Genomic DNA, 133,339 nt, shown 5'->3' with positions numbered 1-133,339 from the left:
GGGGCCAGGCCAGGCGTGGGGAGTGGACACGGCCCCTGGGAGAGACCCCGCAGGGCCAGTGCTCCAGCAGGTGTGAAGACCTCACTGGGGAGGAAACCGAGACGGGGCCTCAGGGGGGTTTGAGCAGGGCCCAGACCCGAGCTCGGCCTCCCGGCCTCCCGGCCTCCCGTCCAGACTGCCCTTCCCCGGGGCCTCTCAAGTGGCCTTTGCCACGTGGGCCCCACCTCCGCAGGCCTGGCCAGGTGCTCTCCCCTGGGGAGGAAACTGCAGGGCGGGGGGTCTGCCCACCCCCACGGCGCCCCCCGATCCAGGGCACCCGGCTGCTCAGCTCTACCAGGGACCTGCCGGCTCAGGTGGTGCCCGGGGCAGGGCCTCCTCCGTGCCAGGCCCAGCATGTGACTTGTGGCCTGGGGGAAGGGAAGGAGACACCTGTGCCCCACCCGGCCCGGGCGTCCTGAGAGCAGAGGGGCGGCCTGCCTCTCGGGGGCAGGGGGTGGGTTTCCTGGGAGAACAGGATCCCAGAAAGCCCCTTTTCCCACACAGAGGGCCTTCCAGGCCCCCCACCCAGACCCACCCAGTGCCCGCGGCCAGCCTTCCTGCCGGCTCTTGCGACACCGCCTGAAGGCTGCGGCAGAAACCCAGGTCCAGGTTCAGGTCCCAACATGCTCCCAGCCACTCATCTGTCACAGCTCTTCTTGGTGGCAGGGCCTCAGTGTGAAACCCCGGGGCGACCCATGGCCCATAACCACAGGTGCTCAGGGGGGACCCCGGAGGGGACTGCCCCTACCCGAGCCGCCCACAGAGGCCTCTGTCCTGCCATCCGGCAGGGTCTGTGGAAGGAGCCGGCCCCTGAGCTTTGGGCACTGGGGCAAGTCCACCTGGGCCCCGCATCTCCCTCCCTGCCCATGAGCCTCTGCCCAGGCCCCGCGGGGGATGCTGGGGCTGGAACCCCAGCCTGGCCTCATCCGGGAGAACCCGGGTGCGAGGGCTGAGCTGTGACTGAGCCCCTCTCAGTGCAGGGCCCACGCATCCTCTGTCTCCTGGGAGAAGGGGTTCAGCGGGGCCTATGGGAAGGGGAGCCTGGGTACCGTGGGGATGGCGGGTCCTGCCCGGGCACATCCCAGCCTTAGGGAGCTTCGGAAGGACCTGTGTGATCAGAGCCAGGGAGAGGAAGAGCGGGCGCTGGGGCCCTAGACTCTGGCTGGACGCTCCCAGGACCTGTCCAGCTGCAGGCCCAGCCTCCTCCCTGGCGCCACCCCCACTCCTCTTGGCCCTGGGGGTGGGGGGCGGCTGAGGGCAGGTGGGCCTGGTGCCCCGGCTTCCTGTTCCAGCACCGGCCACCGCAGGTGGGGCCGGTGACAGGGGCTTCCTTCCTCTGCTGCGGGTGGCAGAGGAGCAGGGGTGACTGTGGGATAAACAAGCCATGGCCTCCCCCTGCAGGGGCGCTGCCAAGCCGGGTCGCAGGTGGGCTCAGTGCGGGCAGAAGCAGGGATCTCCTCCCAACCTCAGGCCCAGGCCGCCCTGGCAGCTCCACACGGGACCCAGAGGGCCATCCTGCACGGGTGCGTGGCTGGGCCCTGCACGAAGGACCGTGAGTGACAGGGCAGCATGCCTGCCCCCCGAGGCACCTTTCTAAAGCTCCAGTCGGAGCCCCTCCAGGGCGGGCTTATACCTGGAGCAACGCACCCCTCCCCCAGGAGGAAGCTTCACTCCTCTGCCCGCCCCACCACGGAGGGCTCTCAGCCGGGGCTCCCTTTGCTGTGGGCTCTGCGCCCCTGCTGTCTCTGCTGTCCCCATCAGCACCCTGGTTACACAGGGCCGCCACCACCTAGTCCCTGGGACACCTTTCTCCCCACCCACAGAGACCTGCAGGAGGCTGGGGCGGGGGCCTGGGGCTGTGGGAGAAGGTTTTGCTGGGGAGGGATCCCAGGACTGGGGGAGAGAACAGTGGGCGAGGGAGCCTCTGGTCCAGGGCACAGTCCCAGGGCCGAGGACAGTGCGCTGATGGGACAGGGCCCCTCTGGGAGCCCCCGGGGCCCCTGCACCCCTGCAGCTCTGCCTTCCTGCCCCACACAGCCCGCACTCTCTGGAACTCAGCTTTCCATGCAGACAGGAGCCCAGGCCCCTCCACCGACCCCCAGTTGGCAGCACCCACTGCCCTCCCTCAGGCCCGCCTCCGCCCCTGCAGCCACTCAGCTCCCACTCGGAGTCGTGCTGGCCACCTCCTGCAGGGAGCTCCCCCCAGGGTTCCTGGGCAGAGCCCGCCTCTTCCCCAGCCTGGCGGGGGTCCTGAGGTGCCTCTGTGGGGCCTGGCTGGGCCCTTGGGACATTTGAAACTGGGGGACGCAGGAGGCCCATAATGGGGACCCACGGTCACTGACCCTGCTGGGCAGTCAGGGCCCCACCAGCCCATTCCCACCAGGCAGCTCCGAGCAATGAGCACGGGCACATGCCCGGGCAGGGCCCACTGCCGCTGGCGGCTCAGGGCACGGGGCCGGCACCCCTGTCCCCCGCTGGCTCATGGCCCCTTGGGGTCCAGGCTTCGGGGAAGTGCTCACCCATGTCACCCCTCCTGGCGTTGGGCCCCCTTCCATTCTCCTTCCTTCTCTCCCCCAACCCAGGAGCCCAGAAGCCAGGCCTCGGGGGTAGGGGGTTCTCTGTGCTCCCCTGGTATTGGGGAGCAGCAGCTTCTCGAGGGGCCTCTGAGGGCCTCTCAGGCCTCCACGCCTGTCCCCAAGGGCCAGTACTGTGTGGGCTTCAGCGACCCTGATGGGGAAGGAAGTGTTTGGGCAGCTGGCCTCTCTGCAGATGGCCACTGGCCGCGTGGCCACGCTGCCCAGCCGAGCCTCCTGGGGAGAGGCCTGCGGTCTCAGCTGCGTGCAGCTGCGCACAGCTTACAGGGCAGAGCTGGTGGCTGCGAGGGAGCTGCAGCCAGGGCCCAACCCCGGGGGGACAGCAGTGGGCCTGGTCTCCAGGCCGGGGCAGAGGCTGAGTGGCCCTGGCCTCCTCTCGGGTAGCAGGAGTGTGGGCACTAGCTGGTACCCACACCCGCGGCCTGCCACACCTTCTCCTCGACTCAGGGTTTTCTCACGCTCCGAGCTGGCACGGGGGACCCGGCCGTGCTGGGACTTGTCACCCCGATCACGGGAAGGTGGGCGAGGCTTTCCCCTGGGGCCGGGGGCAGGGGCCACTGCAAGTCAAGACACGGCTTGGAGTTGGGGAGCCGGGTTGCAACACCGGCTGAGCAGCTGCAGGAGGCCCAGCCCACGCCTGGCACGTGTCCAGCCCGCCTGCCCCCCCCGGCACCCCCTCCCGACCAGGGAGGGCAGAGAGCACGGGGCGGCGGGCGGGGGGGGAGCAGACATGCTCCCCCCCTTCAGAGGGTGGGACCCCGGGGCCTGGGCCGAGGCACCGCCCCTCCCAGGTCCTCGGTTTCCCCCTTTGAGGTTGGGGATCGTAACCCTGGGTGCAGACACTTCGCACAGCGCTCAGGCCGCGTCAGAGCCAGGGCTCCCCTCTGGAGAGCAGGGGAGGACACAGCGACCTCAGGCTGCGAGGCGGCTCCAACAGCAAATCCTCCCGTTTGGGTCCTGGGCCCTGCAGCCCAAGGCTGGGCCTTTGGGACGGGCAGGCCAGGGGGCTGATTCCCAGGCCTTGCTCGGGTCCAGGACAGGACCTCGGATCTGTGTGGGCAGAGCCAGTGGCCCCTCTCACCCCTCCCACAGGGCTGCAGCCGGTCCTCTCAGAGGCGAACCCCTCTGACCCCCGAGCAAATCAATTCCCTTTGAGGTCTCCCCGGCCCACCGGGCCCTGGGGTGGGCCTGCAGTAAAACAGGGCACCTCCCCTGCCAGGCTGGCAGGATGCCAGCAGACGCTGGCCCCCAGAGCAGCCAGGACCGCAGCCGTCCTGGCCTGGCGGGTTTCCCGCGCTGGAACGGGGGACAGCGGACAGGCTGCAAGGCCACCTCGGCCAGGTTCTGTCCTGTTGTCACACGGGGAAAGTAAGGCCCGGGGGGTGCGGGCCCCGGGCCGAGTTCACGCGCCACGCTGGCCTCAGGGCACTGGGCCCTCCTGGCCTCGCTGCGCAGGCCTTTCACTGGGCGGGAAGGAGGGCACAGGAGGAGGGGGGCACAGGGGGGTGCCCACAAGTCAGGCGTTCCTGCAAGTTACAGGCTGCCCCCAGAGGCTGGGAGGGTGAGAGGCTGTCCCCGGGGAGGCAGCCCCTTGACAGCCGGCTGCTCTCTGGCAACCCCCCCAGACAGGCGTGGGAATGTGGCTGGCGGGAACAGGGCCTCTCCCCCGGGAATCAGCGGCTGGGTGCCGGCCAAGACCAGCCTCCTCCAAAAAGGGAGCAAAGCTGAGCAGCAGCAGCACAGTGTGGGCCTGCTGGGAGCCGAGGAGCCGCTGGGGGCAGATGCAGGCTGTGAGCCCGGATCCCAGCCGTACACGGAGCCCGGATCCCAGCCACACACCGAGCCCGGATGCCGGCCACACATGGAGCCTGGATCCCGGCTACTCACCCAGCCTGAATCCATTACAGATGACCCCGACTATGGTCATGGGCGGATTTCTTTCTTTTTTTCTTTCCTTTTTTTAGGGCCTCACTTGCAGCACATGAAAGTTCCTGGGCTCGGGGTTGAATTGCAGCTGCAGCTGCCAGCCCACGCCACAGCCACAGCAACGCCAGATCCAAGGCGAATCCGTGGCCCACACCACGGCTTGTGGCAGTCCTGCACCCTCAATCGGCTGAGCAAGGCCAGCGATGAAACCTGCCTGCTCATGGGTATGAGTTGGGTTCCTAACCTGCTGGACCGCACTGGGAATGCCAGTCACGGGCTGATTTCCGACCCCGGTTACAGGCTGCGGTCTCACCCCCGTCACAGACCGAGCCCTGACCCCAGCCCAAGCCCAGTCCTGATCCAAGCCACAGACGGATGCCTCATTCCGGCTATAGACTGGGCCTGACACAGGCACAGGCTGAGCACCGACCCGGCCACAGACTAACTCTCGACCCCAGTCGGACGGGCTCCCGCTCCAGGCACAGACCGCCTGGGCTCCGCAGAGAGCTTCAGCCTCGTGTCTGCTGATCTCAGACTGCAGTTGTGTCCATCTCTGGCTCTTTGTATCCTCAGCCCCTAGACTGAGACCACCCACCCTCGGCTGTATCAGCAGAGGTCAACCACCAGGATGGGGTGACAAATGCTGCTGGATGCCGTGTCCTCTCTTGGCCCTGCCCTCCCAAAGGGGCTCAGAAGAGCCAGAGGGCAGAGCGCAGGCCTGGGGGTGCCGAGGGAGCCGAGGCTCGCTGGCGTGGAGGAGGGAGGCCTGGTGGGCCTGGAGGGACCCGTGTCCCCTCCCGTGTGTGTGCCAGTGTGTCACCTCCACCGCCTGGTCTTCCAGCCAGCCCTGTGGAGAGCCCGCCCCGCTTTGGGGCCAGGGAACCCGGCTGGACTGGGTAGATCAGTGATGCCCAAAGGTGTGCAGCACGGAATCTGAGTGGGTCTGAGGTCTGACCATAGCCCCGTGGGTGGCGGCTTGCTCTTCTGGATCCCACCCTATCCCCCAGGGCGGGGGCTGCCTTGGTGGGTGGGGCACCTCCATGGGTGTTTGAGGAGGTGCAGGGCTGGGGAGTCAGAGCCAGATCTGGGCTCCTGGACCGCAGTGGGGTCAGCCTGGGCTCCCACAGCCAGCGGCCCAGGCTCCCGAGGCTCCCGGGGTCTGAGGCTGGGGGCCCCGAGCTTGGGGGAAAGAGGCTGTGTTTGTTCGCAGCTCTAATCTCTGGGCCTTATCACCTCCTGTTTGCCCATCGAGAGTTCTGGCGAGGGCTGGAGGTCACCGGGGCGCAGGGAGGGGCTGACGGTATGTGCCCGGATTCCCTGCAGGTGTTATAAATAGCACAGAGCTTCTGGGCTTGGGGGGGTCTCCCGCGGGCACCAGATGCCAGGTGCTGTGCCTGGGGTGTTGACATTCCCCAGCTGAGTTTGGCTTCCGATAGCGCTGGCGGAGGGCGCGGTGGGAAGGGCCCCTGCTCCTGGGAGAGCCCGGGAAGCAGCTGTGCACCCCGGGGGCTTGGCTGCTCCCCGCTCCGTCCCAGCCCACACCTGGAGCGTCCAGGGGCTGCTGCTGCTGCTGCCGGCGCCGGCCGCGGCTGGGGACAGCGAAGTCCCAGGAGGAGGTCCCGCCCAGCGCCCCCAGCCCGTCAGGGCCCGTCCCGGGGTCCAGGCTCAGCCCGAGGGAGGTTCCACGAGCTCGGGCAGCGTGGGACTTGTGTGCGCCTCCCAGCCATCAAGTGGGGTACGCGTGGGTCCCACGTCACAGAGCTGTGGGGAGATGGCAGCGTCCCTGGCACGTGCGGCAGGCTGGCACCCTGCCACCACCCCCCCGCGGCTTCCCAAACCTCTTCTGGGTTTACTGGGATTTACTTATCCTCGTCACTCAGTGTCCAGGCCTCCGGGCCGCTTCAAAGCCCACCTGGGACCGGGTGCTGGGAGACTCCTCCTCATGGGCTTCAGGCCATCAAGAGAGGCTCAGGGCTCCCTGCTGGGCTCGGCGTCCGCCAGGGCCTCCAAGGGGCAGCCAGGCCGCGCGGTGCCGTCACTGCATCCCCGGGCACCGCGGGAGCCTGGGTCCAGGCTCACAGGTCCAGGCAGGCAGGCCCGTCTCAGGCAAGGGCGCCAGGGGTCGGGACCAGGCTGCAGTGTGACCTGGGTGTGAGCCCAGGCCTTTTGGCTGCCCAGGCCCCTCCTCCATAAAAACAGAAAGTGTGAAAATTAGATTTCATGCCTGTGCTGGTCTAAAGACAAATACATCAATATTATACATGAAAGCATTTTCTTATCTTAAAAATTCATTTTTCTCTCTCTTCTTTTTTTCTTTTTTTTAAGGGCCACAGCCGTGGCATATGGAGGTTCCCAGGCGAGGGGTCAAATCAGATCTGCAGCTGCTGGCCTACCCCACAACACCACCGGATCCGAGCCACACCTGAGACCTACACCACAGCTCACGGCAACACCAATCCTTAACCCACGGCGTGAGGCCAGGCGGAGTTGTTCTCTGGAGATTCGGGAGCCCAGAGGGGCCCGATCTGGGTGGGGGTCAGGGAAGCAGCTCAGAAGGCTTGACCCCAGAGCCTAGAACAAGACACAGGAGGAGCCGGCCCAGACAGGAGGGGGGGCGCCCCTGGAGATGAGGGGGTGCAGGCTCTGGGGCCTCCGAGCAGGGCGCCCAGGGGGCGGGGCCTGTGGGGAGGCGGGGCCTCGGGCAGTGGGGCCTGTGAGGAGGCACCCACTTCCACGGGACTGGGGGGCTTTTCCCCACTGCTCCGAGGAACCACAGGAGGTCTGGCGGACAAGATACCATCTGCATTTCAGAGGCTGCTGGACTGGTGGGTGGACTGAAGCTGCAGCCGGTGTGGATGGGAGGCAGGGGTCCCAGCAGGTAATGGGGGGCTTCCAGTGACAGAGAGCTCAGGGGCTGCTTGGCTCTGGGCCTCCGTTTCCCCACCTGTACAAGGAAGGGTTGGGCAGATGCCCTCCAGGGAGGATTCTGGAGGCCAATGCAGGAACTGCAGGCTTGGGGGGAAGGGGGGGCATGGGGCGGAGGGGCACTCCAGGCGGGGAAGAGGGTGGGCACTCTGGCTGCCCGGCTCCAGAGCTCTGCCTGCTCTGTCCCTTCCTCCCGGAACCACCTGCCCAGCGGCCAGCAGACCTGCGGTCCCCCTCCTGGCCTCTCTCCGTCCCTTGGCCAAACTGCCATCATTCCGAGTTCCCAGTTCATCTGCCCTCCTCCCTCCGCTGGCCCTGACTCGGCTGCCACCCTCCTCTGGGATCCAGGGACCCAGGCACCCAGGGGCCCCTGGAGAGCCCCTGAGACAGGACTTCCCAGGCCTGGAGGCTGCAGCCCTCTGTCCTGTGAACCCCAGGAGCGCCCCCCACCAGAATTCTTGCTAGGAGGAGCCGGGCCCTGCACAGGCTTCTCGCCATCCCGGGGGCGGGGGCGGGGGGGGGAATAGGCTTCCCTCAGGCTCGCCCCCCTCAGCTCGCACAGGTGGGGAGGAGGAGCGGGAACCAGGAAGGAGCCCTCAGCTGCCTCCGCATCACTCGGGGTGCACCCGCACCCTCTGCCTGTCGCCTGTCAGGACCGGAGACCTGCTGCCAGAGATGCATGAACACTGAGGACCGCTACGCTGAGCAGACTTAGGGGAGCGGGGCAGGCGCGGAGGGAGCTGAGCCAGCTTCAGGTTGTGCGCTCTGGGGTTCCCTGTGTCCTACTGGGGGGACCCTGGAGACCGGGGCTCTCCCTTGGGCCCTGACCAGCTTCCTGCTCTGCACCCCAGGCTCCCCAGCAGCACCAGGACCTGTGGTTCTGTACCAAGCGGGGGATGGGCCAAGACAGGTCTCAGGATGGGACAGGCCCTGGGGTGGGACAGGCTCTTGGCTGCGACCTCTGTAGCTGGCTTCCCAGCCCTCTCTTGGCAAACAAAGGCCCTGCTGACCATATGCTGCTGCTCTGATTTGTTGAGGCTGCGGACACACCTGACCCCACCCACCTTGGCAGAACAGATAAGCCCCTTAGCCTGCCAGGGCCCTCCCTACTCAGGGGTCACCCAACCCCCAAGCCCCACCCCCACAGCCCTTGGGACCAAAGCCTCTGGAGGCCCCAGGCAGGCTGCCGTGTTGGGGGGGGGCTTCCATAACGTGGAGGGGTCACCGCTCAGTCCCCAAAGGGAGAGGACTGGGGTTGCTAGGACAGACCAGAGGCCTGGATTTTTTAGCTCCAGCCCAGGAGATAGGGGGAAGGGGCAGCTCATTCAGGCACCCCCCCATCTCCCTGCCCCAGTGCCAGGCTCATCCTGCTGCCCTGCAGAGGGAGAAGCCCACCTGTTCTGCCCTTCCGCTCAGGAGCCCAGAGCCCCCAGACTCCTCCCACCCCCGGCTTCCCCACCCCACCCCTGCCCTCCTCCGGCGGGATCCGGATGCTCTGCTCCCACCTGCAGGATGGAGCGCAAGGTGGTGTCTGGCTCTCACCAGACTCACCCCTGCATCCCGCCCGGGGGCCCTGCCCCCCAGCCTCCCCCCCCCCCCCAGTGATTAATAGATGCCCTGCAAACCGCTCAGGGAGGCCTGGCCCTGCCCTCACACTCCGGACCGGCACTTGGGGCTCATGCCAGCCCTGCGAACCAGTCTCCAGCCTCGACCAAGAGAACCCTTCCTCTCGCACCCCCTTGCACCCCCTCCCACTCCCTCCCACCCCACACCTGCCCGCCCAGGTCTGTCCCCCAAGCTCCTGGCGCCACCTGCTGGGCCAAGTAGAGGCTTGCGGGGCTCCACCTACTCAAGCATTGAAGCCCAGGTGGGAACTTTGATGGGGAGGGGCTCAGGAGGAGAGGGGGTTCAGAGGTGGAGGGGCTCAGATGTGGAGGGTCCTGTGAGACCTTGGGTGGCCTGAGGAGGGGTGGCTCAGGAACACGCACAGGCACACACGCACACACACCACGGCGGTTCCTGGGGACGCACTGCCCCCCTGTGGCAGCAGGTGGCACTGCATGGAGCCCATTCAACCACCCCGCGGGGAGGCTGGAATCTGTGCGGGGACCTGGAGACCTGAGTGAGGGCAGAACATGGCGAGCCAGGGACCCCTTGCTTAGGCTATGAGTCCCCAAGGATAGTCTGGGTCTGGTACTTGGAGCCCAGGTTTCCAAACCTAGCAGTCCCATGCCCCCACCCCCTTACCCCCCACCTCCGTGCAGGAGGCTCCCGCGAGAGAGCCGTAGTCTGGTCGTAAGGCTCAGACCTGCCCTTCCTGGGGACCCGGGCTGGACACGGGCAGAGCAGCCGGGCCCTGCTGAGGGCTGAGGAACAGAAATTAAACCCCAAAGAAGTGAAAGAAGTAATAAAACAAGAGCAGATAGAGATGAGCTAGAAAACAGGTGAACAGTAGAGGAAACGGGTGAAACCTAAAGCTGGTTATTCAAAAAGGTTAAACTCTTTATCCAGTATATGGATAAATTTCCAGCTGGTCTGATCAAGAAAAATAAAAAGAGTTCCCATTGTGGCTCAGGGGCTAAGAACTTGACATAGCGTCCGTGAGGATGCAGCTTCAATCCCTGGCCTCGCTCAGTGGGTTAAGGCTCCGGTGTTGCCTCAAGCTGTGGTGTGCCTCGCAGATGCGGCTCAGATCTGGCGTGGCTGTGGCTGTGGTGTAGGCCAGCAGCGGCAGCTCTGATTCAACTCCTAGCCCGGGAATTTTCATGGGCCTCAGGTGCGACTACAAAAAAAAAAAAAAAGGAAAGGAAAGGAAGAGACGAGTGATTACTATCAGGAGTCAGAGAGAATGTATCCCCTTGTATCCAGAGACATTACAAGAATGATATTTCAGCGTTATTCATTGATGACCAAAAATTGGGCAACTTAGATGAAATGGAAAAATTCCTTGAAAGACAGAAATGATCAGAATAGGCTCAAGAGAAATACATCGTCAGAATAGCGCTGTATCTATTCAAGAAACTCCCTTTACAGTTTAAATTTCGCCGCAAAGAGTGTTCCCGGCCCACGTGGCTTTGGTGGATCCAACCAAACGTTTGGGAAAGAAACGTCCATTCTACACGGTCTCTTCCAGAAAACGAGATTTTCTGAGGCCACCTTTTTCCTGAGACCAAAATCAGACAAGACATCGCAAGAAAATTTTAGACCCAGATCCCGTAGAAACAAGGACACAAACATCTATTAACAAGATTAGGAAGTCAAATTAGGTGACCTGCAAAGCGAACACACCGGGGCCCCAGCCAGCGCGTCCCAGGAAGGCAAGGCTGGTTCGCTCTGAAATCCACCAGCAAGGAAGTTCGCTGGCCGCCCAGCAGCTTACGGATCCAGCACTGCCACAGCTCTGGCTCAGGCTGCAGCTCTGGCGCTGGCTTGATCCCTGGCCTGGATCTGCAGGCGCAGCAGATGAAATAAAATAAAATACATCGACCGACTGTACCACATGAGCCGGATAGACAAGTTTCCTACGATCACCTCACTAGATGCGGCAGAGGCATCTGACGAAATTCAACCCTACTCATGACAAGAGCGCCCGGCACACCAGGAAGGGGATGGAACTTACCTTGGTAAGAGCGTCTCTACAAAACCTGAACCTGAGGGGAACGTCACGCTTAATGATGAAAAGCCTTTTTTTTTTTTTTTTTTTTGTCTATTTGCCTTTACGTGAGCCACTCCCGTGGCATATGGAGGTTCCCAGGCTAGGGGTCTAATCGGAGCTGTAGCTGCCAGCCTACGCCAGAGCCACAGCAACTCGGGATCCGAGCTGCGTCTGCAGTCTACACCACAGCTCAGGGCAACGCCGGATCATTAACCCACTGAGCAAGGGCAGGGACCGAACCCGCCACCTCATGGTTCCTAGTCGGATTCGTTAACCACTGCGCCACGACGGGAACTCCTTTTTTTTTTTTTTTTTTTTTTGGTCTTTTTTTTTTTGTCATTTCTTGGGCCGCTCCTGCAGCATATGGAGGTTCCCAGGCTAGGGGTCTAATCAGAGCTGCAGCTCTGGGCCTACACCAGAGCCACAGCCATGCAGGATCTGAGCCGCATCTATGACCTACACCACAGCTCACGGCAACGCCGGATCCTTCACCCACGGAGCAAGGGCAGGGATCGAACCGGCAACCTCATGGTTCCTCATCGGATTCGTTAACCACTGCGCCACGACGGGAACTCCTCAATGATGAAAAACGTAACGCTGCCCCCAGGTTGGGAGAAGGCCGGCATGTCCACTCTCACGGCACCAACCTAACCTTGTCCTGGGGGTCCTGGCCAGGGCAGGGGGCAGGAAGGCGGGAAAAGAAAGAGAAGGCGTACGGGTTTAAGAGGAAGCGCTCCCTGGTGGCACAGCAGGTCAAGCAGCCAGTGTTGTCACCGCTGAGGCGCAGGTCCCTTCCCTGGCCCGGAAACGGCCCCATGCCGAGGGTGCCAGCGAAAAAGTTAAAAGCAGAAGGAAGACGTGATCCTGTGGGTAGGAAATCCTCTTAAAATCACACGAGAAGCCACTAGAACGAATAAGTTTAGCAAAGTTGAGGAACAAAGGGTCCATTTAGAAAGATCAACTACCTTTTTTTCTGCTTTTTTAGGGCCACAGCTGTGGCCTGCGGAAGTTCCTAGGCTAGGGGTCGAACGGGAGCTGCAGCTGTGGGTCTACGCCACAGCCACACCGCAGTTTGTGGCAATGCCAAATCTTTAACCCACAGAATGAGGCCAGGGGTAGAACCCGCATCCTCGTGGACACTAGTTCTCAACCCACTGAACCATAACGGGAACTCCAAGAAAAATCGACTGCATTTCTGTATATGAGTAGGGAAGCACTGGAAAATGCCATAAAAAAATTTGCAACAGGAGTTCCCATCATGGCGCAGTGGTTAACAAATCCGACTAGGAACCATGAGGCTGCGGGTTCGATCCCTGGCCTCGCTCAGTGGGTAAAAGATCCGGAGTTGCCGTGAGCCGTGGTGTAGGTCGCAGATGCGGCTCGGATCCCGTGTTGCTGTGGCTCTGGCGTAGGCCCAGAGCTGCAGCTCCGATTAGACCCCTAGCCTGGGAACCTCCATATGCTACGGGAGCGGCCCTAGAAAAAGGTAAAGAGACAAAAAAAAAAAAAAGAAAATTTTACAATAGAATACAAAACATCAAATCCTCAAAATAGTGAGTCAAATGATCAAAATAATGAAAAAATACAGAAGACTTTTGAATAAAGACCTGGCAAGCTTTGCTGAGAAGCTAGATAGCTGGAGAGAGGACCTGTATTTATGGACCAGAAAATTAAGTATTTCTCAGGCTGTCATTCTCTCCAAAATAATGCAGAGGTTCACTGCAAATTCTATCAAAATTCCAGGAGGTTCTTGAAAATTTTTTGACAAGAGGATTCTCATTGGAATTGCCAAGGATTTGGACATCAAGAGAATTTTTTAGAAGTAGACAAAATGTGGAGTTCCCGTCGTGGCGCAGTGGTTAACGAATCCGACTAGGAACCATGAGGTGGCGGGTTCGATTCCTGGCCTTGCTCCGTGGGTTAACGATCCGGCGTTGCCGTGAGCTGTGGTGTAGGTTGCAGACGCGGCTCGGATCCCGCGTTGCTGTGTCTCTGGCGTAGGTCGGTGGCTACAGCTCCGATTCAACCCCTAGCCTGGGAACCTCCATATGCCGAGGGAGCGGCCCAAGAAATAGCAACAACAACAACAACAAAAAAAAGACAAAAGACAAAAAAAAAAAGTAGACAAAATTTGAAGGACCAACACTTTAAAGACTTACTATGGAGCCCCAGTGATTACAAAGGGCAGAGTTCCCACGGTGGCTCAGCGACAACAACCCCCACTAGCATCCATGAGGATGTGGGTTCGATCTTCGGCCTCGCTCCGTGGGTGAAGGATCCGGCGTTGCCGCGAGCTGGGGTGTAGGTTGCAGATGCGGCTCGGATCCTGAGTTGCTCTGGCTGTGGTGTAGGCCGGTGGCTACAGCTCCGATTAGATCCCTAGCCTGGGAACCTCCATGTGCCACACGTGCGGCCCTAAAAAGCAAAAAAATAAGTAAGTAAAACTAAAAATAAATGAGAAAATGCAGCACTGGCAGAAGCATAGAAAAATGGGTTAATGGAAAACAGAACAGGGATGCAGAAATTGACCCCAAACGTGTGGGCAAAGGATTTGCGTACAAGCTACCAAGTCCACTCAATAGGGAAAGGAAATCTTTTTAATAGATGGAGCTGGAAAAACTGGATGTGCATAGGGAAAAGAAATTGAACCTTGGCGTTCCCGTCCAAGTGGTTAACGAATCCGACCAGGAACCATGAGGTTGTGGGTTCGATCCCTGGCCTCGCTCCGTGGGTTAAGGATCTGGCGTTGCTATGAGCTGTGCTGTAGGTCACAGACCTGGCTCGGAACCTCCATATGCCTCGGGTGAGGCTCTAAAAAGAAAAGAAAAAGAAAGAGGGAGAAGAAAAAGAAATCATAATTTTCTTCTCATCAGAAGACATCATCGGAGTTCCTGTTGTGGCTCGGCAGTAACGAACCCAGCTAGTATCCATGAGGAGGCAGGTTCCATCCCCAGCCCCACTCAGTGGGTTGAGGGTCTGGCGTGGCTCCGGCTGTGGCCCAGGCTGGCGGCCGCAGCTCCCACTTGGCCCTTAGCCTGGGAACTTCCACTTTGCTCTACACCTGAAACTAACACAGCGTTGTAAACCAGCTAGATCTCAACTTTTTTGCTTTTTGTCTTTTGTTGTTGTTGTTCTTTTTGCCTTTTCTAGGGCTGCGCCTGCGGCATATGCACGTTCCCATGCTAGGGATCGAATCAGAGCCACACCACAGCCACAGCCACGCGGGATCCGAGCCGCGTCTGCGACCTACACCCCAGCACACGGCAACGCTGGATCCTTCACCCACGGAGCAAAGCCAGGGATCGAACCCGCAACCTCATGGTTCCTGGTCGGATTCGTTCACCACTGCACCACGACGGGGCCTCCGTTTTTTGTCTTTTTTTAATTAAAGTACAGCTGACTTACCATGTGGTGCCCCTTTCTGCTGTACAGCCAGTTGACCCAGTCACACACACAGATACGCTCTGTTTCTTGTATCATCGTCCACCGTGGTCTTTGAAAGCGACTGGGCACCGTTCCCTGCGCTGGGCAGCAGGACCTCTCTGCTGTTCATTCTGAAGGTCACAGTTGGCATCGACCAACCCACGTGCCCAGTTCCTCCCACGCCCGCCCCTTCCCTGCTTCAGTTTTTTTCTGAAAAGACACCATTAAGAAAAAGACTGGGGAGTTCCCACCGTGGCACAGCGGAAATGAATCCGGCTGGGAACCACGAGGGTGCAGGTTTGATCCCTGGCCTGGCTCCGTGGGTGAAGGGTCCGGTGTTGCCGTGAGCTGGGGTGGAGGTCGCAGACGCGGCTCGGATCCTGAGTTGCTGTGGCTCTGGCGTAGGCCGGCAGCTGTAGCTCTCATTAGACCCCTGGCCTGGGAACCTCCATGTGCCTTGCGTGCTGCACTAGAAAGGCCAAAAAAAAAAAAAAAAAAAGGAAAAAAGAAAATGATTAGGCAACCCAGAAACTGGAAAAAAATTCACCGTACAAGCTCTGATAAACGATTTGTGTTCTGCATATGTAAATAGCACTGAGAAACAAACTATAAAAACGCAGACAACCCAGTTTTTCAAATGGGCAAGATATCTGAATAAGCATTTCCCAAAAGGCAGTGGACGAGTGACCAGGAACCCTGGAGAGGAACTGAGCATCCGCAGACGTCAGCGAAATGCAAATTAAGATCCCAGTGAATCCCAGTGACCCCAGTACCCGGCCATTAGAATGGCCACGATCCCGAGACAGGGGCACGAGGCGGGATTGAGGATGCTTAGCGCCTGGACCTCTCCCGATTGGCCAGGGGGACGGGGATTCGACATAACATTCCGAGAACTCCGGGAGGTTCTCATTGTGTCAAACGTGGCTCTGCCTAAGCCCCAGCAATTTGACTCTCGGCATTTACCGGAGGAAAAGGAAGGACACCACTGTGCCAGTTACCCGAGGCTGCACAGCAACCCCCCGCAAGCTTGGTGGCTGAAGAGGACACTTGCTACCGAGTCCAGCCCCCCATCTTCTTTTCTTTCTTGGTATGTGCTCTGAGTTGTTTTCACACTTCTCAGTCGTCCAAAAAAGCCAATAAAAGAGGAACAGTCTCATGAAAATGACATGAAATTCAAACGGCGGTTTCCATGAATAAAGCTTTACTTGCACACACGGACACACACACACAGAGACACACAGACACACACACAGTCACACACACACAGACGGACACACACACAGACACACAGACACACACACAGAGACACACACACACAGAGACACACAGACACACAGACAGACACACAGTCACACACACACAGACACACACAGAGACACACACACAGACAGACACACACACGGACACACACACAAACACACACACACAGACACACAGACACATAGTCACACACACAGAGACACAGACACACACACAGACACATAGTCACACACACAGAGACACACACACAGACACACACACACAGACACACACACACAGAGACACACAGACAGACACACAGTCACACACACAGATGGACACACACACAGAGACACACACACACACACAGACACACAGTCACACAGACACACACACACACAGAGACACACACACAGACACAGACACACAGACACACGCACAGACACACAGACACACACACAGAGACACACAGACACACAGAGACACACAGACACACAGACACACACACAAACACACACACACACACATAGTCACACACACAGAGACACAGACACACACACAGACACACACACAGACACATAGTCACACACACACACACACACAGACACACACACACAGAGACACACAGACACACAGTCACACACACAGATGGACACACACACAGAGACACACACAGTCACACAGACACACAGACAGACACACAGACACACACACACACACAGACAGACACACAGTCACACAGACACACACAGAGACACACACAAGACACACACACACAGACACACACACACACAGACGGACACACACACGGACACACACAGAAACACACACACACAGACACACAGACAGACACATAGTCACACACACAGAGACACAGACACACACACAGACACACAGACACACAGTCACACAGACACACACACACACAGAGACACACAGACACACAGTCACACAGTCACACACACACACACAGAGACACACACAAGACACACACAGACGGACACACACACAGACACACAGACACACAGTCACACAGACACACAGTCACACAGACACAGACACAGACACACACACACACAGAGACACACAGTCACACAGTCACACACACACACACAGAGACACACACAAGACACACACACACAGATGCACACACAGAGACACACACAAGACACACACACACAGACACACATGCACGCACACACAGACACACTGACACACACACAGAGACACACATACACACACACCAAGAGGACACCTGCTGATCAGCTCCTGGGTCTGCAGGTCCGAAGTCTCTCTCTTGTGACGTGGGTTCCATGACGCTGAGACCAAAGGCCAGTCACCCTGGGCTTCTCTGGAGGCTCAGGCCAAAGGCAGCTCCTTCTGTTGTTGGACTCGGGTCCCCGTTTCCGGCTGGCTTTCCCTTTGCTCCTAAAGCCACCCTCTCACCTTAGCACGTGCTCCCTCCACCTTCAAAGCGTCAGCACTGAGGCCTCCTCCGGCTTCCTCCGGGCGGAACCCACCTGCTGCTTTTAAAGGGCTCATGTGCCTTATCTGCCTTTCCCCGCATAATGGGTAACGTCTCTCGGTCTCAGGAGCGATCCCTGGCCACATTCACAGGTCTCACCCACGCTTCACATGGGGGGGGGGGTCCCTAGGGGTCCACCTTAGAATCTGCCCACCTCCGCCACCAAAAGACCTGCAAAGGGATGTTCCCGGGAGCCTCATTCGTAAGATCCAGGACACAGAAGCCCACCGAATACGAGACCCATCGGCAGGTGCATGGACCAGCATCTTGCACCGTAGCCTCACCGTGGACCTGCTCCCCCCGGGGAAAGAGCTAAGGTGCACGGAGCACAGAGGACGGCAACTATTACACCGAAGACAGTTTCCCGTGGGAGTAGGGGTGGCCGTTCGGAAGCCACCACACGTGCATCCAGGAATGGAACATGAAGCAAACAGACGGGGGACCCAGCAGGGAAGGTGCTAGAATGATGCCGGCGGTGACGGATTAGCCTGGAGACGACAGCTCGGACTCATGATTCGCTTCATATACATCCGGGGTCACGGAGAGAGAGTGACGGGTAGGGGTACCTGGGTTCTCATAGGCACCCCTGTTTCCTCGCTCCGGCTGTGAGAGGGCCTGGAGGCTGTGACCCCCCAAGAGCAACGGGCACCCCAGCACCCAGATCTTGGTGTCTAACCCCGTCCTCCAAGGAAAGGACCCAGGGCTCCTTGGAGAAACCATTCTAGGTCTGGGGCAGAAGATGACACAGTGAGCCTGGGACATCCTGGGGAGACAGAAATTAAGGAAAGCGCTCACCCCCCAAAACAACAAACCCACGGTGATGGGGTGCACGTCAAAGGGCGCAGATGCCAACCAGAAAAAGCCCCCGGGGGGCCACAGCTGGAAGGATCTGAGCAGCAAGGCATTTCGTATTGGATTCTAACCCAAAGGGTGAGCAAACACGCGGCGTCCGCGGTGCTGGGAGTGGTGGTTGACCGCGTCGGGAGAGTTGGCACACAGATTAAGTGCAGAAAGAAGAACCCCCAGCGGTTTATGTGGACGCCCCCCCACCAGGAGGCGAAGCATTGCCCCCTCCCCAGAGGTGCCCGGCACGTCCCTCCAGAGGACAGCGTGGCACGTGGGCGTAGGAGCTTCACCGAGGACAAGCTGGGAGCCCAGCCCAGCCCTGCGGTCAAGGCGCACACCCTCGGGGAGGAGTCACGCTGGCAGCAGACACCCTGAGGACGCGAGGAGAAGGGCGCCCGGCCTCCGTGGTCCCCGGGCCCGTCCGGCCCGTGCTGAGGGAGACGTCACACAGATCCCAAGAGGGGGACGTCCTGGACATTCGCGGCCAGTCCTCCCGAGACCCTCCAAGATCATCAGGAGCGACGGAAGCCTGGGAGCTCCCGCTGTGGCTCAGCGGGCCGGGACCCAGCCGGCATCCACGGGGACCCGGGTTCCATCCCGGGCCTCGCTCCGGGGGTTGAGGGTCTGGTGTGGCCTTGAGCTGCGGCGTAGGTCACAGACGCGGCTCGCACCTGGTGTGGCTGTGGCTGTGGTGCAGGCCGGCGGCAGCAGCTCTGATTGGACCCCTAGCCTGGGAACTTCCACATCCTGCAGGTGTGGCCCTAAAAAGGCAAAAAAAAGGGGGGGGGGTACATCTGCATATGGTTCAGACCTTTGGTTAATGATAACTATGACATCACAGTTGGGTCCTTAGCTGTGGCTGTACTGATATTAAGACGTTATGAATGTGGGGGCGGGGTGGGGCTGCAGGGTCTTTGATGCTTTTGTACGAGCCTGAATCTATCCTAAAATTCAAAGTTCCCTTAGAAGCCTTTGAACCGTGGGCTGCAGGCACATGACAGGCAGAGGGCGGCAGGCTGGTCAAACCCAAACCCCACTCCTGGTAACTCAACGCACGCTGTGGACAGAAACATCGAGAGAAACTCTGTGGCTGTCAGGGCCTGGTCTCATTTCTAAAAATGCCCGGGACCAGATTCCCATCCGCTTGGAAGCCTGTTTTCATCCATCTGATCCCGGCTGGGGCTCGAGGAGCCGCTGGGCAGGTGGCCGTGCTCTTCTGGTCCAGGAGGGGCCCCCTCCGGCCTGGATCCACCCTGCTGCCCGCTCTCCCGCCACCAAGGTACCTGCGTTGTCGCGTATAACTGCCCCTTTACTCACAACCCCCTCTCAGAGGCTGAGTCTTCCTGGAGCTCCCTGGTGGCTCAGTGGAGCAAGGATCTGCTGTTGTCACTGCTGTGGCTCAGGTTTGATCGCTGGCCAGGGAGGACTTCCACATGACACGGGCGAGGCAAAACAAACCACAAAAGCCCGAGCGGATTCCAGGCATCTACGCAGTTTAAACCAACTGCGATAGTAAAAATTTTAAAAATTATACTGGAGTTCCCCCTGCAGTGCCGTGGATTAAGACTTTGACTGCAGGGAATTCCTGCTGTGGCTCAGTGGGAACCTGACTAGTATCCGTGAGATTGTGGGTTCAATCCCGGGCCTCGCTCCGTGGCTTAAGGATCCGGTGTTGCCAGGAGCTGGGGTGCAGGTCGCAGACGCGGCTCGGATCCCCCGTGGCTGTGGCGGTGGTGCAGGCCGGCAGCTGTAGCTCTGATTCTACCTCTAGCCTGGGAACATCTATACGTTGCCGGTGTGGCCCCAAAAAGACTAAAAAGCAAAAAGAATTGGACTGCAGGGTGTGGGGTGCTTCGGAGGCGTGGGTTCAATCCGTGGCCCAACACAGGGTTAAAGAGCTGGCGGTTTGGCAGCTGTGGTGCCATCACATCTGCAGCTTGGACTCAATCCCTGGCCTAGGAGTGTCCATATGCAGCAGGTGTGGCCATAAAACCAAAAAAAAAAAAAAAAAATTTAAATACAGTGAGTCAAAGAAGCAGGATATGGACAAAAACGGGCTGTCTGATTCCACTCACCCGACGTCCAAGGTCCAAGGTCAGGCACCGCTGGTCTGTGGTGAGAGGAATCCGGGAGGGGCCGGGGGGTGGGGGCAGGAGAGGAAGTGGGAAGGGGCCTTCGGGAGGCTGGTTGGGGTAAGGCCTTCGGGGTCTCTGCTTTTTTATTTTTCAAGTATTTATTTATTTGCTTTTTAGGGCTGAACTTGGCGGCATATAGAAGTTCCCAGGCTAGGGGTCGAATCGGAGCTACAGCTGCTGGCCTACACCAGAGCCACGGCCACGCGGGATCTGAACCTCGTCTGCAACCTACGCCCCAGCTCATGGAAACGCCAGATCTTTAACCCACTGAGGGAGGCCAGGGATCGAACCTGCAGCCTCATGGTTCCTCGTCGGATTCATTTCCGCTACACCACGACGGGAACGCCTTGTGTGTCTACTTTTTTAAAAATTGTTTTTAATTGTGGTAAAATACACATAAAATAAACCTACCCTTCGTAAGTGCCCAGTCAGGGCACCGTGCAGCCATCAGCACCCGCCCAGGCCAGTCCCGGCTGCCCACAGGGAAGCTCCGCCCCTTAAACACCCCCTCCCCTGCCCGGGCCCGGCCATCGGCTTCCTGTCTCCATGGACTTTAGTCTTTCTCGTTTCCTCTCTCTCTTTTTCACTGTGACCAAAACCATGTAGCCTCAAATTGACCGTCTTAACCATTTTTTTTGGCCTCGCCTAGAGCATGCAGCTCTGAACCCGAGTCGCAGCTGAGTCCTCACGCTGCTGAGCCGCTGGGGAGCTCCCGTCTGAACCATTTTTAAGTGTGAGGTTCCAGGGCATGAGGTAGCTGCACGGGGCTGCGCACCCATCACCCTCATCCTCTCCAGACCTCTCGCCCGGCAGGTAGAGGACCCCATACCCACTAAACACCAGCTCCCCTTTTTCTAGTTCTGCGGACCTGACGACTCTAGGTCCTCTGTGGAAATGGAGCCGCAGGGGTCTGTCCTGCCGTGTCTGGCCCGCTTCCCTCAGCATAAGGCTCCCAAACGTCCAGCCCCGAGCCAGGATTTCCCTCCTGTTGGAGGCCAGATGATACTCCCCGGCAGCCGTCCTGCATCCAGACCCCCGCGCTGCCTGCACCTCCGGGCGGCCGTGAATGTGCTCTTGCTGCAGGTGCGGAAGCGCTGAGTCTCATCCAGACCCTGCTTTCGGTTCTCGGGCCGCGTCCAGCCCTGGGGCTGCTGGGTCACACAGCGCCTCTGGTTCTGCTCTTTGGAGGAAACCTCACACCCGTTTCCACACTAGTGGCACCACGTCACAGCCCAGCATCAAGGCGCGAGGGTTCCAGTTTCTCCACACCCTCGCCAGCTCTTGTTTCCTGTTTGTTTTTTCTTTCTGGGGAAGCCCCCCCCCCTCGGCACATGGAGGTTCCCAGGCTAAGGGGTGGAATCGGAGCTGCAGCTGTCAGTCTGCACCACAGCCACGGCAACCCCAGATCCACGCATCGTCTGCGACCTGCTCCCCAGTTCATGGCAACGCCGGATCCTTAACCCACTGAGCGAGGCCAGGGATCGAACCTGCGTCCTCATGGACACTCGTCGGATTTGTTTCCTCTGAGCCACGACAGGAATTCCCGGGGCCTTTCTTTTATGATTTGCTAAGTGGGTCCAGAGCAGGGCTCAGGCTACGGCTGATTATCTCCATCCCCGAGCAAGACTGTCCAGAGGCCCGACCGATGGGGCAGCGGAGGGATGGGCCACCGTCCCCTCTCATCTTTGCAGATGGCCCTGCTCGTGCCCCTTCCCAGGCAGGCACGGCCGGCGCTCCCCCGGACACTTCAGGGGCCCCCTCAGGTCACCAGGGTTCTCAGGGCGCCACCCCTCTCTCTGACCGGCCCACGGAGCGTCCCCACCTCCCGAGACACTCACCCTGGGGACCCATCTGGACCACTCCGGTCCCCTCTCTCAGGCCACAGCCCGGAAGCTCCCTCAAGACGCTGAGTTGGGGCGGCTGCAGGCCTGGTCTCATTTGCCCCATCTCTCAGGGTCCTGCTCAGTGTGGCCTGGGGTCCGGTGCCTTCAAACTGTCATTTCCAGAGCTCCCACTGTGGCCCAGTGGGTTAAGAACCTGACACAGTATCTATGAGGATGCGAGTTCGATCCCTGGCCTCACTCAGTGGGTTAAGGATCCGGGGTCGAGGTGGCTGTGGTGTGGGCCGGCAGGTGCGGTTACGACCCCTAGCCTGGGCACTTCCATGTGACTCAGGTGTGACGCAGAAATTCCTAGGCTAGGGGGCGTAGCTACGGCCCTAAAAAAACAAACAGGAAAAAAAAAACCCATGGTTTCATGTGTTTGGTCTGGTTTTGTGTGGTTTTTCGCTTGTTTCAAGTGGGAGGGTAAATTCTCCAGCTCGGCTGGAAGGGGGCGTTTTCCCTGCAGAGACAGAAAGGTCCTGCGTCCGGCTGGGAGAGGGGCCACGCAGGTGTCCCCCACGGACAAAATTCATTGACCTCACATGACCTAGCAAGTCCACCTCTGAGTAGACACCCCGGACGGGAGCAGGGACACGAAGAGAGACCTGCCCACTCGTGTCCACAGCTGCATTCTTCACAGCGGCCGGAGGTGGAGGCCACCCCGGGTCAACCGACCGAGGAAGGAGAAAGAAGGCGTGGTGCCACCCACACAGCAGGACACCATTCGGCCTCGAGAGGAGGGAGATTCCGACCCAGGCGGCAACACAAGGAGCCTTGGGGACAGGGTGCGGGGACAGTTACAAAAGGACAGAGCCTGTGTGAGGCACCTGTGTGCATGTGAGGGTGAGTTTTATGTGCCAACTTGGCTGGGCGTAGAGTGCCCCATATTTGGTCAAGCGTTATTCTGGGTGCTTCTGTGAGGGGTTCTAGGTTTGGGATCCGAGATGAACATTCAAATCACTAGATTGGAGTTTCCGTCATGGTTCAGTGAAAACGAATCTGACTAGCATCCATGAGGACACAGGTTCGATCCCTGACCTCACCTAGTGGGTTAAGGATCCGGCGTTGCCATGAGCTGTGGTGTAGGTCGCAGATGTGGCTCGGATCTGGAGGTAGCAAGACGGCTCGGACCCGGCGTTGCTGTGGCTGTGGTGTAGGCTGGCCGCTAGAGCTCCGATTTGACCCCTAGCCTGGGAACCTCCGTATGCCTCGGATGCAGCCCTAAAAAGACAAAAAATAAAATAAAATAAATCAGTAGATAAAAGGGGCTGATTTATTTATTATGGAAGCTCAGCAGGTTAAGGGTCTGGCGATGGATCACTGCTGTAGCTCAGGTCACTGCTACGGCACAGGTTCGATCCCTGGCCTGGGCACTTCCGCAGGCCAAGGGCGACGCCGAAAATAAAAACGAACCGGTCGACTGAGTGAGGCAGGTCTCTCCCCGGGGGTGGTGGGCCTCAACCAAGCAGAGGACGACTCAAGAGGGAAAAGGCCGACCCTCCAGGAATAAGAGGATTCCCCTGCCTGGCGGCCCTCACGCTGGGACACTGGTCTTCTCCTATTTTCAGACCCGAAAAGAAGCCTTGGCTCTCCTGCGTCTCGAGCCAGTGGACTCACCCTGCAGCCCCTGGGACCTGTCAGCCTCCATAATGGCACGAGCCAGTTCCTCAGAATACATCTCTTAACACACACACACACACACACACACACATACACACGCGCGCGCACGCGCACGCACACCCCCCCCCCCCATAGGAGAAATGTACCACAATGGGCCCTGAGGGAGTCAGCTCCATGGAGACGGGACGAGGATGCTGGGGCCAGGGGGCTGGTGCGGAGGGGAGGGAGGGAGTGTTTCATGGAGAGAGAGCTTCCCTTTGGGAAGAGGAGAAATTTCCAGAGACGCACGTGCTGCTGGTGGCACAACAATGCGACTGAATAGAGGCCGCTGAGCTGTGCACTTGAAAACATCCGGGTGGCGGCTCGTGTGCGCGTGAATTTACAGCAGACACGGACCTGAACCCTCCGGTCTGCGGGGACACGTCACGCTGAGCCACCGCCGCACACCAGGGGCCGGCCGTCGCAGCCGCCACAGCCACCGGCGCCAGATGAGCCCTCTGAGCCCGGCGGCGGGCAGATGGCATGTGCTGCCGAGACAAGAGAGCACCTGGGACTTGCCCGCCAGCCGCGGCCGCGAGATGGCCCTCGCGGCCTGCACCTCCCACGAGGCTGGCACCCTGTGCCCCACGAGCCGCGTGCGCGACTCTCTCCATGGGGTTATAAACATCGAGTCCACGTTCTTCTCACCTGCCCGCCTCCTGGAGCCCTCAGCGCCCCGTCCCTGCCATGGGGCCGCCCCTTCAGCCTGGGCCCCGCTGTGCCAGCAGGAATGCACCCCTGGGTCCCAGAGGTTCCGGCCCCTCCCCAGCATGGTGTGGGCATCGCTGCCCTGGGGGTCTCCTCTCCAGCCACAAAGCCAGGAGGCTGGGAAGCCAACTGCCTCGTGGGGCCTGCAGCTCACCGCCCCCCTGCCACCCCAGGGGAGCCCAGAAAAACACAAGCACCCAGGGGCCTGGTCCAGCTGCCTCTCCTCCGGACCGTGGGTGCCTCACAAAGCGAGCATCTGGGTGCCAGGAGCTCTGGGGGCCATGCCCGGGCAGAGACTCCGAGAGCAGCAGGTGTGCAGGGGGGCCTCCAGGCGAACCCTGGGCTCCAAAGTTTCTCTGGGACAGAAGGAAGCGCTTCATCTCAGCTCCCAGTGCTCCTGAAGCAGCTCTGGCAGGAACCACCACACCAGGCGCCCTGGAGGACCACCCGCGAGTCAGGGTACTGGGCTGCTCCGGCGGGTACTGCTGAGCATCCCCAGCCCAGGGCCCGGCCCGTGACGGGGCCCGACGGTGAACACCGCCACTTGGTGGACAGTGCGGGAACTGCATGCCCCCCAGCTCATCGCCAAGCCGGACTGCTGCTTGGGAGGGACCCCAAACTGGGTCCTCACACCTGAGCTAAGGTGTCCTGGGAAGCTCCCCCGACCCCCTGCCCCAGCCCTTCCTCCAGGCCTAAAGGGGACACGTAGTGCTAGGCCCGATGTCTGGGATGTGGGACACAGAGGTGACTGTGAGCTGTGACCCTGCCCTCAGGGGGCCCCCAGCCTGGCGCTGGGAGCCAGGTGTCACAGGAAGCAAGGCACTGGGGCCTCAGGGGTCCCGGGCGGCAGGGGGCTGGCGCAGGGCCCGGGATACCCTGTGGCCTGGAGCAGCCCGGATGGGTGGGTTTGGCGAGGACGGCGAGAGGCCACCAGGGGCTCCCTCCATCCTCTCTGGTCAGCAGAGGCAGGGCCGGTGTGGACGTGCTCTGGACACGAGTGCTGGCCCTCCTGTCCCGTCCCGCAGCTCAGCAGGGTCGCCTGCAGGGCTGGGGCTGGCACCACTCACCCTGGAGCTTCATCTGATGGGGAAACTGGCATGGACCCCAGTCAGAACCAACGCTGTGCCAGGTACTGCCCACCGAGGGACTCAGCGGTCACCCCGTCTCAGCCGAGGACGTGGAGATCACATCCCACAGCAGACTCAGGCCTGAACCCCAAGACTGGGCTCCCCACTTCCCCCCATGATGCAAACAGGAGCATGTGGCCAGCTCTCCTCACCCCCAACCACCCGGAAGGCGAAGCCTTGAGGTGCAGGAGTGGAGGGTCCAGGGGCCTCTCCCCCGCCCTTCCCGCTCTCTGCAGAGACAGGGACCCCGGGGTTCCTGTCGTGGCTCAGTGGTAATGAACCCGACTAGTATCCATGAGGACACAGGTTCAACCCCTGGCCTCGCTCAGTGGGTCAAGGATCCAGAGATACCATGAGCTGTGGTGTAGGCTGGTGGCTGCAGCTCCAATTCCACCTGGCCTGAGAACTTCCATACCCTGTGAGTATGGCCCTAAAAAGCAAAAAAAAAAAAAAAGAAAGGAAAAGAAAAAAGCAAGAAAATGGGGGTCCTGCTGGAGCTCAAGGGCCCTTCCGGAGCCCATGTTCCCGGGAGCGTCTGCGTGGCCTCAGACGCTGGGCGTGGCCACAAGGACCCTGCTGCCCCCGGCTGGGTCCTGCAGTTTGTCAGGGCCCCGAGACTGGGGCCTCTCCCCTGGCCTCCCAGTGGGGCCCCCAGGGGAGATCTCACAGTGTCGGGAGGGGCTCAGGCAGGGGCCTGGCAGGGTTCCCCTGGTGCCGGGACTGGGACGAACCCCATCTCTGTGTCTCGCCTCTTCGTCTGGGACATGGACGAATCGAGCCAGTGGTGGTTACAGAGTTGGGAGCAAAAGCACTTGAGGGCCCTTTCGACCGGGCCTCAGCTCAGGCAGCCGGGCATCCAGGTGAGACCCCTGCCCATTTTATGGAGGGAAAGACTGAGGCCAAAGCCTGCAGGGCAGAGCCTCGAACCTGGGGCCACCAAGGCCCAGGTTGGCATGCTGGGGGAGGGGCGAGCAGTCATCACCCCTCACCCTGAGCTTAGTGCTGATAAATAATCACCCCAACTTTGGGTTCAGCATGCCGGGGGGACTGTTGTGTCCCCAGCGTCCCCACCTACTCCTATGTCCTCCCAGGACTGGGGCGGGAGTCCTGTGACACTTGCCTGAGGTGGAGCGGATGTCAGAGCCCTGCTGGGACACCTGCCCGGCCAGGAGGCCAGGTGGCCAGGTGGTCAGGTCGCCGCACAGGCCCCCCACCCACCGCTCATAGCTGGGCAGCCTGGGCGGATTTCATGCCACAAGCAATGAGCATGAAGGGCCGCGACCTGGGTCCACCCCACCTGCAGTGTCTGCCGCCCCCGCCGGCCAGTGTCTGCCCGTGGAGGGAGGAGCATGGGCGACGCCCTGTGGCCCAGCCCCTGACCCTGGGGCCGCCCGTCCCCAGAGAGTCGCTGACACCTGGGGCCTCAGGCTGGGGGCTGCTGCGGGGGGAGGGTGGGTGGAGGGGCACTCGGGCTTGGGACCCCTTCTGCACAACTGAGTCCCCATGCCTGCCCCCCAGGGTGGTGGGAAGGGGCAGGACCCCCCCCCCACAACCCACTGTGGGTCCTTGTAGGAAGCCACAGGGCCCCCAAACCCGCCGCCCACGGCTACTCCTTTTTGTCAATCAAGACACTTTCATTTTTTTTACTTTTCACAAAACTTAATTCCATAGAGATTTTGTTTGTAGTTCTTACATTCTCTGTATGAGCCGAGCTAGAATCCCCTGCCCGCTCAGAAGTGGCCCCGTCCTGGGGGCCTGGGAATCGAGACACTTCGATACGTGAACTAAAACAAGGGACTCCTCAGCGTGCCGTGTGGCTGTGACAGGCGTGTCCCATGCCCACCCCCACCCCTGCCTGTGTCGTTCCCGCCGCCTCCCGCCTGCTCCCCGCAGGCCCCGTGGACGGGTGGGGGGCTCGGACAGTGGCGCCCTGGGCCCCCATCCTCGCTGCCTGGGGCTCAGTTTCCTCATCGGACGGTGGGGTCACCTCCCTCCTCCCAGCAGAGCGAGCAAGACGCTCCCGCGTCACCCAGACGACATCCAGGGCCCAGGGCCCGGGCCCCACGCGCCAGCCCCCCGGCCCCTGCACAGCCCCGGCGAAGCGCGGCGTGGCCGCCGGCGGCAGGAAGGCGGGCGGAGAGGAGCGTTTCCGCCGAGGCCCCGGGCCGGCGAGTGCAGGCCCTGATAAGGGCGCACATGGCCGGCCGCACGTCCGCCTTTTGTCCCCAGCTCCGGTCAGTCTTTCCTGCCAGGGCAGAGGGCTGAGCGCCTGGCCGTGGCCTTCCTCCCCCCCCACTCCGGCTCCCCTCTGCCCCTGGCTCCGCGGCCCAGGGTCCGGGGGAGTTTGAGGCCCAGGTGGCAGGGGCCCCAGGACCAGCCAGGAATCTGGACAGAGCCGACCAGGCTTCCTTCCTGCCCAGTCCTCCCCAGGGCCAGCACCCTGCCCGCTCAGCTCGGGGAGGTGGGGACGTGGGTGGTCGCACGGGGAGGCTCAGCCAGGCCCAGCTCCCGACCCGGCCCCTCCCTGCTCGAGGCCCCAGGCAGCGTGGGCTGTCCCCCACCCCACCGCCCACAGGGACACGCATCTCGGCCACATGGCAGGTCTGCGAGGAGGAGGGCTCCCCTCGAACCCCAGGAGCCCCTGGCTGGAAAGCCGGCCCCCATCAGGGGTGGGGGTGGGGGCGGGTCCTCTGCAAAGCCCAGAACAGCTGGGCCCATGGCTGCTTTCGAGTCACCCAAGGGGGTAGGAGAGAGGGCCTGCCGACCCCCCACTGGCTCCTGGGGGCCCCCAAAGCCTGCCCCAACCCTTGTGGTGTTGGTAACAGGGCCTGGACGGCCGTCCCTCTGGCCGCGCGCTCAGAAAGCACTCAAATCTGGGGGGTTCTTCCTCTTTTTTTTTTTTTTTTTTTTGTCTTTTTGCTATTTCTTTGGGCTGCTCCCGTGGCATATGGAGGTTCCCAGGCTAGGGGTCCAATCGGAGCTGTAGCTACCAACCTACGCCAGAGCCACAGCAACACGGGATCCGAGCTGTGTCTGCAACCTACACCACAGCTCATGGCAACGCCGGATCCTTAACCCACTGAGCAAGGGCAGGGACCGAACCCGCAACCTCATGGTTCCTATTCGGATTCGTTAACCACTGCGCCACGATGGGAACTCCGGTTCTTCCTCTTTTAAACAGCTTTCTTGAGCTGCGATTCCCAGGCACCAGGCGACTCACCCACGCAAAGCGGACCAGTCAGTGAGTTTTACTATGTTACGTTCGTAGGATTCTCATGACTCCTCGTAACACATACACGGAACGTCATAACATTTGCCGCGTCCGCCATCGTCGGGGGTACAAGTCCGCGTCACACTCGTGTCTCGGGCCACCGCTGCCCATCTTCTCCCCAAACTTTTTCGTCGTCCAAACCGAAACTCTGCATCCGTTAAACAGCAGCTCCTGAGCTCCCCACCCCCCGCCCCACCCGTCGGCTCTCGGGTCTGCAGGGCTTTGCTGGGCAGCTTTTCAGGCGATGGAATCACTCGGTGTTCGTCCCTCTGCGTCCGGCCCCCTCCCTCAGCATCGCATTCCCAGCGTTCATCCGTGTTGGAAGCTGGGCCAGGGCCTCGTTCCTTCCGCTGCCTGAAGGATGCGCCGTCCTGTGGACGGAGCACGCGTCACGCGTCCCCCACCCTTCCGTGCTGCATCTTTGGGGTGCTGCCCCTTGGGGATGCTGCGAGTTATCACAGCCACGGGCCGCGCGTGTCTGTACCTCTGCCTGGGCCCTGCTTCCAGCTCCTTTCTGTGCACACCTGGGAAGGGAGTGGCTGGGGGTTATTCTGTGCTTACTTTTATTTATTTATTTATTTTTTGCCATTTCTTGGGCCGCACCCACGACATATGGAGATTCCCAGGCTAGGGGTCGAATTGGAGCTGTAGCCACCGGCCTACGCCAGAGCCACAGCCACGCGGGATCCGAGCCACGTCTGCAACCTACACCATAGCTCACGGCAACACCAGATCTTTAACCCATGGAGCAAGGGCAGGGACCGAACCCGCAACCTCATGGTTCCTGGTCGGATTTGTTTCTGCTGCGCCACAATGGGAACTCCCTGTGTTTACTTTTTGAGAAAGAGCGGGCCCCTTCTTTGAAAAGGGATTTTCTCTGAACTGTGGCCCATCCAGACCATGGGTCCCGCTCAGCACCAGACAGCCACGTCAGGGACCCACTTACAGCGAGGACTGCCTGAGGCCACAGCTGAGCCCAGGGCACTGCTGTGTGGTCCAGAGTTGGGGCAGGGGCGAGCTGGGGATGCGGTGACCCCGGCGGTGTGGGATTGGTGGGCACGGATGGGGAATTCGAGGGGCACATCCACAGAGATCATGAAACCGTCTTTGTGCAACGTGTGCATCCTAGAGGGGTTCGCAGGCGGCAGCACGCGTCTTGACGCGCCTGTCCCAGCCCGGGGAAACGCCCCGCGCCACGAGTGACCTGGGCTGCGCGGTGTACTCCGCATGCGTGGTGGTCAGTGTGGGTCCCTCCCTGTGACAGGTGCACAGCTGGGGAGGCGTGGGGGCGGAGGGGGCGGCCGCGCCAGGGGCCGGGGTCTGCGGGAGCTCTCGGCGCCTTCCTCTGGGTATCGCTGCCACCCCAGAGCTGAGCTCAAAATCGTCCCTTTTTGCAGGTGTGCGTCTCACAGGGAGTAACGAACTCAGCACGCCTGACCCCCGGCCCGCAGCCTGGGAGTGCTGTGGGCGCACGGGCCCCACCACCCCAGGCAGCGGCACGGAGGCGCCGCGCGCTTCTCGGTTTGGCTCTCGTGCATGAAATCCAGGGGACCTTTCCAAACCAGCGCGGTGCCTCACGGGCCAGACAACCCCCACGAAGGTGATTTTCATGGTGGCACCGTGCCACACAATAAAAACAAGCCATCCCGGGCCCAGAGGGCCTTCCTGTCCTGGTCCAGCCACAGGCCGCTGGCCTCTCTGCCCCTGGAGGAGCCCCGTCCCCTCTGGCGCCCGGGGGATCGGGGGAGGCGTCGGCGGGGCCTCCTCGCCCTCCCCCGTAGCACAGCCCACAGACCCCGGAAATCAGCCCGGAGAGGGAGGCGGCTCTTCCTTTGGAGGGTGTTCCATTAAAACAGTGGGGAGCTGAATGAGGGGAGAGTGGGGTGCATCCTGAGTCAGGCCCAGCACAACGGTCCTCGTGGTTCTGGATTCAGCCCTGAGCCCTGTGCTTTGCCCGTTAGCCCAGCAGAGCCTGGAGCTGGGACTCCGTGGAAGTGGGCCCGGGCATGACGGCCACCTGCGCCCGCCCCTGAGCCCTCTGCCAGCCTGGCCTCCGTGGGGACCCCAGAGGACAGCCTGAGGGCTCCCAGGTCCTCGGTGGTGGGCGGGGGTCCTGGGGGTGGAGCAGAGCAGCTTCCCCGCCTCTCGCAGGGCCACTGGGGGCCTGCCTGGATGGCGGCCTGAGCGGCGTTTCCTGCCATTGTCCAGAGCAGGGGGTGACCAGGAAGCGGCCATCCCCAGGCGGGCTGGCGGTGCAGGGAGTGGGCTGGGGGACATCCTGGCTGAGTCTGGCTGAGTCTGGCTGGCGTCATCTGCGCCAGGACGGCAGCCCGTGGCAGCAGCCCCAGTGGCCTGGGGGGGGGGTGATTGCCACACCTGGGGGCCTGCCGGGCCCGCCTGCCCGGAGGGGCCCGCCTCCCTCCCCAGGAGAGGACACGGGGCCACCTTGGCAGTCCCAGCCGGTACAAGGGCAGAACGCAGAGCCGGACTCCAGAGCAGAGACAGGCCTGTGGGAGAACTCGCAGAGTGGCGGGCAGAACCCAGACACAAAGCACTGATCGCCTGGGGCCCCTGGGATTCTAGATCTGGGGGGTTGGAGGGGCGGGTGGGAAGAGCAGGGAGAGCGTGCTGGGCGGCCTGGATTCTAATCCCGGCTCCTCCATGTGCCAGGTGGCCCCAAGGGGCAGTTGGCTCCTCTGTTTTCCTCCGTGGAGGCCAAGGAGGAAACCTGAGATTTAGCCAAGGGGTCCTGAGAAATCCCTATGACGGGGGCCAGAGCAGAGGGGCTCCCCAGGGTCACCTTTGGCCTCGGGGGGCTGAACACACAGCCCAGCTCAGGCCCAGCCCTGCTGTCTCCCCAGGCTGAAGAGGCCCTGCCGTCCCAGCCTGGTCCCCCCGCCCCCAGATTGGGGGCCGGGGAGGCGAGAACGGGCTGGGTCTGTGGGGGATTCGCAGGCAGGGATGGGGCGGGGCCCCCCTGAAGGGCCCCTTGAGAACGCGTGGGGGGTGCGGTGCCGGGACGCCTGCGGTCCAGGGGCTCCAGTGACCAAGTCCATCACGTCTGGATGGGCTCCTGAGGGCCCGTGGGACCCCTGGCTCGCCGTCCGCGAGGCGGGCGTGGCCCACAGTCTGCGTGCGTGACGTCCCGAGCGCCTCAAGGCTGGGTCCAGCCCCGACCCTGGCCAGGGAAGGCCACAAACTCTGGGTTGGGGTCCTGGCAGGGTGGCTGTCCAGGACCAGCGGGGGGTGTGACCTGACGCCCCAGTTGGGGGGTGAACTGGGGCAGCTCCTCCGATGACAAAGCACAGAGTGCCACAGGGCCCAGAATCCCCCTCCCAGACGCGTCCCCAAGAGAAGGGAACGTGCATGCGTGGGAGCCTGTACACGCGGGCTCGCGGCAGCCCGACGGCCCAGCAGCAGGCGGGGCGTACAGGGCGCCTCCAGAGCAGACATTAAAGGAACAAGGTGCTGACTCTCCGCTCTGTGCACGGACCCCAGAACCACCCTGCTGAGGGGCGGAAGCCGTGCACACGCGCCGCCTGTAAGGAAGGTCCAGAACAGACAAACCCAGACCCAAACGTGGCGTGGCCGCACGGCCGGGGGGCAACAGCCCAAGGCTGCGGGCTTCTCCAGGGTGATGGAGATGCTTTCACAGCGAGGTGACAGGGGCTGCCCAGCTCTGGGACTCTCCTGATGCCATCAAACTGTACCCTGCCTGGGTGGCTTGTGTGGCCTGTGAATCACATGGCCATAAAGCTGTTACAGCAACCGAGGAAGCCCCTGGCGGAGCCTTGCTCTCACTGGCCGGCCCGGGCCTGCGCTGGGGCTCTGGCTAAGGTCACAGGGCTGGGGGGACAGCCTGCTGGTCCCGGGGGGGGGCGCCTGCCATGGGGGTGGGGGGCTGACCAGGTGGGGGCAGGCAGCCTCTCTCCGTGTCCCCTGCGCCTGGTGGCGGGGCGGCGGAGGGGGGGTCTCTGCAGCCTCTGGAGACCTGCAGCCCCGGTGGGCGGGCCTCCCTGCTCCAGGTGGGCTCTGCTCCTCTGGGGCGTCTGCTTACACAGCCAGATGGGAGCCTGACACCCGGCCGAGGTGGGCCTCGCACCCCTCCCCCAGCAGTGGGGCCTCAGCGCTTTTCACCAGGAAAAGCCAGCTGGGGTGGGGGGGAGAGGTCAGGCGGCCCCCTGGCCCCCTGACGCAGTTCCCCTTCCCCTGGGGGGAGGGGGTTCCTATTGTTCTCGGAGCCTGGTCCCCAATCTCCGGGCTCACTCACTTCCTGTTTCCTGGCTGAGAGGAAACAGAGATTTCTGGCGGGTGGCAGCGGCCACCCCCCCCTTTCTCTTTACATTTTCAAGGATATTAAAATATAATGATAATAAGAGGTGGCTTGAGAGCTGAGGAGCCTGGACTGTGAGGGCTGGGGGAACCTCGGGGCCACCCATGGGGGCTCTTCACGTGGGGGGCACAGGCCCCTTTGAGAGCCTACTGGAAGCTGTGGCCCCCTCGCCTCTGAAAAGGCTGGGGCACAAACTGTCCACCATGACAGAGGTTAGAGACTCCCAGGCACCCCCCGCCCCACTCTGACTCCCGGGGAAACCAAGGCAGAGTCCTCTCAGGTCTGAGCTCCCTGGACACGCCCCAGAGACGCAGTCTCCCGGCGCCACAGTCTCCCTGGGAGGGGCACCCCCGCCGCTCCCAGCAGCCCTCCCACCCGGCTGAGGGGCAGCACAGTCCCGGTCACGGTGCCTGAGCCCTGCCTGGGGGTGGCGCCCCGGCCGCCGTACCCTGCCCACTGCCCCATGCGGGGCCGGGAGGGTGCTGCTCTCAGTTCATGGTCAGCCTGCCAGGGACGGTCTTTGTGACCTTCAGAGGTCATTCCTCCTCCGTACACAGGTCAGGTGGCAGCATCAACCCTGCCCAGGGAGCCACATGCAGGCAGCACCGGGCCAGCTGCCACCTTTGCTACGTTCTTTCCCCAAAGTCCTGGGAGAGGCTGGGCTGGGCGGGGAGGGGACAGGGTGTCCCAAACGGCGGTGCAGTAGGCAGGCCGCTAACCGAGCCGGTGCCCACACCTCACCTGCTGCCCCCACCCTGCGGGTTCTCTGGAACTTCCCTCCCGTCCCGGGAGATACGGTGTTTTTTCCTTCACAGTCCCGCCCGTCCCATCCGTCGGGCTTTGGCGAATTGCAGCCTGACCCTGAGCGGGACTTCCGCCCAGGGCGCCAGGCAGGGAGTGCAACCCCCTGCCTCCACCCCACGGCGGAGGCACGGGTGTCTGTGGGTTGGGGGCAGCCTCCACGGCTGAATGAGCCTGGGTGCCCAACCAAGCTGGGCTCTGGGACACGCCCAGGCTGCGGGGCTGAGGACCTGAGGGTGACAGGGCCGGGCCTGGCCACGGCACCGGGAGGGCGTCAGGCCTGGGAGGGCTCTCCCTGCTCAGCAAGACTCCACTAAGAGGCGCCCTGGCGGCCCTGCCCCCCTGGCCAGCACCTGAACCCCAACCTGGCCAGCAGCTCCAGAGACGAGCATTTCATGGAGGCTCCTGGGAGCCAGGGGCACACTGCACCCCACAGCAGTGATGACACCTGGCACCCCAAGCCCCTCCCCTGTCCACTGCCCAGTGGGCCTGGGACACTCATGCGCCTGCGCCTTACAGACGGCTCAGTTCCCTGGGGGCTGCCCTGCTCCCCAAGTGCCCCCTGCCTGGCTCTCGCCCCGACCCCGGTGTCTCCCTATAAAATAAGTCTTCCCCAGAGAGGAAATCAGTGGTTCAAATTAGAAGAGTTTCTCCATCTCGTTATATTAAAGCATAAGAGCACAGCGTCACCACTGCATGATTATCAGAATGGCTCCAGTGACCGAGTGGACACGGGAACAAGTGCTGACAAAGCCGTGGGGCGTCCGCAGCTCCCGCACGGCTGCTGGGGCTGAGCCGGAGCAACCCTGGGCAGTGGCTGGCTTCGTGCCTCTCCTGGGACCACGACAGCGCCGGGTGCACATAGGTGCCCAAGAGAAACCAGCCCATGTGTACATCTGCCCATAGGTCAGTTCAAGGCGTTTCGAGGCAGCGCGGTTGGTGAGACCCAAAGCCAGCAGTGGTGTGGGTGCAAATCGGGTCTGAGCACACAGGCGGGTCCTGGTGGAGCAGGAGAGGCCAGACGCAGCGTGGGCACCGCCGGGCGCGTCTCTGCAGCCTCGCTGTAACGCAGGTTTGCAGGCCACCTCTGGGTGGGGGCCAGCCCTGTCCCCGGACCCTGTGGGCAGCAGTGGGTGAGGCAGATGAGGCCCCACTGGGCTCTGTGGCGCTCAGGCTGGGTGAGCGGGTGGGCAGCGCGTGAGGGCTGGGACTTTGCCCTGGGTGCCTTGGGGAGCCTGTGGTGGGGCTTCCTCAGGGTATCGTGTGTTCTGACGCCCCCCTTCACAAAGTCCCCGCGAACCGGGGTGCAGGCCGGGACGCTCAGCAGGACGAGGAAGTCGCCGCTGGGCAGGAAGCGTGGCGACCAGGATGGGGTAGGGGCTGAGCCCAGGGGACCCACTGGGAACCAAGGGCAGGGAAAGGACGTTTGCGGGCCTCCTGCCTGGGCAGCGGCGGATGGACGGGCAGCAGAAAGGCTGTGCGGGTCGGGTGGGTCCCCAGGGAGAAGCCAGCAGAAGGGGCCCAGGGTCCCCCGGCGGCCTCCCACTGTTCGGAACCCCTGGGCTCCACGTCCAGAGCGTCCATTTCCCGCTGGCCGACCCTAGACGGTCACCTTCCCCCGCGAGCCCTGGGCGCATCGTCTGAAAATGGAAGGTCCTCAGCACCAGGGTGTTAGGCGAGGGCCATGCCCAGCGCCCACAGCGGGCACGCTAACAGACGTGCGGGGCACGCGTGGGCGTAGGCAACATAGAGTTGAAGGCCCCGCTGCCAGACAGAGCCGCTTCCCCTGTGGGACCTCGCGTTCCCTCTGGGACCGGGCCCAGCTCTGTAGACAGCTCCCGGACCCAGGGGTCTGCAGGCTCCCTCCCGGCCCCCGGGGACGGTCACTGGGCCTGGCGCATGCATCGCTTCATGAAGGGCCAGCCTCATCTGGCCCGAATCTGGCTGACAGAGCCATCCTGTCCCCGAGGCCAGCGGCCACTCTGGGGGGTAAACAGGAAGCCCCATCTGTCCCCTGCTCTGGTCTTTCCCTCCCACGGCCCGGCTCACACGCCACGCCGGTGCCCCTCTGCCCCGAGCAGCCTCAGATGCCCGCACTGGCTCGGCCCAGGGCTGGGACCACCCGCTCCTGGGGCTGCAGAGGCCAAAAGCCCGGTGGTGAGAGCTCGTAGGAGGCTCCCGAGAGGACAGGAGGCCCCAGCGGACCCCTGCCACGCCCCGCAGCTGACCTGAGGCTCTGGGAAGGTAAGGGGGCGCGACGCCTCCCCATCAACGGCGGGACCGCGCCGGCGGTCGGGAGGCAGCTCATCCCCGCGCCCGCTGACTGTGGGGCAGAGGGGAACGGAGGCCCAGTGCGGGCACGGGCTCCAGCGATGGGGGCCACGTCTGGGACCAAATCCCGGGCTTCCAGCCCCCACCAGGTCCTGCCTTGGACGCCACAGCTGAGGCCGGCGAGGCCTTGGGCCGGGGTCGCTGAGCCACCCCTGTGTGGACAATCCCTGACCTGTCGCACCAGGAGGCCACCTCCATGCCGAGCCTGTGAGGTGGGGTCTGGAAGCCAGAGGGGGGACGCCCTGCCCTGGGGGAGGCACAGCTCCTTCCCAAACTGGTTCCTGCCTGGCGACGAGTTCCATGACCCAAAGCGGGGGTCCGGGCCTCCTTGGAGGTGGGCCAGTCGTCCCAGCCACCCCAGGCCTCCAGCCTGAGCACTGAGTGAGTCCCCTCTGCCATGCCCCAGGCACCTGGAGTCCAGGGGGTGCCAGGTGGCACCTTCTTGCCCTCTGCCCGCGCCCCTGCAGCCCCTCCCTGTCCCTGATCTGCCCCGGGCTGGGCAGGACCCCAGCCGCCTCCCGCGTTGGCTGCTGAGGTTCCGGGACCTGAGCACGGAGGACGCTGTGGGGTTTGGGGCGACAGGCCGGCCCAGGCTGGTGCGCGGGGCCCTGGGCCAAAGCCTCCTTTCCTGGCATTGGTTCTGGTCTCGGCCCGGGGTGGGCAGAGCTTGTCCAGAGGGGTCACAGAGCGGTGGGGACCCCAGAAGCTGTGGGTAGCAGGGGAGCCAGCACAGTGAGGACTGGGTGTGGGGACCCGGGACTCTGCTCGCTCCAGGCCTGTAATTTCACCCCCGGGCTCCAGGCAACCCTCCAGAAAGTTCTCTAACAGGCTCAGGACGCAGAGGGAGGGGTGGTCCATTAGCTACTCCCCAGCATGGACAGGTCTGCCCCCAGGGTTGGGGCCCAGGAGGAACTGGGTTCCCTGAGAAAAGACAGAAAGGGGGCTGCCTCTGTCCTGCTCGCCTGGGGCGTCTTCCCTCCTGGGCCTGAGCCTCTTCATCCGGACACGTGAGGGGCTGACCCCTCACCAGACCCTGTGTGTGCTGTTTCTTCCACCCGGGGGTTCAGAGCAGATCCCTAGGCCTAGGGTCTGGGGGATGTGGGCCGGGGCGGGGGGGAGAGGGGAAGCCCAACTGGGCCCCTGCACTAAGCACCCTGAGCAGGCACATAGCCCTTGGGCAAGTGGGCCCTCGGGCGTGAGAAGGAGCAGGGCCCAGGGGGCCAGGGTGGGCTGGCGGGGAAGAGATGGGGGAGGGGCCCCCCAAAACTGCCTCCTGCTGGAACTGATGCCTGAGGGCCCGGCGCCACAGCCACCCCACTGGCCGGCACCTCCCTTGGCCCCGTGGAACAGAGGGGGAGACTGAGGCCCAGCGAAGAGAAGGCCCTGGGCCCCCCTCCCGTGGCAGCCTGGAGTTTCCCAAGCCTCCGGCCTTCCTCTCGGCTGGGTCATCCTGCTGGGCGGGGCCGGAGGGCGGTCGGGCCAAGTTGGTGCGAGGCCAGAGGTATGAGGGCATCCAGACTGGGGGGCCAACCCCGGGGCAGGGCTTATACCCGAAGACAACGGGCTTTGGCGGGGTGCTGCCCACTCAGAGCCCTGGCCGGATGGGCGGCCAGCGTGTCCTCCATAGCTGCCCGGCTGCCCTTGGGCACCCACTCCGCCACCAGCACAGCCACCCGTGCTCTGCCCGCAGGTCCCCAGCACCACCCAAGAGAGGAAACTGCGGGTCAGACCTGGGGGCCGGGCCACGTGGGGAATCTGAAGAAGCCCCCACTCTGGCCGTCCTGAGGCACCTCCATTCCCCCCCACCGGCTCCCTTGGCCTCTGGAGGCCAAGGGAAGCAAGAGGGCCAGGGAACTCCCTCTCCTGCCCTGGAGGGGAGCCCTCGAGGCGGGCCTGGGGATCTCGGGCCCCGCTTGCACACCCCCAGGAGTGGGGGGCTCACTACCCCATTCCTGGAGAAGGCCTGAGTCTTGGAGCTGATGTCTGCCCCTCCCTGTGCCCCCCACCTCGGCCACTCTGGGCCCCAGGGACCCATAGAACCGGCCGTTCTCGGACCAGCCAGACCTCTCTTGGCTGCCCCCACCCTCGGACTCCCATGGGCAGCACACACACATGGCCTGAGGGTCACAGAACCAAGGGGCCCTTCTGTGGAGCCGCACTTAACGCGGGCCCAGCAGCCGGGCGGCCCACAGCCCTGGGTGCCAGACATCCGCCAACACACTGAGACCAGCCAGGTCCCAGGGTCACCTGCAGGGCCCAGGCATCATCTCTGGCTGCTTCACGATGAGACGCTGAAGTCCCTGGGGACAGCCCCCTCCCCCGCCCACCTGCCCGGCAGCCTGGCCAGGCCCCTCCCTCAGCGGCCCCCCACCCGCCCCCAGTCTCCTGTTTGTTCACTGAGAGACCCCGTTATCAGCGGAGAGCACACACAGGAAGTCCGGCCGGGAAGGGCCCAGCCCAGTCCCGATTTACACGGGACGGAGCATAAAAAGCCGCCCTTCCTCGCCCCGGGAGGAGCCTCCCTGCCCGAGTCCGCCGTCCCCATGGCCAAGTCGGAGGCTCCAGCGGAGCGGACAGGCAGGCGGCTTCTGGAGGTGCCCCGAGGGGGCCGGCGAGGGGTCGGGCCCATCCCCGGCCAGAGGAGGCAGCTGTGGTTGCCATGGCCCAGCCTGGGCCCGGGCAGCGTCAGGTATGGCGGGGGCAGCCTTGGAGGGGCAGGGAGCGGGCAGAGTGGAATCAGCGCCTCTCGGCACCTGCAGGCTCAGCTCTGAGGGCTCTGCCCTCCACTCCCAGGGCCAGCTCCTCGTCCTCCCTATGTCCCTATTGGCGCCATTCCTACTGCACCAGAGACACTCACGCCCCTTGGCCAAGGGCACCCGCTTCTGTGTGGCCGAGTCCAGGCTGGCCTGCCTGACTCTGATACTTCCGCTGGCGGCCCAGCAGCTGCTGTGAGCCCTGAAGGACACGGTACAGTGGCCACCCTGCCCGTCGCCCCCCACCCCCACCCCTACCCCCGGGCCAGCTCTGCTTTCCCGGCGAGGCCCCCGGGCTCAGCAGCAAGGCCCACCTCAGCCGGCCCCTCTGCTGAGAACTGCATGTCCACGGCACCCTCCAAGGCCGAGCGGGCATGCCTGGAGGTGTCGGGCAGGGGCACCGGGGGACCCAAACCCACGTCTACAGCCAGGGTGAGCCCTGCAGGGCAGGCACCAGGAGCGCCCGCCTTCTGCTGGCCTGGCCAGGGGGACGGGCAGAGGGACAGCTCAGTGGGGCGGGCGCATGCACCCTGTCCGTGCACCTTGCTCCCCAGGGGAGCCCCCGAGCCAGAGGGGGCCCTGCTCTCCTGCTGCCCGTGGCCGCATCCGCGTGCCGTGAGGATAGCCGTTTTCCAGATGAGAGAGCCAGTGAGGCCTCCGCAAGGGCCAGCAGAGGGAGGGCCAGACGACCCAGCTCCCCAGGCCGCCCCTTTCTGCTCAGGCCAGAGGTCAAAGGGTCAAGTGACCCGCTTCAGGGACTGGATGGGGGCAGGGGACGGGACAGGAAGCTCTCCCTCCAGCCCCCCAGGCCGGGCTCTTAACTCTGCGGCCTGGGCTGGGTGAGGGCGGCCTGCTTGGCTTAGGAGAGTCAGGGATGCCCCCTTTCCCAATAGAGGCATCCCTGCCACCCCAGCCACCCTCAGACCTCCTTCCAGGGCCTTCCAGGGCCCCCAGTCCAGGAAGGGGCTCCTGTCCAGACACTGGTCCTTTCCCTCTTTTACCGCCTGGGCACCAAGCAGGCCCGAGCCGGATGCTCCACAGCTGTGGCTCTGCCCGGGGCCCCCTTCCCCATGATTCTTTGGAAGGCCACCCCGCAGGGGTCATTACAGAAGGACTTTCATCTTCACACACCCCGGCCCTTCCATGCCCAGCCCGGGAACCCCTGGGCACAGACACACCCAGGCTGCAGGTATAGGCAGAGCTGAGAGGCCCGGTCAGCTCTGGCCATCAGAGGGGGGAGCTCTGTAGGCCAAGGGCAGGCTGGGGTCCCACAGCAGCATCAAGACTGGCCCCGACCACCTTCCCAACTCCTAGACATCAGGGGACCAAGGCTGTGCCATCAGCCTCCCTGTCTCTGACCCGCAGGCCCTGGCACCCGGGAGCCACGGGCAGCCCCCACCAGCCGGAAGAGCAGCTGCCGCCAGCGTCAGGGGCATGAGGGAGGCCCCCTCCCCAGGTGAGTGCCACAGCAAACCCCAATGCCCCAGGCAGCGCAGGGGGCCTGGCCAGGCCTGGGCGGGTTTTACACGCACCCACACTTAGGGCACCAGGGCCCCGCCCCGTCTCAGGATCAAGGGCAGAAACTGCCGAGGGGTGAGGCCCAGGCGCTCCTGCACAGTGATGGCCCAGGAGTGACACAGTTCCTGGGTTCCAACTGTGCCAGCTGCTCTCGCTGGGCCCCAGCAGCCCTGGCCGCTCTGCCCTGCGCAGCTGCTTTAGCCCATGCTGCAAATGTGGGAAGGGAGCCGGGAGAGGTGACTGGTCCCGAGCCCCCAGTGGCCACCATGCAGCTAGGGGACAGCTTGAGGGCCTGAGAGGCACTTAGGGCATCCCAACTGTCCTGAACCAAGACGGCCCCAGGGGGAGCCCCACAGGTCCCCTAACCTGGCACACTGGCTGGGAGGAAGGCTGGGTGTCACCCCAGGACCCAGGCGGGCTCTGCCCAGGCCTCCGTGTCATCTCTGGAAGTTCCACATCTCGCAGCAGGAGGGGCCATGATGGCCACTCCACGCGTGGCTGCAGGGCAGCGGGATCGGCTTTGCCTCCTACACCCACCCGGTGCCTAGGTAGCTGGCCTCTGGTTGCCGGCCCACCCCGGAGCTGGGGCTCAGCCTGAGGGGGTGGGGGTGGAGAGCTGGCCACCCCCACCGGTGCGTCCCCAAGCGGCCTCCGGGCACCTGGCTGCCTCCGAGCCCTGCGTCCCCGGGAGCGGGCTGGGAGGGGCGGCCGCGCTCGGAGGCGGGCTGTGCGTCAGGAGCCCCGGGGTCTCGCTGACTCACTGCCTGGCCCCGGGGGCGCCGCGCGCCGCGGAGCCTCAGTTTCCCAACCTGCGCAATGGGGCCGGCCCGGGGCGCGGGCGGCGGGGCGCCCTCCCGGGGCGGGGGCGGGGCGGGGGCGGGGCCGGGCCGGCCGGGGCGGGGCCGGGCCGGGCGGGCGGGCGGGGCCGGGGCCCCTCGGCGCGGTGGCGGCAGCGGCGCGTGCGCGCCCCGGCTCGGGCGGTGAGTGCGGAGGGAGCGGGGCGCCCGGCTGGGGGCGCGGGGACCGCGGCCGGCGGGGGTCCGCTGCCTTCAGGCTGGGGGGCTCGGGGTCGGGGACCTCGCGGCGCACGGAGCTGGGGGGCGACGCACAGCGACCGCGGGGAGCGCAGAGGTGAGCGGGCCGGGAGCGCGGGGCTCTGCCGCACGGTCACCCGACCCCCAGCCCGGCCCCGGATCCCGTGCCTGGGTCCGGAGAATGGGCCCAGTGGCCTTGGCAAAGGGCGCCCCCTGCTGGTGACGGGCGGCGCGGGAGGCCGGGACAGGGGGGCGGGGGGCGCCCCGGGGCGCCCCCTGCCCCTCATCTCCCAGTCTGGGGCCCCGCGCCTGTCCCAGGGCCTGACTCAGAGCCCCGCAGGCCCCGACCCCGCAGCCCGGGCCAGCCGTACCCTGCGGTGGCCGGCGCGGGGGGAGGTGTCACTTCTCTCGCTCCCACTCCCCACGGAGCCGGCCGTGCAGGGGGAAGGGGAGGCTCGGGTGAGCGGTGCAGACGCCGCAGCCCCAGGGAGTCATCCCGCAGTCTCACCCCGTCCTAACAGCCAGAGCACCCCGCGAGTGGAAGGGCAAAGCCAGGCTTGTTGCCCTGCAGTGGAGTCAGGCGCCTCCCTCTGCAGACTCAGTCTCCCGAGTGGAGCGGGGGCTGTGGGGAGGCAGCCGGCAGGTGGTGGGCAGGGCTCCTGCAGACACTCCGAGGGCATGGGACATTACCGCATATCCCTCTGGCGGCGCCCCCCACCCTGTTACAGCAGGGCTGTGACCCCAAAGGGAAGTGAAGGGAAATGAGACTGCCAGCCCAGCACAGGCCAGGCAGCGCCATCGGCTTCCTCTCGCCTGGCAGGCAAGCGTGACTTTCAAAAACCAGACGCTCTGTTCCCCTTCCCAGTGGCCTCGTAGGTCGCGGAGGTGCTGGTGGTTCTTCGTGGGGAAAGGTTGGTTGGGTTGGCCTGAGATGCCCTCCCAGAGGTGCCCGGTGTGGGTAGGCACAGGGTCTGTGGGGACCTGGAGGCCCAGCCCACCAGCCCCCTCTGCCTGCCCAGAGCCCTCTGTCCCCACATTTCAATTCTTGCCTGGACCTCCAGGCCCGCTCCCTAACTGTGACCCCCGCGGAGTTCATCTTCCAAGCTGGCTCTGACCGGCAGGACGTGCCCCTGCCCACCACTGCAAGAAGCACCCCCACTATCCCAAACTAAGTCCCACAGCTCAGGGGCCCACCACAGCCTCTGACTGCTCACCCACCCAAGCTCCCACCCCCCTGCCCCAGAGCAGGGGCTGCAGGAAGGGGCCTGAGCAGCTGCCTTCCTGCCCTGCCCAGGGCCATGTGACACAGTGGGCAAGGCCATGGGCTGAGTGCCCAGCTGCATCCCTGCATGGACTGGGCACACGGAGCCCGGGGACGGAGAGCTCCCCAGCACCTTGGCTGCACGGGGGACAGCAGCCCCTCCCCAGACCGTACAGGCCACCCCCCTGGCCCCCGATCCAGCCCCCTGGCTTGTCGCAGACCTTTCGTTCTGGGCCGGGGTTTCTCACATTCCCAGGAAACCCTCTCTGGGCCGCCCCGGCTCCCATCCACAGCCAGGACAGGGACAGTGATGGCTCCCCTGGCACGTGGGGGCAGGGCTCCAGTCCCCTCCAGGTGGGCGCCCAGAGGGGCCACTGTCTTGGGAGCCCAGGGGGCTGTTTGCCGTTCAGTCCCCAGCATAGGTGTCACCCCTCCTAGGTGCAGGCCCAGCGCTGTTCTGCACGCCCGGTGGCTGCACCCTAATGGGCTCCCTATCTGGCAGATGAGGTCACTGAGCCAGCTGGGAAGCGTCCCAGCTCTGCCACTAGCACCCCATTCGTAGGCCGAGATGGGGTGCAAGCCCTGCCCGGCTATGGAACGGGCACCAGACCCAGCGGGGGGGAGGGAGAGCTGGCCCTACCCACCCCGGCCCCGCCTTCCCCGGTGAACCTGACCGAGCCCAGCAGGGTCTGGATGCCTCTCTCCCCAAGCAAGGACGTTCGTGGACCCTGGATGTCTTGGCCCCTCTGTGGTCCCTGGACTGTATGTGACTGAGGTGAGAAGAGCTGGCACCCACCTGTGAGGCTCTCCCCCTGCAATGGGAGGCCCTGAAGAAGCAGCTCAACTTGGAGTTCCCACTGTGGCACAGTGGGTTAAGAACCTGACTGCACCGGCTGGGGTCACTGGGGAGGCATGGGTTCGATCCCCAGCCTGGCACAGTGGGTTAAACCATTCGGCGCTGCAGTGTAGGTCGCAACTGCAGCTCAGATGCAGTCCCTGGCAGGGGAACTTCCATATGCTGCCCGTGTGGACATTAAAAAAAAAAAAAAGCAGCCCAGCCAGGGGCTTGGGCTTGAGGCGGGGTCGCACAGGGACTTATGGGGTCCTGCCTTGTGCTCCAGGCCACCCTGAGGAGAAGGCCGTCCCCCCTGGAAACACAGGCCATGTGGGGCTCCCGGGAGCTGCTTCTGGTGTGGTTCCTGGTGCTGGCAGCAGGTGGCACCGAGCACGTCTACCGGCCTGGGTGAGGTGGGGCTCGGGCTTCTGGGTGCCAGGGCAGCAGGGGTGCAGGCCAGGAGCCCTCAGCCCCTCCCCGGGGCAGCCCCCAACATCTGGGGGCCTGGCTCTTCTCTGTGGCTCTGGCTGGGGGTCCATCCCAGCGACTTTGGCAAATCCCGTGGGTTCTGGGGCTGCGGGCAGGGGTCCCAGGAGCCCCCCCACTGACTTTCCGGCCCCGTCACCCCCGCAGCCGCAGGGTGTGTGTTGTCGGCGTTCCCAGGGGCCCCGTGTCCGAGTCCTTCGTGCAGCGTGTGTACCAGCCCTTCCTCACCACCTGCGATGGGTACCGGGCCTGCAGCACCTACCGGTGAGCGCCGCCCGCAGCCGTGAGGCCCACCAGCCACCCAGGACCCTGGGGCGGGAGGCAGGGCAGCGCTGCTGGGAAACTGGGGCCCGGAGCTGCGGAGGCCTTGCCGAGGCCCCGTCCCAGCGGGTGGCAGGGACGGTGTAACTTGGGCCATCCTGGATCAGGATGTGGGCCCAGTGGCCTCAGCCATCAGCCCTCTGCTGCGCCAAGGGCGTCCGGCGCCCCTGCTCCCCACCCTTATTTTAGAGGGTCACCCACCCTGCCTGCCCCCCTCCGCACGGCAGCCCCCATGTGGTCCTCCCCCTCCCAACACCCAGAACGTTCCAGTCTGTGCCCACATGAGGGGTACGCATCTCTGGTTCTTCTGTGGGAATGTGGCTTAAAAAGCTTCTACTTTCTGTAAGCTTCTTAAAGACGCCGGGAGCAGGGGGCAGGGGGCGAGGACAGTGTGGCAAGGCTCTTCCCCTCACGGCTCTCCCTAAGGTGTCACCTCTGCTCCATGCCAGGCACAGCCGGGCTTCAGGCCACGCCCTGGGGTCCCACTCATCAGGACAGCATGGGGCAGGGGCATGGCCGTGCCCCTGAGGTGCCAGGCTGGGAGTGACGGCTCCTGTGGCTTCTGGAGGGCACGGGAACAGAGCCAGCCCCAAAGACAGGCGGACACACAGGGCAGACAGTGCCTCTCGCGGGCTGTCTGGGGAAACCCTGGCCTGGGCCCAGGAGACCTAGTGGCACCGCTCAGGCCACCCTGTGAGGGCCAGGCCCCTCTGAGCCACCCCTGCCCCCCACCCCCGCAGGACCATCTACAGGACTGCCTACCGCCGCAGCCCTGGGCCAGCCCCCGCCCGGCCCCGCTATGCCTGCTGCCCGGGCTGGAAGAGGACCAGCGGGCTCCCTGGGGCCTGTGGAGCAGGTGAGGGCCCCACACACCGGGCGGGGTTCACACAGATGGAGCCGAGTTAGGCAGCTCATCCCGCTCTCCAGCCCCGGGCCAAGCACGGGCTGCTCTGCTCTCAAAACCTGCTTGGCATCCCCCACACACTGTGTGCCACCCCTGCGGGGCCCTGGGGACCCTCCTGAGCTGATGCCGGGCCTCCCCCCACAGCAATATGCCACCCGCCATGCCAGAACGGAGGGAGCTGTGTCCGGCCAGGCCGCTGTCACTGCCCTGCAGGGTGGCGGGGCGACACCTGCCAGACAGGTGAGGCTGGGTCCCACTTCCCGGGGGGGGGCCTCCAGGCACCTCCCTGCACGGGCTCCTGGCGGGTCGAGAGGGGGCTCAGCGTGGCGCCGCCCCTGCCTGACACCACGTTCCCACAGATGTGGATGAATGCAGTGCTGGAGGGGGCGGCTGTCCCCAGCACTGTGTCAACACCGCAGGCAGTTACTGGTGTCACTGTCCGGAGGGGCACAGCCCATCTGTGGACAGGGCATTCTGCCTGCCCAGGAGAGGGACCTCCAGGGTGGCCCCAAACCCCACAACAGGTAAACTCCCTGCTGGTCTGTACCCCCTCTGCTGAGCCGGGGGGGATGGGCAGGGAGGTGGGGTGGCAGATGCGATGGGGGCTCCCCTACCTGGGCTCCTCCCCCGAGAACTGGGGGGTGGAGGTATGTCGCAGGGACCGTGGGGAGGGCCTCAGCTCAGCCTAGAGTGGAAGACCCCGCCCCCCTGCGCCCCCCTCCCCAGGGTCCCACCGGCGTCCCTGCCCAGGCAGCCTGGGGACACAGCGCTCGCGCTGGCGACGGGACATTATTACTTTTGGTACGCGCTGTGACACTTCAAACTCGTACCGTGAGTAATAATGCGCTGTCGGCAGCCCAGCACCGAGAGCACGGCGCGGACCTCGGCTGGAACCACCCTCGGCTCGGCGGGGACCGGGGACCCCGACCTAACGGAGAGGGGGCCCGGGGGCTGCGTCTGCCCAGAGCCACCTCCCAGCCCCCAGGTCGGCCCAGGTGGACGGCCAGGGCCCCGGATGGGGGAGAGGGGCTCGCCACGACAGGGGGGCTGTGCCCCACACCCGGAGCGGTGGCTCCGCACGGGGTACGAGGCCAGCCTGCGGGGGGTGCAGCGTGGAAGCCGGGCGCCCCTGACTCGGCCGCTGGCTCTCCCAGGAGCGGACAGTGCGGTGAAGGAGGAAGTGCAGAGGCTTCAGTCAAGGGTGGACGTGCTGGAGCAGGTGAGGCCGGAGCTGGGCACCCAGGGCCTCGCCCGGAGCCTCCCCTTGGCTCCTGGTGCGGCTCAAACCCGAGGTGGAGGTGGGGTTCAGTGGGGGCACCCTGGAAGGCTTCCTGGATACTGACAGCCGAGGGGCCCTTGGCCTGGGCACCATGCCAGGCAGGGGCAATGGACAGTGACTGGGACCCCGAGGCCAGGGGGCGGGGCTACAGAGAGCAGGAAGCCAGGCCCTGCCCACTCCCGCCTTTGTCCCTGCAAGAATGCCGCTATGGTCCTGCCATAGGGTCCGTGGCATGAGAGCCCTCAGGAGCTCCTGTCCACTCCTCGTAGCTCCTCTGACCCGGACCCCAGGTCTCAGGGACCGCCGGTCAGGCTGGCCTGTGTAATGTCCCTCTGCCCACCTGCTGGGCTCTCCTGGTGCCAAAGCTCCCTCTGGTGGACATCCGGGGCCCTGCAGCTAGAACCGGGTCGGGCCGGGCAGTGCCCTTGCTGGCCTCAGTATCGTCCTTAAGTCCTTGTGGACCAGAGGGTGAGGGGCTGGTCCAGAGTTGCACAGGCCTGTCCCCACCCGGGCCCTCTGCCTGCCCTGCAGAAGCTGCAGCTCGTGCTGGCGCCGCTGCACAGCCTGGCGTCTCGCGCCCTGGAGCACGGGCTCCCTGACCCCGGCAGCCTCCTGGCCCACTCCCTCCAGCAGCTGGACCGCATCGACTCTCTGAGCGAGCAGATCTCCCTCCTGGAGGAGCAGCTGGGCTCCTGTGAGTCCCTACGCCCCACCCCCTGCACCCACGGAGGCCCTGCAGCCTCGGACACTGAGGCTGGGCCGGTTCCTGCCCAGAGGCCAGAGGGCGAGGTGGGGCAGCTCAGGCCAGGCCGGAAGGTGGGGGAACTGTGACCTCTGACCCAGCCTCCCCCCATCCGCCCGCAGGTTCCTGCAAGAAGGAGCTGTGACAGGCCCGGCCCAGGCCCCCTCCTCCAGCCACCAAGACTCTCCCCTCGCCGTGCCCTGCCCTGGGCCCCATCCCCCACCACCACCGCTCCTCACCAGGGACCCCCCCCAGGCTCCCCCGTGGGGTAGGGCTGAGTGAGGACCCAGCCCCAGCCGGTCGGACCCCTCCACCCGGCCGCCCTGGGGGCCTGGTGGGCCCGGCTGAGGGACGGTACGAGGGCTCCCTGCCCAGGGCACCGTGCTGCTTACTGGGCAGCCCTGGTTTTTGTTGGAATAAAATGAGACTTGAGCCGCAGTGTCTGTGATGGCTTGGGGGGCATCCCACGGCTGCCGGCCTCCCCCAGGCCGCCGCCCGTGCTGGCGAGCAGGCTCCAGCCCCCGAGGCCGCGTCTCGGTGCCCGCTCTCCAAAGGGGCTGGAGCCCCGCTTTCGGAAAAGGTGACCCTGGCCACAGAGACAGCTTCCTCCTGGTGACAAGCTGGCCTCGCCCCCAGCCAGGAGCCAGAGGGCGAACCTTCAGCTCCTTCCCGAGGACAGCCTGGCACCCCCGGCGGAAGGCGCCCAGGATGACTGTGGGCCCAGCGCCTGCACGGACGCCTGCCAAGCATGGAGGCCGGGCGGAGGTGGCAAGGGCAGCCCTCGCAGTGACCATGGCTGACCAGGCACTTCCAAGAGTTCGTTTATAAAAAACAGTGGCCACGCACAGCACCGACTCAGCAGGCTTGCCCCCGCGGCTGGCAGGAGCCGCAGGCCCGAATGGCAGGCCCTCTGAAGCCCAGGTGGCCTGAGGCCGGGCATCCCGGCCCCTCCAGAGCCCGCCCCTCCCACAGGGCCTGATGCAGGCACGGCTGGGATCCCGGAGCTGGCCTCTGCTCCCCACAGGCCCAGGCAGGAGGCGGGGGCCGGGCAGTCAGTCCAGCCCTGCCAGCCATCTGGGGCTCAGGCCTGCTGCCACACGGCGCCTGGGAGGCTCTGCAGGCTCCTGTGCAGGAACATCAGGGGCCTGGACCCAAGGAGGGGACCGGAAGGGGTCCCCGCATCCAGGCCCTGAGTGAAAAAGGCAGGAGGAGCCACAGCGAGGGACTCAGTGACATGAGGTGGGCAGAGGTCTCTGTCCATCGTCTCCCAGGTCCTGCGCCCCCCGCCCGGCCTCCACTACTGGGCTGGCTGGGCAGCGGGCCCTGCGGGGGCCCCGTTCTCCTGGGGGGTCTTGGATATGCTGAAGAAGCTGGTCCTCATGGCCTGGTAGCAGGTGTCCATGAGCCTGGGGATGTCGGCGACAGTGAGGCCGCGGGTGGGGACGGCATCCAGCACCTCCACCTTGATGGTTCCTGTTGGGGGTGGGGGTGTCAGCAGCCTCAGGGGCTCCCCTGGGGGGCCCCCTTCCTGGACACCCTGGTCTCATAGGGTTGGCTTTTAACTGAGAATGACTGGAAAACCCGACACACCACACCCGGCCCCTAGGCATGTACTCGAGCTGGGACAATTGCGTGTCCCCTGTTAGTACCACCCAGGGCTCGGGACACGGCCTCCTGCAGAAAGCAGCCTTGCACCTGCTCCCAGGCAGCTCCCTCCTCCTCCTCTGCCACCCCCCTCAGCGGTCTAGGTGGCCTCACCACCCACCTGGGCACCAGGTGCCCTTGCGTGGGGTCTGGAGGGAAGGCCTGGGGGTACCCGGCGGGCTACTGCCCCTGGGAGCCAGGCCCAAACCCGCTGGCTCAGAAGCCCTCCCGGCACGTGATGCACGGTGTGAACTTGGGCCGCCAGCCTCCCTCTGGGAGCCTCTGTCCTCACAGCCCAGGGCTGGGACTCTAGGCACCTCCCCCCCCGCCCCGTTCCCTCCGCCCTTCCCCAGAGGGTCGGTCCCTGCAGGGCAGGGGCCCGTCGTGACCACCCAGACCCGGGAACTCATCTCAGGGCGCGGGCATGCACGGCGGCGGGGGCAGGGGGGTACCTGAGGTGAAGAGCTTCGTCCTGGAGTCGTAGAAGGAGGAGAAGCTGGAGTACACCACGGGCACGATGGGCACCTGTGCACACGGCAGCCTGAGCACCGCTTGCCCACCCCGCCTGGCGTCCCCGGGGGGCCCTGGGTCTGGCCTCGGGGCACGTCCACACGCCGCCGCCTGGCCCTGGGATGCCCTCATGCCCTGGGCAGCCCAGAGGTCCCAGCCTCTGCGTGCACAGCTTCTCCCTAGTACCACTCCTCCAGGAAGCCTCCTGGGTGGGCACATACCCATCTGATCCCGCCTCCCTCCCCCACGGGTCTGTCCCCAGATGGCCCGGCCCCTGTCCAGTTTAGCCACCCCTCCCTTCCTGGCCTCCCCCCCCCCCCCACCGCCCCCGGGGAGGCGGGAGCAGCTCCCAGCAGGGAAGGGGCAGGGCCTGCGGTGTTCCTGGAAGACACCAGGTCAAGTCCCACGGTGACTCCAGTGATGACTCTCCAGGGCTGGAAATGGCACTTGCGCTTAATCATTAACTATGGGGGTGGGGCGCACAGGGAGGGGGTGACGAAATGTCCAGTCTCCTGTCGAGACCGTGCTGCCACGGCCCCCCCACAGCTCCCTGCTGTCTCCTCCCCTCTTCCCTCTTCTCCAGCAACGGGAAGTGACATCGGCCCTGGGCACATGGCAGGGGTGCCCTCCTCTCGGCCAGAAGCAGGGCGTCCCGCTTGGGCAGAGCTGGGCCAGAGCACAGGGTCTGTCCAGCTTGGGCTTCTCCACCCCCTGGGAGCTTCTGGAAGGAGGCCTCACCTGGCCCTGATCAGGGCCACCAGGGGGCGCCAGAGGTCACCCATCACAGGTGAAGGACCCAAGCAAGAGACGCAGATCCTGCCCGGCTGCTGCCGCTCTGACCCCAATCAGGCAGAATGAAAGCACCCTCACCTGACCCCAGACAAGGACGGCCGCCCCTGCACGAACCCCAGCACAGGACTGGGGGTGAGAGCCCTACCAGGTGACCCCTCACCTACGGGGAGACCGCCCCCCCAAAGGATGGATGTGCCCAAGCCTCTCCCGCCATCACCCCAGACCCCAGGACTCCTCTAGGACAAACGGCAGCCCTGGAAGTCAAGGACCAGCAGCACGTAACCCTGCTCCAGCTGGGGTGCTGGGAGACTGACCTCGAACTTGGCACAGCCCTCCCGAGAGCTCAGCCAGCAGAACCTCTACACCCACCCCAGCCTCCCTGGTGGGTCCCCGGCCTGGCCAGCTAGAAAGCGGGGTGCGGGAGCTCCAGGCGCAGGCACGCGGCAACGAGTCATCGCAGGTGGTCTGGGCCTGATCAGGCACTAGCTTGGGCCCTCGGAGCGGGTCGAGGGGCCCAAGGGGCCAGCCTCCTTAGCAGGTCAGGGACAGGTGTACAGGCCGCCGGCCCTGTGCAAGGTGGTCCCGGAGCTCCAGGGGCCCCGGCCCAGCCAGGAGGTCCCCTTCAGCCTTAAGCCAACGCGGACACGCGTCCCGCCCTGCTCCCCGGGGAGGCCGCGGCCAGGACGCACCTGGGCCTGGATCGCCAGGTAGAAGGCACCTTTCTTGAAGGGCAGCAGGTCCCCGTTGTCATTCCGTGTGCCCTCGGGGTAGATCCACACTTTGAGCTGTAGGAGAGGCGGGGGCAGCTGTGGGGCACGGCCCAGGGTCCGCCCCAGGGGGCCACGCCCCTGCGCCCGGCTGTGGCGTCTGCGGTTTAGGGTCAGGCGTGCTGATGCCAGAAGGGAGTTACCCCGAAAGGCATTCGGCCAGGACGCGGCGGGCGGGCCCCAGCCCCGCGCTCACCTTCTCCCTGACCATGCGCTCGCCCACGTCGGCCAAGGCGCTCACGGCCGTCTGGGAGCGCTGCCTGTTGATGAATATGACGCCTCCCAGGTACATGATCAGGCCCACGGGCCCCAGGAAAAGCAGCTCCCGCTTGGCGATCTGCACACAGCGATCGGGCAGGGCCTCCATGAGGCCTGGAGGCAGAGCCAGGAAAGAGAGGGAGAGGGACAGCGAGCGTGACCTCAGGGCCAGGCAGCCACCTCCCCAGGGAGGAGCGAGCCAGCCCTGGCCTTGACCACGGCGCCATCCCTCCCACTGGCTCCCTGGGCAAGGCCCCTGCCCTCTGGGCCGCCGTCTCCCCTGCGAAGGGCGGGTGCTGGGATGGCGCTCCAGCTGCCACGGGCCGCAGAGGCCCGGGCCCGGCGCCGGCCACGGCAACCTCGTCACCCCTCACCCAGCTCCAGGTCCCCCAGCCTGCGTCAGCCCCCTCACCTGCCGGCTCGCCTGGGCCCGGCCCCCACCTGCTGAAGCGGCACCCCTCCCCGCCCTCCCGGGTGGGGGGCGTCCTGGGCTGAGACCCTCGCTGGCCGGCCTACCCATCATGTCCAGGATGCTCTGGTGGTTGGAGATGATGACGCACGAGCGGTCCTCGTCCAGCCGCTGGCGGCCCTTTATCTCAAAGCGAAGGCCGTATAAGTACTTGAAGGAGCGGACGAACCAGCTGATGATGCTGAGAGGAGAGGCGGGGCCGTGGGCAGAGGGCCCCTGCCTAGGGCTCTGCCCGCGGGCCCGGCCGGCCCGACTCGGCCAGACGCAGAGGAGACCGAGACGCAGCGCAGAGACGCCAGCCCCCCTCGCAGACACCTCCCCCCCAGCAGCCGCCAGGTCCTGTCGCTCGGCCCTCCTCAGGACGGCGAGGGCCACCCTGCCTAGACCGGGGACGCACAGGAGCAAGGCGGGGGGTGACAACGGGGAGGGCACCTCCTTCCACGTCCAGGTGTCAGGGACCACACCCATCACCTGGCCCTCAGCCCACACCCCTGCTTGTTAGCCGAGGGGCGGGCTCAGCTCAAAGAGGCTGGAAGCCGAGAGCCCCCAGACCTGGCTCTGGGTCTCATCTTTGTCAGTAGCTGAAGGCCCCGCAGAGGAGGCTAGGCCCCCACATACAGAAAGTGACTGTCCCCCCCAGATAGCGCCAGGAAGAAAGTCTGGCACCAAGCGAGACCTTGGCAAGGAGCTGAAGGTGGCTTCTGTGGTTCAAAAGAGCTACAGCTGGAGCGAAGCTGCTTCCACTCCTCACCCGGCCTACAGGGCTGCTCTGCTGCCCCAGACACACCTGAGGTCACGGGAGGATGGGAGGGGTAGGATGTGCGTGAACCCCACTCCTGGAAGGAAGCTGCCCTGGGCATTCGTGACCTTGCAGGGCTGGCCCGCAGCGCCCCATCAGCGTCACCCGGTACATCCCTGGGGACCGTGTGTGCCGGCAGCCAGCTGGCAGGCAGGCAGGGTGACCCGGCCCCCTGCTCTGCGGGGACAGTGCACACACCTGGGACAGGACAGGTGCTCACGAGGGGCGAGCCCTCCGGGTGACAGAGCCCGAGGCTTGAGGTCACTCTTCTGTGGTTCCTGCAGGACCCCGGGGCCTTCCCGTTCTGCAGGCGGCGGGGGCCCAAGGCTTCGGGACCCAGAACCATGCCTCTTCTCCCGGAAGACCCCGCACCCCACCCCCACGGCCGGCCCTCCTCCCAGGTCCCAGGTGGACGGGAGGGACCCGCCTCATCCAGAACAGTCGAGGACACAGCCTGGGCCCTCGCAGAGCAGAGACCCAGAGCCGGACTCAGTTCCTTAAACTTGCGGTACGAATCAGAGAGCACACAATGGACCCTTGACCCTTTGACGGCGGCACGGGTCCCGCCGTCCACCTCCGGGACTCTCACTTGCCAACCCGACCCCCTGTCCGCATTCAACTCCCTCCCCGACTGCCGCCTCCCCTGGCCCCCCGCCCACTTCTTGTCTCCAGGATCTGACTCCTCTGTGTCCGGAGAGCCCAGTCCCATCGGCCCCCAGCACCCAGCTGCACGGCTCCCAGAGCCAAACCCCCTCATTATGTCCCGGGCTGCTCCCGGGACGCCGGCTTCCAGCTTTGATGACTAAGATTCCCCCAAGAAAGAAGAATGCACTGGGTCCCAATCCGGATTCCTCTCCGAGAACCTGTTTTTCTCCTTTTTACTATAAAAGGCCTCACAATGTGTGTGTGTGTGTGGGGGGGGGAGTCTTTAAGGCCTTAGCCTGCTGTGGCCCCCTTTGCCTGGCAAAGCATTAAAGCTGTTTCTCCATCCCCCTAAACCCTGTCACCGCGTCGCTATTCGGCACAGGTAGACAGAGGCTGAATTTCCTCAACAAGACTGGCATGAGCCTGAGGCCACCTCTAAACCTGGCTTTTCGGAGTTCCCGTCGTGGCGCAGTGGTTAACGAATCCGACTAGGAACCGTGAGGTTGTGGGTTCGATCCCTGGCCTCGCTCAGTGGGTTAAGGATCCGGCGTTGCCGTGAGCTGTGGTGTAGATCGCAGACACAGTTCGGATCCCGCGTTGCTGTGGCTGTGGTGTAGGCCGGTGGCTGCAGCTCCGATTCAACCCCTAGCCTGGGAACCTCCATATGCCGCGGGAGCAGCCCTAGAAATGGCAAAAAGACAAAATAATAGTAATAATAATAAACCTGGCTCTTGAAAAATGTGTGAAGAATGCCAGGCAACAGGCCTGCTTGAGGATGGCAGGGGGGAATCTCAAGCCCATTTTGAGGCCTGCCCCTCAACCCCTCCTGGGCTCCGCGGCCCCCACCCAACCCCCAGCAGGGAAGGCAGCGACTCTGTCCTCTCAGGAAGCCCAGGCTGCCTGGTGCTCCGCACCCAACACCCACCCAGCACCCCTCGTGTCAGCCGCAGGAGCCAAGGGGCTGCCCCTCCCCTCCCCAGCACTGGGCCTCCTCCACTTCCTCCAGGCTGCCCCGGGAAGGGCCCCCAAACCCCACGTGGGGGGAGGGAAAGCAGGGGGTGGAGCCAGGGTTGCCTGAAGCCCAGGCAGCCCAGGGCTGGGTTGAGTGCATGGCCCAGCGTTCCAGAAGCTGCTGCCAGCTGCCAAGTGGGTGACTGGTGCCAGCTTTCCATGCCAAGGCAGGTGGCTCCCCAAAACAGGTCCCTTCCAAGTGCCCGCAGACACGGGCCTCCCTTAAGCAGAGGGGATCCCGGCCCTTCCGGGATCTCTCAGGAGCCCTCGTAGAGAGGTGAGCGCCGTAGACAGCGCAGATTCTCCGAGGCCTGAGGCCCACTCCTGGCAACCGGCCCTCCTGGACCTTCTGCGCTGGGCCCCTCCCAGGCTCCCAGGTTTGGGTCCTGACCACCTTCTCACCAGCTGTGTGGACTCGACTTCCCTAAACTTCCACTTCCATGCCTGAAAGGCCAGAGCCAGACGAGGCCAGACCACCCCGACCCCGACGGCCCCTGGGAGCGCTCCTCAAACTGGCTGTGTTGATGGTGACACGGGCAGAAGAGAAGAATCCAGAGGAAATGGAAGCAGAGGCCCGGCCCCCGCCACCACCCGCCGGGAGGCGGCTCAAGGTCAGGTCTTGGCCACACGCTGACCTTCGGCCTCAGCCCCTGGACTTGGCCTCGGCGGCTCTGGGGAGACACAGCAGCTGTTTTGGCCGAGGGGCACCGGTCCTCAGCCAGACCCCATGGGCTTTGCCCGGAGAGAGAGGGGCTGGGGGGACTGGGGGAGCCCAGGGGGCTGCAGAGCCATGGATCTGCTCTGGCGACAGGAGGCCCTGCAAGGCCACTTGGCAGGGCAGGGGCACTTCTAAGTGTCATATGAGCTGGATCACAGGAGGGACAGGAGCTGGGGGCTTCCAGCCTGTGTGATACCAGGAGGATGAGGGAGCAGGTGGACGCCAGGGGCTGGAAGAGGGGGGCCAGCGAGCACAGCCTCCAGCCCTCCTACCATGCCCGGGCTCTCGGGAGCTCTGGTCCAGCCTGCAGAAGTGCACACGGGGGGAGGGTCTGTCCACATCATCCCGCCCCTGCCCCCTGACCCGGCAAAGCCAGCACAGACTTTCCTGCGAGACCAGGGCCCCAGGCCAGCCCGCAGGTGCGGTGCCCCCCCCACGCACACTGGCTGCGCTGTGTCCCCAGCCCTGCACCCCCCACCCCAGGACCATGCAGTGGCCGCAGCGCTGGATTCAAACCCTGAGCAGCATTGACCAGGTGTCACCTGCTGGCTGTGACAAAACCCACCCCAGCATTTTTGAGCCAGTGTGGGCCCCACAGACTGGGCGCCCGCTGCCCTGCTTCCCTGCAGCCTAGCTATGCTACCCAGGTCCTGGGCACCGGGACGGACGCAGAAGCAAGCAGTTCAGTCCCCAGAGGACCTGCCATTAATAGTGGCACGCACCCTGGATCCTGAGGATGGGGACGGCCACAGGACAGAGGGGCTGGCAGCCAGGAGCTGCCCTGCCCTGACCACCTGTTATGCACGAAAAGGTACCCTCTCTCAGCTAAGCCTCTGTCGTTAGGCTTCCTGCAGCCGAACCTGATTTTAACACACATAACTTCCCTGGCCTTCATTTTCTTTTCTGTAGAATGGGTGTCCAAAGGGCATCTGTTTCCCAGGACAAAGAAACGTGACCTGCTACCTAGCCCCACACACAGGACACCCCAATCGGGGCGGGGTCCCTGGCCTCGGCCCCCAGGCTGGTCGGAACAGAGCCAGCCTGTGCTCGGCCACGCCCTGCAGGAACTCACAGCAGAGATGGCACAGGCCTCCTTGGGGGCCCACCCAGAGCCCCTCATGGGAGGAGCTGCGGATCAGGGAAATGAGGGGGTGGGCAGAGTGGGGGCTGTCCCTCCCAGACCTCAGGGCTTCCCCAAAGCCCGCGCTCCAGCCCCCAGTGGCCAGGTGCTGGGGCGGGGCGGGGGGGGGTTGCGGAGGGAAAATGAAAGCGTCCCTGCTCTGCCGAGACCCGGCTCGGGGACCCCGGGCAACCCCCTCCCATTGGAGGCTGCCAGCTGCTCCTCTGCAGATTCAGCCATAGAATGGAACGCGCGACAATCCCTGCTCCCAAGGTCAAGGCACTGCGGTACAGGGCGGCGCTGCTGAGGTGGAAGCAGAGGCTGGCCGTGGGCAGAGTCCTTCCGGAAGTCGGGGAGGGACTGGAGCAGGGAGCCCGGGGGGGCTCCCGAAATGGGGGGTAGGGAGCCTGTCTACGCAGCCCCAGCCTCCACCTCCATCCTCCTGGGTCATGTCCCTAGACAGGCTGCCTGGGGGACACAGCTCCACCTCAACCCCTGCACCTGACAGCCCTCAACGGCCACATCCCTTGGGGACCTCGTGGGCACCCTGTCCCTACCCCCTCCTCCCCATCGTGGAGAGCCCTGGGGTCACCGCTGCCACTTAATGCTTGGGGCCTGGGCTGCAGGGAAGGAGGCTCTGGGTGCCTGCTCTCCCCCCACCGTCTCTCTGGGAGGCCAGCACCTGTTATATTATCCCGGAGGGGCCCCTCAGCAGCACTGGGTCTGGGGGCTCCTCTGAGGAGGGAAAGGCAGCAGGAAGCCCCCCTCCCCAGCCCCGTCAGGCCCTCCAGGGGCCGGAGAAGGACACCTCCGTTGACCAGAATCTCGGGTGAAGCTAGGGGCCAAGCCAGGCTCAGGGCTGAGGAGAACGCGCCCAGGCCAGCAGGGGCCAAAGGGCCCAGGGTGGGGTGGAAGCGGCAAGCGCTACTTTGGCCAGCCTGCCAGTCCAGCGACCGCGTCACAAAGGGTGGCTGGTGACTTCTGATTTGACCCCAGGGAAGGAGCAAGTTGGGCCTTTTGAAGACAAGGCAGCAGCTTGTAAAGAAGCAGCCACCTGATGATACAGAGCCAGGGAGGGGACGGTTCACTGCCAGGAACACCTGTCACCTGCTAAAAACCTGCTCTGGCGCTCTGAGTCTCTGATTCCACCCATGCTCAGGATGGCCTGACCCAGGGCACCCTCCCACCCCATGCAACGCACCCCCCCTCCCGCCCCCGGGCTCTGGGGCCAGCAGCTGCTCCAAGGAGCCCACGGGCCGTGGCTGCCTGAAACCACCCCAACCCCTGCACCTCCAGGGCAGGTCCCCAGCAGGCACTGCCCCGGAGACTGGCTGAGAGCCCACTGCCCTCAGGGGACCTAGGGCCTCACTCTCAGAAAGAGCCGTGCAGGGCAGGCCCCCAGCCCTGAGGACCCCTACTTCTGGACCCAGGCCCCTCCACCTCAGAGGGTAGGCTGCTTGGGAAGGCAGCTGGAAGAGGGACAGGTGGGCTGGCCCCAAGACGATGGCCTGGGCCATCTGGGGGGCACTACAGACCTACAATGCACCCTCCTCAGTCGTCACGCCCACTCTCAGGGTCACAGAGCCCCCACCATAGGGCCTGGAGGACATACGAAGTGTGGGCCAGTGTTGGCAGCATCAGCCTGCCCAGACGGACGAGGGGACAAGGACAGGGGTGGCAGGGAGCAAGGAACCCTCACCTACTGCCGTGGAAGCAGGTGAATGGTGGGAGCCTCGGGAGCGCAGTAATTCTGCACCAGGCCATAGCCCAAAGGCCGCGGTTGCAAAAGCCACCGGGAGAAATGTCAGCAAGAGCCCCTCCCACCGGGCAACTGGGAAGAGGGCAGGGAGCCGCTCTCAGGTGGCCCTGCTCCCTGAGCCTCGGAGCCAGAGAGGCCCCCCACTCCTTCAGTCCCATCACCCACAGCAACACCCAGCTCCCCCGCCACCCTGGGCGTCCAGAGGAAAATTCCAGCCACCACCCCATTCTTGCTCCTGGCTTGAAGCTGGACCCCAAGGGGCGACACTCCCCGCCCGCCGTCCCCAGCGCGGAGCCAGCGCCCCTTCCTAAGAGGAAGGAAAGCGCAACCTGCCCGGTGCACGAGGACAGGTGCGCTCATCCGCTGCCGGGGGTGGGAGGGGGCGTCAGGACGCCCCGGCCCTGAGCGGGCGGGTCCAGGCGGGGCGGCGCTCCGGCCGGAGGTCCTCCCGGGGGCAAGCCCGGCCGACCTGCCTCTTCCTCCCCGCGGGGAAGCAGGACGGAGCCTCGGCCAGCCTGGCCCGGCCGCGTTCCTCTCAAAGCCGCCCGGCACGCCGCACTCTCTGGGCGGAGGAGGGTGGGAGCTCTTTAAACTTCTCCGTGCCCGCCCCGGGCGCGGGGACATTGTGACGCCGGCTCCGGGGACCCTGCCCAGCCCGGCAGCGTCTCCCATCCGCTCTGCCCTCCGCGCGGCCGAGCGCCGGGAGCCCGGGAGAGCCGCGGGCGGGGCAGGAAGGAGGGAAAGGAGACGGGAAAGTTAGGGAAGCGGAAGCGGCGGCGGCGGCGGCGGCGCCCCCCGGCTCGGCTCCCTCCCGGACTCGGCCCCCTCCCCGCCCGGGCCCCCTCCCCGGCTCGCGGCCCCCTCCCCGCCCGAGCCCACCGCCCCCCGCCCCCCGGCTCGCGGCCCCCTCCCCTCCCGGCCCCCTCCCCGGCTCGGCCCGGGGCCCCTTACCTCATGTTCTCCACCGTTCGGCCGCCGTGGCGCAGCAGGCAGGTGGCCGCGGCCACGATGGAGACCGTGAAGCAGAGCGCGCAGTACAAGCCGATCTTGGCGTAGAACTTGGCCGAGCGGCTCAACTGCACCAGCAGCAGCAGCAGCAGCAGCGCTGCGCTCAGCCACGGCCAGACGTCCATGGCCGCGCCGGGACCGCGCCCGGGGGCCCTCTCGGAGCCCCGACGGCGCGGCCCAAAGGCTCCCTGCCCCGGCTCCGGCCGCGGGCTGGCGGCTGCGGGCCCTGCTCCCCGCCCCGCCCGGCCCGGCCCGCGCCCCTTATTGCGAGGGCCGAGGGGCGGGGCGGCCCGGGTGGGGAGAGACGCGGGGCCGAGGACGCGGCTAGGTGCGTCCCCGCCCCGCCCCGCCCCGCGACGTCCCCACCCGCCGCGCGGTCACCGGCCCCGGCGCCGCCCCCAGCCCGGCCCCGCCCCGGCCCGCGGCACGGGGGCCCCCCGCGCCCCCCCCCGCCCCCGCCCAGCTGCCGGCCGCCCGGCCGCCTGGCCTCTGGCGCCGCGCCCCCCTGCCAGCCCCCCCGCATCCCCGCAGCGGAGCGCCTGGGCCCTGGCACCCCGGGGGCCCCCCACCTCCGGGCCGCCCCCAGCCGGCCACGCCCCAGAGCCCAGACCGCGGCTCCAAAGGCGGCCCAAGGTCGCAGCTGCCCGTGCCAGTCTGGTGGCCGCACAAAGGGGCCCTTGACCGTGCCCGAGTGACCAACAGCCACCCGGAGGGGTAAGCCCGCCGTTCAGGTCTCCAAGAGCGATTGCGGGGAGACCCAGCCTTGTGGGGCCTGGTGGGCACACTGAACTGAGCAGAGGGGTGTTGAATAGGCATGAGGCGCCATTCTGGGCAGGGCTGGGAGTGTGGGCCTTGGGGGCCAGGGCCAGGGCGTTATTTCCGGCGCTTCTGGTGCCCGGCCAGCGCAGATACCCGCGATCGTATCTCAGCAACGGATGGGCAGCCTGGCAGGGCCGTGGTGAAGCTAGCGCTGGCTGGAAGGAGCAGGGGCCCTGCCACCTGCTCCAGGTCACTGCGTGGGCCCTGCCAACAGGTCTCAGAGCAGCCTGAGGTTGTAAAACCGAGTTTCCTTTCTGCACAAGTGCCTCCACCTGGTGGGCCGGTTTGCTGCAATCTGCACAACGGTCACACGAGTGCAGCCCAGGGGCCTTAGCAATTATACTGCTGGCCCCGTCCTTTTTCACATGCTGGGGCGATGTTGCCGAGGTGCTCCACCGGAGCCCCAGACCTGCTGGCTGGGGGCTGACAGGCACCAAAGCTCCATCACCGGCAGGAACCGGGGGCCTCCGGGGGACCAGGAGGTGGGGTTTCCCCGCTGGGACAGAGCGGCGCGTTCACAGGCGTGTGCTTAGCTTTTCGCTGCACTGAAGTGTCTTGGCTGCGTCCGCGTGACACCTGAGGGCGCTTGAGACCAAAGCCTCTCCGCGCATTCATTCTCTGGCTCAGTCTTGTCCCTGTTCCAAATCCGTTTGGCCATCCCTTCGTATCAAGCAGACCAGCTCTTTCCCACTCTTGGAAGAGGATACTGCTGCCCCCACCCCGCACCCCCGGGCCAGGGGAGCCTCCCCAGGGAGAGGGTGCTGGCTCCGCTGCGCCCCCCGCCCCCCAGGCTGCGGGATTTCCTGCAAGGCTCCACCAGAGCAGGTGGGTGGGTTGGGTGGGGACCGTACAGCCAGGGGTGCCGCAGGGGGCTGGGTGGGGATGCTGGGTCCCAGGCGGGCTTCTCAGAGAGGGGGTCATCACCCCCCCCAACCCCGGCAGAAAGAGCTGCCCACCCCAGTGCTTCCCCTTGGCCCGCAGCTCCCGTGGCTGCTCCCCTGGGACTGTCTGCTCTGTTCGCTGGTGTCTGAAGCCCCAAGAACAAGCCTGGCACCTAGTAGGTGCTCAATAAGCGCTCCCTAAATGCACCCCCATTTTACAGAGGAAGTCCCTGTTCCCCACACCCGCTCCCCTGGCCCCCCTGCTCCCTGGGGGCCTTCTGGAAAGCCTGTTGCTCAATGTCCCTTCCTCCTCCGGTGAAGTGTTGAAAGAAAACGCCCCCTTTTCCTCTTGCCGGGGAAGGGGGAGGGGGAGGGCCTCAGACTTTGCAGGGTGGGTCTGAAACAAACGTCAGTATTCTACTGTCTTGCCCCATGGGGAAAGCCAGCAAGGAACTCTTTTTGCTTTTTTGTCCTTTTGCCTTTTCTAGGGCCACTTCCGCAGCATACGGAGGTTCCCAGGCTAGGAGACTTGTTGGAGCTGTAGCCGCCAGCCTACACCAGAGCCACAGCAACGTGGGATCCGAACCGCACCTACGGCCTACACCACAGCTCACGGCAACGCCGGATCCTTAACCCACGGAGCAAGGCCAGGGATCGAACCTGCAACCTCATGGTTCCCAGTCAGATTCGTTAACCACTGAGCCACGACGGGAACTCCAAGGAACTCTTTTTGTTTCTAGAAAGTGAGTCACCAGAGAACCTTCTGGGTTGGTGGAAATACCAAGAGACAAGAGATGCACTCTAAAAGTATGGAGTTCCCTGGTGGCTCAGTGGGTTAAGGACCCGGTGTTGTCACTACTGCGGCTCTGGTCGATCCCTGGCTGGGGAGAACTTCCGCATGCCACGGGCATGGCCAAAAAAATCAAGTAAAATAAAATGAGTGATTCACAACTGAGCACAACCAGCCTGGGCTCCCTTGGGCTCCTCCCATGCACAAAGCCCCAGTGTGAGGGGCTCTGACATGCCAGCGTCCTGCCTGACCCTCCCGGGCACCCTGGGTCCCCACAGGCACCCAGGGAAGGTGCTGGGTGGGTTTGTGGCTAAGTCAGGCTCAAACTCTCTCCCTGCTGGAGGAGAGCTGGGAGCCCTCCTGGGCCTGTTCTGGGACCCAGCCAGATAGCATGTGACAGCAGGTGACCCAATCAAGGCTGAGCCCGCCCCACCTCCTGAGGCCACAGGAGCCTGACAGACCACCTCCCCGTCTGCTCCCCCACCCCTCGCCCCCCGGCCACCCTCTGCCAGGGCCAGGGTGCGGCCCTAGTGTTTATCGCGAGCTGGGTGGGGTGTCTGGAGGGAAGGGCCTTGCTGGAGGCCGAGATAAACCACCATTTGACCCTTCTCACTGCGTGGCAGGGACAGGGCAGGGTGCCCTACCTTTGAAGTCTAGAGATCTGGCTAAACGCCAAGGCACCCAGGCCTCCTGGGCAGTGGAAGGCCGGGCCTCAGGAGGTGGGTTCCTGTGCCTTCAAACCCACACAGGAGAAAGGCCAGACGAAGCCAGGGAGGGAGTGGCAGCAGTGAGGGCAGCAGCCAGCAGCCCCTGCCCAGCAGGTGGGCACTCAGGGAGGGGCCCGCCTCCGCTGGGGCCCCAGGTCAGCCCTGGGGTGCCTGCCGAGCTGCCCTGGGCCTGTGTGCTTTGGGGTTTCCCAGTGGGTGTGCCACTAGGCACCCGTGCCAGCCCGCCACCAGTAAGAAAGTGGCCTGTGAATCTTTCATGGGCTTGTGCTTAAAAATAGATGAGGTGAGGCCCATGGGCCCGATTCCCGGGGCTCTGCAGGGGGCACTGCTGGGGCCGCAAACTCCCCAGGGAGAGGGCAGGGGCCTGGCCGACAGGCCCGGGCACACACAAGGAGCCAGGGACAGGGAGCCTGTGCCCGGGGCCAATGGGAAAGCGCCATCTGGCTGTGCTGTCAGGAGCTCCAGGGTCACAAGGCTGGGGGAGGGTCTGAGCCAGGCCACACCGTGTGATCCTTCCTCCCCAAGAGGGACAGAGGACCACGAGAGGGTGATGGGGGGTCGGGCAGAGGAGGGAAGCTGGAGCTGCACCGGCCCTGCCCCCGCCTGAGAGCTGGGCCCTGGGGTGTCAGCAGCACCCACCCCCCCAGCTTCTCATGCCCACAACGTGCATGTCTGGGTTGCAAGCTTGGGTTGCCAGGCGCACCCACGGCAGGGACAGAGAGCTGGGGACATCGGGGCTGAAGGCAGAAGGCGTCCACGCAGACGCCACTTCAAGGTCGCGGAGCCCGAACGGCCCCACCAGCCTCCCTGCTTCTAACATCAGCGGTAACCCAGGTCTCAGGTCCTTGGAGGTGGCCTCCCTCGGCCCCCACTGGACAAAGAGGGCACCCTGGCTGCCTGGCCAGCAAGATGGGGCAGAAGATGGGGTTTGGTGGGGGTGTTCAAACCCAGGGTCAGCCCCAGGCAGCCCCCCGCCCCCCGCGTGCTGCCGCCCAGCCCTTCCTCTCAGGGCCATTCCCTCAGCTGTGCAGAGGGGCAGTGCCCTGAAATGGGACCGGCTGAGTGACGTGCCAGGCCCGTCAGCCGCTCTTCCTGTGGCAGCTGCCCTCAGCCACCTCACCCCTGGCCCAGCTGGTGTCCAAACTCCGTCAGCTGCCCTGCTGCTCCTCAGGCCAGCGTCGGGGTGGACGAGGCTGGAGGCCCAGCTGGCCACACCCCACCCCACCTCATGCCACCGGTTCCCAGCTTCAGCTGCCGGCCAAGGGGCTGCCTCTCTGGCCTCCAGGTGCCCTGGTCCCTTTTGTCCTGCTGAGCAGTGGGCGGGGGGCAGGGGGTCCTCGGCGTCCTGAAGCGGGAGGGGCAGGGCTCGGCTGCTCCCGAGGCCTGGGCTGGCAGTGGGGCCCACCTCCCCGAGAGGGGCTGAGTGGCTCTGAGGGCACCCGAAAAGCTGGCAGGAACGGCTGGCCTGCTCCTGTGCAGCGCTGGTCCACCCTCCGGACAAGCAGACTCAGGGACTGGGCACGACTGAGCTGCCCACAAGCCCCAGGGCCTCACCCCTGTCTGTCGGGCCCCCATGGGGACCCGGACCCAGGGAGGGGGTATCCAAGCTCCTGCCTCCGCCCCTGTGTGTGCACTCACACACACACTCACAGCCGTGCACACCCCACACACTCGCACACTCACAACCATGTCCACTCGCACACGCCCCCACACGCACTGGAGCAAGGCGGCCCCCCGAGTGAGTCCGAGCCCCGTCCATTCACGAACCCCGTTTAGGCCTAGGGGAGCTCTTGGCCCGACTAGAACTAAGTTAGAAGGGCGGATGGCAGCACAGAGCCGTGGCGGGAGTGGAAGCCTGGCCAGGGGAGACGAAGGAGGGCCCTGGGGGAGGAGGGAAGGAGGGACACGAGTCAGGACCACCCGGCACAGTTATGCAGGTTGTGCATTGCACAAGTCTAGAGCATTCCAACAAGTCTAACCACGGCTGGAGCGTCCCTCCGGGTGAGCAGGCCTACTTCTCTGGCCTTTAACCCTCACCACACCCTTCGCCTCCCAGAGGCTGGATAAGTGACTCCTGAATCAAAGTCAGTGGATCCTGTGCCCTCTTTGCAGCAGGTCAGAGGTCAGAGGCAAGGTTCCAGAGTTCAGCCGATGTCACCCCCACCCCGCCCTGCCACACCTCTGCCTAGATGCCAGGCAGCACCACTGCCATTATTCCCCTGAGTCACTGCGTTGGGCAGGTGCGGCCTCCTGGTGACCCATCTGACATCCGGCACTGAGCTAGTGAGCCTGGAGCCGGGCCACGGCCCCACCCTGGACTTCCCTGAACGTGTGTGTGCTGTCCCAGGTGCGGGCACCAGACCTAGCAAGTAAAACCCAGGGCACTGGGTAAGACCCGAATTTCAGATAAACGAGGAACAGCTTTTTTTTTTTTTTTTTTTTTTTTGTTATTTTTAGGGCTGTACCCACAGCATATGGAGGTTCCCAGGCTGGGGGTTGAATTGGAGCTGCAGCTGCCAGTCTACACCACAGCCACAGCCATGCAGGATCTGAGATGCGTCTGCAACCTACACCACATCTCACGGCAACGCCGGATCCTTAACCCATGGAGCAAGGCCAGGGATCGAACCTGCAACCTCATGGATACTAGTCAGGTCCATTACTGCTGAGACACAACAGGAACTCCAAGGAACATTTTTTTAGAACAAGTATGTCCCATGTAATATTTGGGACACACTTGTACTAAAAAATGTCATTTGTATGGGAGTCCCCATACGAGGATGAGGGTTTGATCCCTGGCCTCGCACAGAGGGTTAAAGATCAGATTCCACGTTGCTGTGGCTGGCATGGACCGGCAGCTGCAGCTCCGACCCCACCCCCAGCCTGGGAAAGTCCATATGCCACGGTGCCACCCCAAAAAGGAAAAAAAAAATGCCTTTTGCTGTTTGCATGAAATCCAAATCTCACCAGGGGTCCTGTATTTTATCCAGTGACCCCCCGCCCAGAGGAGGGCCCCGTCCTCCTCTCCAGCCCGGGGTTCTCCTGGGCACCTGCCAAACCCGCCTGGCCTCTGGGGATGCCTGGGCAGCACTGCCCTCTAGTGGAAGTAGCTCCAGCCGCAGGCGAGGGACAGAGTGGGGAGTACGGGGCCTGGAGCCTTCGCTGGGGGCAGGGCGGGGCGTGAGGAGGGGGATGAGCCCCGAGAGTGGACCCCAGCCTCCAGCCGCCCGGGGAGAGCTGTCCAGTGATGCGCACAGTGGTCAGTCTTGGCCAGCCAGCCAGGTGTGGGCTCTTGCTGGTGCCCACACTGTGGCTGTTCTGGAGAGACGGTACCTCCATGTGTCGGGTTGTGCGGTGTTTGGGGGCTTCTCTCACTCTGCCGCCTGCCCCCTTCGAGCTCCAGCTCTTCCTGCGAGGCCCCCACCCAGCAGGGGCCCTGGAGGCTGGGGAAGCAGCAGAGCCACCACCGAGGCTGCTCCGGCCCTGGCTGCGGCCCTGGCTTTCCTCCCTCACTCCCGTCTCTTCCTTCCCTCTCTCCCTACTTCCTTTCTTTCCTTTCTGTTTGCTCCTTTGCCCCCCCCACCCCCATCTTTGCACTAACTAGTGCCTTTGAGACTCTCCCTCCGGCAGGCCTGCTCCTCGGGTCAGGGCCGTGGAGGGACCATGGCTCTGGGCCTCCCTGGTCTCCTTCCTCCGTAGAGACATTGAAAATTATAGTCTAGGAGTTCCCGTCCTGACACAGCAGAAACTAGTCCAACTAGGAACGATGAGGTTGAAGGTTCGATCCCTGGCCTCGCTCAGTGGGTTAAGGATCCGGCATTGCCATGAGCTGTGGTGTAGGTCATAGACGTGGTTTGGATCTGGCGTGGCTGTGGCTGTGGTGTAGGCAGCAGCGGTAGCTCAGATTCGCCCCCTAGTCTGGGAACCTCTATGTGCTGCAAGTATGGCCCTAAAAGACAAAGAAAAAGAAAAGAAAACTATAGTCTATGACTGTGTTAGAATAAAGACGCGTCTAATACTCAGCCCTAAAAGTTCATTTATTCCTCTGGGTTTCTTTTTGATTTGAAAGCACTTCTGTGGTTTCCTAAGAGTCTATAGGGACTGGGTCCTAAGCTAGGGGCTGGGTGGACAATGGGACATGCACGGGCTCCGAGGGGTAGGGCTTGGCTGTGTCCACAGTATGCCGAAGTTCCTGGGCTGGGGATCGAACCTGCGCCACAGCAGCAACCCGAGCCACAGCAGTGACAATGCCAGATCCACTGCCAGACCCACTGAGTCACCAGGGAACTCTGAAAATTATTATTATTATTTTATGGCCACACCCGCAGCATATGGAAGTTCCCAGGCTAGGGGTCGAATCGGAGCTGCAGCTGCCAGCTAACACCACAGTCACAGCCACACGGGATCTGAACCTGTCTGCGACCTACACCACAGCTCACGGCAATGCTGGATTGTTAACCCACTGAGCGAGGCCAGGAATTGAACCCGCATCGTCATGGATACTAGTCAGGTTTGTTACTTCTGAGCCACGACAGGAACTTCTGAAAATATTATTTTTAATAATAATTAAAAAGCACAGTCCTGGTCTTAGCCCAAGCAGTGGGGGTGCAGCCTTCCCCACCCCTAACCCAGCCCAGCAAGCTCATAGCCTTTGGGGCAACCCAAGACCTGTAAATCTGGTTGGTTTGGAAGCTCCTGAAGCCCGCGTGAGTCATGGAGAGTCATGGAGCCTGCGAGGCATGGAGGTGTCGTGGGGAGATGGGAGGCAGCGGGCCAGGGGCGCGGGATCTCCTTTCTAAGAACCGCGGGCGTCAGGGGCGTCCAACCTTTGGTGGCTGATCTGGTGCTGGTCCCGCAGAGCCACTGGGCAGTCGGCCTCGCCCAGAGCGGACCCGGCGGCCTGACTGCAGACAGACAGTAGTCCGGGCAGTCGTCCCCTCCTCTGACTCTGAGTTAGAGAACATCGAACCCGGGCTCAGCTTGAGTCTGCAAGAGCCACCAGCGCACACCGTCATTTCACAGAGGACAGCTCCACTCAGCAGCCCAAGACCGCCCTCCCCTGCGGGCCGGCCAGGAGGGGTGGGGGAGCTGGCAGAGGGAACCCGGAAATCATCAGCAGATCCGGAGAGAGAGACAGAGACAGACAGACAGACGGAGAGGGAGAGAGTGGGGCCTGGTCCCCGGCTCAGGTCTCTTTGCTCACCCCACTCCTGACTGGCGCCTCCTTTAGGACTCAGCTCTGGAGCCCCCTCCTCCAGGAAGCCCTCCTGGGCTTCCCACGTCTGATGCTGCCTTTCTCTGTGGACGTGTCTCTCTGCCTCTGCCCCCAGCGTAATCCTCAGCTGTGCGTGTCTTGGGCTACGCAGGGCCGGGTGGAAACTGCACTCCCTTGAGCGCCTGCCCATTCCTTCTTAGCGACCAGCTGAACTGAAACCCGAGCCATGAGATGTGCCTGCCTGTTCTGCCCCCCCCCCGCCCCCCCGTTCAAGCTTCTCTGCCTCCCTACTTGCCCTTGAGTCTGGGGTCCCCAGCCCTCCAGGACCCCCGTCTTTGGGAAAGGGAATGACAAGGGCTGAGCACATGCACCAGGGCCTGGGGGGCACCAGGGCCTTGAGCTGAGGCAGCAACAGTTCCATGTGGCGAGGGCATCCCTGGCCAGCAGGGGGTGGGCGCCAGGACTCAGGGGCTGCCAGCCACCTATCTTGAGGCATGAGGACAGGCCAGCAAGCCAGACTGCACCTTCTCCACGTCCCAGGAGCCCTGGTGGGGCCGGGACAGCACCAGGCTGGCCACCTCCCTTGGGCACCCCCTTCCTCCACCTCCTCCCGCCCCCATGCCCACCCACACGGGGGCATCGTGGCCAAGGGCCCAAAACCCCATGAGCTCAGCCCACCAGGCAGATGCTGTGCGCGGGGCTGGGATTTGCACGTGGGCAGGTGGACAACCAGTGTTTCTGGAGGAGCAGCCCTGGGCGGGCGGGGACCCCTCCCTCCTGTCCTTTGCACTTACACGTCGCTACTCTGACCAGTCCCGAGTCCCCGGGTCCCGGGATCTTCCTCGGTCCCCTCCACCCACATGCTTGCAGTCTGATCCTGCCCTTGACCTATGGGGGCCCCGTGGATCCAAATCGGAGGCTGGGAGGGACCACGCCTGTGCCAGGAGGGACCCCGCAGAGCTGGAGGCAGGGAAGGGCTCGGCCCAGCCATAGCCTCGGGCTGGTGTGGCCCAGTGCTCAGGCCACAGCTGCGGGCATCTGCCTTTGGGGCCAGGCCTGCCTGCCTGCTCCCCACTCACCGGCTCCAAGCGATAAGAGGAGGCCTCGGGCGACTTCCGCTTCTCAGATTCCAGAATCTGGTTTGGTTTTGTTTTTGCAGTAGGCAGGTCCCTCGTGTCTATAGCACCAACCCGCAGTGGGCTGCATGGTAGCCCCCCAAAAGAGCATTCTTATCCTCACCCCTGGAACCTGTGAATGAGACCTATTCAGAAAAAGGGTCTTCCCTTGAAGCTCCTGCTGTGGCTCAGCGGAAACGAATCCAACTGGTATCCATGAGGACTCGGGTTCCATGCCTGGCCTCACTCCAGCACTGCCGTGAGCTGTGGTGTGGGTCACAGATGCAGCTCAGATCCCACGTTGCTGTGGCTCTGGTGTAGGCCGGCAGCTGTAGCTCCAATTGGACCCCTAGCCTGGGAGCCTCCGGTGGCCCTGAAAAGACCAAAAGGAAAAAAAAAAAAAAAAAAAGGGGGTCTTCCCTTTTTAAGGTGGAAATCTTAAGATGGAGAGAGAGCACCCTGGCTTCTCTGGGGGCCCCAAATCCATGAGCAGTGTCCTCAGAGGAGATGCACAGGAACAGACAGACCCGGGAGAAGACGGCGGAGACGGGAGCCACGCTGCACCTGCTGCCGAGCGGAGGCCGGAGGCCGGGAGGAGGAGCCGGAGGGACAGGAGGCCCCTCGCCGGGAGCCTGCAGATGAGCCGGCTCTGCCACTCCTGGGGTTTGGACTGGCCTCCAGGATGGGGAGACTGGATTCTGGCTTTAGAAGTCACACATTGTTATGTGGCCCCAAGGAAACACTCATGTCACCTTCTGTGCTGGTTCCAGAACACAGAAGGTGAGACAGGCCAGGAGCCCCTCCCGGGGACCTCGCAGCCCCGGGCATGAGAGGGACACAGAGCCTGGGTGCCAGCGTGGGGGCGGGGCAGCAGCCGGCTGGGCCGGTGAGGCCGCTGCAATCAGGGCCGGCTTCCTGTAGAAGGTGAGAGGGCCTGAAGGGTGAATACCAGGACGAGGTGGAGGAGAGCGTTGCAGGAATGAGGAAGTGCTGGTACACGGGCCAGAAATGAACCAAAAAGTTCGATGCGTCTGGAATGTCCTCGCAGCAGGGGCCTGGAGAGGGGGAGCCGGTGGGGCTGGTCCCCTGGGGCTTCCTGCTCCTGCCTAGGACTGGGGACTGACCTTATTCCCAGAGGCCCAGGGTTCTTTTAAAACGACTCCCGACCCTCCTGCCCTCTTTCTCCAGGACATTCTCCCGGGATTCTTTTCCGAGCGTCCGGCTCCAAAAGCACCGTGTGCTCACGATCTCTTGCTGTGTCACAAAGGACCCGCAAACTCAGCAGCTTAGAACAGCTCATGGTTCTGTGGGCCGGGACCCCGGGAGCAGCTGAGCCCTGCAGCCTTGGCACAGTCAGAATGTCAGCCGGGCTCGCTGAAGTGGAGCTGGGCGGGGGGGTGCAGGTGCCGGCACGTGGCCCTGGCTCTGGGGGGAGGCCTCAGTTCCTGGCCTCCCCCAGCATGGCAGCCAGCATCCCCCAGAGCCTGTGACCTGAGAGCCAGGCCGAGCAGCGTCCCTGGAGGTCACCCTCCCCAGTGCTCCCACTGTGTCCGGAGGGAGGGTCCCAGGCTGCCCGGATGCCTGGCATCCCAGTCCCAAAGGACGAGTCGGGTCTACACCAGGAGGCTGCTCGGGGATTAAACCACAACAGGAGACGCTGAGGTTAGACCCCAAGCAGAACTTTCTTCCTGTGCCCCAAACACAGGAGCACATTTCTCAGCAGATTCTCACAGGAGGCCCAAGTCATAGGACGAGTGCTTCGCGCTTTGCAGACGGCCCGCCTGGTCACCAGCTCCAGCAGCGCCTCCAAGTCTCACGCGGCTGCGATGGGCCGGGACTGGGGCCGGGGCTGATGGCAGCGCAGCCCTCTACGGCCCACTACTGCGGCTCGCCCTGGGCCTAGCGCCACCGGCCTGATGCCAGGCTGAGGTGCCCTGACGCTTTTATTCAGGCTCACTGGTCCCCCCCCTCGCTCCATCCTTCCAGCCCCCCCCCCACCTTCTCCACCCCCACCCTGAGCCCCTGCCGGCCTTACCAGAGCTCCCTGAGCAAGGAAGCAGTCACTGTCCTGCAAGGTCCTGGTCTGGGCCCAGGTCCAGCCGGCCTCGGGGGGTGGGGGGGCAGAGGACGCTGTGGACTCAGCAGCACGGAGGGCCGCAGGGTCGTGCGTGGCCTGAGCCTGCACCCTCATGGCCAGTGTTCCCAGGCCGCGTGTTCAGTCAGCTCCCCTGGGCTCTGTGTGTGTGTGTGTGTGTGTGTGTGTGTGCGTGCGCGCGCACGTGCACTCGCGCACATGCTCACAGGTGCCTGCACGCCCAGCCCCGGGCTGGGGTGAGGATCCAGCAGCCATCAGGACCGGACACAGGCAGGCCCAGCCCAGCAGCAGGGCCTCAAGGGCCCATGGAGGGCCCAGCGCTGATGGCCGAAGGGAGTGGGGGTCGGGGGCGATGGGAAGCCGGCATCAGGTCAGGAGGGCCTCTGCGGGAGGGGCGCGTGGGCTGGGACCCACGCAAAGGGGAGGGGAGGGACGTGGGTGGAGCCCCTGGCCGAGGGAGGGAAGGCCGCGTTGGCAAAGGCTCTGAGGCAGCAGGGAGCAGATGCATTGTGGGGGCTGAAAGAGGAAGGCGGGGTGAGGGTGGGGTCGCTGAGAAGGGCAGTCTGCAGCCCAGATGGGAGGAGGGAAGCAGGCAGGAGGCCGAAGCCCCCCAGCACGGCACCCCTGCCCGTCCTCACGGTTCGGGCTGCCCACCCCCATCAGCAGCCGCGCCTGACAAGCGGGGGGGGGGGGGGGCTGTGGCTCTTCCTCAGCTCCCCCCGGGGCGGAGGTCCGTGCGGCTTTATCCTGGAAAGCCGCTGCATCTTGGATCCCGCGCTGCTGCGGCTGTGGTGTAGGCCAGTGGCTGCAGCTCCAATTCGACCCCTAGCCGGGGAACGTCCATAGGCCGCAGACGCAGCCCTAAAAAAAGCAAAAAGAAAAGCCTTTGACCCAGAAATGTCACTGTGGGAGCCTGTCCAAAGTTAATGATTAAGGCCAGGCGTGGATGTAGCTGGTCACTCGCACAGCCTCGTTAGAGAGACGTTGGCACATCCTAGATGCCCATCGAGAGGCGCCTGACAACGCGAATCGAGGGGCATCCAGGTGACTGAACGTTGTGCAAACATTAAAATAGCGCGATGGCCCCGGGCCCTCAACCTGCGGAGGCTTCTCAGGGGAACCACGTCCCACGGGATCCTTAACCTGCTGAACTCCCCACGTGTGTCTTTTTTATTGAGGTGAAATACATATAACATAAAATTAACCATTGGTTTGGTTTGGTTTGGGGGGAGGCTGTGCCCACAGCTGACAGAAGTTCCTGGACCAGGGATCAAACCCATGCCACAGCAGTGACCATGCTGGATCCTTAATGGCTAGGCCACCAGGGAACCCCAAAATTTACCATTTGAAATTATACAATTCAGTGGCTTTTTTTGTGTGTGTGTGTGTGTTTGTCTTTTTCTAGGGCCGCACCCACAGCACATGGAGGTTCCCAGGCTAGGGGTCGCATCGGAGACCAGAGCCACAGCAACGCGGGATCTGAGCCGTGTCTGCGACCTACACCACAGCCCACGACAATGACGGATCCTTAACCCATGAGCGAGGCCAGGGATCGAACCTGCAACCTCATGATTCCTGGGCGGATTCGTTAACCACTGAGGCACGGCGGGAACTCCAGTGGCCTTTTCTCAGTACAGTCCCAATGCTCTGCCATCAGCACCTCCATGGAGTTCCAGAACGTTTTCATCACGCCCAAAGGAGACCCTGCACCCAGGAGGCACTCATTCCTTAGCCCCCTCCCCCAGCCCCTGGCAGCCACCAGCCCGACTTCTGTCTCTAAAGATTTTTCTATTCTGGGAGTTCCCGTTGTGGTGCATTGGAAAAGAATCCCACTAGGAAGCATGAGGTTGAGGGTTCGATCCCTGGCCTTGCTCCCTGGCGTTGCCGTGAGCTGTGGTGTAGGTTGCAGATGCAGCTTGGATCTGGTGTTGGTGTGGTTGTGGGGTAAGCCAGCGGCTACAGTTCCGATTCAACCCCTAGCCTGGGAACCGCCATATGCCATGGGTGCGGCCCTAACAAAGCAAAAAAAAAAAGAAAGGTTATTCTATTCTGGATATTTCACATGCATGGACTCTCCTGTAGGTGCCTTTTGTGTCTGGTTTCTTTTACATAAAAGGCTCTCGGTGCTCATCTGTGTGGCTCTGCGGGTCAGAACTTCACCCCTCCTCCGGCCGAAGGGTGCAGGATGGACAGTGGAATTCATTCCATTTGGCCAAGAAGGGCCCGCTCCTCCCTGGGTGGACATTTGCCTGCGCTCCTTACACTGAGCATCGGAGCCCCCGGTGAGACCGGGTGAGTGGGACGCAGGGCCGCCCACGGGCACTTCTCTCCCGGCCGCCTCCCTGCGATCCTCCGCCCCCACCTTCTTTCTACACAGCAGACCTTCAGGATCTATGAGACGAAAGCCGAGAGCTTACTAAGAGCTCAGAGCACCACTAAGGCAGATGAGGGCAACGGCCCGGGTTCTGGGCTCTCTCGGTCACTACCATGGAGACCGGTATGTACCGACCTTGGTGTTGCAAAATGCGCGTTCCGGGTCTGCCCATGGTCGGCTGCCTCAGGGCCCGCACGGTCTGTTCCTCTGCCCGCCCTCCCCCCCTCCCTCCTCCTCCCTGCCCCCTCCTTAGATCTTGATGCCGATATCGCCTTCCCCAGAACACCTGTCGGCTGGGACCTGCGGGACCCCTGACCTCCGTCCAAGGTCACTGGGGTCTGGAGCCGTGGGATGAGCTGTGCCTGGAAGGCCATCTGCCCAGGGCCCAGGTCTCCTTTTCCCCATTTTCCTCACGACATGCTTGTGCCCGAGACTGACAAGTTCCAGACCTCTGGGGTCGCTTGGTGCAGAAAAAGACTACATTTCCCAGCACACTTTGCAGCAAGAGCATGCGACTGAGATCCGGCCAATGGGGTGTGAGCAGAAGAGGTAAGCTGCTCTAGGTCCTCTCTTTAAAGGGAAAGTCATGCTCTTCGGGTCCCTTTTGCTCTTCCTTCTTGGGGGAGAGTGGAGGTGATGTTTGGAGCCGGAGCAGCCGTTTGGGACTGCAAGACAGAAACCACATCCCGAGACGTGCGCCCAGAGAACGTCTCCAAGGGGGTCTCCGATCGCCCTCGGATGCCGACCCTCCGCGGGCTACGTGAAAGATAAACACACTTCTATTTCTATTTTACGGTCCCTTGGTAAAACCTGCTGTATGTTCACTGACTCTTGGGCTGTTTCCGAGGAGGTAGCTGTTGGGTCTGTGTATGGGGTTGGATGGTGACCCCGAGGTTCACATTCACCCAGAGCTTCAAATGCGGCCGCTTTGCAAAGAGGGTGTTTGAAGACACAAAACCAGAGGAAGGAGACGGGGATGGGGCACGTGCTGACAGAGGCAGAGTTCGGAGTGTCACACGGCAAGCCAAGGAAGCCCAAGGATAGCCGGCAACCAGAGGCTGGGAGGGTCAGGGAAGCTTTCGCCCCTGGAGCCACTTCGGAGGGGGTGCTGCCCTGCTGACACCTGGCTTTCGGACTTCTGGCCTCCAGAGCTGGAGCATAGATCTCTTTTGTCTAAAGCCACGGAGTCTGCACCTTTTCTTTACAGCACCCATAGGGAACCAAGGCAGCCTGCCGCTTGGAAAATTACACATTAAAGACACCCCTATTTGGGGTCCTGATAGAGTAAGGAAGAACAGATCTGAATCCACATTGGATCTGTTTCTTTTACTTTAACCTTGTAGCCTATTGCTTTGGCTACAAATTAATCAAGAAAGGAATGTTGCCAACAGCCTGAAATATACAGGAGGGCTCATTCTCAGGCTCCTACCTTTAAGGGTGTAACACTTTCCCCTTCACCTTGAGATAAAAAGTTGCAGAACAGGAAATAACAGTTGTCTTGTTAGAGCTTCACAGGAACATCACCACCTTAGACACCTACGGGGACAGCTGCAAGAACAAAGGATTCCCGCAGCAACGATTGCGGCAACCAACCACGCCCCATCCCTTTTTAGTCGAGAAGAAGCTTGAGTTCCAACACCTGGTAAATTGGTTCTTTGGGACCAGAGTCCACCATCTTCCCCTCCCAGGCTCCACCTGGACCCATCACAGCATTGCCATGGTGATGCCCAGCATGACAGAGGGGCACACGGAATGGACTTGGTATTTCTGATGGAGCACTGACCACTGCATGCCGGACGGGACTTCTGCCCCACTGATGGGCAGGATTCCTCTCACAGTCAGGCTCGGGGGCCCTTTGCACAGAGTTTGATCCCGAGCCTGGCATGCAGACTCCATCAGACTTGGACCCTCTCAGTGCTGCGGCCGTGCCTTGCCCCGTGAGGCTGACACCCCTCCAGGTCAAGATGCCACTCTTCCAAGCCCAACAGTGGACTCCAGCCCCACCACCCGGGCTCCCAGCACTAAGTGGTGTCACGTGTTCCGCTTCATTGGCAGGCTGGCCTGATGCTTCTTCATCACAATCTCCACTCCACAGTGGGCAGGGGTCAAGGTGCCAGAGGCCCTTCCTTGCGCCCCAGAGCCCACAGCCACTGGCGACGCAGAGCCTCGCAATGGCCTTCTCCACAGCTCACTTAGAAGACTGCTCTCTCCTTCATCCCCTCCTCCTGGACCACACACCTTAGCAGGCAGCTCGGTCACTGACTGTGTCGGTCCCAGAGAGGAGCCCCTCTTCGGTCTCCTTGGAAATGACCCAGACGAAAGGATGGGGGTGGGCCTGGGTCGATCCTTTGGGGATGTTCAGGATTTCACCCTGACCCTCCCAGGCAGGTGCTTGTCTTTGCTCCCAGGGGGCCCCCTGGCCAGCCTGGGTGGTCTGCAAGGGGATCGAGGGGATGCAAGCGGAACTCGGTCCAGCCACCTGAACTCCCAGGGGACAGTCCTGGCCATCCAGCCAAGTATAATGACTCTTTACCTGAGGACACCGGCTGCCGGGGGCGGGTGGGGGGCCTGTGGTCCAAAGTGTGGGTGCAGTGGGTCTCCAAACGTTTTGTTTTGTTTTGTTTTGAACAGCTGAGTATCAACTTACGAAAACGTTGGACTTAACGATCTGCCAAGGGGACTTCAACCTCGACCCCGGGTTCGGTACTGATGGACGACGTCTGCGGAACAAGCTCAGAGGACCCACGCAGGTGCAGGTCAGGGAGTCGCGTGTGGATCCTCATCTGAGCACGATCCCGAGGATCTGAGCCGTCACCACAGGGATTCGCAGTCTCGGCGATTCGCAGTCTCGGCGATTCGCAGTCTCGGCGGGCATCCAAACGGGTCCTTTCACTTTGCGCCTCTGCTCAGGTCAGCAGGTACCTTCTCCCAAGACTTCATGTCGTGGCTGCTGAGGGCGATTCCTACCTGGGGATGGCGACCTCCGGCTCCAAGGGAGTCTTTCCAGCCTCTTTAAAAGCCACGGCTGCGGCGCAGCTTCCTGACCGAATCATTCTGCAGAGAGAGCCGACAGCGGTGAGTCAGGAGTGGGAGCAGGGGCCCGAGGCTCTGCAGAACTCCCGTTTGTGTAATTTTTTAATTTTTAACATTTATTTTATTTTTTTCTTTGTCAGGCCGCACCTGTGGCATATGGAAGTTCCCAAGCAAGGGGTCGAATCGGAGCATCCAGCCCATGCCACAGCCACAGCCAGAGCAACAAAGATCCAAGCTACATCTGTGACCTCCGCTACAGCTTCCAGCAACAGTCGATCCTTAACCCACTGAGCGAGGCCAGGGATCGAACCCACATCTTCCTGGATACTAGTTGGTTTTGTTACTGCTGAGCCACGACGAGAACTCCTGTATCATATTTTAGATTCATACAAATGATATCATATGGTACATATGGTATTCATCTTTCCTTTTCTGCCATCCTTTGCTTCATATGAGCATTTCTAGGTCCATCCATGTTGCTGAAAATGGCACTATTTCCTTCTCTTTGTGGCTGAGTAGTATTCGATTGTGTATATGTTCCACATTTTTCTCTGTTCATCTACTGTTGGACATTAAATCATTTCCATGTATTGGCTATTGCAAATAAACATACAGGTACATATATCTTTTCAAATTAAAGTTTTGTCAAGATGTATGCCCAGGGAGTTCCTGCCGTGGTGCAGTGGTTAACGAATCTGACTAGGAACCATGAGGTTGCAGGTTCGATCCCTGGCCTCGCTCAATGGGTTAAGGATCCGGCGCTGCTGTGAGCTGTGGTGTAGGTTGCAGACGCGGCTCGGATCCTGTGTTGCTGTGTCTCTAGCATAGGCCGGTGGCTGCAGCTCTGATTAGTCCCCTAGCCTGGGGACCTCCATATGCCGCGGGAATGGCCCTAAAAAAAGCAAAAAGACCAAAAAAAAAAAAAAAAAAAAAAAAAGGATATATGCCCAGGAGTAGGAGCTGGATCATATGGTCGTTCTATTTTAAGCCATACTGTTCTCCACAGTGGCTGCACCAATTTACATTCCCACCGACATGTAGGAAGTTTCCCTTTTCTCCACATCCTCTCCGGCATTTATTTTTATTTATGTATTTATTTATTTATTTATTTAGTCTTTTTGCTATTTCCTGGGCTGCTCTCGCAGCATATGGAGGTTCCCAGGCTAGGAACTGAATTGGAGCTGTAGCTGCCGGCCTACACCACAGCCACAGCAACGCGGGATCCGAGCCACGTCTGCAACCTACACCACAGCTCACAGCAATACTGGATCGTTAATCCACTGAGCAAGGGCAGGGATCGAACCCGCAACCTCATGGTTCCTAGTCGGATTCGTTAACCACTGCGCCACGACAGGAACTCCATCATTTATGATGTGTAGACTTGTGTGTGTGTGTGTGTGTGTGTGTGTCTTTTTAGGGCTGCTCCCACAGCATCTGGGAGTTCCCAGGCCAAGGGTTGAATCAGAGCTACAGCTGCCAGCTACACCACAGCCATAGCAAGGCCAGATCTGAGCCATGTCTGCAACCTACACCACAGCTCACAGCAACGCCAGATCCTTAATCCATTGATCAAGGCCAGGAATCGAACCCACATGCTCATGGATACCAGTTGGGTTCCTTACTGCTGAACCACGATGGGAACTCCCTGTATAGACCGTTTAATGATGGCCATTCTGACCGGTGTGAGATGGTCCCTCACTGTAGATTTGATGTGTGTTTCGCTGATAATGAGCGATGCTGAGCATCTATCTTTTCATGTGCCTGTTGGCCGTCTGTATGTCTTCTTTGGAGAAATGTCTGTTTAGATCTTTTGCCCATTTTTTTCATTGGGTTCTTTGGTTTTCCTTATTGGGTTATATGAGCTATTTGTACATTTTGGAAATTAGCCGTCGTTGGTCACAAGTCCCATTTGTTTATTTTTGCTTTTATATCTATTGCCTTGGGAGACTGACCTAAGAAAACATTGGCAGGATTTACGTCAGAGAATGTTTAGTCTATGTTCTCTTCTAGGAGTTTTATGGTGTCATGTCTTTTTTTTTTTTTTTTTTTTTTTTTGTCTTTTTTCCATTTCCTGGGCCACTCTCGCAGCATAGGGAGGTCCCCAGGCTAGGGGTCTAATCAGAGCTGTAGCCACCGGCCTACGCCAGAGCCACAGCAATGCAGGATCTGAGCCACATCTGCAACCTACACCACAGCTCACAGCAGCGCCGGATCCTTAACCCACTGAGCGAGGCCAGGGGTCGAACCCACAACCTCATGGTTCCTAGTGGGATTCGTTCACCACTGTGCCACGACGGGAACTCCTAGTGTCATGTCTTAATGTTTAAGTTTTTCAGCCATTTTGAGTTTATTTTGTTGTGTGGGGTGAGGGAATGTTCTAACTTCATTGCTTTACATGAGGCTGTGCAGTTTTCCCAGCACCAGTTGCTAAAGAGACTGTCTTAGCTCCCACTGTGGCTCAGAGGTTAACAAATCCCACTAGGAACCATGAGGTTGCAGGTTGGATCCCTGGCCTCGCTTAGTGGGTTAAGGATCCGGCGTGGCCGTGAGCTGTGGGGTAGGTCACAGACATGGCTCGGATCCTGCATTGCTGCGGCTGTGGTGTAGGCTGGCAGCAGCTACAGCTCCAATTGGACCCCCAGCCTTGGAACCTCCCTATGCTGCAGATGCGGCCCTAGAAAAGACAAAAAAAAAAAAAAGGCTGTCTTTTTCTCCACTGTATATTCTTGCCTCCTTTGTTGAAGCTTAAGTGACCACAGGTATGTGGGTTTATTTCTGGGCTCCGTATTCTGTTCCATGGATCCACATTTTTTTGTTTGTTTGTTGTTGTTTTGTTTTTGCTTTTTGGGGCCACACCTGCGGCATATGGAGGTTCCCAGGCTAGGGGTCAAATCAGAGCTACAGCTGCTGGTCTATATCGCAGCCACGGCAAGGCCGGATCTGCTGCCTCTTTGACCTGCACCACAGGTCACAGCAATGTCAGAGCCTTAACCCGCTGAGCGAGGTCAGGGATCGAACCCACAGCCTTATGGTTCCTAGTCAGATTCGTTTCTGTTGAGCCACAAAGGGAACTCCCACATTTGTTTTTATGCCAATACCATGCTATTTTGTTTACTGTAGCTTTGTAGTATTGGCTGAAGTCTGGGAGGTTATGCTGCCAGCTTTTGTCCTTTTTCCTGTGGATGTGCTTTGGCACTTTGGGGTCTTTTATGCTTCCATTTCAGGATTATTTGTTCTAGTTCCATGAAGTATCTTGGGTAACTCGATAGGGGGATTGCATTAAACCTGTAGATTACTTTGGGTGATGTGGCCATTTTAACAATATTAATTCCTCCAATCCAAGAGCACACATGGCAGTTTGAACTAGGATATTTTACTGTAAGAATTACTGACTGGACCAGGGGGTTGGCATGAAGAGCAGACACAAGGTGTACCCTGTGGGGCTGAGCTGGAGTCCCACTCCCAGGCTGAGATCCTGTTGGGAGGGTACAGCTGTGGCTCACAGGATGGCAGAGAAGCCACTGTGGTGTCTGCAGAATTGGAGGAAACCTGCCCTCTGGAACTTGCTGGAAAACCCCTCTCTGGGTGTGGTGAATCCCAGAGGTCTGCTACGAAGACCTTCATGGGGCTCATCTTTTCAGCAAATGTGCTGGAGCAACTGGATACTCATGTGCAAAAAACCACAAACAAAATCCCAAAACCCCAAAGCAAAACACTGCCTTGATCTATACCTTGCACGATATTCAAAAATTAGCTCAAACTGATCATTGACCTGAATGTAAAACCTAGTACTATAGAACGCTTAGAAGAAGACAAGAAGAAAATCTTTGTGACCCTGGCTTGAGTTCGGCAAAGATTTCATAGATTTGACACATGTGAACCATAAAAGGAAAAAAATGGACACGTCGGACCTCATCGACATTAAACCTGGTCCTCTTTGGAGTTCCCACTGTGGTCCAGCAGGCTAAGGATTCGATGCCATCTCTGCAGCAACTCAGGTCGTCCGTGAGGTGCTGATTTGGTCCCGGCCTGATGCAGTGGGTTAAGGATCTGGCGTTGCCAAAGCTGTGGCGCAAGTCACAGGTGCAGCTCAGGTTCGATCCCTGACCTGGGAACTGCCATATCTTCTATACATCACAGGTGCGGCCATTAAAAACAACAACAACAACAAAACAAGACAAAGCCAAAAAAACAAAAACAAAAACAAAAACAAAAAAAACCAGGGTTTCCCTCCTGGCTCAGCGGTTAAGAACCTGATATAGTGTCATGAGGATGCAGGTTCCATCCCTGGCCTCTCTCAGTGGGTTAAGGATCCAGCATTGCTGCAAATTGTGGCATAGTTTGCAGATGAGGCTCAGATTTGACTCCTAGCCCGGGAACTTCCATATGTCGCAGGTGCATCCGTAAAAAGAAAAAACAACAACAACAACAAAAAAAAACTTGTCCTCTTCAAAAGGCATTGTCAAGAAAAATGAAAGACGTGCCACAGACAGGAAATCCTTGTCAATCACATATTTGATAATGTGCCGGTACCCAGAGGACTGGCCAAAGACCCAGAAGGCCAGCCTTGAAGAAACAGAGAGAAGGAAAGCCACGAATCCCCCGTCTACAGGCGGTACTGAAAGGGCAGAAGGAGAACTTGTCTGCTGAGCGAGCTACTGGGCTGAACTGGGTCCACTTTCCCAACATGTAATGATGCCAACATGCACGGACACCAGGCTGCAGTGAAGCCATGCGCAGAACAGTGTGGAGCATCCTTAAAACCCGGAGGTAGAGCTGTGGTCCAGCAGTCCCACTCCTAGGCTTCTATCTAGAAAAGACCAAAACTCTAGTTTGAAGGGATGTGTGCACCCCAGTGTTTATAGAAGCACTGTAGTAGCCAAGGTGCGGGGGCACCCTAGGTGTCCATTGGCAGAGAGGTGGATGGAGAAGACGCGGTGTATGTAACTGCAGTCGAGGGCTGCTCGGCCATGGAAGAGAAGGAGGTGGAGTGGGTCAGACGGAGAAAGACAGATCTCATGTGGCATCAGTGTGTGGAATCTTTCGTCTTTTTTTTTTTTTTTTTTTTTTTTTTGGCTGCCCCACAGCATATGGGTTCTTGGATCAGGGATCAGATCCAAGCCACAGTTGTGACCCATGCTGCAGCTGCAGCAACCTCAGAACCTTTAACCCGCTGCGCTGGGCCAGGGATCGAACCTGTGTCCTGGTGCTGCAGAGATGCCGCCAATGCTGTTGTGCCCCAGCAGGAACTCCTGTGTGTGTGGAATCTTGAAGGATGATGCAGATGAACTTGTTTGAGATCAGAGATAGACTCTTAGATTTCAAGGGCAAACTTAGGGTTGCCAAGCGGGAGGGGGCAGGGGAGGGCTAGATGGAGAATTGGGGACTGGCAGGCACACACTACTTTTCGTAAAACAGATAAAGGACAAGGACCTACTGTACAGCACAGGGGGTTATATTCACTATCTTGTAATAACCTGTAAGGGAAAATAATCTGAAAATTATACATGTATGTTTGTGTGTGTATATATAAAACAGAATCACTGCTGGATCCCTAAAACTAACACAATATTGTAAATCAACTATACGTCAATAAAAGCAAAATAGAAAGTTCTCCTGTGGCACAGCAGGTCAAGAATCCAACGGCGTCACTGCAGCAGCTTGGGTTTCTGCTGTGGCCTGGATTCCACCCTGGGTCCATGTATCTCAGGCACCCCCCCCCCCCGAAAAAAGACTGGTATCTAGAAGATACAAAAGAATTCTCAAAACTCAACCAACAAGGAAACAAACAATACCCCCAAAATGGGCAAAAATTCTAAATAGACACAAGTTGCAACTAAGACAAAAAATCTTCAGCATCATCAGTCCTTAGGGAAATTCAAATAACCACAAAGAGACACCATCGCACACTCCCTAGAAAGGCTAGAATTTACAAACGGCCACTAGCAAGCGCTGCCGAGGACGTGGTACAACTAGAACCCCCACCCCTGGGCTGAGATGGAAAAGCTGCAGCCAGAAGCTCCTGGCAGCTGAGGTGCTGAAGTTAAACCTTCCCTGTCCAGACGCGGGACCTCCCTGCTCCCCAGTGAAAATGATAACTCCCGCAGAGGCCTGACTGCAGGCTGCAGGGCAGCTCTGTTCCTGACCCCGGAAGCCAGAATCATCTCCACGGGCCCTGGGGTGTCTGGCTGATCAAGCTGGTGCCTGCCTGGTGGCCTGAGTCCCAGCTGGCAAGGAGGGGTTGCTGAATTTCCAGGGCGCTCTGCCCAGCGACAGAGGCCAGACCTGAAGGCTGTTTGCTTTAATTCCATTTAGGCGCCGCGCAGGGGACGAGGCAGAGCTTACGGGGCTGGGCCGCCGGGAGGCCTTGAAAAAAGAGGGGGTACGGGTCTGCAGCCTGAAAGTGGTGGGGAGCACCGGGCTGGGCGTGTAAATACTGGCAGAGCTGCCCAGTAAAAGGTGCATTTTATTGTATTTCTTTAAAAAGCGGGAGAACGAGGCAAAGGCTGCCGCAGGGTCCACGGCCCCTCCAGACCCGGCTGGTAGGCGCGGGACCCCGCTCGGGGCCTCGCCCCAAAACGCTCCCCTCCCTAGGCTCCCTGGCCCTCCGTGGGACCTCCGCAGGCTGCCCGGCGCCATCCCCAGCCTCCGCTCTGCAGGGTCGCGCCAGACAACCCCGCGGGTGGCAGCGCCTCGGCTCCCGGGAGCCGGCGCGGGGGGCGGGGCCTCGGCGCCCCCTCCCCTTTCCCTCCGGGGGCGGAGCGGGGGCGGAGCGCGGGGCGGGCGGGGCCTCGGCTCCCTCCTCCCCTTTCCCTCCGGGGGCGGGGCGAGGGGCGGGCGGGCGGGGCGAGGGGCGGGCGGGCGGGGCCGCGGCCCCCTCCCCCCCCAGCTCCGCGGCCCTCCGCGCCCCCGGCGCCCTCCGTCCTCGCTCCCGCCCTGCCGCGCGCCCCCGCCGCGCCCGCGCCCGCGCCCCCGCCCCCGCGCGCCCGCCCGGCCGTCGGAGGCGAGCGCTCCGGCGCTGACGCGGGGCGGGGAGGAGGCGCGGCGGCCGTTGCGGGCCGGCCCGCGGGGCTGAGGCCGAGCGGAGCCGGGCCCGCGCACCGGCCGGCGCCCACCATGCGGCGGCTGCGGCGCCTGGCGCATCTGGTGCTCTTCTGCCCCTTCTCCAAGGGCCTGCAGGTAGGCGCGCGCCCGGCCTCAGGGCCAGGGCCGCGGCGGGGGCGCGCGGCGAGCGGCCTCGGGGCCCGGGGCGGGAAGGGCACCGGCGGCCGGGGCGGAGGTTGTGGGTGGGCGAGCGGAGGTTCTGGGCCAGCGGATGCTGTAGGGGGGCGGCCCCCGCCTCGGAGGCTGAAGAAGGCCCCCACCCCGCCACCGGCTGGCCCCGCTCCCGCAGGCCCAGAAGCCACCCCAAGTCCGCTCGCTCTCCTTCTCTTGGAAGGTCAGCTGTGTCCTTAGGTGATGGAGAACTTGGGATGCGCGAAGCACCCTGAGAAGGACGCGGCCGCCCCCTGGGGCATCCCCCAGCCGGCCAAGGCTTAGTCAGGAGGATGCCCTGACCCCACAGTGACCTTGGACAAATCCCTGTCCCTCTCGGGACCCTGTTGTCTGCTGGCGTGCCAGCCGCCCAGAACGCTGTCGCCTCTGCTTCGGGTGGGCTGAGTCTCCAGTCATCCAGGCCAAACCTACGACCTCGATGCCTAGGACCCCAGCAACTGGGCGGAAGGAGACAGCCCTGGCCAGAGCTGCCCACACCTCCCGGCCTCCCCAGACTCAGCCTGGAGCCAGGCCGGGGGGTGCCCTGGGCGGGGGGAAGGGTGGGAGCTGGGAAGTGGGTGCCTGGCTAGGGCAGAAGCCCTCCCTGCCTGCCTAGGCTCTGGGGGTGCGTGGTCAAGGCGGAGCTGAGGGCCTGAGTGTCCTCCAGGCCCCGGGGTAGGGGGCGCCAGGGCCATGGCCAGGCTGCTGCAGGGGAGGCCGAAGTCGTGGGTCTTGGACCCTGGGGGTCGGGCCCCTGAGCACAGCCCAGGACATGGACATGAACTGGTGAGCAGCTCTGGTGGGTCTGAGCACCCCCCGCAGTGTAGGGAGGGACTCCGAGCCTCGGTTTCCCTGCTTGTGAAACACACACCGGGTGGGCGCTGAGGGTGGAGGCCATGGTGTACGTGGGCCACTGGCCCCGACCGAGGCTGCCGGCCCTCGACTGTGCTGTCACTGTCCCCTGAATGACGCCCCCCACCACAGTGGCTCCACAGGGAGCCGGGGCTGGCTGGGGTAGGCGAGCAGCTGTGCAGGACCCACTGTAAGAAAGACCCTCGCCGCCCTAGGGGCTAGGTCACTGTGGGACACGGGCCCCACGGGGTCAGGCTGGGTTGGTGGCGGGGGTGGGGGGCAGGGATGACTCCCCGAGGAAGGGCCGCCTGGGAGGCGGTCAGTGCCCGCCCAGTGGATGGTGTCCTGGGAGAGAGGCCGCCACTTGAGGGTCCCCGAACAGGAGGCGGGGGTCCTGGGCGGAGAAGGGGCTGTGTCTGGGCTGGGCCTTGCGGCCCGTCTGTGAAGCCTGGGCCCAGGGCTGGCTCTGGCCGACCCCCAGGACCCCCAGCGCCCATCCTCAGGGCCTCGGGGTGGGGTCCTGGGGCAGCTGGCAGCCCTGGCCTTGTCCCGCCCGAGCGGCACCCGGCTCTGGCCCCGCGCACACGGCTCCGCTTTCCTGTTTTTTTCCTTTGAACAAAACTGACGGAAACAGACACAGCAGCGGACACGGTGGCCTGAGGCCCAGCCCCTCCTCGCTCTGCCCCACAGCCACCCCTGTCCCCCCACTCCGCTCCTGCTCTTCAGTGGCCTCTGGAGCTCTGAGCCGGCCCCTGGAGCTCTTGGGACTCCCCCGCTGCAGCCCTTTGGGCGGCAGGAGGTGGGGCCTGTGCCCCTCCTGGAAGAACCATCGAAGTGACCCCAGCTGCCAGGCTGGGCTGGAGGCCGCTGCCCCCTCCCCTGTGGGGAGCCACTGGCCCTGTTTCTGGGCACCAGCCCCCGGCCCCTCAGGTGGCTAGAACCCAGGACTCACCGGGATCGCAGCCATTCCCTAGCCCACGTGGGGGGGCGGCTCCTCCTCCAGGGGTGGGCTGGCTGAAGCCCCCACCTCCTGCTCTCCTGGGCCGGGGGCCCAGCTCCCCATTCAGGGTGTCTGAGCCCCTGCACAGGACAGCGCCTGGTACCTCCGTGCCATCAGCTGGACAGCATCCGGCGAGGGAGGCCTGTGATTTACCAGGGCGGCAGCTGGCAAGGGAAGCTGATGCCCTGCGTCCGGGCTTGAGGGCTGGATGGGAGAGCCAGTGTCCCCAACCCAGCTCGCGAGGGGCTCTGGGAGACCTGGCCGAGGGGCCGAGCCCTTCATAGGGCACTTCCTGGCCCACCCCGGGCAGCCGGCGCCTGCGCGTCCTCTCCGCGCCTCCCTGCTCTTTGCTGCGGCAAGTTAAACCTCACGCAAATGTCACGTCTTCACCCCTGCTAAGGGCACAGCTCAGGGGCACAGTCATGCCCTACAACCATCCCCACCATCCTGCCGGCCCGGAACCTCCTCATCTTCCCAAACCGAAGCTCCGCCCCCACTCACCATGCCCTCCCCATTCTCCCCTCCCCCCCAGCCCCTACCAGCCGCTTGTCTCTAGGGACCTGACTCCTTTACTGCAGGTCCTTGCTTGCATGGGTCACACAGGGCTTGTCTCGCGTCTGGCTCACTGCACTAGACACGCTGTTCTTTCTCCAGGGCCATCCCTGTCGCGGCCAGTGTTGGGATTCTCTGCCTTTTCATGGCTGAGTAATATTCCCCCATGTGGATGGATGGCATTTGGTTTTGGCATCTGCTGATGAACGTGGGTTGTGCCCACCCTTTGGCTGCTGTGAACGTGGGCGTGTGAGGCTGGGTCTCTTAAAGGCTCCTGGGATGACTGTGCCACCAGGGCCCTGCCCTCTGCATCAGTAGCTCCCTGCCAGCCCTGGTCCAGCCGGAAATGTCCCCCAGCAGGAGGACAGTGCACAGGGGTCAGTGCTTCTCCAGCCTGACCTTGTGCACAGGTTAAATGTCATGATGAACCGAGGGCAGGGCAGGAGGACAAATTGTTCAAAATATCTTCATTCAGCAAAATAAAGAGTCGTCTACGCTGTAACCCCCTCCTTTTGACATTTTTTTCCCCTTCCTGTGAGATTTAAAGGTCTAAGAGCCACCAGGCCCCTGCCAGCGCCCGGTGGGTGGAGGGAAAAAGGAGAGAGGCTGCTGGGTGGCCGCGTGCATGGCGGCCTGCCCAGAGGGCCCAGCAGAAAAGCTGGGGTCCGGGAAGTGGGGTCAGCACTCCCAGATATGGCACTTGCTCACGCGCCCCCTCCGCCCGCAGGGCCGGCTCCCGGGCCTCAGGGTCAAGTATGTCTTCCTGGTCTGGCTGGGCGTCTTCGCAGGCAGCTGGATGGCCTACACGCACTACTCATCCTACGCGGAGCTCTGCCGCGGGCACATCTGCCAGGTGGTCATCGTAAGTGTCGCCTCGGGGCCGGCCTGTGGCCTTCCTCACGCCCCCGGCCCGCTCTGGTGCCCTCAGAGGTGCCAGCTGATGGGATTTTAGATGGATTACCCCATGCCAACTGCACCCTGCAGGGCTGTCTCTGGCTGGCCGTGGGCAAGGCCAGGGGAGGCCAGGCAGGTGCCCCGTGCGTGGAGCACAGGTGGGAGGCTGGGGACAGGTGTGCAGCTGGGAGGACAGGCAGGCGCTGGTGGCCTTGCAGGCCCCTCCTGGGGACGGGGATCCACCAAGGAGGCTGGAGAGCGTGGTCTGCTGGGCCTCCTGCCCGCAGGCAGCACCAACATTGCTGCTGGAGCCACGGCGTGCATGTGCCTGAGGGTGCGTGTGAGCCTGTGTGTGCTCGCACGTGTGCTCCTGGGCGTGCACACCCGGCCGACCCACTACTTCTGCTGACACCCCGTGACGCTGGATGGGGAAGTGATGCCAGTGAAGGGGCCCTGGCAACCTCCTGTCGGCCTTCCAGGGCCCGCGGGGGGCCCAGGTCGGCTGACCCGGGTCCCGAGCCTCTGCTCCACCAGGGACGGGCCTGGGAGGCCTCAGGAAGCCGCGAAGGAACCTGTCTGCTTGCCTCACGCCGCTGCGGCCTGGAGGGTCTCCCCTTCGCAGAGCGAGGGCCGCTTCTCCTGGGGACAGCGTGGTGCCCAGGAAGGGCTCAGGCGGGCCTGTTCCGGCCAAGGTCCCACAGGGCCAAACTTGGGACGATCCAGAGGTGGCGGTGAGAGAGGCAGGGGTCCAGAGAGGGGAGAGCCCTTGTCTCACGTGACGTGACCTGGGAGTGCCCCCCCAGGGCCAGGCCAGCGCCGGGCTTAGAGGTTGCAGCGCCCGGCTGCGGGTGGCAGTGAAGGCCTGGGGCCTCCTGTCCAGATATGTGCACCGGTGGCCTGCAGGGGCCAGGCCTGAGCCACGCGGGACACACGGCCCTGCCCTCCAACAGTTACGGGGACACCCCGGAGCAGAGCACATGGGGCGGGGGCCCAGCCCTGGGAGGTGGGGGTCCGGCCAGTATGTGCAATGAGCAGGCGGCCAGAGCCAGGTGTTTTCTGAGCGTCTCCTGTGCCCGAAGTTGCCCCCCAACATGCAGAGGATGGAGGGGCTGGGTGGGGGTGGGGGAGCAGAGGAGGAATGTGCCCCCCCCCACCAGGGGACCTGCAGCTTCCATTTTCCCACAGGGCCCTGGCCTTCCCACTGGCAGGGTGGAGGGGGGGGTCTCCTGGGCTGCTGGGCCCAGCTCTCCTGAGGCCTGTCCCCAGGGCCGTGGGGACACCCCCTCCTTCCCAGAGGAGACCTGCCCGCCTCAGGGGAGTGCCAGCCTTCTCAGAGATTCCACAGCTTGTCCAGGGGCACCCAGTGGGAGGGCGGAAGCCAGACCAGGCGTCGGGGTCAGGTGCCCATGGAGCTCTGGTGCTTGGCTGGGCCCCCTGCACCATCCTGTCTGCAGGCAGGAGGGGAGGTGTCGGCTGAGGGCCGATGGACGCCCTCCGCTCCCGTGGGGGCCCCTCCCCAGCCCTGCGGGCAGTGTGGAGGGCAGGCCCCTCCCGGCACAGGCCCTGGATGGCCCTGCCGCCTGCTTTCCTAGGCAGACTGCCCCCCCAGGCCCTGTGGCTCTGCGGTTTTGGGGGATCCGAGCAGACCCCCTGTGCTGGAGGGCCTCCTGCAAGGCGGCGGGATGGCAGTCTTTCCATCTCGGTGAACCGCCGGCATTCTCAAGACTCCAGGCCACCTCCACGTTCACGGCTCCGTTCCCGTGGGTGAGCCCGGGCCTGAGGTGCGCGGGCGGCCCTGCCGCCTCCCCCCACACGGTGGCGCTGTGCTCTGCACCCTCCCTTCCCTCTCCTTCCTGGGAGGGGCTCCACCGCGGCCTGGGCGCCATGGCAACGGCGATGGGCATCCAGGATTCACCAGCACCCTCTCCAGACGCCACAGTTCCCCCCCAACCCTGCGGGGCTGACTCCGTCCCCTCCGGCTTCACTCCCGCTCGCGTCCGTCCCGACCCCAGGACACAGGGGGTTGCAAGGCTCTGTCTAGAGCCAGGGAGGGGCCGGCAGGGGTGCAGCCCGACCTCCAGCCGCCTGAGGGCTTCCCGCCGAGGCCGGGGAGGGGCCTCCCTCTTAGACGAACACGCCGGCCGCACGCCGACCGGCACGGTCAGGTAGCGGAAGCCGGGTCAGCCGGGCAAAGGCAGGGGCCCCACCAGGAAGAGCCAGACGCCTGCTCAGGGGCAGCTGTGCTCACGGGAGGCCTGGCATCTCGCAGGTCACTGGGCACAGCTGGCAGGCAGCTGGTGACTCTGGGAGGCAGTTTCAGACCTGGTGACTGTAAGGCCCCTGCCAGCCCCGCGGGCGCTCAGGGCCGGCAGAGCGGCTCGGGCATGGCCGGCTGCAGGGGTCCGGGCCCCTTCTGAGAAGTGCTACAGCCTAAGAACCGGGGGGGTTAATGGCCGGTGTGAGGGGGCCCCTGCCTGCCCGCCCAGGGTGCAGCAGGGGATGGGAGGCCCCTGCGGGCGGCAGGGGGGGAGGGGGGCGCCGAGAGAGGAGGCCCTGCCTCCCCAGGCCACTTCCTGGCGTCCTGCCCCTCCTCAGTGTGACCAGTTCCGCAAAGGCATCATCTCAGGCTCCATCTGCCAGGACCTGTGCCACCTGCACCAGGTGGAGTGGAGGACCTGCCTCTCCTCCGTCCCGGGCCAGCAGGTAAGCCCGGCGGGGTCGGGCGGGGTCCTTCCCGGGAGACAGGCGGGGACCGAGCGCGAGGAGCCCTGTGGTCCCGCGCAGGTGTACAGTGGGCTCTGGCAGGGCAAGGAGGTGACCATCAAGTGTGGCATTGAGGAGAGCCTCAACTCCAAGGCGGGGTCGGACGGGGCCCCCCGGCGGGAGCTGGTGCTGTTTGACAAGCCCTCTCGGGGCACCTCGATCAAGGAGTTCCGCGAGATGACCCTCAGCTTTCTCAAGGTCAGCGGCCCCCCTGGGGTCCTGCGCACAGGGCAGGACGCGACTTGGGGGGAGCCCCAGGCTGGCCGGGGGTCCGGGCTTGAGGACCCACCCCAGGGGCATCTGTGGGGAGCAGGGAGGACGCGGGAGCGGGGAGGCCAAGGGCCGGAAGTGAGCAGCACCCCCAGGGGGAGAGGCGCGGTGGGCTTCCCGGAGGAGGCGCGGGGGTCTGCTGTGCTGCCAGCTGGCTGACGCCCAGCCCCCCTCTCTCACGGCCCCAAACCTCAGGCCAACCTGGGGGACCTGCCGTCCCTGCCTGCGCTGGTCGGCCGGGTCCTTCTCATGGCCGACTTCAACAAGGACAACCGCGTGTCCCTGGCCGAGGCCAAGTCGGTGTGGGCCCTGCTGCAGCGCAACGAGTTCCTGCTGCTGCTGTCCCTGCAGGAGAAGGAGCACGCGTCCCGGCTGCTGGGCTACTGCGGGGACCTGTACGTCACCGAGGGCGTCCCGCTCAGCTCCTGGCCGGGGGCCACGCTCCCGCCCCTGCTGCGCCCGCTGCTGCCGCCGGCGCTGCACGGGGCCCTGCAGCAGTGGCTGGGGCCCGCCTGGCCCTGGCGCGCCAAGATCGCCATGGGGCTGCTGGAGTTCGTGGAGGACCTCTTCCACGGCGCCTACGGCAACTTCTACATGTGCGAGACGACGCTGGCCAACGTGGGCTACACGGCCAAGTACGACTTCAGGATGGCCGACCTGCAGCAGGTGGCGCCCGAGGCCGCCGTGCGCCGCTTCCTGCGGGGCCGCCGCTGCGAGCACAGCGCCGACTGCACCTACGGGCGCGACTGCCGGGCGCCGTGCGACACGCTCATGAGGCAGTGCAAGGGCGACCTGGTGCAGCCCAACCTGGCCAAGGTGTGCGAGCTGCTGCGGGACTACCTGCTGCCTGGCGCCCCCGCCGCGCTGCGCCCCGAGCTGGGCAAGCAGCTGCGCACGTGCACCACGCTGAGCGGGCTGGCCAGCCAGGTGGAGGCGCACCACTCGCTGGTGCTGAGCCACCTCAAGAGCCTGCTCTGGAAGGAGATCTCGGACAGCAGGTACACCTGAGGCCAGGCAGCTGCCCGCACAGGGGAAGCCCGGGGAACAGATGTAAATAGTCGCCCTGGCCCCTCTGGCGCCCCCAGCCCAGCCTGGACAGAGCGACACCTGCTGGGGGCCAGGGGCGGACACCAGCCTGACCCTCCTACCCAGCCCTGGAGCCACGCAGGCAGGGTGGGGCCACGCCTGGGGCAAAGGTCAAGGGGAGCAGGAGCTGCGCCCCCAGCCCGGGTCACAGCATCAGCACCCTTGGCCCACCGCTCGGGCGGCTGCTCAAGACAAGGCAGCCCAGGCTGCAATTCCTGTCGCTCATTTCAAGGGCCGCTGGATCCCAACACCCAGCGGGAAAGAGCCCCCACCAAGCTGTGGCCCCTCCGCCCCCGCTGAGGCCCAGATCAGGGCCTCGGCTCATCAGACAGGAAGACGCAAAACAGTTTATTCAAGACCCATTTATTCTCTAGACACCCTTCTCGTTGAAGAAAAAGGCATTAAATCCTTCCATTTTGCTTAAAACACCATGTTCCAAAGTGTCACCTGCAAGGTCCACATTCTTGGCACTGCTGCTTAAATCTCATCCCAGATACTTCGGGGCGGGCAGGCGGGCGAGGTAACCCAGACGGTGAGGACAGGGGGCACCCCCACGGCCACTGGAGGAACAACCGGCCGAGGGGCGCCCTCCTGGGCCCCGCACAGTCCCCGCACGACATGCCACGTCCCTGGACCCGTCTGCTTCCGCTTCCACAGCCACTGCCCCTGCCAGGCGGCACTTGGCACATGCAGAACCCAGCCTCCTCCGGGGGTTGCCTTCCCAGCTCCGCTGCCCCCGTCATCTCCAGCGCGCTGGAGGGGGTGCCGGCTCAGGCGGTGGCTTCCTGGCTCCAGGCTCCATGGGAACCGAGGACAGCTGACTTTGCAGACAACACAGTGGGCACGCGCCCTGGTGATGGAGCCGGGACCACTGTCCTCTCGCTGGCTGAGCTTCCTCTCCTTGGCTGGTGGGCCTCAGGACAGCGCGGCTGCTGGAATGAAAGTGGACACGGCTGGGGCCTCCTTAGCCTTCTCCCCCACCCACCCCCACACATCAGGCCCAGGCCCCCCATTCGGCACCCAGCTTCTAGGGGAATCCGCCAGCCAGGGTCCACCGGGATGGGGTCCCAAGTGCCCCTACAACCTGCCCCTGAAGCTGGGCTCAAAAATGGACGTGGCACCACCCGTCCTCCTCTCTGCCCACTTCTGGGAATTCCAGCCACCCTGGCCCCACGCCCGCTGACCAGCCCCAGACAACTGGTGCGCAAGGACAAGTCCACACAACCCCAGCAGTCACTTCGCAGTAGCCCACGGCTCAGGGTGACCATCCTCTTAAAAAACCACTTGGAGTTCCCGTCGCGGCTCAGTGATAACAAACCCAACAAGGATCCACGAGGATGTGGGTTTGATCCCTGGGCTCACTCAGTGGGTTAAGCATCCCAAGTTGCTGTGGCTGTGGCATAGGCTGTCAGCTGGACCCCTAGCCTGGGAACTTCCATATGCTGAGGGTGTGGCCCTAAAAGGCAAAAACAAAAACAAAAACAAAAACAAAAAAAACCCACTCACTGGGAGTTCCCAATATGGCTCAGCAGTAATGAACACAACTAGGATCCATGAGGACACGGGTTTCGACCCCTGACCTTGCTCAGTGGATTCGGGATCCAGCGGTGCCATGAGTTGCTCGCTCGGATCTGGCGTTGCTGTGGCTGTGGTATAAGCCAGCACCTGCAGCTCCGATTCAACCCTTAGCCTGGGAACTCTCACATGCTGTGGAGGCAGCACCAAGAAGCACACCCTCCCAGAACTTGGATTAAGAACCAACCATGCTGGGAGTTCCCGTCGTGGCTCAGTGGTTAACTAATTCCACCAGGAACCATGAGGATGCGGGTCTGATCCCTGGCCTCACTCAGTGGGTTAAGGCTCTGGCATTGCCATGAGCTGTGGTGTGGGTCGCAGACGTGGCTCAGATCCAGCATTGCTGTGGCTGTGGCTCAGGCCAGCGGCTACAGCTCCAATTCAACCCCTAGCCTGGGAACCTCCATATGCCGAGTGCAGCCCTAAAAAGCAAAAACACACACAAAAAAAAACAACAACAAAAAAAAACCCAACTACATTAACAGAAATTGGCACATCATGAGTCAACTATACTTTAAAAGAAACTTTTTTAAATAGAAAAAGGAATAAACCGAATCGTTTATCAACTATACGTCAGTTAAAAGAATCAAGCAGATAAAGGCTCCCCCGATGGGGCAGGAAGCACCTGCCCCTGCCTTCCTGTGTGGTCCCCTCCCTGACGGCACCAGGGCTGGCTCACCAGCTCTGCTGAAGCCAGCTGCCGACGCGAGGCCTCCTGCCAACAGCCAGAGTGACATCCCGGAGGCGGTTCTTTCTGGCCCAATTCAGCCTTCAGATGCTGCAGCCAGAACCGCCCAGCCCCACGAACAGGGTGAGGTGGCCCAGGTCAGCTGAGGCTTTCCCGCCTCACCAAGTGGACTCCTGCCACGGGGCTTCCATCATCAGCTACCCGAGATACCAACTCTCACCCCTCAAGGCACAGCCAGGAGGGGGCACTGTGCGCTTGTGCCAAAGCCGCCCACCCCCTGCCGCCCTGACTCCTGGGCCTGATCTTGGCAGCTGCACCTGGACGGGCATCTCAGCACAGCATGGCTTGGGCAGCAGGGAGGCGCCCACCGCCCCCCCCACCCGGATGCTGAGACCCCAGGCAGCACCTTTCCCAGTTCGGGGCCTCACCTCCATTCTCCTGGGGCCCCCGGGGCCCAATCACTGACCACCCCCCAAAACCATCATTTTGCACACGGCCCCAACCAGGTTCCTGCAGACCCCCAGCCCGTCGCACCCCCCCAACCTACCTGTCCAGGATCAGAGCCACATCTGCAGGTCTGTCCCACGGACCAGTCACGCAGGACCGAGCTGGGCCCACGGATCTGAGAAGTGAACCCCATCAGTGAATCCCCCCGAAAGTGACTTTTCTACAGCAGGGTCTGTCGCCCTGTGGTTTTACCGTGTGGGGCCGTCCTGTGCACCCCTGGCCTCCACCCACCAGGTGCCCCGGGGGGACACAAACTGCCCTGACCTAAAGCTTTTGTTCAAGCCCCAAACTGAGAGGGCCCTCCCCTCCCCCTGCGAGGGTGTCGGGACAGTCCCGGTTTGGACGGTCATCCTCCAGGGCTGCGGTCACTCCGCAAAAGGCTCCAGAGGCCTGACCCACCCCGCCAGCAGGACAAACGCCAGGAGGCAACCTTCGGTGGTCCTTCCAGAAGGACCCGCTCCTGGCCAAGGACCCTCAGAGTTCGAGCTCCGGGACCAGGGGGCTCTGGGCCCCTCGACCCCAGCCCAGCAGCTCCCAGCAGGGAGGCGCTCCTCCCCAGGCCGACCCGACCGGAGAACCAGGACAGACGCCCTCCGAGGTGATCCCACTGTGCCCAGAGTGGGCCGTGTGCACACAAGGCTCACAAGCTTTGACAAATGGTCCGGGGCTCCAGGCCACAGGCCCGCACACGGGGGACAGCGCCCCCTCGTGGCAGCTCTCAGCAATGTCTGGCTACAAACCATTCTTAGTGCCCAGGTTTGGAGCACTGAGCGTAGAAATAGCCGCTTCCTCTTTGCCCCAAGGTCACAGGTGCAGCAGAGCAGCTGCAGCCGTGGTGCCGGCAGGTCCGGCACCTGCAGGGCAGCACCCCTGCCCCCGCCCCAGGCCCCACACCACTTACCGTGGTCTGGATCCTGAGGGCGGGTCATTCTCGCCTGTGGTTCAGAGCCTCCAGTCACTGCCCTTCCTGGATCAAACGACAAAGACGTCTGGTTCAGAATCAGCAAACGAAAAGCTGGCCGCCTGCTTTACCATTGCTAGGACCTAAAGCTCATGGAGGCTGGGCGTTCCCTGTGGCACAGTGGAAACGAATGACCCGGAACCATGCGGTTACAGAGTCAATCCCTGGCCTCGCTCAGTGGGTTAAGGATCCAGCGTTGCCGTGGCTGTGGGGGAGACCAGAAGCTGTAGCTCCCATGGGACCCCTAGCCTGGAAACTTACGTACGCTGCAGATGGGGGTGTGGCCCTAAAAAGCAAAGCGGAAAAAAAAAAAGCTAACGAGGGCTGCTGCTGACAAAGGAATCCTGTACCTTTTCTAGAGTCAATCTTCAGACCGCCCAGGGGCAGCCTAAACTGGGAATTAAAAAGGACTTGGACCGCCTGTGCTGGCACCCCGCAGGTGGGGGTTGAATGAACTTGGGGGATCACAGTGGAACCAAGAGGGCCCTCAGAAATCTCCCCTCGACCGGAGAGCTGAGGGAGGTACCAGATAGATGACAGATCTGAGCAGCACACCGGGACCAGGCGATCAGAGAAAACAAAGCTCTGGAATTTCAAGTCTCGCGGCCTTGAGAGACAAGATCCTACCGCGTAGCACAGGGAACTGTGTTCCGCGGCCGAGGCAAACCCAAAGGGAAGAGCACAGAGGCTGCGTGTGCGTGACGGAGTCACTGTGCTGTTCAAGCGAAGTTAACACTGCCCGTCAGTGCAGCACTTCCCAGTCCAGAGAGAGCGCCCACTGCTGGCCTGCGGGACTGTCTGCGTAACGTGTGAGGCAGGCAACTTCATTTCCGGAGTTTCTGGCTGCAGCTGCCCATCAAGGTCTAAGACAAGGGAACAACTCTGCTCTGAGAAGCGCCCCAGCGACACATGAATACTCTGTAACATTTTGATCCTAATGATTCAAATTATTTCAATTAAGCAGCCCTCAGAGGCAGAACCTCCAGATCTGAGGCCAGCCGAGACCGAGCAAAGAATGAGCTTCGCAGGAAAGGCCTCGGTGGCCTGCAGGCAGGCCCAGCAGCCAGCACCCAGGTACGTGTCAGACTATCAATCATCCAGACGTCCACCAGCCAGAACACTGGGCGTAGACAAGCCTCTCTCCTCTCTGCCACCTAACGACACAAATGTGACACAGCAGCCACATCTGCAACGCCTCTAGGGGCAGTGTGTACGCAACACTCAACAATTCCCGTTTTCATTTCCCGGACCGCGTGGCTGCAGACCCACCCGCCACGAGGTTCACACAGACGCTGCCAAACCCCTCAACCAACTACACTCCGGGTAACCTGCTCCCGCAGCAAGGTGTCAACTCACCTGAGACCCCGGCAGGTGGCTCTGGTCCCCGCAGGCCAACTCTAAGGAAAACAGAAACCCGCACTTTGTCAGAACCTGACAAGTTCACAAAAAGGTCCTCACCGGGCTTCCTCTGGCGGCCTTCGATCTCCAGGCCTACAGCCAAACCCAGCCACCTCCCCTCTTCCTCCCTGCTTGACGTGGGGTGCGGGGAAAACCAAGGGCACCAGTGGCGCTGTACGAAGATGCCGAAGCTCGCAGGTGACCCAGGGACTGGGGCTGAGGTGCAGCTTCGCCTTTCCACCAGGAGGCAGCAGCACTCACGCGCGCTGCGCTACGTGTAACAGCCCCCCCGCCCCGTAGAACGCGGACGCTGCCCAGGAAGCAGTGACGATCCGTTTAAAAACCAGGGGGGCGCAGCAACACGAAGGCACCTCCTCAAGGTCGCAAGGAGGGAAAGCGGCAGCGTGCGAGGCTCTTCCCCTTGGACTCCCGCCGAAGGAGCCGCGTGGACGAAGGGGGAGCCTACCTGTGAACCGCCCCGGTTCGCCCATCAAACCACTGCTACCTCGACGTACCCCAAGACCTCGGCGCTGGGAGGGTGCGGCGAGCGCCGCCGGGTTCGCGATGCTCTGCGGGGGCGCCGGGACCTCGCCGCGCACCCCCCAACACACAGGTCTTGGGCGCACAGGGAAGCGCAGCTCCGGCCACCGGCCCCCAGGCCAGCGCCGCGAGGAGTCGGGCACTGCGCACGGCGTGGATGCGAGCTCCGGCCCGGAGCGCGCGCCGAGCCGCCATGGCCGTCGCCGCCGCCGCCGGCGGAAAGGACATGCGAGCGCGCGCCACGCCTTTTATAGCGCGGACGGCGGCTCGCGAGGCCCAATCCGCTCCAGCCCCGGGTCCGCCGCCGCAGCTGCGCCCTCTAGCGGAGCCTCCCGGCCGCACCGCGCTGCCTCCTGACCTGGGTCGGGCTCACCTCTCGCGTCCCGCCCCAGAGCCCGGGAAGCCCCGTAGGAGGTCCCGTCTCCTGCCCGCACGTGCGTCTCGAGCCGGTGGGGCGATCCTCGCGGACCCCTGAGGCCTCTGACTGTAGCGTGGGATCTACCTCCCGTGGGCAGCAGGACGGCGCGCATCCTCTTTTGTGAAGGGCACGTAGGCACCGGATAACGTCTTCTACAGTTACTGTCCCCAAGCATCGTGAAGCTGGGGCCACCTCTCTGTTCCCTGCTGAAGGGCCTCCTGATTTCTGGGAGCCCTGGCTGAGATGCTCCCGCCTGCACCCCGCCCCAGCATCTCCTGTAGGGAACTCTGCTCACCCTGCCAGGAGGTGTCTCCCAGATGCCACCGCTGACCGCTGGGCTAGGGCTGCCCGGCGGCACTGGGGAGCGACATTTTGCTTCCTTTTACATGGGAGCTTCTGAGGTGGGGTCAGGAAGGACACGCCATGAATTCGTTAGTCCCCTGAGACTTCTCACAGGTTAAGTTATTGCTAATTTGGCAATCGCCCCTCAGTGTGACATCGCAGTGGGGGCTCCACTGAGAATCCTGCAGGGCTCCCTGTGATTAGCCGCATCTGCCCTCTGACAGCGTGGGGATCGCAGACCTGCCTCCCGGGGCTACCCTGTGGGCCAAGGCCCGGCGGTCCCTTCGGCCTCTTAGCCAGGAGCATTCCAGCAGTGCCAGTCGAAGGCGGGGTGCCCTCCCCTCAGAAGCACAGTGCCGACAGAGAGAGCCTTGGGGCCTGGTTTCCAGGGGACAGGCTGAGCTGGTTGGGGGAAGGCAGGACCCTCCCACCTGACGGCCAGAGAGGGGGAGGGGAGTGAGGGGAGGGAGAGAGGGAGGGAGGGAGACCAGCTGGGAAGCTGGAGACCCGATTCTCCAGGAAAGAGAAGTTTCCCAAACTCTGGAGGGGGTCCCCGGGGCCCTTCGAGGCAGCCGGGCTCCCCCCCCCCCGGGGCCCTGTCCCCGGCTGTCCTGCTCCGAGTCAGATGTGATGCTTTCGTTGACCACGTTGATGAACTGGGTGTGGGTGGCATGGATGGTGGGAGCCGGGTGCTCCCTGCCCTCTGGTGGCGCTGGGACCAGATGGAGGGGGCAGTGGTGAGGTACCACCTTCCCAAACAGCTCCTGGGGGGGCAGCGGAGCGTTACCAGGCTCCGCCACACCCCAGCTCAGCTCCCACGGTCCCGCCTCGTCCCGGGCAGGGTCTCTGGTCAGAGCTGGAGCTCAGGAGGCTGAGGAGGTGGTGGGGGGTGTCTCTGGGTTTGTTTCCCGCCCAGCACAGGCCACCCAGACCAACACGGCAGGACGGGAGCTACACTGACACCAGCCCAGCCCCAGGTGCTCCCAGCCCAGGAGGCGGCTCCCCCGCTGCCCAACCCAGCAGGCTTGGGCCCTGGCAGCTCCCCAAGGGCTGCGTGTCCTCACGCACACAGTCAGGGCACAGCAGCTGCCTAGCAAGCGCTGTGGCCACATGGCTGCTTCAGCAGATAGGGGACGACCCCCGGAGCTGGCTGCACCTCAGTGAGCGCCCCCTTCCCGCTTCCCATCTGCTCCATCTCCCTGAACCTGCGGTCACCCAGTGCTGAGGGACGGGAGCGTCGCGTCTGCCCAGTCCGCGGGGGAATCCAGGCCTGGGGTCAAAACGCTTGCCCAGGCCCCGTGGTAGAGCTGGGACCCAGGACATCGGGTCTGGACTAGCGAATGGCAGGTGTGGGCAGCAGATGCCAGGAGCAGAGCTGTCCTGCCCTGCCCCGTGGAGCATCCCCCGAGTCCTGGCTCGGCCAGTTCTCTGCCGCCGAGGGCGAGGGCCAGGGAGGGGCCTGTGCTGCAGCTGATGGTGGGGCTGCACTGACCAATGGCCTGCTTTTCAGGAACTTTCCTAGTTTGCTCTAATCTCTGATCGTTGTTGCCCAGACACGTACCGCTACTCCAGGCGATAACCCGGAAGACACCGCCAGGATCGGCCGAGACCTCCGGACCCCCAGCTTCGATGACTGAGACTCCCCCAAAGAGAGAAGAAGGCATGTTTACCCCCGGTCCTGATTCTTATCTGAAGCCCTGTTTTTCTCCTTTTTGGCTGTAACACTCCCTGCAGTTCTTCCCCGAGGCGGACACCGTCGTTAGGGCAGCAGCCTGCTGTGACCTCCTTTGCCTGGCAAAGCAGGAAAAGCTATTTTTTTTTCTCCTTCACCCAACACTCTATTCAGCGCTGGTGGACAGAGGCCGCGCCTCGGCGGTGCTTGTCGCCTGGTCTTCAACCACCTCCTCTCCTGACTCTTGTCATCTGCCCCTCTGGGCTGTGAGTCCTGGGCGAGTGCCCAGGGCGCTGCAGCCAAATGACCACAGCAGGTCTCAGAGCCCCCTCCTGCCTCTGAGCAGCTCACACTGTGGGCTGGAGGCTAAGGCTATAAGGGGCACGTCTGAACAGGGGCAGGGGAACCCCCAGAATGACCACAGGGTCCCCTCCCTCTTCCAGTTGCCACGCGGAGCAGAGAGGGGAAAGCCCGCCCCTCGTGGTCAGCCCCGGCACTGCAGCCTCAGGCAGGGCCAGGAAACGAACTCCACACCTTCCGTTTGGGGTCCTCGAGGCCGTGGTTCCACCAGAGCCCAGGGGGCAAAGGAGCAGGCCCTGCCGGCTCCTGGGGGGTAAGAGGCACCCCAGGGCCTCTCTTCCTCCCCTCTTTCCTCCCACTGTCTGGGGGTCCAGCGCACTCACGAGGCCTCCACCCCCCAAGCAGGGCAATGACTCCACCCACTTCCAAATGAGGACCCCCAGGCGCCGACCAGGAGGGTCAGGTTCCTTCTCCGGGACAAGTGGTCCAGTCTCTGCCACCATCTGCACCCCCCATCCCCAGTCCCCAAGTCCCCAGGCTGCCCCCTCCTCAGAAGGACCTCAGGGGGCAGAAAGCCTTTTCCAAGGACTGAGCAGAGCGGGTCATGGATGGAGAACCGAGGCCAACGGACCCTCTGCAAGCTGTGGGACCCTGGGGTCACCCTGTCTAGGCCCCGTTTACAGAGGAGTGCGCCGAGGCCTCCCCTCCTGTAGCCCCTCCGTACGGGGGCGTTCTAGCTCCCGGGGTCCCGAGGGGCGGATGCAGGGCCCGGACCCCGTCTTCTCCAGGTGGCTCTGGGAATGGCTTTGGCCCGGGCGGCACCCTGGGGACCCCCTGCCATCAGCCTGGCCTCTCATCCTCCCTATGCCCTGGGCAAGGGCATGTTGCTAGGACACCAGATGCCCCTGCCACATGGCCGAGCTGCCCCAACCTCTTGTCACCCCTCTCACCTGCCCTGGTGCACGCCCTCTGATGCTCAGAAGGGCAGTCACAGTGTGTGCGTGTGCGCATGTGTGCATGTGCACGGGCGCGTATGTGTGTGAGTGCACTGCGGCCGTCCCAAGAGGTATGGGGGGTGGGCATGGGTCCTCCAGGATCTGGGGGGCTCTCATCGCGGAGCAAGTCCCGTGGGAGGCAGCCTGGGAGTCTCCCCTCGGACATGCCGTTAAAGGGAGCACGCCCACTCCTGGTGACTCAGCGAGACACGGCCTCGGGGTATGGACCAACCCGGGATTGTGCTGCCATGTCTCCGTCAGACCTCTGAAGAAGTGAAGGTGCCAAGGAGGTTCTCGAGGTGCCCACAAGGCTGAGAGCCCCCAAATTCTGGTCATTAAACCTGGAGAAAGAGGCCTGATACCTAAGGAATTGTGGGCCTGCCCCTGGCCACCTGGAGGTCAGCAGAGTCCAACACAGAAAACCCTCCCCTGTTGTCGTGTGGCTGCGATGGGAGCTTGGCCGCCGCGGGGCGACTTCTCCAGGCAGGAGCCGGGCAGAGGGTGTTGACACCCGGCGTGTGTCCCCTCGTCCTCTTCAGAAGTGCAGAAGTGAGTGAAGAGGTGAAAAGGAAGCCTCTCAGAGGACAGAGCCACAATGACAACACACAGGAGCCATTGGCACCTGTGCTTGGGGACAGCCACCCTGAATCTGCCGCAGAGTTGCAGGGCCGCCCGGCCCCCTTCCGGAAGGGACTCCTCAGGTCCGCGACCACTCTGTCCACCCGGGCGTGTGCGATGCTGGGGGCCCCTGCAGCTGGCAGACCCCGAGACCCCGGCTTCCAGCATCATGCCCTGGATGAGTGCCTCGGGGGGGGCCTGCGACATGAGGCGGGTGAAGACCTTGGAGGTGCAGAAGGGATGTGAGCGGTTGTGGCTGAGAGGGGGGACTGGGCGGCGGCTCAGAGGACAAGGCGAAGGAGCGCTGCACCTGTTCTGAGCCCTTAAAGACGCCTGTTCCTTCCCCAGCCCTGCCCCCACCGCCCGGCCCCCCAGGAGGCCCTGAACCCTCCCCTGCCCCATCTCCTCTCCCCTCTCCAGGGAGGCCCCGCTCCCCCACAACCACCTCAAATCCCATCGCCCCTAGTGTCTGAGCTCAAAGGTCGCTTCCTCCAAGGAGCCCTCCCTGACCCTCCACCCGCCTGGCACGGGTGGGACCTGTGTTGGTTTTGCACTTGCCGCTCAGGGTCCTGGGCCGGCTGCGTGGGTGATGGCGCCAGGGTCCAGCTCTCCTCATAAGAGCGACTGGCAGTGTCTGCCTGTTTTGCTCCCTGTTCTCTGCCCCCCCCACCCACTCCCGCCCCCCACGGCCAGCACGAGGCCCCGCACGTGAATGTTCCTGAGAACGAGGAGAATGTCGGCGAACGCGGGGATCGTGGCAGAGACACGGCAGGGAAGGCACGAGCAGCCCCCACGGGACCGCTGTGGTCTATTTGGCAGGTGAAGGACGGCAGCATCTTTCTGCCGTGGGACCCACAGGACACAGGCTGGCAGAGGGGCCTGGCTCAGCAGCCCCTGCCCAGGCAGCACCCGCCCTGACCCCCATTCCTCAAGGACCTCGGGGCTAGTGCCATGGCCCCGGGCTCCACACCGTCAATGGCCTGGCATCGCCAACCCCTCTCAACAAGTAGTAGGATGTTGAGACCTGCCGTTTGGAACGTGTTCCTGGGGTCTAAGGGGACGGCAAGCTGAGCGCCGGGTCCTGGCTCGCTCTCAGGGCAGGATGGTGTGCGCACAGGAGGCTGCGGAGAGGCGGGAGGCAATGAAGGGGTGGGAGCAGCTCCGAGGGGCCCATGCCCCCCACGCAGGCACCTGCAGCCCTGGCCGAGCCACGCCCAGAGACTGCTCGGCGCGCAGCATCGGTGCTCTGGGTGCCACGAGGAGGTGGGGTGGGTGTGCGTGCGCACATGCCCTCACGGTGGCTTCAGGCCTTTAAAAAGGGCCCCAGTCATCCCTGCCTCTCTGCCCCCCACGGGATGGGTGTGGGGCCAGGGACGGTGCTGTCCCGGCAGCCCGCGCGTCTGGGGCCACGTTTACCGTCTTTGGGGAGGATGGTCAGCGCGTCGCTGAGCTCCAGCACCCTGCACACGTCCGCAAACTTTTTCAGGCTCAGGAAGCTGGACGTGTCCCGTCTGCCTGCGGGCGGAAGCGGGGTCATCACATCGGAGGCCCTGGTCCCGGCCGCGTGAGCCTGCATCCTGACCCCGCGCCGCAACGCAAGGTGCGCCGAGGGGGAGGTGGCCTCTGGTGGGTGACAGGAAGCGGAGGCCGGGGTCAGGGTCACCAGGCAGTGCCCTCGCTGCCCACCCGGTCCCCTTTGGCCACTCTTGGCTGCTGCCCCTCCCACCTGAGCCTCCCCAGCACCCCCTCCCGGCCTCACAGCAGGGCCGCTTGTTGCTCTCCCAGCCCAGAAGTGGGCTCCCGCCCCCCTCCAACCACTGCCAGTCCTGGGCAGAACCCCACCGGGTTTATCACCGCCCCCCCAAACCTCCATCAGCCTGGGAGCCTCTGCATCCGCGTGAACAGCCCGCCCCACTCCCGCCTCCCGCTCTGACCCTACCCTGCAGGGCCCTCTGGTCTCAACCCCGGGGGGGCCACTGCCTCACCCAGGGTCCCACCTCCTCCCAGCCCCACCCCGCCACTCCCACCATCAGCCAGCCCCACCTCCCACCTCACCCTTCCTGCTGCTGCACCCCGCAGGCCGGGCGGGACCCAGGGGCACAGCAGGCTGAGGGCCCAGCACAGCGGTGATAGGAGGCGGGGCCTGGGCAGGTGCTCAGGGTCCTGAGTTTGGGTCCTCACGGCAGAACCCGTGCCCTTAGACGAGGCCGGAGCTGCCCCCATCCCGGGTGAGGACACGCAGGATGGTGGCGGGCAAGCCGGGAAGAGGGTGTCGCCGGGGTCCCCTGGCTGCGCCTGGACCGAGTGGTGAGCGCGGGGGGACGGGCAGAGGCCTCTGTCTCCCCAGCGCCCTCTCGGCCCCGCTCTGCCGGGCTGCAGGCCCCTGGGGCTTCGGCCACTGGACTCACTGAAGAGCAGCAGCGTCTTGGTGGCCCGGCCGGCCCGGCCCAGGCGCAGGTCAACCACGCCAGCGCTGTAGTCCGTGGACAGCACGCGGAAGCCCTCCACGCCCCTTGCTGGACGGAGGAGAAGCACAGAGCCGCCTGACAGCCCCCCGGCGCCCCGCCCCTCCCACCCGCACGGGAGTGGGTGGTCTGGAAGGGCTGCAGGGTCCCCCCCACTCCCAGGCTCAGCTCCCCGGGCACACACCCGCCAGGCAGGCTCTGGGACCACAGCGGCCTGACCGTGTGACCCGGCGTCCAACTCTCAGGCCCTATTCACGGGGAAGGACGGTCGGGGGGCATTGCGGCCGGGGCCCTCCCCAGGGTCGTGGGCTCCCCCCACTCTCCCACGGCCGTACGCACGGGCGTTCCTGAACACCGCCTTCTTGCCATCTCGCCGCAGGATCAGCGAGTGCGCCTGGCACCCCTGGGACCTGGGGGAAGAGCCGTGAGCACGAGGCGAGGGCCCCTGGCGGCTCTTGTCCGGGCCTGGGCTGCGGCTCAGGGGAGATGCTCCAACACCGTTTCTGCGGGCACCTCTCCCCAGGTCAGCTGTTGGCGTTTTAGGGGCAGGAAGTGGCAGACGGCAGGGTTTGGGGACAGGCCTTGTGGGATTCCCCGGCTGACCCGGGGGTCTGGCTTCTCCCCTCCCTGGGCCCAGGGGTCTGCAAAGAAGGTGCTAGGACCCCCGCCCGGCCCTTGTCCACTGACCGGTTAAAGGCAAGGACCACCTTCAGCTGCCCGGGTTTCTGAACCCTCACCACCGAAGCCCCCAGCTTCCTCTTGTCTCGGCCTGGCAGGAACCCCCGGGCCTCGGAGGCAACGGCAAGAATGTACCAGAACCCTGAAAACTGCGGAGAGGGTGCAGGGCATGGGGTGTGGGCCCCTGCACTGGTTCTGCCCCACCCCGGGTCCCCGAGAACCCACAGGCCAGCACAGCCCTGCTGCCACCCCAGGCCGTGGAGGCAGCTGGGATGTGGGCACCACGTGTCAGAGCTTCCTGACCGTGTGGGCTGCGTGGGGGCCCTTCCCTGCCATCTGGCCCCTGCCCCCTGCCCCATCGGGTCTTCCTGAAACCAGCCCACGCTCTGGGCACCAGCCCGGGCTGCTCAGCCTGTGCCCGTGGCCGCCCCCACCAGAACCATCCTCCCAGCCAGTGGCCTCATTATTCCAGAACATGCTGTACTCATTCTGCCCACCTGGCACCTCTGGGCAACCTCAGGCCACACCTGTCTGGGCCCCTCCACCCTGGCCCATGTGGCTCACAGCTTTCAGCTGAGTGTTGAAGCCCCAGCCTCTCCCCAAAAGAAGCCATTGGCTGCTCAGGGAGAGGCCAGTTGTGCAGCCCACTGGGCTGGTAGAAGGCTGTGCCCAAGCCTCCTGCCCACCCATCCAGACTTGGCCACTGCCCGTGGTTTCAGAGATCGCTCTTCCAACCAGCCCTGCCGCCGTGGCCTGAGTGCCCCACTAGGGCCCTGGAGGCCTGAGGCTTACCTTGCTCCAATTGAGGTTGTGGGATGCCCTAGGGAGCTGCTCCTGTGCCTGGGACCCCTCAGCCAGCACCAGCGCCAGGCCCAGCACGGGCAGTAGCCAGCCCGGCCCCATCCTTGCCCTCCTTCCTCAGCCAACTGGACGCTGCACTTAAATCTCCCAGCTGGCCCAACCCAGTCGGGGGTGTCCAGCCAACCTGCAGCCTCGAGCCAGCTTGGTGGGCCAACGGGGGGAAGGGGGCTTTGGCTTTGCCCCGCCCCCCGGGGCACCGAGAGCCAGCCCCACTGCCCTCAGCCCTGGGAGCAGCACGGCCACTGGTGGGCACTGCCAGCCTGGGATGCCTGGAAGATGGGGGTCACTTTGTTCCCCAGGTCACCCCCAGGCCCCTGGGCACCTCATGTTCCCTGGGGCCGGTGCCGTGGGCAGGGAGGCTCCTGGGCCTCAGTCCCACCCCCGACACCCCAGGGGGAGAGGCCAAGGCCAGAAGGTGTCCCTGAGTCACTTCACAGGGGGACGAGCACACGGAAAGCAGGGGCTCCGCGAAGACGGGGCTGCCGGTGCGGGCGCTGGCATTGGGCAATCTTCCCAATGCCCTTAGCAGGTGTGTGCATGCGTGCGTGCGTGCACATGGGCATGTGGATGATGTGTGTGGTGCCCCAGGTGCACCTGACCTGCTGCGAGTGCTAGGCAGCCCCTGGGCCACCCCCGCCCACCTCCCCTGACGGCCTTGAACCTCAGGACACAGGAGGACACACAGGCTCAGGCCCTCTGGGGCTCTACCCCCAAGCCGCAGCCTGGAAAGTCAAGCCCTTATGCCCTGGCACCCCAGCCCAGGGCTTTGCCACACTTCCTCCACAGGGTCTTGCTCCAGCTTAGGCAGACCGGCCTTCCCCCTGCCCAGGGCCCATGGGGACCCCTGTGCGGGGAGCAGCTAGCTCCAGCCCAGCCCCCACCTCCCAGCCAGGGCCTAGGTCTGGGTGACCCCAAATCAGAGGGACTCTGGGGGCATGAGCGGGGCTACTGGCCAGCACCTGGCTCCGCACTCTGCGGCTCAGCCTTCGGAGAGCCCACCCCACCCGCCTCCCCTCCCTGCAGCTCCAGGGGGCCCTTGGGTCTGCTCCTGCCTCAGGGTCCCGCTTGGACTCAGGCGCAAAGCACTGGGACGGGTGTGTGGAATGACTTTATTTGAATCCCAGCGAGAGCCCCTGGGCACGGCCAGCCCAACACCCAGCACCCAGGATGCTGAGCCAGGAGGGCAGCGTCTGGCCGGCCTGCGCTGGTCCCCGGAGCCGCAGCCCTCACTGGAAATCAAGAAAGGCACTGGGGGGACCAGGGCTCACCCTGAGGGGCTCTCCCAGGCCCCCAGCCCCGCACAGCGGTAGAGCCACTAGGGTGGGGGCTCCCAGGGCCCCTTGGCTCCTCCTGCCCCAAGGGCCCAGGGGCTGCTTGGGTGGGCAGCTTACCTGGTGGACCTTGTGTGCACAGGTGACTGGAGGGGAAAGAGAGGTGGCCGTGAGCACAGGGCTCCCTGCCCAGCCGGTGCCCAGGACAGACTGCGGCTGCTGAGCAAGGGGGTCCTGCTGGCCCCTGCACACAGCACCCCCCATGAGACTGGGGAGGCCCCTGCACAGAGCTCCCCCCCCCAGGACTGGGGCAGCCCCTGCAGGCCTGACTTTGGGCAGGGACCCCACCCCGAGGCCTGCCTGACTCCCTGAGGCCAGGCGGGTCCCCAGGTCCAGCAAAAGCCAGCCCAGGGCCCCATGGCCTGTGCCCCCAGCACACAGCGGCATCAGGCACGGTGGTACGCACAGTCCTTCTGCAGCGTGGCCTGCTGCTGTGACAAGAAGCCCAGGTTCTTGCTCCATTTGGAAAAGAGGTTCATGGCCTCCTGGCTGGCCAGCTCCGACCGGCCTGCAGGGCGAGGCACCCCTGAGTCTGGGCCCGGGGCTGGGCGCCAGGGTGGGGCAGGAATCAGAGCGCCGACAGGGACCCTGTGCTCCTCCGACCCCAAGCCCTCCAGGGGCCGAGGCTCCCTCCAGGCAGGGTCCCGCCTCCCACAGGCGCAGGGAGGGGCGGAGGGGCCCCACTTGGTGACATTGTGTGGGAATGAGGCCGCTGGGAGCAAGGAGCTGAGCACAGCCAGTGGGGCCCCTCTGGCCTCGGACCCCTGGGGGACAGAGGCCACTCACTGTACAGCTCCACGGTGTTAAAGGCCTCGTCCCCGAACTCCAGCTGTGTGAACACCACAGCGTAGTCTCTGAAGTTGGTGCCCAGCACCCGGTACTCCAGCACGCCCAGGGCTAGGAGAGGGCAGCAGGGGTCAGGGGGGTGCGTCAGGCTGAGGGCCCCCACGTCCTGTCCCCTGGTCCCTGACCCCCACCTGGCGCCAGCCCTCGGACACTTGCAGTGGCTAATGGACTGCAGCTGAGTCCCAGCTCATCCTGGGTGGCATGCCCTGAGCTGTCTCCACGGGGGCCCAGGACCAGCCCCCCGCCCCCAGCACTGCAGCAGGAGACCTTGGGTCCCAGCTGAGCCTCCAGGCACCAAACCTCTGACAAAATGTGGTCCTTTCACTGCCTGGAGGAGAGCGCCACTGAAGCCGGGGGATGGCGTCGCCCCCTCCCCATCCCTCCTGCCTGCAGGGAGGAGGGCCCAGGGCTGCTGGTGGGAGAACCCGGGCCCCGATGACAGTCAGGGAAATGGAGCCCAGCCCACACGCTGCCCGGATGGACTCCATGGCTGTCACCCGTACAGGGATTCCCGAACACCCATCCAGAATTCTGTTTCAGCAGCTCCACTGTGTGCAGGTGGCATCTGTCCAGCCTGGAAAAGAACATGACCCCTCGTCACCCAGGGTCCAGATGCAGCACGAGAGGTGCCAGGTTCTGCCGCCCAGACGGGGGTCAGCGAGGCTGAAGAGGGGAAGTGCCTCCCCCGTTACCAGGAAGCCCTGCTCAGGACCAAAACGAACCCTTTGGGGAAACCGGCTGCCAGGACTGCGAAGCATAATTCTGCTTCCTCACGTCTGGGAGGCCAGCTCGGCCAGACCGGGTCAGAGGGGCCTCGGAAACGGGGCCGAGCAGTTCCCGTCATGGCTCAGCAGAAAGGAATCCGACTAGAAATGATGAGGTTGCAGGTTCCATCCCTGGCCTCGCTCAGTGGGTTGAGGATCTGGCGTTGCCGTGAGCTGTGGTGTAGGGCACAGACGCGGCTCAGGTCTGGTGCTGCTGTGGCTGTGGCTGGCAGTTGTAGCTTCCATTAGACCCCTGGCCTGGGAACCTCCATATGCCGTGGAAGTGGCCCTAAAAAAAAAAAAAAGACAAAAAAGATGTAAGATTTTTTTGGGCCACGTTGGCAGCAGGTGAGATTACCCGGGTCAGGGGTCACACATGTACCACAGCAGTGACAACGCCAGATCCTTAACCTGCTGAGCCACCACGGAGCTCCTATGATGGTAAATTTTCTTAGGTTTATTTTACCACAATTTTTAAAACTTTGCTAAAACAAGAGAACCTCTGCCCGCGGCTTGCCCAGGGTGCCCGGGGCTCTGTATTCAGATGTGTTATTCCCTCCGCTTTGTTGGGACTCTCCGAGCCTCGTGCTTGGGGGTTGCCCCCCAGGGCATACGTGACCCCGTGCCCTCCCAGCACAGTGGAGCCCCCGCCCTAACCCAGACCTCCTTGGCCTCGCTCGTCCCGAGGCCCAGCCGTGTCTGCCTCTTGGGACCGGTCGGGTCGGCCTCTGCTCAAGCTGGCTCACTGACACCGAGCTGCCTGGCCCAGCATATGTGACGATCTGTTGGGGGGCTCCTTTTCAGAGAGAGCGGCGGCTTTAGACACAACGGCATGGCCCCCTCTTAAGTAGCCGCTCTGGGGGACACGGGCCAAGAAGAGGCGTCTCCCGCTGGCTGGAGTCCCCGGCAAGCTGACCCAGGGCTGCGGTGGTGCCGGCCCGAGTGGAGGAGGTGAGTCCTAGCCAGGGCCCCCGGGAGTCCAGGGACACAGACGCCAGAATCCATGCCGAGGGCAGAGGGCACGAGTGGTTCTGGTGCCCAGCGTGGACCCGCCGGCCTCACCCACCTGTGTCGGGAGGACAGCACCCTCAGATGGTTCTGCGGCGTGAGGCTCACCAGCACCCCCTCGACGCTCCTCACTGCCCTCTCCACCGCGAAGTCCTTCTCGCCCGAGGCCACGGCGAGGATGTACCAGGACCCCAGGAACTGATGGAGGCGGCGCAGGTGAGGAGCCAGTCTCCACAGCCCCGGCCCGTCCTCATCCTCTGGGCGCCCAGGGGCCCACGCGGTCCGGGATGGCCCGGGGGGAGCCCGGCCCCCCGTGACCCACGGGCCCAGGGTGTCTGCTGCACAGGAGGGCCCCTACCAGAGTTCCCGCCGTGGCTCAGTGGTTAACGAATCCGACTGGGAACCATGAGGTTGCAGGTTCGATCCCTGGCCTTGCTCAGTGGGTTAAGGATCTGGCATTGCCGTGAGCTGGGGTGTAGGTCGCAGATGCGGCTCGGATCCCGCATTGCTCTGGCTGTGGTGTAGGCCAGTGGCTACACCTCCGGTTAGACCCCTAGCCAGGGAACCTCCATATGCCACGGGAGTGGCTCAAGTAAAGGCAAAAAGAAGGAAAAAAAAAAGAGGGCCCCTACCTGCTGAGGGTCCAGCCTCCCCAGCCACACTGCCCAGGCCCCGGGCCCTGAGGCCAAAGCCAGAAGGGCGGTCAGCAGCACACTGCCCCGCATCCTCCCCGCGGCCAGCGTCCCCTCCAGGCCCCCGAGGTCACTTATGTGGCTCTGAGCGCACTGCCGTGGGCGGCGCTAACCGCAGGCCCCATCCTGGCCTCTCTCTCCGCAAGGTGGTGAAATTACCCCCAGGCGGGGCGTGTGTCCCCGCGGTCTCCTCCGCGCCCGCCCAGATGCACCGCTGAGTGGGGAGTGGGCCGGGCCGGGGGAGCCCCTTCCATGGGCCACCTTCGTGTGTCTCTGCATCTCTGCATCCCTTCCCCAGGGTGGGTTCGGGCCTGAGCCTCCCGCCCTCAGCCACACCACGTCCTCTGTCCCCAGAGCCCACACCCCTCGCTCAGCTGCCAAAACCCGGCTCTTGAACCCAGGCCGGCAACAGGCCAAGGTCAGGTCTGGGGAGGGCGCAGGAACACGCAGTTCCTCCAGAAGCCTGGTTTTGCATCTTCTGTTTTAATCACTAAGAACACAAAAAAACTCCCCCCAATTTTTCAAAAGCTCCCACCACCCTTTCTGCTCCACTGGCCACAGCCTCCTGCCCCCCACCGCAGCTCGCCCGTGGGATGCCCCGGACGCGTGGGAACACTCTGCGGGCTTGGCTTCCTGTCCTGGGTCACTGTCCCTCCTCGCCTGACAGCAGAGGGCCAGGCGCCCGGCAGGATCTGTCTGAAGCCCCAAAACCCGGGAGGAAGAGTCTGGGAGGATGGTTCCCTGGGGGGCGGGGGGGCAAACCTCACCCCTCAGCCCCCACCCGCTGGGCTTCCAGGGGTTCTGCTGACATAGGCCACGCAGAGCTTGGAAGGTGAGGAAAGGCGAAGCCATTTGTCCTGCGGCCGCCTTCCCAGGAGGGCCCTCTAACCAGCCAGCAGCCCAGCCCTGCGGGACAGGTGACCCAGAGAGCCCATGGGACCCACTTGCTGCTAAACCTGCACCACCTCCTGGCCAGAGAGCCACCGGGCAGAGCTCGGACTGGGATGGCTGGCTGACCACAGCCTCCCAGATGCCTGACGGAAGAACATGACAGCCAAAGACAAAAGCACCGCCCCGGCCTTCATGTTGGCCCCGTCCGTTATTTTTTCAAGTACAATTTCCTGAAAAAACATGAGGGAGCAGCATAAGGAGCAGCAGGATGAACAGACAACAGAAGCAGACCCACGGGTGCTTCCCATGCAGGAATTACACGGCCACTGTAGTCTCCTGGGGCTGAAACAGCAAAACCCACAGACTGGTGGCTTATAAACAACAGACCTGTACTCCCGGAGCTCTGGAGGCTGGATGGCCAAGATGAGGGTGACTGCCTGTGGTGTGGGGACTCTGGGTCCAGAAGGTCCAGGTCCTTCTGCGGCCTCCTCACATATGGGGAAGGGGGGAGGGAGCCCGGGAGCTGCTTTCAGAAGGGCCCCGGTCCCACCACGACCTCATTGCCTCCCGAAGGCCCCGCCCCCAGCCCATCACACCCACGCTTAGGATGTCGCCCCCTTGGTGTCGGGGGTGGGGGGGGACGGGGGCGACACAAACGTTCAGACCACTGCACAGCTGTCAGAATGGCCCTGCTTACTCTGCCTGCTGAGGTACCTTTGAAATTGCATTGTGTTTTCCTAAGATATTATAAACTATAAAAAACGAGACTGTACAAATGTGTAGGAGTTCCCCTTGTGGTTCAGCAGGCTAAGAACCTACACTGTCTCTGTGAAGATTCGGGCTCAATCCCTGGCCTCTCTCAGTGGGTTAAGGATCCGGCATTGTCGTGAGCTGTGGTGTGGGTCGCAGACGCGGCTCGGATCCCGCGTGGCTGTGGCTGTGGTGGAGGCCGGCAGCTGCAGCTCCGGTTCAAACCATAGCCTGGGAACCTCCACATGCCGCAGGTGCGGCCTTAAAAAGAAAAAAAAAGAAAGAATGAATGAAAATAAAGGCATTAAATTCCCAACTCTAAAATCTAGACAAAATTAACCAAAGGAAACACGAGGGAGGAAATAATACTGATAAAAAAAGGAAATAGCAGATGGAGAAGAGAGAACAGCAGATGGAATTAACAAACCAAAATCCTCATCCATGGAAAAGGGAACAGATTTTTTCTGTTAATTTACAGAATTATTAACAGAATCATTAGTGTTATTTTTTTAAGTAACACAATTAACATAAATGAGGAAAAAACACTGGGACCATAAATACTTGAAGTAAGAAATGACCAAAGTGTGTGGGAGCTGGCCTTTGGGACAGAGGGTACTCTGCTGGCGTGCCCATCGTGGCACAGTGGTTAACGACCCTGACTGGCATCCATGGGGACGAGTTCGATGCCTGTCTTCGCTCAGTGGGTTAAGGATCTGGCGTTGCCCTGAGCTGGGGTGGAGGTCGCAGCCTCAGCTCAGATCCCACGTTGCTGTGGCTGTGGTCTGGGCCGGCAGCTATGGCTCTGATTTGACCCCTGGTCTGGGAACTTCCATACGCCACGGCCACAGGTGCGGCCCTAAAAAGACAAAAAAAAATTTTTAATGAAAAAAACAAAACCAGAAAGTGCTCTGCTGACCTCTAAGCAAATAACTTTGAAGTTCTCCAAGAAATGGATGATTTCACAGGAAAATTCAGTTTGCCAAAATTCACCCTACAAAGCAGAGTGATAGACAGACAGACAGATGGAAGGATAGACAGACACATAGATAGATTGATGAGTCAATAGATGAATACATGGAAAGATAGATAGATGAATAGATGGATAATTGAGGGACTGATAAACAGTCCAATCAATTGATTGACTGACTAACTGATTGAATGATTGACTGACAGACTGACTGAATGAATGATTGACTGACTGACTGAATGACTGACTGACTGACTGAATGAATGATTGACTGACTGACTGAATGACTGACTGACTGACTGAATGAATGATTGACTGACTGAATGACTGACTGACTGAATGAATGAATGATTGACTGACTGACTGAATGACTGACTGACTGACTGAATGAATGATTGACTGACTGAATGACTGACTGACTGAATGAATGAATGATTGACTAATGAGTGATTAACTGACTGACTGACTGATTGACTGACTGACTGATTGACTGATTGAATGATTGACTGACTGAATGAATGAATGAATGATTGACCGACTGACTGACTGACTGACTGACTAATTGACTGATTGACTGACTGACTGACTGACTGACGGACTGACTGACGGACTGACTGACTGATTGACTGACTGACTGATTGACGGACTGACTGACTGACGGACTGACTGACTGACTGACTGACTGATTGACTAACGACTGAATGACTGACTGACTGACTGAATGAATGAATGATTGACTAATGACTGACTGACTGACTGACTGCCGGCCGCTCAGCACCCTGACCTCTGACCTCTGACCCCCCAGGCACCTGTTGTTTCTGTACCACCCCCAGTGGGGCACTGTGTTCCAGTGGCCAGAGCAGACGTCCTGGAACCTTCTATCAGGAAGTCCAGCTGAGGCAGACCACCTGTCCAGGACAGGCCTGGGGAAAGCTGCGGGCATTCCCGGGCACGAGTGACCTGCCGGAGCTCAGCCTCGAAACCACACTCCCGGGGTCTTTTGGGACTTTGGGTTTGTAAGGCAGGCCGTCCCCTCAAGGACGGGTGGGCCTCACTCACCCCTGCCGGGCTTTCTCGTGGCCAATGGGGTGGTTCCTCCCTGCTGGCCCCACCCCAACCCCCGGGACCAGGCCGTGGCCTGAGAGTGCAGGAGGCGCCTGGATGCTGAGCAGGGCTGGATGACCTGCTGGGGGCCCGGGGCAGCCATGGCCAGAGGGCCTTGGACCCAGTGCCCATGGATCGGAGTTCGGGGCAGCAGGGAGCCAGGGCAGATGGTGGACAGCCCCTGCTGTGGTCGCCTTTCATTTGAGAGGCAGTAGCGTGGGTGGTATAGCAGTGAGCACAGGTGCTGTGCCCAAGGGGGCATCCTGGGGAAGCCTGGCCTGCAGGCTCTGAGCAGGGCCTGCGGGCGGAAAGGGAGCCTGCAGCCACTCAGCCCCTGGGGGAGCAGGTACAGCCAGGGTGGGGCCCACACAGAGTAAACAAGACCACCCAGAGTCGGGTTGGGGACAGTCACAGCAAACATACGCCAACCCCCCGCCTCGCCCCCCAGGAACGAGTCGGGGGCAGCGGGTTTGGCAGCAGCATTTATTGGGGGCAGGTGCCTCCAGGAGAGGCCAGGTGGGCAGGGCTCCCAGTGTCCTGGCTGGGGGCGGGGCTCCTCTAGATCAGCTCCTGTGACACAGAGGGCAGGGCCTCAGGGCACAGCCCAGCCTCCAAAGGCCCCCGGGTGGGGTGGGGTGGGGGTAGGGGTGGGGTGGGCAGCGGCTGGCCATGGCCAGGAGTGGGTGTCCTGGCTGTGTGGCCAGGCCTCAGTTCCTCTGCCTGCAAAGTGGGGGAAGAGTCCCAACGTCTCGGGGCCGTTGAGACAGAGGGGGCCGTGCAGCTGCGGGGTGAACACCGCAGGGAGCTGGGGAGCCCGAGACGGTGCCCCCAGGGCCTGTGCCTACCTCAGGCCAGCCCCTGGTGGATGCAAGTGGGGCCGAGAGCCAGGCTCCCAGAACCCAACCCCCTGCCCAGCGCTGCCCCCACGCCCCAGCCTCCAGGGTCCCCTTCTGGCAGCTTGGTGTCCCCAGCCTAGAGGCCCAGGATCTGGAGCCAGCCAAGCTCCCGTCAGGCCTTGGGCTGGGGTCTCACCTCCTTCGGAAGCTTGGCACACCTCCCTGCAGGAGGGGTGCCCGGACCCCACCCCAAGCCCGGCTGCTGTGGCCAGAGGAGGAGCCGGCCCAGCCCAGACGGGGGATGGCCTCGACCCCCAGGCAGCCGCTCAGGGCTCAGCCGCTGTCTGCCCTCGGAGCCCAGAGTCCTCTTCCAGGTGTGATGGGAAGGCCAGTGAATGGAGCCTCGGCCCCGGGATGGGAGCAGACACTCACCTCAGCAAGTTCACGCAGGTCACTGCGGACAAGAGAGAATGGTGACCTGGGGAGACGGGCTCGGGCGGCCTGACCCCGCGGCCCGGACACTCACGGTCCTTGAGGAGCAGCTGCACGCTGGCCGTGGACAGCCCGCGCTCCGAGGCCTCCAGGAGGAAGTGGGCCATGACTTTCTCGTTGTGTTCCATGTCCCGGCCTGCCCGGGAGGGGTGCCTTTGGCTGCGGGTGCCTGCGCCGAGGCCAGGGCCACAGACGCGGCTCCCGCCCCCTCCCCGGGCTGGGGGTGCCCCCCGCAGGGCCAGGCAGGGCGGGGCGAGGGCAGGGCCCCCAGGGGCTCACTGTAGAGCTTCAGGACACTGTGGGCTGTCCTTCCTTTTTGGAAGGCGACGTTCACGATGGCGTAGGTCCTGTAGTCCGTGGCCACCACGGTGACGTCTTTGTTTCCTGGGAGACGAAGCCAACACAGGACTCCCAGGCTCTGGGCAGGGGCCTCCCACGGGCCGGGGGTGCTCCCCGCCTTGTAAAGTTCACACGTGCGCGCTGCCCAAGGACCCCCCAGAGGTCCCTGGAGGGACCTCCCTGAGCAGTGGACAGGGAACCCCACTAACCAGGACAAGAAGACTCTCATCCTCCCTGCCAAGGATTTCAGAGAGCAGGTCATAAAGCCCTCAGACATCATGGTGTCCGAGGCCAGGGGTGGGGAGCTGGGCGTGGCGACTGCGGGGCCCCCTGTGGCCTTGGCACAGAGCCTCACACGGAGGCATCTGCCCCGAGGTGCCCAGGAAGCGCCCTGCTGCGGCCAGGCTCCCACGGGAGATGCAGGGTTGACCCCGGGGAGCCTCAGCGCCCAGCGTCTGAGCGAGAGCCACCTGCAGCCAGACAAGGTGTCCCCACGCCATCCAGCCCGCATGGAGAGCACGGCTGCAGGACCCCACCTTGACCTCAGGGCTGAATGGCACTGGGGGTGGGGCGCCTGCCGCTGCGCTCCGCGCTCCTTACCAGGCTCCTTAGGAAACTTGAACTTCCCAGGGGCATCGCCCTTTACGGCCTGTGTCGTCTCCTTCACACAGCGGTTAATGCTGGAAAGAGCAGACACCTGCCAGCGCACTGCCCCCGCACCCCTGCGACCACGGGGGCCCAGCCAGCGGGGCCCCTGCCCAGCCAGGGAGGAGGAGTCCACCCTCAGAGAACGGACTTCTCAGGCAGCGCCCCGAGGGGCCTGAGATGTGTCCCAACGCGTGCATGTCCCAAGGAGGTGGCCAGGCTGCAGGCCTGCAAGCCTGTCCCCACAGCCCAGGTTGCTGGAAAGGGGAGCGACAGGGCCAGTCTGGCCCGCGGGCCCCGGCACCTGGCAGGGAGGGGTCCCGGGCAGCCCTGCCCTGAGGCTGCAGGTCACCTCGGAGAGGAAGAGGCCCAGGGACTGCTGCTCGGCTCCGTGGGCACCTGCTCTGGCCGGGGTCTGGCCCCCAGCCGCCTTCCTGCCAAACCCATGCTCATCTGGCGGGGAGACTGCGCGTCACGGGCGGGACGTGCCCACTCACTGGTCGGACACGGAGGTCAGGGTCAGGTAAGGCCCCTCCCGCTCCACCAGCACAGCCCCCATCTTCTTCAGCTGAGGGGGGGTCTGTGGCTCCAGGTTGGAAGCCAAGGCGATCTCGTACCAGAGGCCTGAAAACTGGGGGGACGTGGAGGGGGGGAGCTGCCCCAGGGGCACCCGCGGGCCACCCCTCCCCACGGACGGGACAGCGCTCCAGGAAACCCCCAGGCCCCGTGCGCTGTGCAGCCGCCAGGATTCCCCAGGCACCCTCCGGCGGTCCCGTCCCCCACGGCAGGTGCCCTGACGTGGCCACCTGGGTGGCGTTGAAGTCCCTCAGGCCCATCTCCTCCGCGCTGGCCACCAGCACCACGAGCAGCCCCAGCAGGCCGGCAAGCGCCTTGCCCCTCATGTTGGCAGGCAGGGGCTGAGCCAGCTCCCGGAGTCACAGGACATGGCCCTCGGAGCCAGCCCCAGCTTATACCCTGCCCCGTGGGCGCCGGCGCCAGCACAGGCTGGCCTCATTAAGCAGGCTGGCAGCTCACAGCCGCCTCCTGGGCTCAGGCCCGAGGGGGCACCACCCACAGTTGTCATCGGAGCAGTCAGTTCTCCTGCCCAGGCCCCAGGGGATAGCTGTGAGGGGTTAGGAGAGGGGAGGGCACCACCCTCCGGGCCCCCGACTCTCAGGAAAGGGCAGCTTCGGGCAGCACTAAGGGAGCATCCAGCCTGGTGCCAGGACCCCACAGCACCCAGGGGCGCAGCAGGAGCCCTGTGCCCAGGCGGCTGGGGGCCCTGTCACACAGCCCACAGCCCCGCTGGGAGCCCCAGGCGGGCTCAGGATGTGGCCGCATGCCCCCGAGGGCCCACCGCTGGGCAGGTGCAGGGCTCCAGTGGGCGGGGCAGCACCAAGGACACAGGTCCCCGCACAATGTGGACCCTGTGCAGCCCAGGCCACCCCGGGCTGCAGGCAGGGAGGGTCCAGGACGTCCCAATTCCCCCAGCCCTGCTGGCTGGATGACTGGTCTAGCCGCTGGGACTCAACGCCCAACGCTGCAGCCTGGGTTCAACCCCCAGTCTGAGAACAGAGATCCCACAGCAAGCTGTGGCCGAAAAAAGAAAAAAAGAAGCCACACAGTCAGTAGGTGGCCAGTCAGCAGTGTCCTGCCGCCAGGACGGCAGCCAAAGGCAGCACCCCCGGGGCACCCTTGCTCTTCAGCGGCCTCCCAGGTGGGGATAGCGTCTCTCAGCCTTACAGGGCAGGGGACATAAGACACTGGCCCAGGGCACCCAGCGGGAGGGCAGCAGCCCCTGGAAGCCCAGCCCCTGTCACTGCCCATGACTCCTCCCCACCTCCAAGGGCCAGCACTGTCCTCAACTCACAGGCAGAGCCAGGGACACGGCCGGGGCGGGGGGCTTCCCAGCACATGGCAGACAGTGTCCAAGGCATGGGCGGGGGGACAGGGGGACAGAGATGGAGACAGACAGACAGAGGGACAGTCAGAGAGGGACACAGAGACAGACGAGAGAGACACAGAGATAGAGTCAGAAAATAACAGAGTCAGACAGAGACAGAGGGACAGAGAGAGAGACAGACAGAGACAGGGGGACAGAGATGGAGACAGAGACAGAGAGATACAGAGACAGGGAGATACAGACGGAGTCAGAGAGGAGCAGAGTCAGACAGAGAACAGAGATAGAGACAGAGGCAGAGACAGAGTCAGAGAGACAGAAGGACAGAGATGGAGACAGAGCTAGGAACAGAGTCAAAGAGAGGTACAGACAGAGACAGAGAGTCGGAGACAGAGACAGAGAAACAGAGAGACAGAGACAGACAGACAGAGACAGAGAGGAGACTGGCGGGCGGGAGGGCTCACACAGAAGGTCCCAGCTCCAAGGAGAGCAGCGCGGGGGGACCCCACCGACGGAGAGGTCTCACTGCCGACGCCGACACACCTACCTCCTCCTGGTGGAGGCTTCAGGGCAGCCAGGCTCACCTTTGTCGACCCCGACCCCCTCACCTCGCCCCCCAGGAACGAGTCGGGGGCAGCGGGTTTGGCAGCAGCGTTTATTGGGGGCAGGTGCCTCCAGGAGAGGCCAGGTGGGCAGGGCTCCCAGTGTCCTGGCTGGGGGCGGGGCTCCGCTAGATCAGCTCCTGTGACACAGAGGGCAGGGCCTCAGGGCACAGCCCAGCCTCCAAAGGCCCCCGGGTGGGGTGGGGTGGGGGTAGGGGTGGGGTGGGCAGCGGCTGGCCGTGGTGTCCTGGCTGTGTGGCCAGGCCTCAGTTCCTCTGCCTGCAAAGTGGGGGAAGAGTCCCAACGTCTCGGGGCCGTTGAGACAGAGGGGGCCGTGCAGCTGAGGGGTGAGCACCGCAGGGAGCTGGGGAGCCCGAGACGGTGCCCCCAGGGCTTGTGCCTGCCTCAGGCCAGCCCCTGGTGGATGCAAATGGGGCTGAGAGCCAGGCGCCCCTCCTGGCAGCTTGGTGTCCCCACCCTGGAGGCCCAGCATCTGGAGCCAGCCAAGCTCCCGTCAGGCCGTGGGCCGGAGTCTCACCTCCTTCAGAAGCTTGGCGCACCTCCCTGCAGGACGGGACAGTGAGAGGGGCGCCAGCACGGGTGCCCTGACCCCATCCTCGGGGCCCCAGCCCCGCCCCCGCCCCAAAGGCCTGGGGCTCACCGTGCCGGGCCACCAGGTACAGCCCCGTGTCTGCCGTCAACTCCCGGAACCTCCAGAAGCCCGGTTCATACTCGCCCTCGAGGCTCCGAGCTGTGGGGACACAGGGGACTGGGCTGGGTGGTCCCCAGGAGGGCAGCCCCCCAGCCCGCACCGGGGGAGCAGCTTACTGAAATACTTGAGCACGTGGAATTCCCTGCCCTGCCAGAGATGGGAGACCCTCAGGATGGCGTATTGCTCGTAGTCAATGTCTATCACGTGGATCTCCCTGCGGCCTGTGGCAGCGAGTGGGAGGGGACAGGCACGGGCAGGCCGGGCACCACCCCTCGGGCTGGCAGACCTTGGAGGCCAGGGTCAGCCGGCCCAGCTCCATTCTCTCCCCACCCAGTGCCCGGCCCTCCCAGGACACTGGGGTCGGGAAGGGGAGGGCTACGGCAGCCCTGGAAGGACGACCAGGTTGTTGGTGGGAGAATGGGAGCCTGGGGCCTGAGGAGGAGCGCACGGAACAGCATGAGGAACAGCAAGGCCAAGCGTAGCTGGCACACAGGGCCGGAGGGTGGTAACTGCAGCGACAAGGAAATGGCTCTTACCAGGAAAAACAAATTTCCCTGACGCATTGACTTCTGAGCTCACTATCTGTTCAGTCTCACAGCTTCCTGAGCTGAAAGCAGCAAATACCCGTGAGGAAAATGCCGTCTGCCTTCCTCGTGCTGGGCACACTCCCGGGCGGGGCGGGGGTGCCTGGCTTCAGGCAGGGCTCTGGCAGCGTGTCTGTCCCCAGGAGATCCCGGACAGGATGGGAGGGCAGAGCTACAGGGTGGTGGGAGGTCGGCAGCGGCTGCAGGGTTCCGCCGCCAAGGGCTCTGTGACCTCCCGAGAGCCACCTATGCCGAGTCCATCTCCCTCTCTTGTCACCTGATGGGGCTTCCTCAAGACTGTGAGCTTTTATTCGAGAGAAGATGCAGCTCGAGGAGCCGGGGGTCTGGTCTCAAGAGGCTGGCCGAGGCGAACGCGGGCAGGGCCGGCCCACGAAGTGACCCAAACGCCCACAACCACATGCTCCCGGGCACCTGGCCACAGGTACCTGACCCCGCGAGGCCCCCCGGGACCCTGGCCCCCTTACCTGTTATACGCAGCCTTCACGGTCAGCTCCCCCTCCCGCGAGGTCAGGAACAAGGCCTCCAGCCTCCTGGGGCTCTTCAGGACCAGGTTTTGGCTGGAGGCCACGCCAACCTCCCGCCAGAATCCCGCGATCTGGAGAAAGGAGCCGGAGCCACGCCCGCCTCGGGCAGCCAGACCACGACCCCATCCCCGCCCCAGGAGGCTGGCCTCCCCACCTCCCCAGGCCCCACAGCAGGGAGCCAGCCGGCCCTGGGAGGTCGGCAGAGGCTGCAGGCTTCAGCCGCCAAGAGGCAAAAGTTGCCAGCCTCCCGAGGGGCCCCATCAGGGGTGTCGGGGTGAGCCCCTCCCCATGCGGGCCTGTGCGCAGCTGGGGCGGGGGGCGGGGGCGCTGCTCTGCGTGCCCACAGAGACCCAGCCTCTGCTGCTGCCTGTCCTGGGGGACAGGACCCTGGGGGAGGTGGTGGCTAGAGCCTGAGAGAAGTGGGCTGGAGAGGGCCAGCCGAATGGGACACCCGCGGATAAGCAGTGGCCAGGAGCCCTGCCCGACGGACGAGGCCCGGCTCTGCCCGGCCACACTGGGGCAGGTGCTCCTGGCTTCGGAAAGGGCCTCCCGGGAGTTCCCTTCATGTCTCAGCGGTTAACGAGCATGACTAGGATCAAAAAGGATGTGGTTCGATCCCTGGCCTCGCTCGGTGGGTTAAGGATCCGGGGTCGCCGTGAGCTGTGCTGTAGGTCGCAGAAGCAGATCGGTCCCCATGTTGCCGTGGCTGTGGTGGAGGCCGGCAGCTGTAGCTCTGATTTGACCCCTAGCCTGGGAACCTCCACGTGCCGCCGGTGCGGCCCTAAAACAGCCAAAAAAAAAAAAAGAAAGAAAGAAAGAAAGAGCCTCCCGGAGCCTAGAACTTCATCTGAAACTCTTAGGAACTGATCATTTGTGCAAGAGAAATGAATCTGTGTCCAGCATCTGTCATCCGCGCTCCTGGCCCCGCAGCCGACACAGACCCCGCAAGGGAGGGAGCCGGGCAAAGAGCATGTGAATGGAAGCCCAAGCCCCCGCAGAGGCCCTGCCCTGGGAAAGCCGCTGCTGGTCCCCACCGCGCATGGATCTGGCTGGTACAGGAGGGACCCCCTCCGGCCCGGGAGCCCCACACCCTGGGGACCCCAGACCGCCCTTGCTGAGGACACACACCTGCCCCCAGAAGGCCCTGAGGGGAGTGCTGCCCATCCCTGACCGGCCCTGGGCACTGGCCTGATGCCCGCTCCGCGGGAGGAGAGAGACCTGGCAGGGCTGAGCTCAGACCTGCCCTCGTGGGGCTGACCGAGGGGGTCCTGGGGCCCTGGCATAGCTGCTCCAGCATCAGCTGCGGGTGGAGGGACAGGGGACTAGAGAAGCCCAGCACCCTGAAGCCAAGAAAGAAAAGCCACCTTCTGCAGGTCGAGGTCGTGCGTGGCCATCACCTGCACCAGGACGACGCCCAGGACGGCGCTCAGCAGCCCGGGCTCCATCGAGTGTCTGAGCTCCCGGTGCCTGTGCCCCCAGCGCCCGGGCTTATATCCGGAAGGGGGTGGCAGGTTGTGCAACCGCCTGCGCATCCTCAGCAGACTTGGCCCCCGATAGCTCAGGGGGCGTGCGTCCTGGCCCCATGACACCCACAGCCACGATGGGGGGGGGGGGTCCACTGGACTAAACAGCTGGCGTCACCACCTTCCTGGTCTGGGGACAGTGGTGGACACAGCTTCAGGGCCCGTCTGGGGGCCTGAGAGCAGGACAAGGCCCCCATACTCACCGGAGCAGCACGGAACCATCTCCCACCCCAGGAGGGCCTGACGGGCCGGATACACAAGCCCAGGCCCCCACGGGCTCAGAGCCCTGCACACGCCCCCCGGCCTCCGCACAGGACACGGCATGGTTTTCTGGCTCTTTCTGATCTGGGAAGACTGGCTCCGTGGGCCTGGACGGGTGCCAGCGGAGGCAGCACGGAGCCAAGCAAGGGGCCTGCCCCTGGGGGGGACCACGGAGGGGCTGCAAAGCCTGGGTGGGAAATGACGCCCCCTGCAGAGGGAGCAGGTATGCAAGGGGCAGAGGCCTGGTGGGAAGGGGGGCTCAAGGCAGACAGCGGTGGGGTCGCTCCAGGCCCTGTGCACCTCTGCATCACCCCCCTGCCCCCCGTGGTAGAACCAGCCCAGCCAGGCCCGGGCCCCTCGGCGTACAGCCCAGAGGTCAGCCTCAGGGAGAGCTTCCCCTGCTCATGCTCCAGGCGCCATGGGCCACGAGCTTCCCACCCTTGCCCAGGCCCCCAGCCACTGCCAAGGCGCTTCATCCTGGACTCAGGATCAGACGAGCACGTCGAGGTGAAGATGGGTCAGGTTGCCTGGGCACCAGCCCTGGCCCCTCTCTCCATGGAGCCCGGGTGCGAGGCTCTGCCCCAGTTCCCTGTCTTTTATGACTGCGAGCTGAGCCACAGGAGCCCCAGGTGGCCAAGAAGGGTCCCAGGGCGCCCAGATCTGCAGCCCTGGATCTCAGCTGGCAAGGTGCCGCCTTCCCACCTTCAAGGCTGGAAAAGCCCACCCAGGACTGGCTCCAAGCTTGGTCAGCTAAAGGGCAGGCCTGCTCTCCAGGACAGGGGACTGGCCACCTGGACGCAGCACTGCCCGCCAACAAAGGCTGTGGTTGGGGTCAGGCAGGCGTCAGGGGTCAAGCTAGGCTGGGGCAGCCCAGAAACCAAGCAGGACCACCCAAAAAGCAGGAGCCAAGTTCCTGTTGTGGCTCAGCGGGTTACGAACTTGACTAGCATCCATGAGGACGGGGGTTTGATTCCCAGCCTCACTCAGTGGGTTAAGGATCCAGTGTTGCCGTGAGCTGTGGCGCAGGTCGCAGATGCAGCTTGGATCCCACCCGCATTGCTGTGGCTGTGGGGTAGGCTGGCAGCTGCAGCTCTGATTCGACCCCTAGCCATGCTTTAGGTGAGGTCCCCCCACAAAAAAAGCAGGAGCAGGGAGACCCCAGGAGGCTGAGCCCTGACTGACCCCAGCCCCAGGCTGACCCCAGCCCTGGGCTGATGAGCTGAGCCCCCCAGGGAGCTCGGCCAGGCAGGAGACAGGACAGGAAGCTGCGGGATGCCCGCTGCCTCGGGCACCAGGGCCAGGATGACGACAGGTGCACTCGGGGCTGACGGCTTCCGGCCAGCGAGGGCCGCAGGATGCCTGCGAGCAGTGAAGCAGGACCTCCAGCGCCTTCCTGCCCCACCCCATGGCTGGCCCTTTGAAGGGTATAGGCCCGTGGGACCTGGACGCTCTGAGCTCCGCCGGGCCCCGGGGGAGGGCTCTCCAGGCCCCACCCTTGATGGAGGGTCAGCACAGAGCCCCTGCGCCCGACCTGACCCTGAATCCCAGCCTGGCCCCTCACTGAGCACGTCACCCCGGTTTCCCCATCTGCGAAACGAGGCGCCCCGTAGGCTCACCACATGGGTCCTGGGGTCCCTGCTGGGGCACTCAGGCCACGACCGTGACCCATTCCCAAACCTCACAGAGGCTTGCGATGTGCCCAAGGTCAAGGGAAACTCCGCAAGCCCCCCACCCCCGCAGCCCCCCTACTGCTCTGTAGCCAGAGTAGGGTGTGTGGAGCCAGGTGGGTTTCCCCAGGGCACACCCCAGGCCGGGACCCCACAGGGGCTGCGCTGGTGGGTGCAGCCCACCCCCCCTCCCCCCTGGGTGCCACCTGTGGCTGGAGCCCCGCCTCCTCAGCCAGGAGAAATCTAGCAACCAGAGTCCCGGGGAGCAGGGGCTGCCGGGCCCTCCCTGGGGCCTCTGCAAAGAAATCGGGAGCCTCAAAACTGCAGAAGTGGTTTATTGGGTGGGAGGGGTGACCCGAGGGGGATGGGAGATAGGGGGGGTGCGGAGAGGGTGGCCTGTGCGGGTGGGGTGTGAGTCTGGACCACTGCAGGTGACAAGGCGTGCTGCTCCCGCGTGCCCTGCGCAGACAGGAAAGGCGCGGTCACTCCTCAGACATCGGAGCTGCTTCCCACACACAGCGGCCCCCCCTTCACTCTTCACCCCAAAGGCTGTACAAGTTGCTTCCGCCACCACAACTTCCACACATGTGGACACACACCGGAGCTGTCCCCCATCTGCCACCCAGGGCCCGGGGCCCTGCTCACTTTCTGGCTGGCGGTGAGGGGGCTGGTGTGGCAAGAAAGCCCCAGAATAGCCAGTAAACCACAATGAAACCATAGACTCAACCCCTGGTGGGGGGGGGCATCGGAGAATTTACCCTGAAAGCTGATTTTTCTTTCTAAGAGAAACCTGGGGGGTGGGGCACAGGGCAGGAAGACAGCGCTCTGGCTCTAGAACCTTCCTGAGGACAACTTGACCCCTTCCTCCCACCAGGTCAGGTGTCTGGAACATGCACATAGCTCCAGGGTCCCAGCACTGAGCAAATCCAGGCCAGCCATGGAGAGCACTAAGCTCTGGAGGCCAGAGGGACCCTGCCTGCAGGCCACTCAGGAAGTTCCCACCCGGCCAACACCTAACCCATCCTGCCAGGAGAGGCCACAGGGGCACCGCCCGAAGCCGGGGACTGTCACGTTGCGTCTGTTATTCCTGTTTTATGTAGGTCCCCTAACTCCTCACAATGAACTTGGCTGAGGGTCTGATGGTTGCCCGGTGTCCCCGAGAGCCCGTGTGTATCCACGTCCCCTGTGACGGTGGAGGGTGGTGGTTCCCGCCTCGCAGGACCCTTGGGGAGAGGGCGAGGACCAGGGGCGGGGGTCGGGGGTGCGAGCCAGAGGCCGCGAGGACACAGGATGTACTGGGCTGGATCATGTCCCCAAAACTCAAGTCCACTTGAACTCCAACTGTGACCTTACTCGGAAATGAGGTCTTTGCAGATGTAATTAGTGCAGGACCTTGAGATGAGACAGCCCCAGACTTAGGCGGACCTCACCCCCCTCCACCGCCCCGACTAGTGTCCTGGTAAGAAGAGGGAAGTCCGGCCATGTGGCCGCAGAGGCCGACAGAGATGGGAGTGAGGCCGCCACCACCAGACTCTGGACGGGACATTCTCCCGCCACAGCCCTGTCCACACCTTGATTTTGGTCCTCTGGCCTCCAGAACTGTTGAGAGAATACATTTCTGGGGTGTTTGTTTTTTTCCTTTTTTAGCCCCCCCCCCCCAAGGCATATGGACGTTCCCAGGCTAGGGGTCCAATCACAGCTACAGCCACTGGCCTACAACACAGCTCACAGCAACGCCAGATCCCCAACCTACGGAGTGAGGCCAGGGATCAAACCCACGTCCTCGTGGATACTGGTCAGATTTGTTTCCGCTGCGCCACGACAGGAACCCCCCATTTCTGTTGTTTTAAGCCAGCCGGTTTTTGGTAATTTGTTACACAACCCCAGGCAATCAGGAGGGGCTCCCTGGAGGAGGTGATGCTGAGCTGAGGCCTGAAGCACACCGGCAAGTGTCCAGGCAGAACAATGGATGCTGGGGGAACTGCACCTGCAGACCTCAGGAGGTCAGAGGGCAGGAGGCGGGTGAGGAGTGGGCTGAGAGGCAGCCCACACAGGCCGGGGACAACAGGAGGGCAAAGTTATCCCGGGACCCACCTGGGAAGGGCCGATGTGGGTCTCCCAGCTGTCAGGGTGCTCCCTGGCCCCCCGAAGAGCAGGCATCTGTAGAAAAACAGGCAGTGCCTGAGAGGCTGAGCTGGCCAGGGCTGCCCCCCACCTCGGGCACTCCTCCACTCCCCGCGCAGCCCCTCCCAGAGGGTGGGGCCAAGGGGCTCTCCCGCCCCGACGGCCCCAAACCTCTCCCTTGGGTGAGCCGGGAGGAAGCGGCGGCTGTGAGGAGGAGTTGCCGGAGGGGCTGCCAACCCACCTTTAGAAGAGAAGGCGGTCTCCTGCCTGCACCGCCCCGGACTCTGGAAACGAGGCTAAAGGCGGGACTTGGGGCGGAAGGCGGGGCTTGGGGAAGGCGGGGCTTGGTGGGCAGGGTTTGGCCGGGTACCTGACTTGGGCAATGCGACCATCATGTCGTGGGGGAGCCCCACGGTCGGGTAGAAGTCTTGGAAGGTCTTCATGGCCTGGGGGCTCGCTTCCTGGGTCCGGCCTGGGGCAGAGCAGGGCCCCTGTGAACACGGGGCTCACAGAGGGGAGAGGGAGCGGGGACGGGGGTCTCCCGGCCGGGAAGCCTGACGGCAGATGGCTGGGCAGGGTGGGCAGTGCAGGAGAGCGCCCGCCCGGCTGCGGGCCCAGTGCGGCCGCAGCTGCCCCGAGGGGCACCTTTCCTAATTTCCAAAGGGGCATCTGGCAGGTTGGGGTGGCCCGTGCGTTCTCCAGATCACGCACCGCTGGACCTCATGCCCTTCCCGTAGCTTCACCTGCAGCCCCCAAAGCCGGCCCCCAGCTCTTAGCCCGGCCTCTCCCCTCTGAGAACCCCCCTGGTTCACTCTGCCAAGCCCCCTGAAAGCAAAATGAGACCTGAGCCCCGGCTCAGGGTGTCAAGCAGCCGGCCAAGCAGGGGAGGGAGGGTCCCAGGCAGAGAGGGGCGCGAGCTTTGGCCTGAGAGCCTAGCGCTCGGAGGCCCCTCCGCAGCCGCGGTCCTTCCGAAGCGCTGTGCGGTTCCGCCAGCCGCCTTGACTGGTCGTGTGGGCCCAGACTTGGGAGCGGGTGCCGGGGTGGGGCAGGTCCCGGGGCGCGGGAGGGCCAGCGGGGGCGGGGGGCATGGGGCCCTCACTGTAGAGCTGCACCAGCGTGCTGAGCGCCCCCTCCAGCTCCTTGTAGATGTAGACCACGGCGAAGGAGCTGTAGTCCGTGTCCACGACGCGCACGTCCAGGTAGCCCAGCGCTGCAGAGGCGGCGGGGAGAAGGGCTCGGCCCCCACCCCGGCTCCCACCCCCACCCCCACCCGCTTCGAGGGACAGCGGGGCGGGGCGGGGCCGACGGAGGGGAGGGGCAGGAGGCGGCAGGGACCGGGGACCACGGGGGCGGGGGCGCAGGTAGGACAGTCCTGCCCTGGAGAAGGGCCTCCGGGGCACCTACTGGGGACTCGGAAGTGCCCCTGGGAGCCAGTCCTCAGATACTCGGCGTCCATCTGGTTACAGCCGTCAGGCCTGGGGACACAGCGCAGCCGAGGCTCACGCTGGGCCCCGTCCCGCCCCCGCCCCCGCCCCCGCGCGGGCGCCGCCGCCGCGCTCACCCGGGGACCTCCATGTGGACGCTGAGGTTGCCCTCCGCCGTGGCCGTGACGTTGCTGGTGAACATCAGCAGGTGGTCCTTGCTGCCCCGGAAGACCTTGCAGTCGGAGACCATGGCGACCACGTACCAGAGGCCTGCGAACTGTGAGGAGGCGGCACGTGACCCTGGGTCCCGCCCGCCTGGCACCCGGACCCTGGGCCCCGAGGCCCACGGATTTGTCTGAAGCCAGGGATCGTCGGAGTGTCCTCTCGTGGTCCGAGCCCCTATTCTGCCACTCGCCTGGGGCAGGTCCCATGGCCACTGCGAGCCTCAGTTCTCCCCACCGTGAAGTGGGTCTGTCCTTACCCCCACACGGCGTAGTTTCAGGATTAAACCGAAAAGGAACCTAAGAGGTTTGCAGCCCCGAAGGCGCAGAGCAAGCCCTCCGTGGACGGCAGAAGTTACAGGATCCCGCACTCCCTGCTTCCAGCAGGGGCTCGGCCTGCTGCCCCACCCGCGACACAGCACCGAGGCCTCCCATACCTTTTTGGCATCAAAATCAGGCTGCACCAGGACCTCAGCCCCAGCCGATGTCACCCAGAGCAGCACCAGGACACGGCTTAGCAGGGTGGCCCCCATCCTGTCGCCTGTCCTCTGGTCCCTGGCACCCAGGCCACTGGCGCCCCACCGGCCCAGCTTTATACCCCAGCCCGCAGCGGCAGGTTGGGGATCGGAAGGCACCTTGACCCCGGAAACTCCAGCCCCTCTTTGTCCATTGTGTGGCACAATCGCTCGAGTGTCCCCACCGGCTCCAGGAGTCGCTTCCTGGAGTGTGCAGAGAGCCAGGCTCTCCCCTGACTCACCCCACGCACCTGTCTGCCTCCACCTTGGCCAAGGTGGGGCCTGGGCCCTCAGGGGTGCTGCTGAGAGGCAGCCAGGGGTGGGTTGCTCTGCCAGCGGGCTCCCACCCGGGCTCTGGGGTCCCCAGAGTCCTCACCTCCCTGCATAGGACTGGAGCCACCATTGGGCCAGGACTTTGGACCTTGTCTTGGGGCAGAGCCTGGCCAGCGCAGCTATGACAGAGGTGATATCAGAGGCCTGGGCGCCCCTCACTCCCCAGACCCCCAGCTGGGCCTCCTGCAAGCCCGTGTGGAAGGTGGGGCTGGGCGGTCACTTAGGGTGGATTACGGTGTCGCGGCCACCTTATCACTGGTTGCATAAGCATGTGGCTCAGAGAGTCGCCAGGGAGGCGCCAAGGGCTGGGGGGGCTCGAGCTGGCAAGGCTTCTCCAGGTGACCTGCCACATCCACACGGAGCACTCCAGGGACACTATTTGAGGAACACCGTGTGGCCCACACTGTGGAGGGAGGGGCAGAGCTGAGGCTCCTGCTCGCCGCCCCCACAGGGTCCAGGAGGCCGGTGGCTCTCAGCCAGGTCCCAGAGTCACCAGAGAACCCGCAGCGAAGCCTTCCTGTGAAAACATTTGCAAAACACCCCTCTGATGAAGGACTTAAATCCTGAATCTATAGACAATTCGCAAGACTCAACAATAAAAAAAAACAAACAACCCAATTAAAACAAACCAAAAAAAAAGCAGGCGAAAGATTTGAAAAGATTCCCAAATGGAAACTGCCGTCAAGTGGAGCGGCTCCGGGTGCTGGTGGTGGGGACGGGGGACACAGCAGCCGGATCAAGACGGTCACGGCTGGACTGGGGAGAAGGCCGGGGCAGCACTCCGAGATGCTCTGGCAGGTTCTTAGGAAGGAAAACAACCATTTTAGCACCGGACTCCGTAGTCAACACCTGGGCATGTATTTACCCCAGAGAAAGGAGTCACGTTTTCACAAAAACCTGCCTGTGGCTGGTCATGTGGCCTTACTGTCAACTCCCCCCCCCCAGAAAGGACCAAATGCCCCCCAGGGCACAGGGGAGCAACCCCAGCCTCCGGGTGATGAGACTGCTGACCCCGTCACAAGCTGGGTAAACCAGATGCAGTATCCTGAGAGGGAAGCCAGTCGGGAAGGCTGCAGCCTGGCCTCTTTTCTACGACGTTCCAGAACAGGCAGACCCGAGGGGACAGAAGGCTGCCCACGGTTGGCAGGTGCGGGCGGGAGTGGCTGAGCGCCTGCTCTGGGTGATGGACTCTGCGTCTGTCTAAACTTACGGAAACACACAAGGAGGGTGAATGCTACTGCATGTAAACAAAACCTCAATTTTTAAAAAGCATAAACCGCTACACACACATACACTCACACACACACTATGTCAGCTGTCCCTTAAGAGCAAGCAAGGACCAAGGGACAGGCCCCCGGAGCCGGCAGACCCCCCAGGGAGCCCTCCGCAAGCCCTGAGCCTCAGCCATGCGGGGCTGCCTCCCAAGCAGAGGAGCAGGCACCTGTCCCTGCATGTCCCCGCGTGTCCCCGCCTTGGTTTAGGGGCCCATCCGTGCCTGTCATCTCCTGGCCCCACACCCCCCGTCCTGAGTCCGCTCTCCGCGCGCTGCCCGGAGCAAACCGTGTAAAGCCTAAACCGGACGCGTCCCTTGTTGAAATTGTCCTGAGTCATCGAAGCGCCAGCCCACCCGTGCCCAGCCCGCCCCAGGCCTCTTTCGCCCTCCCACCCCACGGCCCCCTCGTTCCCTCGAGGCCCCTCACTGGAAGCACCTGCTCCCCGGGTTACTTCTCACCCTCTGCCTCCTCCAAGCAGCCTTCCCCAAACCCCGGCTTCACTGCCCGTCCCTTTCCTGGCGACTTCAGCATAATCTGAATTCTCTCCTTGACTATTTGCCATCCACCCTGCCCGAGCACACTGTCAAGTTCATGACAGCAGGAGCTGCACTAGCCCGCTGGCGGCCTGTTGGCGCTGTTTCCCAGACCGGAGCGCGGGGCCTGGCCATGGAAGGGTCTCCTTTATACTTGGGAATAAATGAGGGAGCAGGGCCAAGTCGCACAGCTGCCGGACTGGGATCTTCCCAGCACACGGCTGCACCTGCAGCCGGGGCAGGGTTTGTATGCCCGCACCTGGCCCGTGTGGTCCCTGGGTGCCACTGGCCTCACAGGCCCAGACAGCAGCGGGTCGGTGGGAGCCTCATACCTGTCCCGCAGCGTCCACACGGGCTGCCTCAGCTTCCTGGAGGAGACCGGTGCCAGCCCTGCTGGGTGCACAGGGGGCTTTGTGGGGGCACTAGTGGGGTGGGCAGTGGTCACACCAGAGCCCAGGGCCCCAGCGGGCTGGTGCAGTCCCAGCAATGGCCACATGGAGACAGCAAAGGGCCCCTGCGGGTGCTCGGGTGAGGCATCCCCTGCTGGGCCTGGGGAGGGGTCTCCGCGCAGAAAAATCGCCTTAAATTGAGGTGGGGTCGGCTGCAGGGTTGCCAAGCTTTAAAACCGCTACCAGTAAACGGATGAGCTCACGTGGCCTCTGCATGCAACGAAGCTTGTCTGCCTGACAAGGAGCAGGACAAGGCTTGATGACAGGACGCAGGACAAGAGGCCAGGGCCCCGCGGAGTAGGCGCCCATCTCTGTGTGGTGCGCAGAACGGCAACCCCGCAGAGACAGCAGGAGGTGCCAGGGCAGTGGGGAGCCACCGATCAGCGGGTACGGGGTCTCCCTGTGGCGTCAGGGAGACGTCCTGGAGTTGACGGTGGTGATGGGTGACGGCGTGAAGCCCTGTAAGAAGCCTCTCGCGCGGGTGGAGTCTGAATGAAATGTCAGCAAGGCCACTGCCACCTCACCTTTCAGACAGGACAGAAGTGTGGCACTGCCGGTGCCGAAGACTTAATTCTGGGGGAAGAACGTACCTGAGAAGCCCCCACCCACCCCACCCCACCCCATCCCAGCTCAGGTCCCAAAGGCCCAAGGAGTGGACAGAGCCAGGACCCAAGCCCCGGCATGGTTAGCACCAGGGGCAGGGGTGACTCCCTGTGCCCTCCATGGAGGCGGCCCAGGGCACCAAAGGGCAGCTTCCAAGGGCAAGACATGCCCCCCGCCCTCTTCACCATCTCCCCGGGCCCCCTGCCCTCCTCACCCCCATCCCCCCTGGGCTCCCCCATCCCCTCTGCACCCCCTGCCCTGACCCTTTGCGGCCCCTTCTCCCCATGTGCTCACGTCCAGGGGCCTCCTGGCCCGCAGGCGAAGTTGGGGGTCCTCTAGGCCTCAGGGACATACAATCCCCACTGACTTAGTTACCCTCTCAGGTCCCTTGGGGAGGGCAGGCCCTCCCCCTCCAAGTGCCTCGGGCACCCCAGCCCTGCCCAGCCCCCAGCCTGTGCTGCAGGACTGGGTGGGCATCCAGCAGAGGTCGACCTGGCCCTCCCAAGCATCTTTGGCCTGGGCTGCCCAGGTGCAGGCGGCGGAGGGGGGCGGAATCCAGCAGCTCCTGGTGGGGGCGGGGGTGCAAGCTCCAGGGAGGAGGACCAGCAAGTACCACCCTGCAGGCTGTGAAGGGCGAGATGCCCCCAGACCCTGGGAGGGACCCAGGGCTCCTGCCACTTACCAGGGAGGCTGGACACCCAAGGCAGACACGGGCCAGGGAGCAGCCTTCAGGGCACAGGCCTGGCATCCGCCCCTGCCCCCAGCAGCCCACAGCCTGCTCTGAAGACTAGGGCCACTGCGGGGCCCTCCCTGGGAGCTGAGCCTCGAGGGAAGCGGCTGGGGACGCTGGCTGGACGGCTCAGCTCCTCCCACATGGCCTCCGTCCCAAGGGTCCCTGGATGGTCCTGTGGGTTCCTGCCCTGCACCCCGAGCTGCCACAGGTTGAAGAATTAAACTGACGCTGGCTCAGAGCGTCAGTGTCAGGAAGTGAGACGCATGAACCCAGGGAGGACTCGACAAGGCTCTTGACTTCGCCAGAAGGGCGCGGGTGCTCAAAAGGCCCCAGAAGAAAAGACCATCCCAGAGTTCCTGTCGTGGCTCAGTGGTTAACGAATCCGACTAGGAACCATGAGGTTGTGGGTTCGATCCCTGGCCTCGCTCAGTGGGATAAGGATCTGGCATTGCTGAGAGCTGTGGTGTAGGTTGCAGACACGGCTCAAATCCCACACTGCTATGGCTCTGGTGTAGGCTGGCAGCTCCAGCTCCAGTTAGACCCCCTAGCCTGGGAACCTCCATATGACGCCGCGGGAGCGGCCCAAGAAATGGCAAAAAGACCAAAATTGATGTACCTGTCCCCTCCCCATTGGCCAGGTCAGGGCACACATTCTTCTCGGCTAATTTGAAACAAACTGGTACTGGGGGGAGAGGGAAAGACGGGGCAGAGGAGAGGGTTTCAGATGAAGCAGGAACAAAATGGAGGGGGCGTCCTTTGACAGAAAAGACCTATGTTAATTCTCACACCCAGCCCCCCCCCCTCAGTTCCCCACTCCCTGCGAAGCTGGGAGCCCTAACACCCTTACTGTAAACTCCCGTGGCTTCAGGTGGCCAGGGCTGCCATTGTCCCCCAGACCAGACCCTGTCCCTGAGCCAGGTGGCCCAGCTGAAAGTCAGATGTCAGCTTCCTGGCACTGCTCCCCACCCTGGGGCGAGGGGCAGTTCTCAGCTCTAGCCCCCTGCTCCCAGAGTCAAGCCGCCAGGTCCTGCCTCCTGCCAGGCTGCTGACCACTGAGGGAGACCAGCCTGTGTGAGTGACCCTTAAGGGCTCAGCCGGGGAGCCCCACGGGAGATGGGGAAGAGGGTGATTCGAGGTGGGGGGGTGGCTGAGGCCCCCACCCTCAGGTCACTGGTCTCTGGGCGGGGCCCCATCTACACAGGGGCCCCCTCCAGATCCTGCCCCCTCTTTCCACCAGGTGCAGACAGCTCTGCTGCCCTGGGTTTCCCCACAAGCCTCCCACATCTGGATAAACTGCTTCTTTGTAAACAAAATCCCCACTTTCTCCTAATTTGAGGGTGCCCCCACCCCTCCTGGAAATGGGGCAGGGTTGAATGGATATTGGAAAAGCAGCTTGTCAACTTCTTCCCCCAGTGATGACCCTTACAAAAAACATACAGCAAGAGTTCTCGCTGTGGCCTAACGGATCGGCAGCTCCTTGGGAGCCCTGGGGTGCAGTTTTGATGTCCCGCCCGCACGGTGGGCCGGGACAGCACCCCCAGCAGTCGCACAGCCGGGTCTTCACGGAGCTGACCTCTGCATGTACCACCAGGGCCTTCCCACCGCAATCAGAGGAGCTGTGGGTCCCACCGGGCTTCAAGGCACGGCAGGCTGGGGCCGGCTACCTGCACTTAATGCCCCCCCTTGCCCCTCGCCCTCGGATCCGGCCACGCTCGGTCCCACACAGCCCTCGACGGTGGAGGGTCCTCTGCCTGACCCTTCGCACGCGGGCTCTCCCTCTCAGGACCTGCGCCCCAACGGTTAATCCTAACAGGAATCATTATGCCTCTGAGAGCTGGGAAATGGGGCGGGGGACCGAGGCAGGGCCCGCGGGGAGCAG

At 63.3% G+C, this 133,339-nt stretch overlaps 7 protein-coding genes, 3 long non-coding RNA genes, 1 other non-coding gene and 1 pseudogene across 38 annotated transcripts; 3 read left to right on the top strand and 9 right to left on the bottom strand.

Moving 5' to 3' along the window:
- Positions 1 to 10,469: 10,469 nt before the first annotated feature.
- Positions 10,470 to 14,743, bottom strand: LOC110258071. The gene is made up of 2 exons (XR_002340968.1): positions 14,545 to 14,743; positions 10,470 to 10,647 (listed from the first exon to the last, which is right to left on the bottom strand). It is a non-coding gene; the product is annotated as an uncharacterized LOC110258071 (long non-coding RNA).
- A 21,302-nt stretch (positions 14,744 to 36,045) lies between these two features.
- On the top strand, positions 36,046 to 47,991 carry EGFL7 (EGF like domain multiple 7). 15 transcript variants are annotated; one of them, XM_021081043.1, is made up of 10 exons: positions 36,046 to 36,333; positions 40,539 to 40,629; positions 44,108 to 44,229; positions 44,455 to 44,571; positions 45,369 to 45,484; positions 45,677 to 45,772; positions 45,892 to 46,056; positions 46,687 to 46,751; positions 47,343 to 47,505; positions 47,676 to 47,991. In XM_021081043.1, exons 3-10 carry the CDS (start codon positions 44,150 to 44,152, stop codon positions 47,696 to 47,698), a joined length of 825 nt encoding a protein of 274 aa, XP_020936702.1. In that variant the 5' UTR covers positions 36,046 to 36,333; positions 40,539 to 40,629; positions 44,108 to 44,149; the 3' UTR covers positions 47,699 to 47,991. The 15 variants fall into 15 exon arrangements, 10 of the variants coding, with proteins under 10 accessions (XP_020936702.1, XP_020936698.1, XP_020936701.1 ...); XR_002340956.1 differs by having other exon boundaries at positions 36,136 to 36,333; positions 44,108 to 44,234; positions 46,389 to 46,751; XM_021081039.1 differs by having other exon boundaries at positions 36,144 to 36,333; positions 46,389 to 46,751.
- MIR126 (microRNA 126) lies at positions 46,312 to 46,384 on the top strand. The gene has a single exon (NR_038594.1). It is a non-coding gene; the product is annotated as a microRNA 126 (primary transcript).
- A 616-nt stretch (positions 47,992 to 48,607) lies between the features above and the next one.
- AGPAT2 (1-acylglycerol-3-phosphate O-acyltransferase 2) lies at positions 48,608 to 59,297 on the bottom strand. The gene is given in 6 exon segments (NM_001130534.1): positions 48,608 to 49,026; positions 49,650 to 49,722; positions 51,189 to 51,284; positions 51,463 to 51,638; positions 52,041 to 52,174; positions 58,997 to 59,297. Coding segments are annotated over 6 exon segments (837 nt in total). The 5' UTR covers positions 59,179 to 59,297; the 3' UTR covers positions 48,608 to 48,850.
- Positions 59,298 to 66,755: 7,458 nt separating this feature from the next.
- Positions 66,756 to 71,895, bottom strand: LOC106507749. Of its 3 annotated transcripts, none has more exons than XR_001303990.2 (3): positions 70,637 to 71,895; positions 67,475 to 68,734; positions 66,756 to 67,257 (listed from the first exon to the last, which is right to left on the bottom strand). It is a non-coding gene; the product is annotated as an uncharacterized LOC106507749 (long non-coding RNA). The 3 variants fall into 3 exon arrangements; XR_001303991.2 differs by having other exon boundaries at positions 66,756 to 67,219; XR_002340961.1 differs by having other exon boundaries at positions 66,756 to 67,698; positions 68,566 to 68,734.
- Positions 71,896 to 73,187: 1,292 nt separating this feature from the next.
- On the bottom strand, positions 73,188 to 76,273 carry LOC110258065 (annotated as a pseudogene).
- A 6,723-nt stretch (positions 76,274 to 82,996) lies between these two features.
- FAM69B (family with sequence similarity 69 member B) lies at positions 82,997 to 91,200 on the top strand. 3 transcript variants are annotated; one of them, XM_003480637.4, is made up of 5 exons: positions 82,997 to 83,282; positions 86,489 to 86,623; positions 89,251 to 89,358; positions 89,440 to 89,616; positions 89,884 to 91,200. In XM_003480637.4, the coding sequence occupies exons 1-5, from the start codon at positions 83,220 to 83,222 to the stop codon at positions 90,694 to 90,696; spliced, it is 1,296 nt and encodes a 431-aa protein (XP_003480685.2). In that variant the 5' UTR covers positions 82,997 to 83,219; the 3' UTR covers positions 90,697 to 91,200. The 3 variants fall into 3 exon arrangements, with proteins under 3 accessions (XP_003480685.2, XP_020936713.1, XP_020936712.1); XM_021081054.1 differs by lacking the exon at positions 82,997 to 83,282 and adding an exon at positions 83,935 to 84,143 and having other exon boundaries at positions 89,296 to 89,358; XM_021081053.1 differs by lacking the exon at positions 82,997 to 83,282 and adding an exon at positions 83,941 to 84,143.
- Positions 91,122 to 96,670, bottom strand: LOC100512700 (uncharacterized). 2 transcript variants are annotated; one of them, NR_045193.1, is given in 5 exon segments: positions 91,122 to 91,706; positions 93,585 to 93,659; positions 94,446 to 94,511; positions 95,862 to 95,902; positions 96,419 to 96,670. It is a non-coding gene; the product is annotated as an uncharacterized LOC100512700 (long non-coding RNA).
- Positions 96,671 to 102,074: 5,404 nt separating this feature from the next.
- Positions 102,075 to 104,991, bottom strand: LCN10 (lipocalin 10). The gene is made up of 5 exons (XM_013989072.2): positions 104,724 to 104,991; positions 103,941 to 104,080; positions 103,510 to 103,663; positions 103,197 to 103,356; positions 102,075 to 102,303 (listed from the first exon to the last, which is right to left on the bottom strand). The coding sequence occupies exons 1-5, from the start codon at positions 104,832 to 104,834 to the stop codon at positions 102,116 to 102,118; spliced, it is 753 nt and encodes a 250-aa protein (XP_013844526.2). The 5' UTR covers positions 104,835 to 104,991; the 3' UTR covers positions 102,075 to 102,115.
- Positions 104,992 to 106,509: 1,518 nt separating this feature from the next.
- LCN6 (lipocalin 6) lies at positions 106,510 to 111,089 on the bottom strand. The gene is made up of 5 exons (XM_021081250.1): positions 109,374 to 111,089; positions 108,800 to 108,939; positions 107,473 to 107,543; positions 106,910 to 107,020; positions 106,510 to 106,631 (listed from the first exon to the last, which is right to left on the bottom strand). Exons 1-5 carry the CDS (start codon positions 109,464 to 109,466, stop codon positions 106,510 to 106,512), a joined length of 537 nt encoding a protein of 178 aa, XP_020936909.1. The 5' UTR covers positions 109,467 to 111,089.
- Positions 111,090 to 113,614: 2,525 nt separating this feature from the next.
- Positions 113,615 to 116,438, bottom strand: LCN5 (lipocalin 5). 3 transcript variants are annotated; one of them, XM_003122329.3, is made up of 7 exons: positions 116,264 to 116,431; positions 115,955 to 116,088; positions 115,413 to 115,492; positions 114,753 to 114,857; positions 114,508 to 114,609; positions 114,414 to 114,435; positions 113,615 to 113,715 (listed from the first exon to the last, which is right to left on the bottom strand). In XM_003122329.3, the coding sequence occupies exons 1-7, from the start codon at positions 116,357 to 116,359 to the stop codon at positions 113,709 to 113,711; spliced, it is 546 nt and encodes a 181-aa protein (XP_003122377.2). In that variant the 5' UTR covers positions 116,360 to 116,431; the 3' UTR covers positions 113,615 to 113,708. The 3 variants fall into 3 exon arrangements, with proteins under 3 accessions (XP_003122377.2, XP_020936780.1, XP_020936781.1); XM_021081121.1 differs by having other exon boundaries at positions 114,414 to 114,609; positions 116,264 to 116,438; XM_021081122.1 differs by lacking the exon at positions 114,508 to 114,609 and having other exon boundaries at positions 116,264 to 116,437.
- Positions 116,439 to 122,625: 6,187 nt separating this feature from the next.
- Positions 122,626 to 130,708, bottom strand: LCN15 (lipocalin 15). 7 transcript variants are annotated; one of them, XM_021081123.1, is made up of 8 exons: positions 128,880 to 130,708; positions 127,458 to 128,669; positions 126,937 to 127,076; positions 126,780 to 126,850; positions 126,475 to 126,585; positions 125,746 to 125,847; positions 125,346 to 125,411; positions 123,442 to 123,710 (listed from the first exon to the last, which is right to left on the bottom strand). In XM_021081123.1, the coding sequence occupies exons 2-7, from the start codon at positions 127,551 to 127,553 to the stop codon at positions 125,377 to 125,379; spliced, it is 555 nt and encodes a 184-aa protein (XP_020936782.1). In that variant the 5' UTR covers positions 127,554 to 128,669; positions 128,880 to 130,708; the 3' UTR covers positions 123,442 to 123,710; positions 125,346 to 125,376. The 7 variants fall into 7 exon arrangements, with proteins under 7 accessions (XP_020936784.1, XP_020936782.1, XP_003122388.2 ...); XM_003122340.5 differs by having other exon boundaries at positions 127,458 to 130,708; XM_013989153.2 differs by having other exon boundaries at positions 123,448 to 123,710; positions 127,912 to 129,518.
- Between the last annotated feature and the right edge of the window lie 2,631 nt (positions 130,709 to 133,339).

This window comes from Sus scrofa, unplaced genomic scaffold, assembly GCF_000003025.6.
Source record: "Sus scrofa isolate TJ Tabasco breed Duroc unplaced genomic scaffold, Sscrofa11.1 Contig1206, whole genome shotgun sequence".
Classification (NCBI taxonomy): domain Eukaryota; kingdom Metazoa; phylum Chordata; class Mammalia; order Artiodactyla; family Suidae; genus Sus; species Sus scrofa.
This window is presented reverse-complemented; position numbering and strand designations above follow the sequence as displayed.

What these genes read in the sequence shown, in the direction of transcription:
- EGFL7 (XM_021081039.1), top strand. Translation starts at nt 44,544, where the DNA reads ATGGGTACCGGGCCTGCAGCACCTACCG. An exon ending in GGCCCCAAACCCCACAACAG is followed by an intron (nt 46,057 to 46,388) that starts GTAAACTCCCTG and finishes CGCTGTCGGCAG; the next exon opens with CCCAGCACCGAGAGCACGGC. An exon ending in GGAGGAGCAGCTGGGCTCCT is followed by an intron (nt 47,506 to 47,675) that starts GTGAGTCCCTAC and finishes ATCCGCCCGCAG; the next exon opens with GTTCCTGCAAGAAGGAGCTG.
- FAM69B (XM_021081053.1), top strand. Translation starts at nt 84,051, where the DNA reads ATGGCCAGGCTGCTGCAGGGGAGGCCGAAGTCGTGGGTCTTGGACCCT. An exon ending in CAGGACATGGACATGAACTG is followed by an intron (nt 84,144 to 86,488) that starts GTGAGCAGCTCT and finishes CTCCGCCCGCAG; the next exon opens with GGCCGGCTCCCGGGCCTCAG. An exon ending in CCTCCGTCCCGGGCCAGCAG is followed by an intron (nt 89,359 to 89,439) that starts GTAAGCCCGGCG and finishes GGTCCCGCGCAG; the next exon opens with GTGTACAGTGGGCTCTGGCA.
- LCN10 (XM_013989072.2), bottom strand. Translation starts at nt 104,834, where the DNA reads ATGGGGCCGGGCTGGCTACTGCCCGTGCTGGGCCTGGCGCTGGTGCTG. An exon ending in GTGGTCCTTGCCTTTAACCG is followed by an intron (nt 103,664 to 103,940) that starts GTCAGTGGACAA and finishes CTCTTCCCCCAG; the next exon opens with GTCCCAGGGGTGCCAGGCGC. An exon ending in CCCCCCGACCGTCCTTCCCC is followed by an intron (nt 103,357 to 103,509) that starts GTGAATAGGGCC and finishes TGCGGGTGGGAG; the next exon opens with GGGCGGGGCGCCGGGGGGCT.
- LCN6 (XM_021081250.1), bottom strand. Translation starts at nt 109,466, where the DNA reads ATGCGGGGCAGTGTGCTGCTGACCGCCCTTCTGGCTTTGGCCTCAGGG. An exon ending in GTGCTGTCCTCCCGACACAG is followed by an intron (nt 107,544 to 108,799) that starts GTGGGTGAGGCC and finishes GTTCTTTTCCAG; the next exon opens with GCTGGACAGATGCCACCTGC. An exon ending in TAACACCGTGGAGCTGTACA is followed by an intron (nt 106,632 to 106,909) that starts GTGAGTGGCCTC and finishes CTCGCCCTGCAG; the next exon opens with GCCGGTCGGAGCTGGCCAGC.
- LCN5 (XM_021081121.1), bottom strand. Translation starts at nt 116,359, where the DNA reads ATGAGGGGCAAGGCGCTTGCCGGCCTGCTGGGGCTGCTCGTGGTGCTG. An exon ending in GGGACTTCAACGCCACCCAG is followed by an intron (nt 116,089 to 116,263) that starts GTGGCCACGTCA and finishes ACGTCCCCCCAG; the next exon opens with TTTTCAGGCCTCTGGTACGA. An exon ending in CAAGTTTCCTAAGGAGCCTG is followed by an intron (nt 114,858 to 115,412) that starts GTAAGGAGCGCG and finishes TTCGTCTCCCAG; the next exon opens with GAAACAAAGACGTCACCGTG.
- LCN15 (XM_003122340.5), bottom strand. Translation starts at nt 127,553, where the DNA reads ATGGGGGCCACCCTGCTAAGCCGTGTCCTGGTGCTGCTCTGGGTGACA. An exon ending in GGGGCACTTCCGAGTCCCCA is followed by an intron (nt 126,586 to 126,779) that starts GTAGGTGCCCCG and finishes CCGCCTCTGCAG; the next exon opens with CGCTGGGCTACCTGGACGTG. An exon ending in CACGCTGGTGCAGCTCTACA is followed by an intron (nt 125,848 to 126,474) that starts GTGAGGGCCCCA and finishes GCTCTGCCCCAG; the next exon opens with GCCGGACCCAGGAAGCGAGC.